Genomic DNA, 121,896 nt, shown 5'->3' on the forward strand with positions numbered 1-121,896 from the left:
AGGCTTCAAGGTTGCTTCTGGAGCTCACAGCGGCCTGGGGTGGGAAGAGGAGAGGAAGAAACATGTGGTTTACGGTGTTTGAAATCCCCATTTAATGCGCTCCAACTGCCGCAGCAGACAGCACATTAAGAGGCAATAGGCCATTGTCCTTTGTCGGAGAGCGGAGCATTAATAATGTCATAACAGCGTTTACTGACACTGTGCACAAATCATCAGCAACCTCGCTGGGCGGGAACAAGCAGCCGCACGCAGCCTAGAGCCGGGCAGGGCAGCCGAGAAGTGGGGAGAGCTATTGCTCCAATCCATCTTTCATGCTTTCTGTTTCACAGATAGGCTAATCCTCCGATTGAAAAGCAGCGTCTGGGGTTTATTTTTATTTATGACAGAAGGCCATTCTGCCGCACAGCTTGTGAGAGCAGGGAACACAGCCATTGTACTTCCCTGTTCTACAGGGAAGTTAGCTGCTATGTCTGTGTCTGTGTCTGTGCATGTGTGTGGACGGGCAGGGAAGCCCAGGACAGACTAGACAGGGGACCCTCCCAAGTGGACCCCATCCCAGCACTGGAGACAAAGGCAAGCTCTTCATTTAACATGACCTTGAGACTCCATTTATTGAGCACCTACCAGGTGCCCAGAAATGACTCAGGGATTCTAAATATGTCACCACAGCTATATGGCTATTTTATTTAAATTTTCTTTAGCAGGGCAACTTGAAAAAAATGACCCCCAGGACTTCCCTGGTCGCAGGGGGCACGGGTTCGATCCCTGCTCGGGGAACTAATAAATAATAAAAATTTTTTTAAAAAGACCCCCTTTCTTTCTGGACAGTTTCTCCAGTAGCATCACAGGTCACTGCAGGAGTACAAGAGCAGCCATCTGGGGTGAGAAGAATCGTGGTCTCCCAAAGATGACCATGTCCCAATCCCCATAATCTGTGAATATGTTATGTAACATTGCAAAAGGAGATTAAGGCTGCAAGTGGAATTAAGGTTGTAAATCGGCTGACCTTAAAATAGGGAGATCATCCTGGATTATCTGGGTTGGCCTAATGTAATCACAAGGGTACTTAAATATGGAAGAGGGAAGCAGCGTGAAAAAGACTCAACCGGCCACCTCTGACTTTGAAGATGGAGAAAGAGGCCACAAGCCAAGGAATGCAAGTGGCCTCCGGAAGCTTATTCTCCCCAGAGCCTCCAGGAAGAACACAGCCCTGCTGTCACCTTGACTTTAGCCCCATGAGATGCATTTTGGACTCCTGATCTCCAGAACAGCAAAATGATTGATGCATTTGTGTGGTTTTAAGTCACTACGTGTGTGGTTATTTATTATAGCAGCAATAGAAAACTGACATACCATTTTTTAGAGCCACCACTGCCAGGCACTGCAAAGGTTGATGCTCCCCGCACAGAAGCTCATATCTCCACTTCACAGATGAGGAAACAGAGGTTCATAGAGGTGAAGTATCTTGCTCAAGGGATCACTGCAGATCCAGCCTCCAATCTCAAGCCCAGCAGACCTCAGAACCTATGTCACACATTGTGTTCAAAATCCTGGTCCAGGGGTCCTGGGGGGCAGGCATGAGCAGCTGTCCTCCAAAGAGTTCAGCCCCCAGGAAGAAAGCTCCCTCCCTCCAAGAGCTGCTGGTGGACATGGGAAGCCACCCAGCTGCCTCGGTTTCCCCCTTCTTCTCCCCAAATACCCCTGGATCATCTCAAAAGAGCAACTGCCCAAAGGCTCCCCTCTCTGGTTTCCATTCAGGCAAGGGTGATGCAGGATTTCAAGTTTCGCTGGGTTGTGTCTCAGACCACCTTGGAATCTGTCCCTTTTTAGCAAGATCTCCTGGCATCCAACCCCATGTGGGACCATCCCCTACTGAGAGGCAAGGACCTCCCAACACCCGGCAGGTGTGCAAAGCGGTCCCTCTCCCCTTCATCAATCCCACTCTGCCTCTGCCTCCCATGCCCCAGCTTGTGGTGGGAGAGCCGTGATCCCTTCTAGGTCCCTTGAGAGGTTTGAGGAGGAGGCAGATGAGGGAGGGTGAAGATGCACTCCCCCAGCTAGGAAAAGGATTTTTATCTCTTGTTTACCGATGTGCCCCAAATGTCCTCGACAGTATCTGACACAAGCTACATCCAGTAGAGAAGTTTGGGCAGGGAAAAGTAGAAGGGCTGGTTCTAAGGACCCCAGTTTCCAAGCCCAGCCTGACATGTCGTCAGCTGGGGCCACTTCTCACTTTGCCTTCTGCACCCCACTTCTACTTCACAGGCCCCCTCCTCTCATGAAGTATTCACTCCCACACCATCCAAAGAGTTCTTGCCCCAAAGCTTCCCTACTTTCCACTGTCACCAAATCTGGTTCCTTTGTGCAAATCCCCATTCACTCTGAGTATCACCTCCAAGGTCAGCCTCCCCGTGCTATTCCTGGCTTTTTGGGGTGTATATACACATAGCTCCCGGGGCATGGCCTGGCCCCTGCCCTGCATGCTCACCTGTGCACCTAAAGGGCAGCAGTGTCTGCAGGATAGGGGGTGGTGGTCTTCTCAGCCCCAGATCGAAGCTGCCTCGTTCTGGGAATTCCCTGGTGGTCCAGTGGTTAGGACTCAGCTCTTTCCCTGCCGTGGCCCGGGTTCAATCCCGGGTTGGGGAGCTAAGATCCTACAAGCCACTGCCTCACTCACTGCAGGAGTCTGGAGTTAGAGGGGCCTGTGCTCCAATCCTGCCGCCCCATCCCTGCCTTAACTGGGCAAATTACTCTCAGAGCCTCAGTTTCCTCATCTCTAAAGTAAGGATTGCACCTACTGTATAGCACAGGGAAATATACTGAATATCTTGTAATAACCTATAACGGAAAAGAATCTGAAAAAGAATATATATATATATATATATATATATATATATATATATATATATATATATATATATATATATATATATAATCCTACTGAAAACCTGAATGAACTTTTGGCCAACCCAATATGTGTGTATGTATAACTGAATCACTTTGCTATAAACTTGAAATTAACACAACACTGTAAGTTATCTATAGTTCAATTTTTTAAATGGTTAAATAAATAAATAAAGAGTGAGGATTGCACCTAAGGACTTCTCACGGGGCCTGATACATAGTAAGTGCTGATTTTTGTCTGTCTTTTTTTCCTACTAAATTATAAGCTCCTCAAGGACTAGATTCAGGCACAGAGAAAGATAAAATCATTGTTATTATTAGCTCCCATTTCTTGAGCACCCACCTTGCACCAGGTACGTGTCTCATCAATTTACACTAAGCCTGCAAGGTCACAATTACTATTTCACGAACAAACACTGAGACTCAAAGGATGAAGTAATTTCATTCCTAGGTCTGTTCCCAAGAGAAACAAGAGCACACAGCCAGACACAAGCCAGTACACATGGCTTGTGTACTGCCAACATGATTCAGAATAGCCAAGGAGTGTAAAAACCCCAAGTTGCTCATTGATGGATGAATGCATAAACTGTGGTGTGTCCTTATGATGGAATGCTATTTATTCAGCCTTAAGAAGGAATGATCCTCAAAAAATTAAAATAGAATCACCATATGATCCAGCAATTCCACCTCTGGGTATATACCCCAAAGAATTGAAAGCAGGGTCTCAAGAGCAGTGTTAGTCACAACTGCCAAAAGGTGGAAGCATCCCAAATGTCCACTAACAGAAGAAGGAAAAAATAAAATGTGGTCCATCCATACAATGGAATGTTATTCAGCCTTGAAAAGGAAGGAAGTTCTGACACACTACAACATGGATGGACCTTGAGAACACTATGCTAAATAAAATAAGCCAGTCACGTATTGTATTATCCCATTTATAAGAAAAGTACAGAACAGGCAAATCTATAGAGACGGAAAGTAGATTAATGATTACTATGGGCTTGGGGGAGGGGAATGGGAGTGGCTGCTTATGGGCAGGGGGTTTCTTTCTGAGGTGATGAAAATATATAAGACTGGATAGTGGTGATATTTGCACAGTCTTACGAATATACTAAACCACTGAATTGTACACTCAAAAGGGGTGAATTTTATGTGAATTATATCTCAATTTTTAATAAATGAAACAACTTGCCCACAAGTACACAGTTAGTAAGGGGGAGAACCGAGATTTGAACCCAGATTCCGTCTCCAAGCCCGAGCTCCCTGGTTGCGCTGTGCTCTTGTGTATCTGCAGACACAGCACAGAGGGCGCTGTGGACCAGACACCAAATAAATGCTGCTCTGACTGGCAAATGCTTAAGAAGTGAAGGACGGGGACCAGGCCCCAGGATTCCCAGCGTGAAGACAGCCCTTGTTCCCGGCTTGTGACCCACCAAGCCCCCCCACCGAGGGTCTCCAGCATGTTATTGCAAGTACTTAAAACTTTCCTCCTAGAATATGGGTCACAAGCCCTGTCTCCCCGCCATCTTCTCTTCTCCAGCTGATGAGAAAGAATCTTAATTAAGTGCCCCTTGGCTGCTGGTTTAATTCCATAAATACAAAATTGAAGCAAGCTAATAAAGCCATCAGTCATCCCAAATCCCAGCAGTTCTCTGAGCTGAGGGCTTTTTTTTTAAAATAAATCTATTTTTAAGATGATAATGAATTGAGTCTTGTTTGGAGTATCCGAGAAAGCTGTGGCCCAGTGAGGTGACACTGGGGAAAAGAGACTTGTCACCCCTGCATGAAATCTCTCACAGGACCCCAGAGGGTACACACCCCCTCCCACCCCCTGTGAAGCCAGGCCGCCATCTCTCCACGGGGCCCCATCCCCGCAGCCTGTTCCTTCTTGCTTCTGCCCAAGGCGGCTGGGGCCCGGGGTGGGGCGGGGTGTAGAGGGTGAGGGTGGAGGGGTGTGGGGAGATGGGGGGCTAGAAGTGCGCCCCCTCCTGGTCCCACCCTCTCACTTCATGGAAGTCAGAGGTATTTTGTGTGACTTTCCAGGAACAGTTGAGATGTCTCAGATGTCTCGGAGAATCCTGCCCTGCTCCTGAGCTGTACTCAGTCCCACCTGTCGGCACCTGTCCCACAGGTGTGGTCAGCCCAATCTTAGACTTGCCCTCAGGTGGAAAGGGGGGAGCTCAACGAACCCAGATGGTGAAATTTTTCGGTTTTGTCCTTCAAGACAGCTCTTGACTTGAAGAAAGAATGGAGCCGACACAGGTAGCTACCACCAAGACACAGGGGAGCTGACCCCGAACTCCCCATTCTGAGCTACCCAGGCCTCTGACAGCCTCTGACATCTGGCTCCCCAAGACCCCTTGCTGAACCAGAACCATTCTCTTCTAAAAGGCCTTCACTGGCTTTTTGATGATTCACGTGGGATGTTTGAAATGTATGGAAATTCCACCTGCACATGGTTGGGGGAGGGGTCACCATCCTCACGCTGACCTAATCCTGAACTCCTAGCATCATGTCGTTTGTAAAGCTGAGATTCTGAGTCAACAAACCCTGGGTCCAGATCCTGGCGCTGCCACTTGCTGGCTGTGAGGACCAGAGCACGTCCCCCGCCCAGCTGAGCTCTGGTCCCCTCCACCACGTGAGAGGGTGTCCTGAGAGGTCGGAGCGGGGGGGTTGGGGGAGAGGGGGCGAGAGTTGATGCAGGTCAGGGGCTCAGTGCGGGGCCTGGCACCTCCGGTCAGTCCTCAGGGAATGAGTGTTACCATCTCCCAGGGAGGCCCCAAGGCCCTGGTGCCGTCTCTCCCCAAACAGCTAGGACCCAAACCCTGATGGCAGGAAACCTTACCCCAGCCGGCAGGCTCTGTCCCCGGGTGCTGATGCCCCTGTCCTAATGTGGTTGGTTTCTCAACCAGGCCCGGTGTGGTCCTCCAGCCTCACGGATGCAGATGAACATGATCTTTCTTCCTGTCTCCTAAGGACGCAGGCGCGGAGCCAGGGGCTCGTGGTAGACTGGACTCACCAGACTCCTCCGTTAGCGCTTTCCATCTGCCAGCTGCCCAGCCTGGAGATGCTGCAGGCCTGAGGTTAACAGCAGATTTTGTCATTTCCTTGTGCATTTTGAAAACGCAGTTATTTGCAGGGTACTGGTCGGAGTTTGCCCCTAAGTGCCATTTTTGTTGATTGCTAGCTGGGTCTGTATGTGGTGCATCACTACACTTAACCTGCACAGTAGAGATGTACTGTGCACATGCTCCCACTTCGCCTGTGGCACCCGGGAGAGCCAGATGCAGAACGGGCAATGAGAGGCACGGGACACAGCGTGCACTCAGCCGGGCCCCAGGACCCCGTCCCTCCAGCACCCACAGTATATGGACAGAGCCCTTCCTGCTGAGCAGAATCTTTCTGGCATATATTCTATTTTTTTTAATCAAAGTGAAATTCACACAGTACAAAATTAACCATTTTCAAATACACAATTCAGTGACATTTCGTACATTCAGTTCATCGTGCAGTCACCATCTCTGTCTTGTTCCAAAACATTTTATCTCCCAAAAGAAACCCCACATCCACTAAGCCTTATTCCCTATCCTTCCCTCCCTCCCATCCTTGGGAATCACTGATCTGCTTTCTGTCTTTATGGATTTGCCTTGTCTGGATATTTTATACAAGTGGAATCATACAATATCTGTGTGGTCTTTCGTGTCTGGCTTCTTTCACTTAGTATAACGTTTTCAAGGTTCATCCATATTGTAGCATATAGTATCAGAATTTCCTTCCTTTTTATGTCTGAGTAATATCCCACTATATGGAGGGACCACACTGTGTTTATCCATTCACCTGTCGATGGACATTTGGGTTGTTTCCACCTTTCAGCTCTTGTGAATAGTGCTGCTGTGGTCTTTCTTCTCCTTCTCCTTCCCCTTCTTCTCCTTCTCCTTCTCCTCCTCCTCTTTTTCGTTGCAGTTAAATTTTGCTTGAAAAAGTAATCCTTGCATATGGTACAAAATTGTAAAGGATCTCCAAGGATATAAAGTGCCTTGTTTCCCTTCCACCCTTCCCCCCACCCCAGCTACCCTGTCCACTCCAATGGAGACAATCTAGAGTACCAATTTCTTGCATCTCCTTCCATTTTGTGCACTGTTTGTAACACACAGTCATAGATAACTACACAGGCACTTCCGGCTCTGTCCACTGAAGGTTCGTGGAAAGCATCTGGAAGAGGTATTCAGCCAGAAGGGGGTCATTCTCTCACAGGCTAGAACCTCCCTCAAGGAAGATGCCAAACCATCAAAGTTGAGACCCCCTCATGGAGGTATGAGTTAGAAAAATCTGTCCAGTGTGGTAGAAATGGTGTGAATATGGCTCTAAGTTAACAGTCAGCAGTGAAGATGGAAGAATAACTAGTGTTGTTGGGTTGGGGGGGGTGTTTTTCAAAGCAGAAGCTGCAATGCCCATTCAACATATGATGTACAATGGAGGTTCCACGGCAAGGAGCCAGGAAACTGGGGTCACAGCTGACGGCAGAGGAGAGGAGCTGAGAGTACAGCCATTCCGAGGTACAGTTGTTTGTTTATAGGGAGAAGTTAGCCACCTGAGAGGGCCTGACTAGGTCCTGGCCACTGTCTCTAGAACAGCTTGCTTGCAAAGTTGGTTCTGATACATGCACCCCAACGTTCACAGCGGCGCTATTTACAATAGCCAAGACATGGAAGCAACCTAAGTATCCATCAACAGATGAATGGATAAAGAAGATGTGGTATATATATACAATGCAATATTACTCAGCCGTAAAAAGGAATGAAATAATGCCATTTGCGGCAACATGGGTGGACCTAGAGATTATCATACTAAGTGAAGTAAGTCAGAGAAAAACGAGTATCATATGATATCACATATATGTAGAATCTAAAAAAAATGATAGAAATGAACTTACATAAAAAATAGAAATAGATCCACAGACATAGTAAACAAACTTACGGTTACCAAAGGGGAATTGGTGCTGGTGAGGGGCGGGGGGGTGGGGGGGGTGTGGATAAATTAGGAGCTTAGGAAGATATACACACTACTATATACAAAATAGATAACTGGCGACTTCCCTGGAAGTCCAGTGGTTAAGACTCCAAGCCTTCAATGCAGGGGGCATGGGTTCAATCCCTGGTAGGGGTACTAATATCCCACATGTGGGGGCCTCCTTGGTGGCACAGTGGTTAAGAATCCGCCTGCCAATGCAGGGGACACGGGTTCGAGCCGTGGTCCGGGAAGATCCCACATGCCGCGGAGCAACCAAGCCCGTGCGCCACAACTACTGAGCCTGCGCTCTGGAGCCCACGAGCCACAACTACTGAAGCCCACGCACCTAGAGCCCGTGCTCTGCAACAGGAGAAGCCACCGTAGTGAGAAGCCTGTGCACCGCAACGAAGAGTAGACCCCGCTCGTCGCAACTAGAGAAAGCCCGCATGCAGCAACGAAGACCCAACACAGCCAAAAATAAATAAATAAATAAATTAAATAAAAAAAAAAAGATCCCACATGTGGTGCGGTGCAGCCAAAAAATAAAGTAAATAAATAAATAAAATTTAAAAATAGATAGCCAACAAGGGCCTACTGTATAGCACAAGGAACTATATCCAGTATCTTGTAACAACCTATAATGGAAAAGAATCTGGAAAAGAATAGATTGAAACTAACACAACATTGTAAATCAACTATACTTCAATTAAAAAAAAGAAAACTTTGAATGAATAAAAACCCCATTTATTTTACTCTAAAAAAAAAAGTTGGTTCAGAGCTGGCATCTGGTCATTTTGCGCTTGAACCGTCCCTCCCTTCCCTTGCTAATCAGGCAGGTTCGCCGTGCCTGCACTGCTTGTCCAAACGATGTGGTTTATGATGAGGGTCTGTCATGCTGAGAGGACTCTGGAACTTTGAAGGTTGCTCAGCATAGATGTCCCCGTGAGAAGCCCCCAGTGAAAACCCTGAGAGCTGAGTCTGCAATGGGCGTCCCAGGGCAGACACACAGTACACGTGTAAGTGCATTTCCGTTGTTGAGGAAGGAGCACACTCCGTGCCCCCTCACGGGAGGCAGTGGGGATGGACATCAGAAGCCTGTGCACAGATTCCTCCTGACTCCACCTGCATCTTTTTCCCTTGGTGATCCTACTGTGTGTCCTTTCGCTGTGATAAACCTTAGTCGTAGGTACAACTCTGTGCTGAGACCTGTGAGTCCTAGTGAATCACCAAATGTGGCGGCAGTCTCAGGAACCCCAGACACAGGGGAACCAAAGAGAAAGATGGGGACTAAGTGGAAATCCAGTAAAAACTGTCTCCATCCAAAACAGGAATCAGTGTGTGCTATATTGATGGGTTACCTTGGCTACAAATAATCTGAAAACTCAGAACTCCTTCAGCGTAACAGTCACAGAAGACGGGAAGGGGCTGGCCTGGGTGAGGGTTGCAGTGCTGAATGGGATCCCGGAGAGGCCTTGTAGGGAGTCAAACCCTCAGAGAACTGCCCAACATCCCGGGAGACAGCCACAGCCTACACAGTCTGCTGGTGATGGGCCACCCAGAATGGTTAGGATAGGGGTGCCCCAGGGCAGAAATCCTGCTCCCCACCCGTAGTAAACTGGGCAGCTCCAGGCCCCGGGGCCCTGACCACACCCACCCTCTCCAGGCCTTCCCAGCTCATGTCACACCCTTTTCCAGGGCTGTAGATGCCAATCTGTCCCAAGGGAGGTCTTCCTGGTGACTTGTCTCCACATCCATCCCCCATCCTTCCTCCCCGTAATACATTTAGGCACCCATGATTCCTCCTGAGGGTGTCTACTGGGCCGTGCACTGTCCAAGGGGAAGACTCACCTTGCTTCTCACCTTGACCCACAATGCAGTTAGGGCATCAGGATTTGGCAGTGACCTTCAGAAGTTCTCCAACAATGAGAGTGGCCGGCAGGCATGACTGGGACACAGGGAGCGGAGCGGCGTGGCAAGAGCATGACTCAGAGTCCCAGCGCCTTGGCCTGAGGGTGTTGGAAGCCATCCATCAGCTCCACACCATCGCTGCTCCTGTTTCTCTCATCGCAGAACAGATGATCCAGGACAGCCACGCTCAAGGAAACAGGAGCCAAGCTTGCCTGCTCCTGCCCTGACCGGACACTGATTGATATTCTGACAACCTCGTAGAAACGGCATGCTGCAAAGGGGACGAAAGAGAAAATAAACAGTGGGGTGACATTAATCTAAAAAGCTTCTACGTAAAGAAAAAAGAAAGCTTCTACGCAGCAAAGGAAACCATCAACCATCAAATAAATAAATAAATATTTTTTAAAATAGCATGAAAAGGCAACCTATGAGATGGGAGAACATATTTGCAAACCCTGTATCCAATAAGGAGTTAATAACCAAAAAAAAAACAAGAAATGCATACAACTTAATAGCTAAAAAAGGGACTACCCTGGTGGTCCAGTGGCTAAAACTCTGCACTCGCAATGCAGGGGGCCAGGGTTCAGTCCCTTGTCAGGGAACTAGATCCAACATGCTGCAACTAAGATCCTGTGTGCTGCAACTAAGACCCGGCACAGCTTAAATAAATAAATAAATATTTTCTAAAATAGCAAAAAAAACCCAAATAACTCAGTTTTAAAATGGGCAGGGCTTCCCTGGTGGCGCAGTGGTTGAGAATCTGCCTGCTAATGCAGGGGACACGGGTTCGAGCCCTGGTCCAGGAAGATCCCACATGCCGCGGAGCAACTAAGCCCGTGTGCCACAGCTACTGAAGCCCGCATGCCTAGAGCCCGTGCTCCGCAACGAGAAGCCACCGCAATGAGAAGCCCGCTCACCGCAACTAGAGAAAGCCCGCGCGCAGCAACAAAGACCCAATGCAGCCAAAAAAAAAAAAAAAAATAGAAATGAGGTTTTTTTCCTCTCCTGATAACCAGGAAAAGTAAGGAAACAATGAATAGGCTGAGGAAACAACATAAACAGGCCTGAAAGAGTTAAGCAATCTTGGTTATTCTTTAGTTGTTACTACTAACAAACACTTGTAGCTAGACTTGTCCTTCACAAAGCTGATTACTCTCTGACTCCATACAAATTACCCTTTGCACCTGGCATTTCTTCTCCCCCTACAATCCCTTGTAGCACTCATCATTTCAGAAAGAAGGTCACGGGCCGATAACTTCAGGAACACCAGACCCGGTTGATGAGCCACCTGATGCCAGCTTTGGCCATGAATTTACAGAAGAAAAGAAATGCAAGACCTTCACTACTTTTGATCCTTTATCACATGCCCCGGACTGCGAGCCCCACATATAAAATCTTCTCCATTTCCCCAAGGAGCGGGGGCACAGTTCTTGAGGTGTTAGCCTACTGTGTCTTCCCTTTGCCTGGCAAAGAAAATAAAAAGCCTCTCTATTTCTTCTCTGCCAATTCTCTGTCTCCGTATTGTTATTCGGCATAGGTGCACAGGGAGCCACATTTGGCAACAAGCTCAAGGGTGATACCAGGAGGCGGGAAGGATGCTCAGGTCCATGTCTTCATTAAGGAGGAGGGACGGGGCCTTCAGGCCTGGGCACCACTGGTAATGCTCGGCGGCCACTCACGGAGCTGCCTGACTGCGCCTTCTCCAGGGTGTCCCTGAGACGTGGAGCCCAGAGGACGGAGCACAGGCCCGGAGTCAGCAAGGGGAGGGGGCACCCTGTCCCACCTCTGGGCTCACTCCCTGGATGGTGTGCTGAGCGGCACTTTGCTGTCTTGCTTCTTCTTCTCGGTACAGGTTTCACTGGCGCTGGCCCACCTCCAAGGCGGGCCTAAGCTCTTCTTTGGTGGGTCCGGGCCAGCGGGGTCCTTTCCGCAGGGTCAGATCCACGGAAGCAGATGTCTGTGCCTGGAAGGGTCTGAGCTGCTTCCCCACCCCGTGAGCTCGGGGTGAAGGTGGCGGCGCCAGCCTGAGGCAGGCCACGCGGAGCCCCAGGATGCCGGGCCTGGGAGGGGCTCACAGGCCCAGTCTCTGCTGCTTCTCGTGGGTTCGTGCCCCTCACCCTGCAGATCCCCCTCGTGAGAAACAGCCTGGGTCGTCTGAAGGCCCCACCCCACTCGTGCTCCTGTTCCCAAAGGGAGGATAAGACACAGTGTGCTAGTTTGCTCAGGCTGCCACAACAAAGTACCGCAGACGGTGGGCTTAAACAACAGAAATGGGTTTCCTCACAGTTCTGGAGGCTGAAAGTCCAAAGTCAATGTGTCGGGGGTCTGGTCTCTCCTGAGGCCTCTCTCCTTGGCTGCACATGCTGCCTTCTTGCTGGGTCCTCACAGGGTCTCCTCCGAGCACATGCATCCCTGGTGTCTCTCCGTGTCCACACTTCCCCTTCCTGTGAGGGCACGGTCACACTGGATCTGGGCCCATCCTAATGGCCTCGTTTTAACTTAATCACCTCCTAAAGGCCCTGTCTCCAAACACAGTCACAGCCTGAGACCCTGGGGTTGGAGGGACACAATTCAGCCTGTAACACACAGTCTACAGGACCTATTCCTGGACACTCTATTTATTTATTTATTTATTTTAATTTATTTTTTTTATTATTTTTTTTTTTTTTGGCCTTGCTGCGCAGCGTGTGGGAATCTTAGTTCCCCGACCAGGGATTGAACCCAGGCCCTCAACAGTGAAAGCACTGAGTCCTAACCACTGGACCGCCGGGGAATTCCCTGGACACTCTCAAAACAGGAGGAGGCAAAGGCAGAAGCCACCTCCTCAACGCAGCTGCCCATCACTGCCTCCAAGAGACGCAACCTCAGCTTGTCGCTATGACCCACCTCTGGGTTCAAATCCTACACCGACGGTAATGATCCAAATTATGTAAGTTAAGTTTGGGGACAGGGACTTTCCCGGTGGCTCAGTGATTAAGAATTCGCCTGCCAATGCAGGGGACATGGGTTCGATCCCTGGTCCGGGGAGATCCCACATGCCTCGGAGCAACTAAGCCCATGCGCCACAACTACTGAGCCTGCGCTCTAGAGCCCGCGAGCCACAACCACTGAGCCCACGTGCCACAACTACTGAAGCCCGCGTGCCTAGAGCCCGTGCTCCGCAACAAGAGAAGCCACTGCAATGAGAAGCCTGCACACGTCAACAAAAAGTGGCCCCCCACTCGCTGCAACTAGAGAAAGCCCACGCACCACAATGAAGACCCAACACAGCCAAAAATAAATTTAAAAAAAAAAAATAAATTTACTTTTTAAAAAAAGTTTGGGGACAAAGGAAATATTCCAAAATATTGAACGGCAGACTTATGATGGGTTAAATTTTTTTATCTTCCAGTTTTTTTTTTTCAGTTAGTATGTATTAACTATTGTTTTTAATGAAGTATTTTTTTCCAATCCTAATTCAGCCACTTTACTGTGAAACCTTGGGTAAATAACTTGTCAGAGGCTTAACTTCTCCATCTGTGAAATGGGGATAATACTGCTTCCCTTAAGAGTGGTTGGAGAATTAAATGATGTCACTTACGTCAGCGGTTCCCAATTTTTTTGTCCCAGAATTCCTTTACCCTCTTAAAAATTACTGAAGATCCCAGAGAACTTTTGTTTACATGCATGGTTGATCAATATTTACAATATTAGAAATTAAAACTGAGAAATCTCAATTTTAATCTATTAACTCACTTAAAAAATAGCAATAGGGTGGGGACTTTCCTGGCAGTCCAGTGGTTAAGACTCTGTGCTTCCAGGGGCTTCCCTGGTGGCTCAGTGGTTAAGAATCCGCCTGCCAATGCATGGCACACGGGTTCGAGCCCTGGTCCAGGAGGATCCCACATGCCGCGGAGTAACTAAGCCCGTGCACCACAACTACTGAGCCTGTGCTCTAGAGCCCGCGAACTGCAACTACTGAGCCCACGCCTGCGAGCCGCAACTACTGAGCCCACGTGCCACAACTACTGAAGCCTGCGCGCCTAGAGCCCGTGCTCTGCAACAAGAGAAGCCACCACAATGAGAAGCCTGCACACCACAACGAAGAGTAGCCCCCGCTCACCTCAATTAGAGGAAGCCCACGCACAGCAACAAAGACCCAACACAGCCAAAAAATAAATAAATAAAATAAATAAATTTATTAAAAAAAAAAAAAAGACTCCGTGTTTCCAGTGCAGGGGCTGCGAGTTCGATCCCTGGTCAGGGAACTAAGATCCCCGCATGTGGGGAGGCGCAACCAAAAAAAAAAAAAAAAAAAAAGCAATAATAGGGAATTCCCTGGTGGTCCAGTGGTTGGGACTCTGTGCTTTCACTGCAGGGACCCGCATTCAATCCCTGGTCAGGGAACTAGGATCCTGCAAACCGTGCAGCGTGGCCAAGAAAAAAAAAGCAATGACATGTTAGCATAAATAACATTTTTTAATGAAAAGAACTCCAGTTTCCAAAACAACACAATTTTTGTGCAAAGAAAGGCATCGTTTTACAATAGTGCAGATCTCTTTAAGGTCTGGCTTAACCGAAGCCAGCTGGATTCTCATGTCTGTTTCTGCATTTGGTCAGCTTGTGTAAAGAAAAATTCCTGGAGCTTTGTGAGGACTCCACTTTGAGAACGGGTGACTGAAATGAAGCCCCTGGTCCCTAGTCTCTGGTACAAACAGGAGCTCGATAAACGTGCATCCCCTTCCCTGGGCACAGGGCTGGGCGGCGCCCCTGGGTTCCCTGGGGACACTGTCAGGCTTGCCCCATTGATCCTGTAGTTAATTCAGCAGCACCAGGGTGGCCTCGTACCAGGTCCTAGAGGCAATGGGAAGTGACAAGATTGGATACCACAGGTTGGAAGGTGGTGATGAGCCAGGACAGAAGTGACCCAGAAAAGCAAACTTTGATGTGCTAAAAATATCCATCAGTTAGGCAATGCCCCCCGCCGCCCCGCCCCCCCACTGTCTCTCCAGATTCAAATCCAGGAAATGCCAAATGCAAGACGCCAAGCCAGGATTGAGATCAAGCAATTAGACCATTTAAGACAAACTTTCAAAGCTCAGACCCCCAGACGTTTAAATCTCACAAAGAAAATGTGCATTCCATGGACACAATGAGAGCAAATCAGTTTCCCTTTTTTGTTCCCTTCTCCACCCCTGCTCAGAGGCAAGCAGTGGAAGAAAATAAGCATAATTGGGCACAGACAAGGCAAAAATAAATTTAGCAACAAAGGGAACATCTCTGGGGGAGGTGCAGAGCTGATGTGGCCGTGTGGGAGTGGGGAGTGATGTCCCCCAGGGCTCAGCAGGCTGAGGCCCTGGATGACAGGGGCTGGACAGAGAGACCACTCTCTGGGGGTCCTTGCTGAAGCCACAGGGATCACTGATGAGGGCAGCCCCCCAGGCTGGGGAGGAATTCTCTTCGATCCAAGATGGGTGGCTGTCCTCCCTGACTGAGCCCCCAAGAGGCTCTCAAGTTCTCTGCAGAAACAGAACTTGCAGGTGGCCGTTGGAAGAACATAATCCAATCGCTGCCCAAAGACTCCTATTTAGCCTCACCCTGGCTCAGAATCGACCTTTGTGCCCTTCTCTCAATCATGGGAGGCCACCAAATGTCAGGGACTACGACCCAATCAGATACTGTCCTTCACCCCCAACCTTTGCTGAACGACAAGCAACCTCTTGCTAAGAAGAATGCATTCTCATCCATCCAAGGGTCCCAGCCTCCAACAGATGACATCTTGTAACTACACTGAGTTGCCACCGGGCAAGGCAGAAGCTTCCAGAGGGGCAGTTTGGAAGGCTTTCTCTTCAGCTGCCATAACAAAACGCCATAGACTTTGCGGCTTAAACAACAGAAATTTATATTCTCACAGACCTGGAGGCTGGAAGTCCAAGATCAGGGTGCCAGCATGGTTGGGGTCTGGTGAGAGCTCCCTTCCTGGCTTGTAGACAGCCGCCTTCTTGCTGTGTCTTCACATGGTGGAGAGAGAGAGCAAGCTCTGATGTCTCTGCCTGTAAGAGCACCAACCCCATCATGAGGACTCCATCTACGTGACTTCATCTAATGCTAATTACCTCCCAAAGGCCCCCTCTCCCATTATCATCACACTGGGGGCTGGGGCTTCAACCTGTGAGTTTGGGGACAGGGATGTTCAGTCCGTAACACTCTTAAGACTCCTTCGCCACTGTCCCCCCACAAGGGATCAGGGAGGCTGCTTGGGGCCGCCACCAGGGAGGGGGCTCCATCAATGCCCTGCATCCCTAGCATCATCACTTGCAAGGAGACACTCCTGGAATGAAATGCGAATCAGAGCAGCACTCTGTCCTTTCCATCCCCGTGAGCTACCCTCCCAACCTCGCCAACACATACACATTCTTCCACTCCCCACACTTGCCGCACAAAAGGAATGCCCCTCCACAGCAAGCCCACATAAACAGTCAGCATTCCATATCAGAAGAAAAGCTCTGGTTTTCTTGTTTGCCGTGGGGGATGGGAGGAGAGAGGAGGAGCCCAATACTTCACGTGACTGTGATATGTCTGTAATTCTGCCAACCTCTCGCATAGATGATTTAATCCTCATACCACCTTACGAAGTAGGTGGTATTATCCCCATTTTATAGATGGGAAAACTGAGGTCTGACAGCTGGGAAGTCGTGAGGCCAGGATCCTGAAGGGTCTATCCTGTCCCACATCCATGCACTTTCTAATACATCACACGCCCGGAAGAGCCAGGTAGAGTGGGGCTCCCCACAAAGGGCAGTAGATCATGGGAGGAGGAAGAGATAAAGAAGCAGAAGTAGGACCTGGCCGAAGGTCCTGATCAAAAGTAGTCATTCCAGGGCCCCCTTTAGTTGAATGGAATGGGACCACGTGCCCTGTAATTTCCTAGGATTCTAAGCTGCTTTAAAATATGTCCTTGTTCAGGAAAGGGAAGAGATTCCTGCTCACCCTCCCCCAGTTCTCTGCCCAGTGGCCTAAGAAGCTGGCCTGGCCCATTCGGTGGGGTGGTCCCCTCTAGCCAGAGCTGAGCCTTGCCGAGCCATTTTTACCAGAAGTGGCAATGGAGAGAAACCGCTGTCTAGGACCTTGATTTCTCCAGGGTAAGCACGATCCTGTGGCTGCATTAACGTGGGTCTGGCCGAGCTCCCCTAAAGGATGAAGTCTCACCCTGCCCATTTTTCAGGCAGAGCCCCAATCTGCAAACCTAAAACTGTTGACAAACAACTTTTCATGCTGACATTTGAGAGCTGGCATTTTCTTTTTCTTTTCTTTAATATTCATTTACTTATTTATTTGGCTGCACAGGGTCTTAGTTGCAGCATGTGGGATCTAGTTCCCTGAATAGGGATTCAACCCGGGCCCCTTGCATTGTGAGCTCAGAGTCTTAACCACTGGACCACCAGGGAAGTCCCTGGCATTTTCTTATACATGCAGCTACCTGCTCTTATACAGATCTGTAATTTGTGGATTTTAACTGGATGCTCTATCACAGACAGAAGCAAAGTGGTTTGCAAAGTGTACAATATGATAAAGTCAAACAAATTAATGGGCCACCGAGTGGGCCTATCTCTTCCAGATAGCCAGAAAGAGGATGCTCCTGACCTATAAATCTGTGGGTGTTCGTAGCTCTCACGGAACCAAAATCACACTCCCCTGACACATATTCGTTCCCATAGGCAGTGAACTGGTAGGCAGCCTCCACGACGGCCCCGTGGTCCTCGCCTCTGTGTCCCTGTGGAATCTTCTTTGCTGGAATGTGGGCTGGACCGAAGGACCTGCTTCTAACAAGTAGAAAACACAAAAGTGATGGGATGTCCAAGATTAGGTTACACGAATTCTGTGGCTTCTGTCTTGCCTGCTCCTTTCTTGCTCTCTCTGGGGGAAGCTGCCCCGGAGGACGGCCCTCGTCTTTGGAAAAAAAAAAGAAAGGAATGTGAGGCTGTCCACTGTGCATGGGGGGATCTTTCTAAAGCGTTCCCCTGCAGACTTCCCCATGAAGGCACTTCCCTTCTGGCGTTAAGGATTAACACCACACCTCTGGTGAGATAGGGAGTATCCCAGAGTCTTCCTGAGATGAAGCCAATCAAAGCCTTTGAGGCAACTGGCTTCTCCCCTACCATAAACCCCCAGGCTGGGACTTCCCTGGTGGTCCAGTGGTTAGGACTCTGAGCTTCCAATGCCCGGGGCCCGGGTTCGATCCCTGGCAGGGAACTAAGATGCCAAAAGCCGCGCAGCCTGGCCAAAAGAAAAAAAAAAAAAAAAAAAACCTAGGCTTGGAGCATGTTCCCCCACCACCACCAAAAAAGAGGCTCTGGTACCTCCGTAACAAGATCCAACAATGAAATGCTTTCCCCCATTTTAATTAATCCACGTAGAATTTCATCAGCAGAGCTGTGCCCTCTCTCCAGCCAGGAAACAGCAGGTGTGGAGCCTCGTTCCCCAGCGCTTGCCAGCCGGGCCCTTGCAGGTTGCTGACGGAGATTCCCAGGAAGAAACCTCAGCCATACTGAAAGGACAAGGCTGTGCTGAGCAAGAGGTCCCGGGGCTTCAGAAACCCTGGGCCTCATTCCCCACCCCATTGTCTCACCCTCAGAGCAGAGTTGGGAGAGAAGGGAAGTCCTGCTCACCTTCCCCTGGAGGAGCCCCTAGCCATGGAAGTCACAGCGCGCCTGCCGATTGGTCCTGTTCAACCTCCACCATCCAATGGCCTCCACGGCCAGCTAAGGCCCCGAGGCCCAGAGCAGAGGTGCCTTGCTCAAAATCAACAGGCAGCTAGTGAGGGGTCGAGCTGAGACCCACTCTCCACTGGCACAGACCCCTGGTTGGCCCACGTGTCCCCAGTTGGGAGCTGTTACAGAGCCAGCGGGAGAGTAAGGCTCCAACCCAGGAAATGTGGTAAAGAGATGGAGGATCCCAGGGGCTCCATCCAGCAGCCACGGTCATGGTCACAGGAGCCCCTCCGGAGACAGGCCCAGATTCAGAACGTGCAGAGCCCGGCGGGAGGCCCACGGTGTGAGACCTGGAACATGGACTGTCTTTATGGGCCGTCTGGGAGCTGAGGAAAATGGGATGAATGGAGTTCCAGGGACGGTGGTCTTGAGAAAAAGGGTCTTCAGTTTGTTTTGTGTTCAAGACTGGGAGTGGTTTACAAGGTGAGGAAAATGTGCTGGGGGTGGAGGGAGAGCCAGCAGATGTGAGAGAGAGGCCGTAGACAGTCCACCTTTCAGAGAGTCCTGGGGGGGAAGGACGGCTCAGAAACACAGCTGCAGCTGCACCCCAAAGCACACTCACTCTCCAAACGGTGGCCCCCCAAAATATTTGTCCACTTCCCGGAAACTGTGCAAGTGACCTTATTTGGAAAAAGACTCTATGCAGATGTCATTAAATCAAGGGTCTCATGATAAGATTATCCTGAATTATCAGGTTGGGCTTAAATCCAATGACAACTGTCCTTATAAGGGAAAGGCAGGGGGAGTCCCTGGCGGTGCAGTGGTTAGGACTCCGCGCTTTCACTGCCAAGGGTGTGGGTTCAATTCCTGGTCAGGGAACTAAGATCCCGCCAGCCTGCAGTGCAGCCAAAAAAAAAAAAGAGAGAGAACGGGAGAGAGAAAGGCAGAGGGAGATTCGGGAGGCAGAGATTGAGTGATGTGACCACAAGCCAAGAAACACCTGGAGCCCCCAGAAGCTGGAGGAGGTAAGGAAGGACCTTTCCCTAGAGTCTTCAGAGGGAGCATGCTCTGCTGACACCTTGGTTTTGATGTCTGCCTTCCAGAGCAGTGAGCAGATAAACTTCCGTCGTTTTATGCCTACACACAATGGAATACGACTCAGCCACAAAGGGGAAAGAAATTTTGCCATTTGCAACAACATGGATGGACTTGGAGGGTATTATGGTAAGTGAAATAAGTCAGACAGAGAAAGACAAATACTGTATGATCTCACTTATATATGGAATCTAAAAATACAACAAACTAGTGAATATAACAAAAAAGAAACAGACTCACAGGGACTTCCCTGGTGGTGCAGTGGTTAAGAATCCACCTGCCAATGCAGGGCACACGGGTTCGAGCCCTGGTCCGGGAAGATCCCACATGCCACGGAGCAACTAAGCCCGTGTGCCACAATTACTGAGCCCGCGCTCTAGAGCCCGCGAGCCACAACTACTGAACCCGCGTGCCACAACTACTGAAGTCCACGCACCTAGAGCCCATGCTCCGCAACAAGAGAAGCCACAACAATGAGAAGCCCACGCACCGCAACGAAGAGTAGCCCCCGCTCGCCGCAACTAGAGAAAGCCCGCACGCAGCAACGAAGACCCAACACAGCCAAAAATAAAAATAAATAAAATAAATACATTTTTTTTAAAAAAGGCAGTCTATTTTCAGGAAATCAACAGAGGAGAGAGGACAAAGCAGGAGAAAACATCATTAGCCTTCTGAGACTCTTTTCAGCTAATGACATATGCCACTGGGCCTCAGAACATAAGCAGCCCGCCCAGGTGAAGGTGAGAGAAAAGGCACCCAGTCGGCCCCACCAGTGGTCAGCAGAGCGAACCTGGTGGGAGAGCTGGGTGAAGTCAGGAAGGAGACTTTGTACCCATGAGGTTTACCATGGCCCAAGGCAGAGGGGCCCAGAAGAGAGAAGTCCTGAAATGTAAGTTATTCAAAAACACGGGATGGTTTAACTGAGAATCAAAAATGAGAGGCAGCCGCAACTAAGGAGCCCGCCTGCCGCAACTAAAGACCCAGCACAACCTAATTAATTAATTAATTAATTTTTTAAAAAATAAGAGGCAGCCATCACACACCCTTGTTGAAATGGTCGGGGCTTGGGGAGAAGGTGTATTAATCTCCTGGGGCCGCCATAATGAGTTACCCCGAACCGCGGGGTTTAAAACGACAGAAATTTCTTCTCTCCCAGTTCTGGAGGCTGGAAGTCTGAAATCAAGGTATCAGCAGAGTTGGTTCCTTCGGAGCCTCTGAGGGAGGAGCTCTCCCAGGTCTGTCTCCTAGTTTCTGGGAGTTTCTTGCACTCCCTGGTGTCCTTGGTTTGCAGCTGTATCACTCCAGTCTCCGCCTCCATCTTTCCATCACCTTTCCTTCTGTGGGTCTCCATTCCCCCTCTCCTTTCTCTTATCAGGACAGCAGCCAGCGGACTCAGGGCCCATCCCAAATCCAGGATGATCTCGAGATCCTCACCTTAATCACATCTGCAAAGACTCTATTTCCAAGTAAGGTCACATTCACAGCCCCCAGGGGTTAGGATATGGACAGGCATATCTTTTGGTGGGGACACTATTTAACCCACTACAGAAGGGTAACTAGCTCATCCAGAAAAATAAACAGGGAAATTCATCTAAGTCCCGGTAAGGGCAGCGGATGTTAGACAGCAGCTGTGTGTTTCTGACAGCAAGTGTTGAGGGATGCTATGACAGGTGTCCCCTGGATGTGGGAGGGAGGGACAAATGACCCCTGGAGCCAGCCTAAGAGTTCCATACTGTGCTCACGGAAGAAGGCACAGGGGACCACAGAGAGCACAGAGGGCTGGGAAAACGGCACTGCGTCCGCCCTCCTCTCCCCCACAGCTGTAACTGCTCCGCAGTAAGGAAGTCCCGTGACAACGGGTTAGGGCCCCTCCTCTGTGCCACCATTCGGCCCCTACCCTCCTCATGGCAACCTGCAGCGGTATTAAATGGCTCTAAGGCTATACATACATATATATATTATATATATATTCTACTGTACTTTCTTTTTTTTTTTTTTTTTTTTTGGCCATGCCACATGGCATGCGGGATCTTAGTTCCCCCACCAGGGATCGAACCCATGCCCCCTGCAGTGGAAGCGCAGAGTCTTAACCACTGGACCGCCAGGGAAGTCCCTCTACTGTACTTTCTAGGAATTCTAGAGCTTGGTTAGTAATGAATTTATACATGGGTTTTAACTGTTACTTCACAGTTTTCCTGTTTGTGTTTTCTTCTTAGGCCAAGGGCAACAGGAACCAAATGAATCATTCCTCCTGGACCTTGTATGTTATGTTTTTAGGCAAAACCGCTTTCAAAAGAGTAATACCCGTAAAGTGGTTTTGCCTAAAAACATAACATACAAGGTCCAGGAGGAGTGGACCTCATTTTCCACAAATTGAGTTCTCAGTGCCTTTCAAAGAGGAAACAAAAGATAGGGACAATTTATGAACTCGGGGGTTTAAATAGGAACATCAGAATGTAGGCCATGGGACAAGGACAGATGTCTCCACATCAGCCAGAGGAGAAAGGCAAAAGTGTGGAAGTCAGGACAGTGCAGCAGAAGCTTCGCTTGAAGGGCCGAGTCCAAGTTTAAATTGCATCGGAAGTTACTATGTCAGTTCCATTCCTCTTCCATCCCAGCCCTGCGCCTCAGCCACACGAAAAGGAGGCAACTACCTACAGGATGCACGCAGGCCAACTGCAAGAGCAGGACGCCCTCTGCAGGGCACAAGAGGACACAGCCCCATTTCCTGGACGTTTCTTTCCTGCAAGACTCCAAAACCAGCACAGTAATTCCTACTCACCCCCTGGCTAGAAAGAGATGCATTCCACCTGGAACTTGTTGATCTGGAAAGCAGTGCAGGACTAGAGGACCACAGGGCCGTGGCTGAAACTTCTGCCCAAGCATTTGGAATTCATCTGAAGCTCTAGCTAAGGACTGGTGGTATCTGACTGACCAGGACATGGAAACAAACAGAGGTGGACCTGGTCTAGCAGGGCCCCCATCCACGTGAGAATCAGTCTGTCCTGGCTAATAGAAATCCCAGAGGCCATCGTGTCAAAACCTTTCTTTTCAGATGAGCAAACTCAATTTGAGAGAGCCCATGGCCAACCTAAAGACCCGCAGCAGGGACCAGAACCTGGGTTTCTCATTTGTCAACTTCCTCACCCACCCACAGGAGTGAGCAAAAATCCCAGGAGGACAGAAGGAAGTTTGGGAGGGGTCATTTACCCCGTGGTCTGGCGTCTGAAGCTTTGCCTGGACTGGCTTGTTGTAGGGCCTGCTAGGACCTACAAGCCAACTCCATCCTTTCCTAAGAAAGTTCTCTTGTATTATCTGGGCAAATCCTGTCTTGTTCCTCATCCGTAGTTAACAGATTTGCCAAGCTCCCTAAACAACCCTGTGGAGGCTGGAAACTCTAGGAGGACCAAGCTCTGTGGCTTTTGCTCCCTAATGTATGGTAGTGGGTGCTTGGTATTTGCTGAATATATCTCAGTAAGTGAGCATGACTTAAACATTTTCCATGCAGTTGGGAGGATTTTACACTGACCTGGCTGCACTCTCTCACCTGCTCTTCCTCATAACAAACAATATACGTTTAATAGATAACTGGCCAAAGTTATAAGTGCCAGGTGACGCTACACGGGAATTACACCGAGTATCTACTGAGCAAGCTGATCCTGACACGCAAAGTATTTCCCATGGTCTGCAATCTGCATTAAAAGGAAAACCGCAAAACTGCTCTGTGTGTTACTATAGTGGTGGACACATGACACTGTACATTTGTCCAAATCCATAGAAGGTACACCACCAAGAGTGAACCCTGATGTAAACCATGGACTTGGGGGATAATGATGTGTCAGCGTTGGTTCATTAATTGTAACAAATGTCCCACTCTGGTGGGGATGCTGATGGTGAGGAAGGTTGTACGTGTGAAGAGGCAGAGAGTATATGGGAAATCTCTGTACTTTCCACTCAATTTTGCTGTCAACTAAAACTGCTCTACAAAATTAGGTCTATTAAAAAATCTTTTAAAAAATTTATAAGTGAAACAATGAATTTATGAAATCAGTCAGTTTTTGCACAACCCGACTCCCCACGGTAAATGGGAAAAAGACCCCCAAATTTGCACTGTTCAACCTGCATTTCACAGACACCCCCCGGGTGCCAACTCTCAAGAAGAAAAGTCCACGGGGCTCCCAGTGGGACACTGGCTGATGGATGTGCGTGACTGAGGCGCCACGGAGAGATGAGGGTTCAAGACGGACTTCCCGGGTCCAGGCCGGGTTTGCACTACTTCCCAGCGTGACTTCCAGCAGGCGATCATCCCAGCTGATGGGTTAGAGGTTGCCTCCATGCCTAGGCCATCAGCTCCCGTGAGCCCCTGCAGGAAAGAGGAGGACTTAACCTCATCTCAAAGTTTATGAAAGACACTGCTTCCAACTCCCCTCGCCAGCAAACAGCACTGTGCTGTGGGAGTGCAGGAAACGGGGCGCTGCTCCCCCTCTCTGGAGCCTTGTCTAGCTGAGGAAAAACAACCAATGCCCGCTGCGTTCGTTTCTTAGTCCCTTCAAACACCATACATTTATTATTTTACAGCTCTGGAGGTCAGAAGTCCGAAACGGGTCTCACTGCGTGTCAACAGGGCTGAGACAGGCTGGGACCCCGAGACCCCTGGCTGCATTGCTTACACCTGAACAAACGTCTCCGCAACAACAGAATACAAAGAAACTACAAGGGGCTAAAAACAACTGCAGTGCATGTGCAGTTGGGGCAATTAGGAACAATAAGATACAAACAAGCCACGAACCCACTGCCATTTCTGAGGTGCCGGGTGCAAAAGCAGGGTCCTGTGCATGATCCCTGCATACGGCACCACCAAGGGGATGGACCGGCCACCTAAGCCCCCCTTCAGCCCGACCCACCGATCCACCCATGCCCTCACCCCATTTAAGGGACCAGCTCACCCCCCCTCAGGAGCACGCAAGGGCACCTGTTACTTGTTTTCACTCCCTCGTGCTGCAGCACAAGTCCCAGTAAAGCTTTGCCTGAATTCCTTGTCAGGTTTCTTATCAGTTTCTATTGATTAAAGAGTCCAAGGACACGGAGTCAGTAACAGGGCTGCGTTCCTTCTGGAGGCTCTAGGGAGAGTCCATTTCCTTGCCTTTTCCAGTTTCTAGAGGCGTGTCTTGGCTCGTGGCCCCTTCCTGCACCTTCAAGGCCAGCGTCTTCAATCTCTCTCCCACCTCAGCTTCTGACATCACCTCTCCTTCCCTGTCTCTGACCCTCCTGCCTCCCGCTCGCAAGGACCCTGTGATTACACGGGAGCCACACAGAGCATGGGGGAAAATCTCCTATCTCAAGATCCTTAACTTCATTACAGCTGCAGAATCCCTTTTGCTGTGCGAGGTGACATTTTCACAAATTCGGGGGATTAGGATGGGGACATCTTTGAGTGGCCATTATTCTGTCTACCGCAACAACCACACCATTAAGTGGTCATTTATATGGAGATGATTTTACTCCAAGAGGTCGATTTGACCCATTCTGAGCAAGGCAGTCCCTTTCAACGCCTCAGAAGTCTTCAGACTCAGCTAATTTTTGCCACATCCTAGAATAGAGATTCTCTACAGGAGTGGATGGGGATGATTTTGCCCCCTCGGGGACATTTGGCAATGTCTGGAGATTTGTTTTGTTGTTTGTTTTGTTTGTTTGTTTTGGCTGCGCCACACGGGATGGCATGGGGTATCTTAGTTCCCTGACCAGGGATCGAACCTTCACCCCCTGCAGTGGAAGCTCGGGGTCTTAACCACTGGACCGCCAGGGAAGTCCTGGAGATATTTTTGGTTGGCAGAACTGGAGGAGGGGAGTGCTGTGGGCACCCTGGGGGTAGAGGCCACGGAAGCTCAACATTGTGTCATGCACAGGACACCCCACGAGAGAAATGACCGGGCCCAAATGTCAAAGGGGTCAGGGCTAAGAAACCCACTCTAGAAATCTAAAAAAGGGCAAGGTCGAGAGCAAGCTGGGCCACAAAAGAGGGAAATAGGCAGAATAAAAGAGACGTGCTTTCAGATCACCCAGGAGACTGGAAACCATGGCGACAGGGCTGAGGCCCCCGGCGACTCCGAGGCACTCCCCCCTCCCCCACCCGGAAGACAGTGAATCCCTATGACTCCCACCTCACAAATGGCCGGTCACTGAAGTCCTCCACATTGCACAGACCCTGTTCCATTCTGTGATTTTTCCCAATACCTGTGACTCTGGTTTATTTGCCCAGTGCAGGCACTTGAAGGTACTTTATTGCCTTGAAATATTTTTAATCTCGTTTTTCTTTGCATGGAATGAAATTCACTCTGCCGCCCCCCCAGGCCATTTTTCATCTCTTCACCCCCAGTGACACTGGTAAACAGTGCGATGAGACCTTCCTGCAGCAGGCTCTATCATTTTCCCCATTTTCGAGCATAAGTGTTAATGCTTGCAGACTCTACTGGGTTTAAATTGGCTTTACTGTGGATACCTTGCCGTTTCCAATAACACAGAGAGAAAAGTGGTGAGAAATCTGCACGGAGGAGCATAATATTGGAGAGAGAGACAAATGAGACAGAGTCAGCAAGAGCTGGGACCCGCAGGCCCACTTTACCCACTTAGCATCTCAGCCCTGTGCTTCAATTTCAGAGGCACACGGGATATTTAAACAATTTACTCCCTCCTAGAGGCTTCTGAGATCTTCCTAACCCACTCTCCTCACCTGGTAATAAATATCCCAAACACTACTGGAACTTCAATAAACCCAGGCTGCACAATGGGACATATTCCCCATGTCCTGATAAAGCAATGCTTCCACAAGCTGCTCCGATGCACTAACTAAATTCTCTTAGACTGGATCAAAGAAAAAAGATGCCATATGCTCTTAATTCAGTTTGTAGAATTCTAGTTAATCCAACTGTTGCAGGAAGGGGGACCCCTTCCAGGGCCCGAGAGTGGGTTCTTGTCTAACACTCGGAAATGAATTGTGTGAGGAGACACACGTGCTGACAAAGCAAGAGACTTTATTGGGAAGGGGCGCCCAGGCGAAGAGCAGGAGGGTAAGGGAACCCAGGAGAACTGCTCTGCCACGTGGCTCGCAGTCTCGGGTTTTATGGTAATGGGGTTAGTTTCCGGGTTGTCTCTGGCCAATCATCTTGCTTGGCCCATAGTCTGACTCGGGGTCCTTCCTGGTGGCACGTGCATCGTTCAGCCAAGATGGATTCCAGCGAGAAGGATTCTGGGAGGTTGGTAGGACATATGGACTGGAGTCTCCTCTCTCCTTTTGACCTTTCCTGAATTCTTCTGGTTGGTGGTAGCTTGCTAGTTCCGTGTTCTTTACCAGGACCTCCTTTTTAAGATAACTCATGCAAGTAGTTACTATGGTACCTGGCCAGGGCAATGGTTCCCCTAACACAACTAGAATTTAGTGAGCAACTGGGCAAAGGCTCTGTTGAGAGGCAGTGGGGTCAACTGCAGTTGTAAGAAGCCTGTTCTGAGCTGGCCATGCCACCTCCCTGCCCTCCTGGGAGGGCAGTTCTGAGCTCAGTTGTAAGCCACAATATGGGGATGTTGACCCCTCTCTCCTAACTTCTGTACTGAGTTCTTGGGAGTCTCCATTAAGAAGTACTTGATGGACTTAGAGATTATCATACTAAGTGAAGTCAGACGGAGAAAGACAAATATCATATATCACTTATAGGTGGAATCTAAAAAAATGATATAAATGAACTTATCAACAAAAGAGAAACAGACTCACAGACATAAAGAACAGACTTGTGGTTGCCAAGGAGGGTGGGGTGGGGGAGGGATGGATTGGGACTTTGGGATTAGCAGATGCAAACTATTATACATAGGATGAATAAACAACAAGGTCCTACTGTATAGCACAGGGAACTATATTCAATATCCTGTGATAAAAAATGGAGAAGAATATAAAAAAGAATGTATACATATGTATAACTGAATCACTCTGCTATACAGCAGAAACTAACACAACATTGTGAATCAAGTATACTTCAATTTTTAAAAAATTTTTAATAGCTAAATAAATAAAAGAAGTCCTTGCAAGGGCTCTGCAAAATCAGGTTATATAAATGTGAAGTCTTATTCTAGAGGTAAGGCTGCAGGAAGAGAATTATTTTCATTCAAAAGCACAGGCAGGGACTTCCCTGGTGGTGCAGTGGTTAAGAATCCGCCTGCCAATGCAGGGGACACGGGTTCGAGCCCTGGTCCGGGAAGATCCCACATGCCGCGGAGCAACTAAGCCCATGTGCCACAACTACTGAGCCCGTGTGCTACAACTACTGAAGCCCACGTGCCTAGAGCCCGTGCTCCGCAACAAGAGAAGCCACCGCAATGAGAAGCCCACGCACCGCAACAAAGAGTAGCCCCCGCTCGCTGCAACTAGAGAAAGCCCACACACAGCAACGAAAACCCAACACAGCCCAAAATAAATAAATAAATAAATAAATTTTTTTTAAAAAAAGCACAGGCAGTGGGAACTCCCTGGCGGTCCAGTGGTTAAAACTCCGTGATTCCACTGTAGCGGGACCGGGTTCAATCCCTGGTTGGAGAACTAAGATCCCACAAGCTGTGAGGCGCGGCCAAAAAAACAAAAACAAACAAACAAAAAAGCACAGGCAACAGAAACGGCTTCAGGGCCTGACCCACACAGAATTCGAGGGAAAGGATACAGCCCACACCTGAACTTGACAGAGCTGGCCTGAGTCCTAACTGCAATTTTGCTGACTGGCTCTTGACGCGGTTGAGTATTTGCATCCTCACATGATAACGGGAATAAGATTTGCTCCTTGCAGTTCGGGTGAGGCACGTTGAGCTTCAGCAAGGATGAAACACTGTGTCAGTGTACGCCCCTCGGATCTGACCTAGTTAAAACCAAGTCCTGCTTGACCCCGTCCTGTGGGTGTGTGATGCTCACTCTGTAAACGTGAGCACTGCCTAAGGAGCCCTTCATTGCCAGTGTCGACCTGAGTCAGACTTGACGCCCAAGTTTTCCCCAGGTTCCTCTTGGTTTAGATCAGGAATTGGTGCATGCTTACAGGCCTGGCCGAAGAAAGGAAAATAAGCCTGAAGATATCAACAAAGGCAGGAGAGACCCAAGATCTTGAAAACAAATCCGATCTGCATACTGAGATAAATACTTAATGGCCCAGCACGAATTGCATCAATAGATACCATGTTCATTCACTCCCCACTGTGCTCTTCGAAACAGATCTTCTCTTGGTGCCCTGAATCCCATTTCCCATAAATATTCTAACCAAAACAGATGAGTACTTGTGTAGAGCAATCTATTGGAGGCAATCGTGAGAAGTATCTCAAAGTATCTAAGTTCATTTCTTGTGCACATGGATATCCAGTTGTCCCAGCACCACTTGTTGAAAAGACTATTGAACTGTCTTGGTACCTTTGTCAAAAATCTGATGACCATAAAAATGTAAGGATTTCTGGACTCTCAATTACTTTCCATTGATCTAGCCTCATGCCAACAGTCTCCGTCTTGATGATTGTTTCATCACAGTAAGTTTGAAATAAAAAAGTGAAAGTACCTCCAGCTTTTTCTTTTTCAAAATTGTTTTGCCAATTCCAGGTCCTTTGTATTTCCCTATAGATTTTAAAGTCAACTTGTCGATTTCCCCACACACAAAAAAACCCAGCTGGGATTTTGCTAGCGATTGCATTGATTTTATAATCAGTGAGGTGAGAATTGCCATCTTGACAATACTGAGTCTTCCAATCCATGACCATGGAACTTCCCTCCATTTATTTAGAACTTTAATTTCTCTCAGCAACGCTTTATAAAGTTTCCAGCAAACAAAAATTGCATTTTTTTGGCTTCCCTGGTGGCACAGTGGTTGAGAATCTGCCTGCCAATGCAGGGGACACGGGTTCGAGCCCTGGTCTGGGAAGATCCCACATGCCGCGGAGCATCTAGGCCCGTGAGCCACAATTACTGAGCCTGCGCGTCTGGAGCCTGTGCTCCGAAACAAGAGAGGCCGCGATAATGAGAGGCCCGCGCACCGCGATGAAGAGTGGCCCCCACTTGCCGCAACTAGAGAAAGCCCTCGCACAGAAACAAAGACCCAACACAGCCATAAATAAATAAATAAATAAATAAATAAACCCAAAAGTTTAAAAAAAAAATTGCATTTTTTGGTTAAATCTATTACTATTTTATTCCTTTTGATGCTATTGTGAATGGAATTGTATTAATTTTATTTACAGATTGCTCAGTACCAGTATATAGAAATACAACTGATTTCTGTATGTTGAGCTTGTGTCTTGCCACTTTCCTTAACCTGTTAGTTCTAGTAGGTTTGTGTGTGTATTCTTGGGATTATTTACATACAAGATCATGTCATCTGTGATTGACAGTTTTCTTTTTTATCAATCTGGATGACTTTTTTTTTTTTTGTCTTACTACAGAAGTGGCGAAAGTGTACGTTTTGCCTTTCTTTTGCTCCTGATCTGAGGGAAAGAACATTCATCTTTTCACCACTAAGCACGTTAGCTGTGGGCTTTTCCATAGATGCTCCTGTTACGATGAAGAAGTTCTCTGTTCCTACTTTAATGAGAGGTGTTTATATTTTTGTTTGTTTGTTTTTTCTTTTTCCTTTTTTTTTTTTTGCCTTACCACTCGGCTTGCGGGATCTTAGTTCCCCGACCAGGGATCGAACCCGAGGCCCCTGCAGTGAAAGCACAGAGTCCTAACCACTGGACCACCAGGGAATTCTGTTTGTTTTCAATCATGAATGGTGTTGGATTTTGTCAGGGGCTTTTTCTGCGACATGAGTGATCATATAGCTTTGTCCTTTATTCTATTAATATGATGCATTACTGCGGTATAATAATATATATACACACACCTGGTCTTTGTCCTGGATTCCTGGCACAGAGCTCCTAAAATCCTTGGAATTTCCTGAGTGCTAGGAGTGTCTTTATTCTTAATGAGTCCCTTTGGACCCTACCTGAGTTTATGCTAATGAGGTGATTCTTGGGGCCCCTAAATAGCTTCAGGATGGGGGCTGGTTGCCAGAGGAACCAAGCATGTAATTAGACAGTTAGAACTTCAGCCCCCGCTCCGGGAGGGGTGAGGAACTGGAAATTGAATCAATCACTAATGCCAGTGATTTGATCAACAATGCTTACATAACTAAATCTTTTCTTTTTTTTAAAAATAAATTTATTTATTTATTTTTGGCTGCGTTGGGTCTTTGTTGCTGCCCGCAGGCTTTTTCTAGTTGCGGCGAGCGGGGGCTGCTCTTCATCACGGTGTGCAGGCTTCTCATTGCAGTGGCTTCTCTTGTTGTGGCACACAGGCTCTAGGCACGCGGGCTTCAGTAGTTGTGGCACGTGGGCTCAGTAGTTGTGGCTCACGGGCTTAGTTGCTCCGCAGCATGTGGGATCTTCCCGGACCAGGGCTCAAACCCATGTCCCCTGCGTTGGCAGGCGGATTCTTAACCACTGCACCACGAGGGAAGTCCTACATAACTAAATCTTGATAAAAACTCTTGAACAGGGTTCAGGGAGCTTCCATGGTGGTGAACATCTCAGTGTGCTGGGAGAGTGGCATATTCGGATGGGACATGGAAGCTCTGTGCCCCACTCCACCTTGTCCTGTGCATCTCTTCCATTTGGCTGTTCCTGAGTTGCATCCTTTATAATAAAGCTGCTAAAGTATGTATAGTGCTTTTCTGATTCTGTGAGTTGTTCTAGAGAATTATCAAATCTGAAGGAGGAATGTGGGAGCCCCTGAATTTGTGGTCAGCCAGTCAGAAGTGCCAGAGCCTTGGGGAGAGCCGAGATTTGTGGCTGGCAACAGAACTGAGGGCTGTCTTGTGAGACAGCCTTCAAATTAAGAGGTCTGTGCTAACTCTGGGTAATTAGTGTCAGAATTGAATTTACTTGTAGGACAACCAGTGGGTGTTGAAGAGTTACTGGTGCTGGAAAATGACACAATTACATTAATTGATTTTTGGATGTTAAACAGTGAAAGGAAAATCAAAATTCAGTTGGTATTGCTAAGAGAGCACTCTTAAATGGAGCCGGGAGACTATTAAGGAAGTGTGACTTATGCACGTCTCAGGCTGGATGGAATCTAACCTTTGACCTGATGGAGTCATCCAGAATGCCTGCCAGAAACTCAAAATACTTATCGGACACTTACCCTAAAATAACTCATGACAGCATATCTACTAATTAGACCCCTACCCTAAAACAACTTGTGATTCCTTAAGGACAAATATTTTCTGACTTGGTCAGAGTGAATCTCAATTCTCGCCAGGCAACTTTTAACAACTTCATGGCTTTTTGTCTTCATAAGTCCCTGATTCCTTCTGTTCCCTGGAACACTCTTTCCGGATTACCCGAATCTGTGTCTCCCGAACTGCAATTCTTTTTTTTTTTTTCTTTTAATAAATTTATTTATTTTATTTTTGGCTGCTTTAGGCCTTCATTGCTGCGTGTGGGCTTTCTCTAGTTGTGGCGAGCAGGGGCTATTCTTTGTTGTGGTGCATGGGCTTCTCATTGTGGTGGCTTCTCTTGTTGCAGAGCATGGGCTCTAGGCTAATGGGCTTCAGTAGTTGTGGCTTGCGGGCTCTAGAGCGCAGGCTCAGTAGTTGTGTCACATGGGCTTAGTTGCTCCATGGCATGTGGGATCTTCCCGGACCAGGGCTCGAACCCATGTCCCTTGCATTGGCAGGCAGATTCTTAACCACTGAGCCACCAGGAAAGCTCCCGAACTACAATTCTTAAGACCCCTCCCCCAAATAAACTCTTTTCTTATTTGCAGCCTCCTGCATAATTTTTTGGTTGACAAAACTGATCCCATTCCTGGGATAAATCCTGCTGGGTCATGGTGTATCAAACTTTTTATATGTTTGTTTTCTCTGGATTCAGTTTCCTAATATTTTGGCCTCTATGTTGACTGTGGTTTTCTTTTCTGTGATGTCTTTGACTTTGGTATCAGAGTCATACCGGCCTAATGGAATGAGTTGGAAAGTGTTTCTCTCCTTCTCTATTTTCTGAAAGAATTTGTGAAGGATAAGTATTATTTCTTCTTTAAATATTTGATAAAATTCACCAGTGAAGCCATTTGGGCCTGGATTTGTTTGTGGGGGGAGGGAAGATTTTAAATTACTAATTAAATTTTTTATTTGTTATAGGTCTTTCCAGATTTCCTATTTCTTCTTGAGTCAGTTTCAGTGTCTTCCTAGAACAGTGTCTTCCTGTCATTTTCACCTGAGTAGTTTAATTCTCTTCCTTTTCAGGTTAACTTTCACTAATATGGAATGTATTTAATGTTGGAAGAGGCAATATTTCCTTATTTATTCTTGCTCACCACTAAATTTAAACTCATAATTCTCATTGGTTGTTGCACACCATGACCATACCCATCATCCTATCATACATTTGAGGTGGGGATGGTATTTATACAGGTACAAATGCAGGAGATTCTAAGTATGAGTACCTTCTGCTCTGATGCATAGAACACATCTCAGGTTCTTTCACTGCAGCCAATCAGTCCGGTAGCATTAAGGGAAGCATACAGACAGCTGTGCACTGCATTCATTGTTCTGCGGCCAGAAAACAAATAATGATGTCCCAGTAAGGGGCTTTTTCAAACAGGTTATTATGCGTGTGATTTTCTTTCTTAAAAAAAAGATTAATAGCAGCAACAATCCATTGCAAGCTGGCTATTACCCACAGATGAATGACCTGGTCAATTTAAAGACCACAGCACAGCGGAGAAGGCTGTTTAATTGGAGAGAATTTCATAAAGACCATTTATGGCATTTATGTCATTATTAAGGCAATTCTTCCCTTTCTATGCCAGAATAAGTGATTTCTTACTGGACACATAAGTCAGCTTTTGAACTTTTTTTACCTCCTTTAAGGATACTACCTCAGTACTTTGACTCCAAGAAAAGCCTTTTAGCCAGATATTTATTAAAAAGAGAAAACAAAACTTAAGGCTACAGGAGTGGCTAGAAAAGCAAGAAGGAAAGCAAGAAAAATCATGGGGGAAGATTCTGGTAATTTTTAAGCTTTGGACAGACAGGTTTGAGGTGGGATAAGTTTACACCAAAATTTAGGACACTAAGGTGTGGTTCTGTGCTCTAATTGGAAATGATGAAGACTTTTATATTCTGTATCTGTGTTCTAGGTTTTAAATATTCTCTGAGGTTCCTTCCATGTCCAAACCTTAAGATCTCAGGGCTGCTAGTCTGAATCTATTATGTTTTCATATTTTCAAAATCATAACAGAGCAATAATTATTTACTTGCTACCTACTTCCCAAGGGTCACCACGTAGCTCAGATCTATACTGGCTGTGATATAATAAGAAATATAGGGCTTCCCTGGTGGCGCAGTGGTTAAGAATCCGCCTACCAATGCAGGGGACACGGGTTCGAGCCCTGGTCCAGGAAAATCCCACATGTCGTGGAGCAACTAAGCCCATGCGTCACAACTACTGAGCCTGCACTCTAGAGCCCGCGAGCCACAACTAATGAGCCAGCATGCTGCAACTACTGAAGCCCACGCACCTAGAGTCCATGCTCTGCAACAGGAGAAGCCATTGCAATGAGAAGCCCGCGCACCACAACAAAGAGTAGCCCCCGCTCGCCACAACTAGAGGAAGCCTGTGAGCAGCAACGAAGACCCAACGCAGCCACAAATAAATAAATAAATTTATTAAAAAAAAAGTTTAGGCTTCATCTGGTAGGAAATTAGGAACCACCAACATTTTCTAAACTAAGACATTTAATGAAAATTACACCACCTCTTATCTTAGATCTATTCTCAACCATCATGAAAGAAGTAGTTGAGTAGTTCATCAGATAGGATTTTTAAAAATTAATCTCTCCCTGTATTAATTTTCTATGGCTGCTGTAGCAAATTGCCACAAACTTAGTGGCTTAAAACAACATAAATCTATTATAGTTCTAGAGGTCAAAATCCACAACGGGTCTCACTGGGCTAAAATCAAGGTGTCAACAGGTCAGCTCCTTCTGGGGACCCTAAGGGACAATCTGTTTCCTTGCTTCCCCAGTTTTGCTGTTGGGAGAGACACTGCTTTAGGAAAGATCCCCGGTGTTCTCCTTACTTGCCGCAAGTAATAAGAAATCCTTCCTTCTCCTGCTCTTTGGTTTGGTTGTTTCTTTTGGCTCAACACCCACCAAGAGGCAAACAAAAGGGCATAGAACAGTGTAGTTAAGGGAATTCCCTGGTGGTCCAGTGGTTAGGACTCTGTGCTCTCAATGCCGAGGGCCTGGGTTCGATTCCTGGTTGGGGACCTATATAAGATCCCACAAGCCACGCAGCACCGCCAAAAAAAAAAAAAAAAAAAACAAAAAACAGTGTGGTTAAATTAAGCACTCAGTATAGATACAGTACAGTTAAGCACTCACTATAGATTAGTGAAGTCTGTAAACAAAGGAAATTAGCCTTGGAGAATCAGGCCTTGGAGGGCTTGGTGGCACTGGCCCATCTAGCATATTAAGTATTTAACATGAACAGACACAAATAATCATGCCCTGGGGCTTCCCAGGTGGCGCAGTGGTTAAGAATCTGCCTGCCAAGGCAAGGGACACGGGTTCATGCCCTGGTCCGGGAAGATCCCACATGTGGTGGAGCAACTAAGCCCGTGTGCCACAACTACTGAGCCTGCGCTCTAGAGCCCGCGAGCCACAACTACTGAGCCTGCGTGCTGCAACTACTGAAGCCTGCGCGCCTAGAGCCCGTGCTCCACAACAAGAGAAACCACCGCAATGAGAAGCCCGCGCACCGCAACGAAGAGTAGCCCCCGCTCGCTGCAACTAGAGAAAGCCCGCGTGCAGCAACGTAGACCCAACACAGCCAAAAAAAAAAAATAAAGAAATAGAAAAAAAAAATTAAAAAAAAAAAAATAATCATGCCCTATATTGGGCTCTTCACTTTTTTGCTAGTTTCAATGATTACACTGATCCAGAAAGGAATAAGATGATAAAGCTGATCTCTCGGGAAGGAAAACTGACTGTATACCAAACGCAATCTACCTTATCCTGCAAAATTATGGGACAGGCCAAAAAAAATGGACAAAGAATGTGGCCATCAAGCCATCAGCCACGGCAGACACCCCATGGTGCACCCTGAGGGGAACTCAGGATGGAGATAAACAGGATACTGGCCCAGATAGTTAAGGTGTATATCAAAGGAAAAATTGCAATAAGCCCAGACTCTTGCATCTTCCCATACATAGAAAAGTGCTAAATTCATTAACTTGAGATGTCTGGTTCTCTTTAATTAACAGTCATCTTTTGACGTTCTGACTACTTGCGTTTTTTTTGCAAAAACTCCTCTGTATCCTGGCTCCTCCCTGACCTCTTCAGAACCGTCCCTCAGTTCTATCTGAGAGGCTGCATCCCAGGATTAAGACCTGAGTAAGTCCACAAAATAAAACATAATTCTCAACTTTTAGGTTGTACATTTCTTTTTCATTCAACACTAAGTCAAAGTGAAATGGAGCGGGACCCTGCAGGGCCCTTCTGGGTACAAAGGCCTTTCTGTGTCCCCCGTTTCTTATTTGTAGAAAAAGGCTTTAGTCTCCTGGGCCTTTCCCGAGTTCCAAAGAGCACATTCAAGCATTTACTAATTAGGGAAGTGAGGAAATGCAGGAATAAAGGAAAAGCAGTCAAGAAACAATAGCTCAGGGGTTTCCCTAGTGGGTGCAGTGGTTAAGAATCCGCCTGCCAATGCAGGGGACACGGGTTCAAGCCCTGGTCCGGGAAGATCCCACATGCTGTGGAGCAACTAAGCCCGTGCGCCACAACTACTGAGCCTGCGCTCTAGAGCCCGCCAGCCACAACTACTGAAGCCCGCACGCCACAATTACTGAAGCCTGCGGCCTAAAGCCCGTGCTCCGCAACAAGAGAAGCCACCGCAATGAGAAGCCCGCGCACCGCAACGAAGAGTAGCCCCCGCTCGCTGCAACTAGAGAAAGCCCGCGCGCAGCAACGAAGACCCAGCGTAGCCAAAAATGAATGAATGAATGAATGAATTTAAAAAATAAATAAAGTTCTGGACACAAAACAAATCATTTCCTGCAGAGTCGGGCACACACAGCGTAGTTATAGGTGCAACCACCTGCAGGAGGAGACCCACCTGCAGGAGGAGACCCAGCCCAGACCCCCAGCACGGCTCTCTCTGACAGCAGCATCTATCCGACAGTCCCCTTACCCAACACACTGACTGAAAAGATTTACTGGCTCCTCTCTTATTTGAATGGTTGTAACCACACAAAATAAGTAGAGGAAAAAAAAATCTGCTTTTTCCCTCCCAGTGTCTGCGAGATGAGTCATCCAAAGACTTTGCTTTTCAGTTCATGTGACAGTTATCCCAAAAGATCCCTTTTAAAATGTAAAATAGAACAAAACCAATTTTAAAAAGAAGTCAAGCAGGCTTAGAATATAAACAAAGAAGATTGAAGAATTGGGAATATCTGACAGTGTTTTAAGGAAGAAAAGAAAAAAGGAAGACCAATGAATTGAAATGAAGTCAAAAAAGAAATGCCCAAATGAGCCTCTTTTGGATGTGACGTCTCTAAAATGGCAATCAGGTTTTCCTTTAAATTATCCATCTCAGTTCACACAGAATTAGGGCAGAACTACTCGTGATAAAAACATCAAACCTTCCAGATTTAATAGCAGTTCAGAAAACCAACAGTCACAACCAGATGCACCAGGGAAGAGCTGATGGCATATTCAGACCATTTGTACACAAAGTTGAAAATAGTCTCAAGTTTGAAAGCCACTATGAAACGTAGTTTCTTGGCTTACCAGATTAACAAAAATATACTGCGTAATGTACTTAGTAATTAAAATTTAGTATATTATGGATCAACAAAAAGAAATCACACTCAAGAGAGTGACAAGATAAGCCATGGGCTGGGAGAAAATATTTGCAAAAGGTACATCTGATAAAGGACTGTTATCCAAAATATAAAAAGAATAAGGAATTTAACAGACACCTCACCAATGAAGGTATACAGATGGCAAATAAGCACATAAAAAGATGCTCCACGTCATATGTCATCAAGGAAATGCAACTGTGAAATAAAATTCATATTTTATGGCAAGACAAGAAAAATTTAAACATAAAAAATTTCCTCTGCCCTTGGGCCTCCTCTCTCCCCACTACTGTGCATTGTGTATCTGCATTAGGCATCGAGCAAACCTCCCCCAGCAGCAGAAATACCTGCTCAATCAAAAAAAGCAGCATTCTCCTAGCATCAACAAGGCAATTCCTTAAAAGATAACATTCCGTCTTTATCTTGTAAGAGGCCACATGACCCACTGCCATGACAACGCTCAGATCTGGATTGTGTAAACTGTCAACAATACGTCATTAAATGTACAGCTCTCTTGTCTCAAAAAACTCATATACCTGTGCCTTGACTTCTAACAGGCAGAATTGTTCTCAGAGCTTTCTGAGATGCTCTTCCGGGTTTTATAAAATCTTCAAATTTGGCTTGAATAAAATTGTCCATTTTCTTTCTTAGATTGACTAATTTTTTGTTGACATAAAACAATAAGATACCAATACACACCTATTAAAATGACCAGAATCTGGAACACTGACAACACCAAATGCTGGCTAGGATGTGGAGCAAGAGGAGCTCTCTCATTCATTGCTGGTGGGAAGGCAAATGGTAGGGCTGCTGTGGAAGATAGTTTGGCAGTTTCTTGCAAAACTAAGCATACTCTTACCATACGATGCAGCAATTGTGCTCTTTGGTACTTATCCAAGGGAGATGAAACTTATGTCCACACAAAACCTTGCACACAGATGTTTATAGCACCTTTATTCATAATTGTCAAAACCTGGAAGCAATCAAGATGTCCTTCAGTTGGTGAATGGATAAACTGTGTACATCCTGTTAAAAGGTAAACTAAGGCATATTAAAATTTTTAAACGTTTGAGCAAACATCGATTCGAATCAGGCAGCATCCAATCTAGCAGATAGAAAGGAGGTCTGAGGATGAAAGACTTGGGAATTCCCTGGTGGTCCAGTGGTTAGGACTCGGCACTCTCACTGCTGAGGGCTCAGGTTCAATCCCTGGTTGGGGAACTAAGATCCCTCAAGCCATGTGGCATGGCCAAAAAAAAAAGTCTGCTTTTAAAAAATTCAATAAAATAAAAAGTTTCTAAAGAAACAATCAAAAAAATAAATCACACAAAATTTCAAGAGTCAGACTATTTCCATGGACTACATTTCCTTATTTCTTAAGAAAATATAGACAATTCTTTTCTTAAGAAGTATGAGTTATAAGTTGTTTAACTGTGTTTTACTTGCTGGAAACCAAACCAAAAGAAGCCAACCAAACAAGCCAAAGTAGTTATGTTAATAAGACATTTTGACTAATTATGTAATGAGACATTACATTTTAATGAGACATTAACTTTTCAAACCTAATTATCTTTTTTTAATTAAAAAATTTTTTTCAAAGTATAGTTGATTTACAATGTTGTGTTTTTTTGGTTTTTTTAAAAATTTATTTAGTTTTGGCTGCGTTGGGTCTTCATTGCTGCGCACGGGCTTTCTCTAGTTGCGGCGAGCGGGGGCTAGTCTTCGTTGCGGTGCGCGGGCTTCTCATTGTGGTGGCTTCTCTTGTTGTGGAGCACGGGCTCTAGGTGCGCGGGCTTCAGTAGTTGTGGCACACGGGCTCAGTAGTTGTGGCTGGCGGGCTCTAAAGCGCAGGCTCAGTAGTTGTGGAGCACGGGTGCTCCAAGGCGTGTGGGATCTTCCCAGACCAGGGCTCGAACCCGTGTCCCCTGCATTGGCAGGTGGATTCTTAACCACTGTGCCACAAGGGAAGTCCCTACAATGTTGTGTTAGTTTCTGGTACAGCAAAGTGATTCAGTTATACATACATACGTGCTTTTTTATATTCTTTTCCATTGTGGTTTATTACAAGATATTGAATATAGTTCCCTATGCTATACAGTAGGACCTTGTTGTTTATCTTTTTTTTTTTTTTGGCTGGTGCAGCTTGCGGGATCTTGGTTCCCCAACCAGGGATCAAACCTGGCCCCCTGCAGTGAAACTGCCAAGTCCTAACCACTGGACCACCAGGGAATTCCCATGTTTATCTATTTTATATATAGTAGTTTGCATCTGCTAATCCAAAACTCCTAATTTATCCCTCCCCCACCCCCTTTCCCCTTTGGTAACCATAAATTTGTTTTCTATGTCTGTGAGTCTGTTTCTGGTTTGTAAATAAGTTCACTTGTGTCATATTTTAGATTCCACATATAAGTGATATCATATGGTATTTGTCTTTCTCTGACTTACTTCACTTAGTATGATAATCTCTACGTCTGTCTATGTTGCTGCAAATGGCTTTATTTCATTCTTTTTTATGGCTGAGTAGTAATCCACTGTGTGTGTGTGTGTGTGTGTGTGTGTGTGTTTGTATTTATTTATTTATATATATTTATATATATATATATATATATATATATACACCACATATTTATATATATATATATATATATATATATATATATATATATACACACCACATCTTCTTTACCCATTCATCTGTTGATGGACATTTAGGTTGCTTCCGTGTCTTAGCTATAGTAAGTAGTGCTGCTATGAACACTGGGGTGCATGTAATCTTTTCAAATTAAAGTTTTCTCCAGATATATGCCCAGGAGTGGGATTGCTGGATCATACAGCAACTCTATTTTTAGTTTTTTTTAAGGAAACTCCATACTGTTCTCCATAGTGGCTGCACCAATTTACACTCCCACCAACAGTGTAGGAGGGTTTCCTTTTCTCCAGACCCTCTCCAGCATTTTTTAATCAAATCTGTCTCCTAATCAATATCCATAATCCATATTCATAATAATTTCACTGCTGATTATAAAACAAAGGCTCACAGTATCACATTTATCCCATTATATGGCTGGAATTTTATCCAGTCTTCCCAAGACTTCTATTTTCTTGAAAGACAAAAAATATCAGGAGTGGGGGACTTCCCTGGTGGTGCAGTGGTTAAGAGTCCATACTCCCCACGCAGGGGGCCCGGGTTCAATCCCTGGTCAGGGAACTAGATCCTACATGCATGCCGCAACTAAAGAGTTCACATGCCACAACTAAGGAGCCCGCCTGCCACAACTAAGATCCAGAGCAACCAAATAATTAAATAAGTATTTATTAAAAAAAAAAAAGTAACAGAAGTGGACACTTAGGCCATACTGCAAAGAATGTTTGCTTTCAATTAGTCTCTCAATTTGAGAAAATAAGGATATACACATATTCTATTTAGATGACTTAATTCACATAAAATTTGTTCCAAGAACAGCAATGACAGTTTCTAGAATCACTTGCTATCCTGGTCTTTGTCACTGGTACAGGAGTCACACCTAGCAACAGGGGTTTAGGAAATACCATTGTCCTTGAGAACAGTTCTAAGATTCCCTGATACAAAGCCCCCCAGGGAAGCCTCAGAATGGGGGAAACTGGAGATTCCCATCTGTGAAAGTCACATACATCTAGCTCACAAGAACAAGCCAGAACAATTCCAAGGATTGTGGCCCTGAAGGAAATGCCTGACAACGATAAACCCAGGGCTAGTTCACTTCAAGGCCTTTCCCTCTATAGGATTTTCTGTATCATTGGTGATGCGGAAGAAATATTCTAACCTTGTTTGTAAGATGCTACTTTAACACTGCCTTGGCCTCGTGCATGAAAGGGTAAACACAGCAGGCAGGGTTGATCATCAGTTCTAGTCAACAGTTAACGGGCAAGAGTAGCTCACTGTGTCTAGACTGTGCAAAAAATGTGGTTTGTGCTAAATAATTGCCTGCTTTCTCTCTGCAAGTCTAGAATCTTGGTAAATGCCAGGCAGAGGGTGCCTGCAACCAGCCCCTGTAAAACCCTTGGGTGCTGTGTCTTTAGTGGGCTTTCCTGGATAGAAACATCGCACATGTGCTGCTGCATCTTCAATGCTGGGGGAAGAGGAAGCTCTAGGTGACCCCTCAGGGAAGGGAGGGAGCATAAGGTAGCCTGCACCTGGATTCCTCTAGACTCCCCCAGGTCTTTGTCCCTGATGACCTGGTTGTATATCCTCACCATGTCACTGTAGTGAACCCTAGCTGGGAGTACCCTGATTCCTGCTAGTAAATCTTTCAATTTAGGAAAAGTCCTGGGGTCCCCTGAGACATATCATGCAGCGCCACAAAATTTTATTGTTATTTTTAAGTGGTAAAATACATGAAAATTGGGCTTCCCTGGTGGCACAGTGGTTGAGAATCCGCCTGCCAATGCAGGGGACACGGGTTCGAGCCCTGGTCCGGGAAGATCCCACATGCCGCGGAGCAGCTAAGCCCGTGCGCCACAACTACTGAGCTTGTGCTCTAGAACCCGCGAGCCACAACTACTGAGCCCACGTGCCACAACTACTGAAGCCTGCGCACCTAGAGCCGGTGCTCCGCCACAAGAGAAGCCACCGCAATGAGAAGCCCGCGCACTGCAACGAAGAAGAGCCCCCGCCTGCCGCAACTAGAGAAAGCCCAGACGCAGCAACAAAGACCCAGTGCAGCCAAAAATTAAAAAATAAAATAAATTAATTAAAAAAAAAAAAGAATTGTAAAATCATTCTTTAAAAAAAAAAATACATGAAAATTTTATCCATAAAATTTACCATCTTAACCATTTTTAAGTGTACGGTTCAGTGGCATTAAGTACATTCACATTGTTGTGCAACCATCACCACCATCCATCTCCAGAACTCTTTCAACTTCCAAAACTGACACTCCACTCCCACTAAACAATACCGCTCTTTCCCCCCAGCCCCCCAGGCCCTGGCAACCACCATTCTACTTTCTGTCTCTATGAGTTTGGCTCTTCTAGGGATCTCACATAAGTGAAATCATACAGCATTTGTCCTTTTGTGACTGGCTGATTTCACTTAGCATAATGTCCTCAAGGCTCATCCGTGTTGTAGTGTTATCGAACCAAGTCCGTGTGCCCGACGCACGGTGAGGCCAAACAATACCAAAACGCTGGAGTTTGGAGCAGAGAAAGGAGACGGGTGAATCATGCCTTAAAAAACTCCCAACTTGGGAGTTCCCTGGCAGTCCAGTGGTTAGGACACGGCGCTTTCACTGCGGTGGCCCAGGTTGGATCCCTGGTCAAGGAACTAAGATGCTGCAAGCGGGCAAAGACAAAGAAACAAACAAAAAAACCACCCCAACTCCCCAAAAGCTTTCAGCAAAGCCCTTGTATAGGAAAGGTGAAGGAAGGGCGTGGTTAGTTGTTGCAGACTTCTTGGTGTCAGATCCTTTGTTCTTAAGGTCAGGTCATGGTCAGATCACGATGTTCCTGTAACCCTCCACCAAAACAAATGTTATTCTCTGTTCCGACAAGAAAGGGCAAGGTCCCAAGGCTCAACTTTCACCCTCTGAGGTCCCGGCCCTGGCTGAGAGGAGGGGGTCCCTGTGCAGGCCGGTCACCCTGCCTGGGAGCGTTCGTCCAGCACCCCAGTCTGGGTCCTCCCCCCAGTGCCCAGGCCCAGCTGAGGAGGCAGATCTGGCAGTGCCCTCGGGAGCAGGTCCCCAGACCCTGCCCAGCCGTCATCACTGAGGGAGCCAGGGGCCCAGGACCCAGCCGGACTCAGGCTTCTCATTTAAACTGGAGGGAATCAGTTGTATAGGATCAATAGGAAAACATGTTGTAGCAAATACCCATCAGGTGAAGTCCCAGCTCACAATCGCCCTTCTTTGAGAATAGCCCCAGCCACAGAGGTGCACCTGAAGTAATGATGTGCAGTGTCCTTGCAACTTAACCCTGACCTCTGGCCACCTCCTAGCGGGAGACATCGGATCTCAGCTGGACCAATTTTTGAAACTTGAACTGAGAGACTGAAGCTGGTTGAAGCTGTTACCTTTTTTTTTTTCTGGCCACACAGAGCGGCTTGCGGGATCTTAGTTCCCCAACCAGGGATCCAACCTGGGCCACCGCAGTGAAAGCGCCAAGTCCTAACCACTGGACCACCAGGGAATTCCCTGAAGCTGTTACCTTAATGGCAATGTCCATATACTCCAGGTGCTGAGGCCTCCATGGTCTGTGACCCATGGAGACTGCCGCCGCCGTCAGGTTGCCGAGGTACAGATGGGGGAGAGGTTCGCTGCTGCTTCAAGGCCTGGTCCCAGCCAGCAGGCAGCCGAGGGAAGGGCTCTGGAGCTCTGTGGGACCCAGCCCTCAGCCCGTCCTCGGGCCCCCACCTCACCCGCCCATCCCAAGGCCGGAGGGCCCCAGGGAGAAGGCCTCCATCAGCTCTCATCGTACTCTCTGCTTGAGGACCCCAACGAGGCTGACTGAGCGGGACCTCTAACCCTGGTCTCGCACTCAGGGTCTCGCGCTAACTGCCGCGTGCTAAGTGTGCGCCGGCTCCGCCCCTATTACGTAGCACGCAGCATACTATTGTATGTATGGACCACACCTTGTTTACCCATTCATCTACTGATGGACACTTGGGTTGTTTCCACCTTTTGGCCATTGTGAATAATGCTGCTACAAGCATGATTGTACAAATATCTCTTCAAGTCCCTGTTTTCATTCTTTGGGGTATATACCCAAACGTGGAATTGATGGATCGTATGGTGATTCTAGTCTTAGTTTTTTGAGGAACTACTATACTGTTTTCCATAAAGGCTGCACCATTTTATATTCCTACCAACCAAGGATTCCAATTTCTCTATACTCTCACCAACACTTTTTTTGTTTAATTGGCAACTTTTCTGTATTTTGAGAACTTAAAAATATCCAAGGGATTTTTCTGTATTATAAATCAACAACCAACCAACCAGCCAAAGCTCCCAGAGGAAAGAAACCCTCGGTATAAACAGCCAAAGCCTAGGTTTTAAGGTTTTCAAGCCTTTGGGTATGGGAAGAAAATAGGGGGCGGGAGGGGAACCTCTTCACACAGAGAAAAACATCTGTGACTCAATAAAAGTTGCTCAAGGGCTAAGCCAAATTTCAATACATACCATATGAAATCTGCAGTAAAAGAGCAGCACACCCATATTTACACACACACACACACACACCCATGTGAGACAAAGTGAAGACTTTTACTTACCTAGAGGCACGAAGATAAATTATTTGACAGAGTACATAAGATGCACATAAAAATTAAACTCTTTATTTCATATTTCATTTTAAACTCAAATAATGATACAAATTTAAAAGATGAGCTTATTGTTACCAGTCAAATAAAGAGCTCACCAAGGTCAACACTATTTATAGACACATAAACTGAGTAAAAAACAAAACAAAACCCTCAAAACACAAAATGTGAGTACAGAACTTACAGTGAATACCATCACACACAGCAATGGGAGGGAGGCAGCCCGGAAGTTGTGTTCCTGACGGACTCACCTCACTCCATTTCATTTCCCTTTTGACAAGTTGAATCCTACCAGTGGTGATTAAGAGGCTACAGCTGCCCTGGGTGAATGTACTCAGTGGCATCGACAGAGGCTATTTAACCTCTGCCGCCTAGATTTGCAGATCCATCATGAGCAAAAGGGGCCCGAGCCTGGGAGAATGAGTAACATGGGAGCGCAGGACCCAGTTCCCGGCCGACACGTGAGACGGGCAGCCTTGTGAGATGGTGCTGGGGATCCACTACTGGTCCTACTCACTCCCTGGTGTAACCCCCGCCCCCTCCCTTGAGTGTGGCCAGGAACTAGTGACTTGCATCTAGTAAAGAGAATACAGCAAAAGTGATGAGATGTCACTTTCAAGATTAAGTTATAAAAGATGGTGACTTCTGACTTGCTGGCACTTGCCTTTGGCTTTTCTCACTTGCTTTCTTTGTTGAGGACAGCTGCCTGAGGACAGCCATGAGAAACTAAGACCCTTAGTCCAACAGGCTGCGAGGGAGGAACTGCCTCCTGTCCAGGACCACACGAGTGAGCTGAGAAGCAGGTCCTCCCCCCGGGGGAACGCAGCCAACACCTTGACCTCAGCCTTGTGACAGACCCTGAGCTGGAGGACTTGGCTCAGCCACGCCCAGATTCCAGACCCACAGAAACTGTGAGAAAATACATAGGTGTTGTTTTAAGTGGCTAAGTTTTGGGGTGATTTGTCATATGGTGGTGATAGAAAACTAACACACCTGGGTAAACAATAATGTGCTTAAGGAGATAATAAAATCATTTGTTATTAATTCTGAAATAGCATTTACAAATTATTCATATAAAATCAACTAACAACTGAGTTTATCTCAACTTCAAGAAAGAAAACCAAAACTTTACAACTTGGGGCAAAAGAGTTTAGTGTTCCATACAAATGAAATTTCTCTAAGGGTTCCAGCTAACTACAGAGTTTTCCGACTCCCCGCAATTGCCATCAAGTCTGAAAATCACACTCCATAAAATTTCTAAATTTCTAAGCAGCTTTTTAAAAACAATGGAAAACAAAATATTGTCTGTCTTCTTGGTTAAATTTACTTTGCCATAAAAGTCTTCATTTGTACAGTTAGGCATGACTTTTAAAAGTGAGCTTTTCCCATTTATATGAAATGTCCAGGACAGGCAAATCCATAGAGATAGAAAGTAGATTAGTGAGTGCCAGGCCAGAGAATGGGGAATGACTAGTAACAGGCACGGGACTTCTTTTTGGGATGATGAAAATGTTTGGAAAAGATAATGGTGACAGTAGTACAACCTTGTGAATGTACTAAAAAGACACTAAATTGTATACTTTACAATGGTGAATTTTATGGTGTCTGAATTATACCTCAATTAAAATAATTGTTTTAAGCTCTTATGGATTAAAGTTAACATTTCCATTTAAACATCTCCCCAAATAGTTACATTCTATTCCCAGACACGCTTATGGAATGGTGTTTGCTGTAAGAAGATACATAAGTGACGGCAGCCTGCCACCATAGCTTAGACCTCACTACATGTTTTGGGGTTGTTTTTTTTTAATGCATTGCATCCTCCAGGAAAATTACTAGCAAAATCCTCCCCCAGTAAATGTGTTTTTGTTCATTTACAAATGTTAGATTCCTGTTTTTAAAACTTAAGACAATTTTTACCTCATTTTATAATACTTGATTAGCGCCACCCCCCTTGCTATGAACTACAAGGTAAGAAAACTTTATCAAACAAAAACATTTAAAGAGAAAGAATGTGTAAATCTTTTCAAAGATTCCATTTCAGCATCACATGATTTATTTAAATGTCATTCCCAGACACGCGTGGGGTGGCATATGCTCCCTTTTATTACATAGTAACACATACGCCATACCCATCAAGAGTCTTTATATGACATATGGCCTAGTAGTTTCAATCAAAGCATGATCGTTCAAAGAGAACAGGGGGAGAAGAAAACACTTACACATTTATAACATGATCAAAAGGGACGCGAGACAGACGAACTGAAAAACAACATCTTTGAACGATCATAATCGACAGTACAAGTCTCCCTTATTCCACTAGTTTTAAACAACTAACATCTGTAAACTTGAATACCAACTCTGGCAGATTTAGCAGTCTTAAATCTCTGATTTTGCATCCTAAACATCCTCCAATGTACTGTGAAGACGAGAGCGGGCCTCCTGCACCGAGCCCTACCGCCCAGCCGAGCTGTCTGAGGAGGCAGCCTCCTCTCGTGGGCACCCTTCATCAAATACTTCGGTAGTCAGAGCCCCGGGCTACAATGGCAGCAGCTTCCCACTCCACAGTGAAGAAGGAAACAGTTCCAAAAAACCCAAATATCACCATGACCAGGAGTTGCCAATGAAGGAGAAGGTAGTTACTGTAGAAAAATGCCACGGCTGCGCAAATGGACTAAAAATAAACAAGACAAAACAGATCACAAAATGCACACAGGTGACCCAGCCACTCCACAAAGAGCCCCACCGCTCTCTGACCCCAGGCTTCCTGTGCCTTGCACTGCTCCCTGCTCTTTCTGCATCTAGATGGCACGTCCTTGGTCACTAGCTCACAAACATGCACCACAAACTCTTGCTGAGAGCTGGGAACAGTCAAGTAAGCTACTATTTAAAATAGTATTTTGTAAAAAACAGGAGTTATAAAATAATGTGCATGAACAGTGAGAAACACTCTTGTTATATGTATATACTATGAATTCTGGTGTCTAAGGAAGTCTGAGCCACAGAGAGACCAGAACATAAAATCTCTTATACAAGTGACGGGGCAAAAAAGATCACACTACTCATTGCTTCCTAACTCTAATCACAAATCCTTTTATTATTTTTTTTTTTAATTTTTTTTTTTTGGCCACGCCATGCAGCATGTGGGACCTTAGTTCCTTGACCAGGGATCAAACCTGCGCCCCCTGCATTGGAAGTGCAGAGTCTTAACCACTGGACCTCCAGGGAAGTCCCACAAATCCTTTTAAAGGTTGTCCTTGACTTTCATTTAAGAAACATTAAGAAACAAAGTTAAAGCACTAAAAAAAATAGACCCTGCTTTAAACACAATCTGAAGAAGAGGTTACCTGCACAAATTTAAAGACTGCAAAGGCCGGTGCACTGTCTTCAGAATAGAGAAAACCTAGAATACTAAGCAGCTGGGTATTGAAGCAGCTGTCTCCAAGACCCAACAGGAAGCTGCAGAAGATGGCAACTTCTTTGCTGAATGAAACAAAATTAATTTAGAGTGAGCACTAACAATACTTGTTAGAGTTGATTAAAATGTAAAAACAACTCACCCACAAAAGCATTTTACTTTCAAGTTTTAAACACTATGAAACAAGTATGAATAAATACTGGAATTTACAAAGTCAGAATTTACGCTCAAACGCACTCACCTTCGCAGTCCAGCAAACGCTGGTCTACTAACTATTGGGGAAGCAAACACTGTGTGGGGGGCAGAGCTGCTCTTGGACTGTGGATCTAGACATAAACACTCACATCTACAGTGACTTTTGAGAGTTGAGTGCAATAAAATGACACCCTCAAAACTCCTGTGGACACTGTGAGAGAACTGGGTGGCCGGCCCAGCGGGCAGATCACCCCTTGCTCCTCCTCGGGGCCCAAACTTCTAGAGATGTCACTGGTTGAAAGGCAGAGATATAAAGTTCAAATCAGATACTTATGTGCTCCTTCACAGATCAAGAAAAAGATTTAGTGGGGAGAAAGGTTAAAACCAGCAATTAGAAAAATAACTTGGGATTCTCTATGGATTCCTATTTAAACTCATTCTGGCTCCATTAACACTTGACAGATGATCTTATAAAGATAACAGACTTGCAGAAAAGGATTAACTGCTCCATTCTGAATTCCTAGCCATCCTCTACCTCCCGCCCTTCCTTAAATTACTAGAAAAAGGAGAGTCACTGTACCTGGGTTTGATGTAAGCACTGCTATCAGTTCCTTCGACAGGAGCAATAGGGGCATCCCCAGGCATGTTGAGAAATATTAAATAAAAAGCTATAAAATGCACCAGGATGCCCAACAGCACAACCGGATTCCTACCAAAACGATTATTCTTGCTCAGCAGGCCAAAGAGGCTTCCACCTATAAAATCAATGAAGTAGAGAACAGAAAAACCCAAGGCCAAGTTAATATATCAAAATCTTAGTTCTTTGAAAAAATAAACTAAACGGGCAAACCAATAGCTAATAGCTAATCAAAAAAGAAAGAAAGAAAGAAGGCACAAATATAGAAAATAAGAAATAACCGTTGAAACAGAGTTATTAACAGAGCCCCGGGCTACAATGGCAACAGCTTCCCACTCCACAGTGAAGAAGGAAACAGTTCCAAAAAACCCAAACATCACCATGACCAGGAGCTGCCAATGAAGGAGAAGGTAGTTACTGTAGAAAAATGCCACGGCTGCGCAAATGGACTAAAAATAGACACGACAAAACAGATCACAAAATGCACACAGGTGACCCACCCCAACCCCCCAACCCCCCCGCCAAAAAAAAGTACCAAAAATATGACACAATGGTTTTGAAGATGCAGATTATCAGGCGACAAAGGGCAGTGATCTTTGAGAGACAGGAAACAAATGAGGTGAGGCCCACACCTGCCCCAGCTGACTGAGAGGCTGTGGGCTGCAGGGAGGGAGAGGGAGAAGAGGAGGGAAGGCAGGTGGAAGCCCGCAGCCTCCCTGAGTTGAGGAGACAGAGCTGAGAGTCTGGGGAGATAAGGTGCCTGAGTTCCCAAGACAGAGTATAAGAAAGGACAGCTGATCAGCACAGGACGTGAGTAAATTAGCAGAGGCCTGGCAAGAACCTTCCAAGAGGATTAGAGGTATTAGTGCCCTGCCCTGGGCAGGGAAGAGTGCCTGGTCCCACCAGCCAGACTGGAAATCTTATTATTCACAGGCACTGGGTGTACACAGAAAGGTCTTCCATCAGGGGCGAGGGATAATTAGCCCTAGTCTGAGCACTACTCTGATCCCGTCCAACAAATTTTAAAAGCAAGACCTAAAACAAATCATACTGCTTCCAAGTAAATGAACCACATCCAAGAACAAAGCTCAAGAACATTAACAGGAATACAAAAAACATCCCGCACCCAACAAGGTACAGTTCACAATGGCTAGTATCCACAACATTACCAGGCATGCAAAGAAACGGGAAAATAGGACCCGTCATAAGTAGACAAATCAGTCAAACACAGGGTTATCACGTGACCCAGCAATTCTAGTGCTGGGTTTACATACAAGAGAAATGAAAACACAAGCTCACACAAAAAGTATACACAAATGTTCACAGCAGCATTATTCATAACGGCCAAAAAGCGAAAACAACCCAAATGTCTGTGACATGATAAATGGATAAATAAAATGTAGTAGATCCATACAACTAAATATTATTTGGTAATAAAAAGGAATGAAGTAAAAAATAAAGAAAAAGAAAAAGAAATGAAGTACTGATACATGCTACACCATGGAAAAATCTTGAAAACACGGTGCTAAGTGAAAGAAGCCAGACACAAGAGACCATATATATTGTATGATTCCATTTACACAAGATGTCCAGAATAAACAAATCTATAGAGAAAGTAGATTAGCAGTTTCCTGGAGAAGGGTGATGAAAATGTTCTATAATTAGATTACAGTGATGGCTGTACAACCCTGTGAATATACTAAAAAACACTGATCTGTATACTTTAAATGGGTGAACTATACGTCATGTGAATTATATCTCAATAAAGTTGTAAAGAAAAAAAACAACAACACTACCCCAGTACAGTTGCAGATGTCAGAATGAGCAAAGACATTAAAATAATTACTGTAACTGTATTAACATGCTCAAACACACACACACGCACACACACACACACATGCCAGGTGTTGGCCATAAATTAGGGGAGGGGTACCGGTGCCCTGTTAGGAACCGGGCCCCACAGCAGGAGGGGAGCAGCAGGCCAGCCGCTTCATCTGTATTTACAGCCGCTCCCCACAGCTCGCATTACTGCCTGAGCTCCGCCTCTTGTCAGGTCAGCGGCAGCATTAGATTCTCATAGGAGCATAAGCCCTACCGTGAACTGCGCATGCGAGGGATCTGGGTTGCTCGCTCCTTATGAGAATCTAATGCCTGATGATCTGAGGTGGAGCTGAGGCGGTGATGCTAGCACTGGGGAGCGGCTACAAATACAGATTATCATTAGCAGAGAGGTCTGTCTGCACAGAGACCATAATAAATCAGTTGCTTGAAGACTCATATCAAAACCCTATCAGTGAGTGGCACGTGACAATTAAGCTGCATCTTACGGAGTAGACTGGACATAAGCAACAAACGTCAGGTGCCACTGTCTCCCATCACCCCCAATGGGACTATCGAGTTGCAGGAAAACAAGCTCAGGGCTCCCATTGATTCTGCATTATGGTGAGTTGTATAATTATTTCATTATATGTTACAATGTAATAAATAATAATAGAAATAAAGTGCACAGTAAATGTAATGTGCTTGAATTATCCCGAAACCATCCCCCCACCCCCCCCATCCATGGAAAAATTGTCTTCCACGAAACTGGTTCTTGGTGCCAAAAAGGTTGGGGACTGCTGAATTAGAGAACAAAAATACATCAAAGTCTGCTTTCTCCATAGTGTTTATCACTGTCTGACATTCTAAGTTTCCGATGTTTTTTATTGTCTGTGTTCTTCCCCAAGAATATAAGCTCCATGTTTTGTTCATACAATGGATTCACAACAAATATTTGTTGAATTGGTAAGTTCCTCATTTGTGACACAACACCCAATATACTGCAAGTATTGAACGGATCATTGCTGAATAAGGAATACCTGGTGGTATAATAAAAAGAGATTTGGTCTTTGCCTTGTCCTCTTCTCCTCTCCACTTTCTGGCATGGAGCTCTTAAAACCCTAGGAATTTCTCAGTGAAAGGAATGTCTCTAGTTATCTTAACTAATCCCTTCCAACGACACCAGAGTTTATGATGATGAGTTGATCCTTGAGGGGGTCTGGAGGTGGCCCTAGATAGTCAGGATGGGGGCTGGTTGTCAGAAGGACCCAACCTTGATTAGAGGGTTGGAACTTTCAGCCCCACCCCCCAATCTCAGCAGAGGGGAGAGGGGGTAGAAACTGAGTCCAATCACCAATGGTGGATGATTTAATCAACTATGTGACATAATGAGATCTCCATAAATCCCTACAAAACAGGTTTGGGAGAGCTTCCTGGTGATGACTGCATCCACATGATGGGAGGGTACCACACCCAGACTCCATGGGGACAGAGCTTCCTACACTAGGGGCCCTTCTGGACTTTGCCCTATGTACCTCTTCATCCGGCTGTTCATTTGCATCTTTTATAATAAACTTTAACAGTAAGTATAGCATTTTCCAGGGGTGTTGTGGGAACCCTTGAATGTGTAGCCAAGCTGGACAGAAGGGAAGGTAGCCTGGGACCCAGGACTTAACGACTGATGTCTCAAGTGAGGTTGGCCTTGCAGGACTGCACCCTTGAACCTGTGGAGTCCGATGCTAACTCCAGGAGTGTCAGAATTGAACTGTATTGTTGCACATCCAACTGGTGTCAGAGATTCAGAAAATAAGAAATTCAGGAATTCTAAAGATGCAGATGTAGAGAATGGACTTGAGGACACGGGGAGTGGGAAGGGTAAGCTGGGACGAAGTGAGAGAGTGGCATGGACATATATACACTACCAAATGTAAAACAGATAGCTAGTGGGAAGCAGCCGCATAGCACAGGGAGATCAGCTCAGTGCTCTGTGACCACCTAGAGGGGTGGGATAGGGAGGGTGGGAGGGGGACGCAAGAGGGAGGAGATATGGGGATATATGTATAGCTGATTCACTTTGTTATAAAGCAGAAACTAACACACTAAAAAAAAAAAAAAAATTCAGGAATTCTAATACACCTTCCCTAAGTATTTTAAGAGGAAAAGCTGGGAGAGACCATATGTTTTCTTACTTATGGTTTTGTCTTGAATTATTTGGCAAATGTTTTGTAATTTAGTTTTAGAACAGTGATAATAAAAAAAAAAAAAACAAAGACATACCCATTTGTATAAAAGCAAGGAAACAGAAATTCAAGGACAGAGAGATCAAGTACATTTAAAATTTCTATAACAAACTGATTTAGTGCAAGAACTTTTTTTTTTTAAACCAACCTAAAATTTCTCCAATGCCAATGAAAATGCCAGAAAGTCCAATGAGGCTTTTCTCTTCTGTTCCAAATTTATTTATAGCGCCGATACAGGTTCCATATACACCAGAGAAGAAAGTCAATTCCAGACCTTTAGAAAAAAATAAGATTTAAATTACAGTTGTCCCTAGGTATCAAAATCCATAGATGCTCAAGTCCCATAGTCAGCCCCCATATCCAAGACTCTGCAGCCTCAGATTCAACCAACCATAGATTGGGAAGCACTGGATTTAGTATTGAAAAAAATGCACAGTCTCCCTTTCCTGGTTTTTCTTCATGTCTAGTAGTATTTGAGCTATACATGCATAAAACAAAATTCACACAGGCTGAAATTTGTGCTCCCCAAGCACAGCATAATTTTACGTGACATAACTGATGACATGGAATTAGCCACAAGATGGCAGTTGTCACATATTTCAGATAAAAGCATACAACTCAAATAAGTGAAGACATCCTTATGTTAAAAATGGTCACTCTGCACAGACAGGGGATGAACAGAGAACATAATTAACATAAACTTGTAACAGCGAAACTAAAGTACCCATTATCCTTATTAATAGCTTCCCAAGGGAACAGGGATATACATTTGTAAGACCAATACCTACTATACACTTTTGCTTAAAGTCAAAAGTTTTAATTAAACACATTGTCCTAGGAAAAGAAATTCAAAAAATTCGGGTAGAAAATTAGAGCAAATGAGTAGAAGACCTGATTCCTTAATGCTACAAAACCTTAACTGAATTTTGAGGATGTTTAATATTTATTCTGTTTGACCTAAAAATAAGACGTTTATACCGATGAGGCACATACAGTTGAACCTTGGACAACATGGGTTTGAACTGTGTGGGTCCACATAGACTACAGGATCCACAGCTGGTTCAATCTGCAGATGAGGAAGCACGGACACAAAGGGTTGACTAAAGTTATATGAAGATTTTAACTGCGGGGGAGGTCAGCACCCGTAATCCATCCCTTCATTGTTCAAGGGTCAAGTGTAAAGGCAAAAGTAGTAATTGGCACATTAGAGCAATTTTTACAAGGAAACAGATTTCCTTAAGACCTAAGAGTATTCCACCTATTATCACATCACATTATCACTGTAAGCCACAGAACTCATTCCATTTCATTAAAAATTATCTTAATTCATGCCAAGTTACACAGATTTACTCATGATTATTTTCTGTAGTGTTCTATTTTGCCCTAAAATCACTGGTTGGGATGAACCAGGCCTCCCAGTTTTCAAACTCTTGTGTAGAATCCTCCCACACTGAATTTGGGCTGGCCCTATGATTTGCTTTCACCAATGTGGGAGGGGGTCACATAGCTGCTGAGACACAAGGAGAAGTCTGAGACCCAGCTAGCATCAGACCCCTTCAGACACGCAAATGAAACTTCCTTGGAAGTTTTAGCCTCAGCCACCCTTTAACAGCAGCCACAAGAGACCCCAACGAGACCCTCAGGAAAACCATTTAGCTGAGACCAGTCAATGCACAGAATTGTGAGAAAGTAACACAGCTGCTGTTTTCAACCCTTACTGTAATTATGCAGCCACAGAAAACCAAAACCATAATTAATCCCATTACCTGTATAAGCAGTTGCAATGCTAAGAAGGAGCATCTCCTTGGTGACACATAACTTAAGAGACTTTTCTATAAAAAAGGAAAAAAAAAAATTTACGAGTACTTAACTAGATTTTAATCAATCAAACAAAAATTCTAAAACATTCATTCAACCAAAACACCTCTGGTCAATAATGCCAATAAACAAATACATTGGGACAGAGGTTAATGATTCAGATTAAAATGGTTAAGGTATGAACTAAATCTGCCCTATAAAAAAAATGTTGATTTCAACTGTGTAAATATAGAGTTGTGTTTTCTCTAACACATTCTTCAGCTCTCATGAAAACAAACAAAACATGAAACAGAGAAAAGAAATAGAACCAAACAAAACAACAGAATATTCCAACAGGCTTGATTAAAGGCTAGGCTATTAAGAGTCAGCAGTTGGCAAAGTGCTGACTTCCCTAAGGAACTGTCACAGGGCAGCTTTAACACTGGACTCTAGGTCAGAATCAGCAGCGGAGCTCTTTGACCACCAGAAGCTGGGATGCCGCTTCCTGAGATTCTCTCTCTGGATCTGAGGACTGAAACTTCAGTTCTGCCTATTTGTTTCTGATCCCCTTAATGTTTATTTTTATGTTGTTCAACTTAGTTGAAATCTGCAATGGAAAATGCGTTTCTAAAAACTGCACATTTTAACTTTTTTGAACCTGCTCACATTTCATAATTTAAGGCCACTTATCTAGGATCCTAAACTAATAGCGGATCCAGATTTTTTAAAAAGGTGGGGGGGGGGGAAACAAAACCAAAATCCACCCCAAATCAGAACCAGCCTGGAAATAAATGAAAGTTCTCCAGTCAAACAGAGACATTATTTGGTGCAGCCAGCTCTGCAGCAGGAGCGCTCAGGCCTCAGTTCAGCCCTGGAGGCGGTGGTGTGGCCCCTACAGCTCATGCTTGGCCTGAGGATCCAGATTTTAGTTCCTATTCAACGGATGACTAGGAAACTCACATAAATCACAAACACTCTGTCCTGAATTTCTCCATATACAAAAGAGGATAGTTTTTTTTTTTCTTCTCTAATTTCACTAAAATAAAGTGAAACTAAAAGCAATAAGATATTTTCACCAATCATTTTCACATACTTCCAGAAAAAAAAACATGATCAATAAAGTTTAAAACAATATTTTTAATTAAAAACATTACATTAGCAAAGCGTATCTGCTTTTGACTAATCAGAAGATTTAGATAACAAAAAGAAATTTAAAAACATAATCTAGTATGATCCTATAATGGTGATTCATGTCATTATACATTTGTCCAAACCCATAAAATGGACACCAAGAGTGAACCCTAACGTATGTAATCTATGGACTCTAGGTGATAATGATGTGTCACTGTAGGTCCACTGATTGTAACAAATGTACCACTATGGTGGGGGACAATGATAATGGAGAAGGTTATGCGTGGGTGAGGGCAGGGCATATATGGGAAATTTCTGTATCTTCTTCTCAATTTTGCTGTGAACCTAAAACTTCTCTAAAAAATCGTTTATCAAAAAAAAAAAACCAAAAACCCAATATAATCTATTTGCAGAAATCAACAAACTGATCCTAAAATTCATATGCAAATTCAAGGGACCAATAACAGCCAAAACAATCCTGAAAAAGAACAAAGCTGAAAATTCATGCTTTCCAATTTCAAAATTTACAATAATCAACACAGCATTGTACTGGCATAAGGATAGGCATATATCTAGAAATAAACTCTTACATTCACAGTCAATTGATTTTCAACAAGGGTGCCAACACAATTCAGTGGGAGAAAGAATAGTCTTTCCAGCAAATGGTGCTAGGACAACTGATCTCCACGTGCAAAAGAATGAAGCTGGACTCCTACATCCCAACATCCATAAAAATTAACTCAAAATGGATCACAGACCAAAATGTAAAAGCTAAAACTATAGAAGTCTTAGAAAAAAATACAGGAGTAAATCTTTGTGACCTGGAGTTAGGCAAAGCCTTCTAGGACACCAAAAGCACACACAACAGAAGATAAAATAGCTAAATCAGACTTCATCAAACCGTGATTCAAAAGATACCATCAAGAAAATGAAAAATCAACCCAAAGTTGGGGAACTAAGATCCCACGAGCAGCATGGCGTGGCCAAACTAATAATAATAATTATTTTTTTAACTTAATTTTGGCCACACGCACAGGGACTGAACCTGGGCCATGGCAGTGAAAGCACCAAATCCTAACCACTAGACCACCAGGGAACTCCCTGAATAGGTTCTAAAATTGATTGTGGTGACAGTTGCACAACTCTGTGAATATACTAAAAACCACTGAATTATACACTTTAAATGGGTGAACGTATACTACTATGAACCACATCTCAATAAAGTTATTCTATTAAGGAAAATAACTATAATCTAACACCTTAATGGGTCTCTTCCCAGACTTTCTCTATGCTTTTTTTAATTAAAAAGAAATTCCACTATTTATACTATTTTATAATTTATTTTCACGTAACATTTTCTAATATTCGTAGTGATCATTTTAATGGCTACAGTAATCTATTGGATAGATGGCTTGTAGTTGAATATTTAAATTATTTCCATTTCTCACTAATATAAACAGTAGTTAAATCTTGGCCAAAATTCTTAATTATTTCCTGAAGATAATCCTATTAGTGGAATTGCTGGGGTAAAGGTATAAACATTTTTAAGGCTTTTGATACTTACTGACAAATCATTCTTCAGAAAGTAATACAAGGGCTTCCCTGGTGGCGCAGTGGTTGAGAATCTGCCTGCCAATGCAGGGGACCCGGGTTCGAGCCCTGGTCTGGGAAGATCCCACATGCCGCGGAGCGACTAGGCCTGTGAGCCACAACTACTGAGCCTGCGCGTCTGGAGCCTGTGCTCCGCAACAAGAGAGGCCACGATAGTGAGAGGCCCACGCACCGCGATGAAGAGTGGCCCCCACTTGCCGCAACTAGAGAAAGCCCTCGCACAGAAACGAAGACCCAACACAGCCATAAATAAATAAATTAATTAAAAAAAAAAAAGAAAGTAATACAAGTGTATATTTTTAGCGCTGTGGTCTTAGGCATGTACCTATGCCCCATATACTAGGAATTATTTTTTATCTTTTGAAATTTGATAGAAAACTTAATTTGCATTTCTTATACTTAGCTTATAATAATTCTCCTTTGTTTATAAAATAACTATTTTCTACTGGAGTGTTTATGCTTTTCTTATTGGTTCATAACTATCATATACTGTAAATATTTTCCCTGCCACTTTAACTCATTAGATTTTGAGAGATTGAAATTTTATATTTTAGGTAACCAAAGAGCTTTCTTTTTTTTTTAAATTTAATATTATTTTTTAAATTTATTTATTTATTAATTTATCTTTGGCTGCATTGGGTCTTTGTTGCTGTGCACAGGCTTTCTCTAGTTGCGGCGAGTGCGGGCTACTCTTCGTTGTGGTGTGCAGGCTTCTCATTGTGGTGGCTTCTCTTGTTGCAGAGCACGGGCTCTAGGCGCGCGGGCTTCAGTAGTTGTGGCTCACGGGCTCTAGAGCACAGGCTCAGTAGTTGTGGCGCACGGGCTTAGTTGCTCCGCGGCATGTGGGATCTTCCCAGACCAGGGCTCGAACCCGTGTCCCCTGTATTGGCAGATGGATTCTTAACCACTGTGCCATCAGGGAAGTCCCCCAAAGAGCATTCTTTTCCCTTACTGTTTGACAGACCTGCGTGAAAGGCTTTCCTCTACCAAATTAATTTCTTACAGTTACTATTATGGTTTCATTTACTCTACCTGGAATTTTAGTGTAAGACTACATTTTTTTCCATGCAGTCAGCTGTCTGGCCTTGCTTTTGAAGACTATTTTACTGTATCCCATATTCCACTGTGGGTCTAGACTTCAGTTCCACTGCTCTTTGTATTCCAATGTTTTCAAATGGATTCATAACAGGTTTTGATATTTATTAGGGAAAGTTCTTTTAAAAAATTATATTGGCTATTGACAGACGTTTATTCTTCCAGATGAACTTTAGGAACCTTTCATCAGGACCAAAAAATATATTTAAGAAAATTTTATTGAAATTTTCTAGAATCACATTAAACATATACATTCAGCTGAGGAATTAAGTGTCTTTTAGATAAGCAAGAACCCTTTCTGTACAATACCTACTATGGCACCAACTCAAAGAACGTCATGATTAAATAATAAATGAACCACCGGCTCACAGACAAAAACGCTTGGACATTCTTTTTCCTTTCTCTCTTTGCCTTCGGCTTCCTTGCCACCTCATAACGTCACATTGCTCCCTAGCTGCCAGGAACCATCACCTAAATTTAAATTTTCTTGCCCTATAGCACCTCATACGCCTTGTCTTTTTTGGCCGCTGCCTTCTTTCTCCCCATTCAAACCTGACAGCCCAGTTTCTTATTACTACTGAACCCTACACCAAGTAACCAACCAGCTCCGTGATAAAAGGCATGAGGCCCTAACTGTGTAAGTGTCTCATTTTACAGAGAAGTTGAGGCAAAGTTTGTACAACTGCCTAGGAAGGACATCCTGAGTCTGGTTAATATCAAGAGACATCCACAGAGGGGTTCAGTAATAGAGCAGGGAGGCTGCATCAAGCCTCACCAAGGCTGGACGAACCATCCCACAAGCCTGAAGGTCATCAGCCTCCCTCTCCCTGACTCCATGTTCACCAAAGAAGCCAACGTGGCTTTCTAGGCCTCTGATAACAAGAAAGGAATGCCCTGTTTGACCTTGGGTAAACGATTTCTCTAAGCCTCGGTTTTCTCTTCTATAAAATGGAGATAACAATACGTGTGTGTTACATGATACTCACAGAATTGTCGTGAGAACAAAAGAAAATAAAGCACATCGAGAGGTTTAGTCAGGAAGAACCCTCAACAGATGAGCGTGACTGGCCTTACGCGCTACTGGGTCACCCAAGCTCCTGCGTTGCTCTGAGGAGTGACAAGCGATGCATGAAGAAATGGTCTGTGTCCTCACTTCCTCGGGTAAACTCCTAACCCTCTGCCTCCTCCTCCTCAGGACCCCCTCACACACGTGCTCAGGTAGGGCACGGAATTATCCTCTATCCCTCACACCTCCCACGTTACAGAGATACTTATTGAGAAGACTAGCATATTTCAGAGCGGCACACCTGGAAACATGAAAATACTGGGGTATCGTCAATCCAAAGTTACCAGGGAAAGGGGGAAAGGCAAATGCTGAAGTTGTTCCTGAACAGTTCCTGCATTTCAGATACAGAAAATACTTACTAAATGCATCTACTGCCTTTGTCATATTGTTCTGGGCAGACCTGAAAAGATAAAAAGAAGAAAGTTTTTCCCCTGAAAATGGAGAAAGAGAACAAAAATACTATCACATTTTCATTTAAATCTGTAAAAGCGCTGTCCTCTACGTGGTCTGGCAAACACTTTCAGTGGCCTCAACGCTCCCTGCTCTAGGGTGTCCCTTCATGACCCAGGTCCTTGCTTCAGAGAATGATGTGGTTAAAGTGTCACCTGGGTGGCTCTTTATTAACCGCGGAGCACGAGTCCCTCACATTAAATTTATGGCACAGAGTCTTGCATGTCTTTTTCACAAATGATACTTCAGGCGGGACAGAAGTCTCCTCTACGCTGTTTCCAGACTGTAAAAATAATTTATGAGGGCTCAATCTTCCACCACTCCAACTATGTAAAAACTACTCTGTGGTTCTTCAGTGTTAGAACTCTTGAAAAGCATCGCCATCATTGGCGGTACGGGGTTGGGTGTGATATCATCTATGGGTTAAAAACGTGGGCTTTGAGGCTGAGTCCTGCTTTGCCACTTATTAGTTGTGTGGTTTTAGACAAGTGACTTCATTTCTCTAACTTTCATTTCCTCATTTATAAAACAGGGACACTATCACTTACCTGTAAGAATTAATTGAGATAAAGTAACTTAAGTGTAACTTATTTATAAGGTTAGGGTAAGAAAGTTTTTAAGACATTACATTTCTTACCCTACCAGCCAAGTCTACTCCTCCTAGATCTTTAAAGGATATCATTTACAAACAAACTGAAAAAAACAAGAACAACAAAAAACAAACCTAAAGGAGATCTAGTTGACTTAAATAAATAAATTACTAACTCAAAAAAGGTAGTATCTTCTAACCAACAGGAAAACTTTTTCCCCCACCACAAAAACTCATGACTTCCCTGGAAGCAAATACTATGTAAATGCCATTTAATGACAGTACCCTCATCTAGTACTTGGACAGGATCAGGTGTGGATTATACTATTTCACACTCAAGGCCCCAGATAAGTAGAAACTGATTTGTACTCTATAGACTATTAAAATACAACCAACTCAGCTACTATCAGCTGCAAATCATTCAAAGTGGATTCCACAAAGTGGATTCGTTTAAAATCAGATCCTACTTACTTCCTCAGCGGCTTCTAATCACACCAAGAATAAAATCCAAACTCCCGCTGTGCCCTTACGTAATCAACTCCCTGTCCGCTGCACTACTCTCACAGGACACTCCTACTTGCACTGTGAGAGGCCCCGGGGCCTCTGGCACTCCTGGTGCCCACCACACCCCTTTCCACCCCGGCATCTGCTGCAATGGCCATCAGGAGATCTCCACACCCTCTCACCTCCCAGCTCTCCACCACCTCCCCCTTTCTCACGGCCTTCTAGCACTCACTCTGCTCTTTTCTTACGGGGTGTCGTCTACCAGCCCCTCTACAATTAAGTTCCATAAAAACAGGGAACTCTCTGTCTTGTTCATTACTCCTTCCCTCCCCTTTAGAAGATGGCTGGCACATGGTGCTATTTACAGAATAAAGACACAAGTTTCAAGTTTGGAAGACAATTCAGAAACAGAGAATGCTAAAAAAGGCTAAGTGGTACCCCTCAGCATTGCACCTTATGACAGTTACATGATCCCTTGTCTATCAGAAAAGTTCCTTGAAAACAGGGACAGGTTGTATTTGTCTTCACAGCACCAACACCTAACATTTGCTGAATGAATGGGTGTTTAATTTTTGTTGAATTTGTGGCATTCACCTTCATAGATTCCCTTCTCCAATATCCATTGGTTTGTGCTTAAAAAAATATGTACATGGTACATACACACATAAATGTATACTTACATAAACACGTCTTTTTTGCTCTGAACAGTGCAAATTTTGAATGCTTCATGATCCTATGACTGGAGAATTTTATGCCCTTTTTGGGCTTTAAAAAGGCAGCACAGAAAGTTCGATGCAAAATTTTTAACAATAGGTAAAATGCTTATAAGGCAAGCTTCACAATTTTATCAATTCACAAAGCAAATCAAGAGTGGTAAAGATTTCTCATTCCCCTTTCTTCAAATCTAGATGATAACCTGCAGAGAAATCATCTGTGATGTTTCAATCAGTTTTACTTATAATTGAAATAGGTCTCTGCTTCTGGTGGCAGGGTCTGGGGAAGGGGAGGAAGGAGCCATGTCTTGCCTCGAAGGTGGCAAGAAGCAGCCCCTGAAGCAGCCCAAGAAGCAGGACAAGGAGATGGATGAGGAAGATAAGACATTTAAGCAGAAACAGAAAGAGGAGGCCTCAGAGAAGGGCCCCTGGCCAGAGGTGGAATTAAGAAATATGGCCAGGGCTTCCCTGGTGGCGCAGTGGTTGAGAATCTGCCTGCTAATGCAGGGGACACGGGTTCGAGCCCTGGTCTGGGAAGATCCCACATGCCGCAGAGCAGCTGAGCCCGTGAGCCACAATTACTGAGCGTGCACGTCTGGAGCCTGTGCTCCGCAACAAGAGAGGCCGCGATAGTGAGAGGCCCGTGCACCGCGATGAAGAGTGGCCCCCGCTTGCCGCAACTAGAGAAAGCTCTCGCACAGAAACGAAGACCCAACACAGCCATAAATAAATAAATAAATAAATAAATAATTTTTTTAAAAAAAGAAATATGGCCAAAAGTAAGCTGTTCTTTGTGCCTGAGGCAATGATGGTCCTTAATTCCATTCCTGTTTAACCATCTGGATTTCCCAGTCATAACATCTGTTGCCACCTACAGCTAGAATGAAGTGTTGTTTTGGAGCCTACTGTACATTTAAAAATAAACTTTTTTGGGACTTCCCTGGCGGTCCAGTGGTTAAGACTCCGCGCTTCCACTGCAGGGGGCGCGGGTTCCATCCCTGGTCAGGGAACTAAGATTCTGCGTGCCATGCAGCTCGGCCAAAACAAAAAACAACAACAACAAAAAGTTTTGTTAAAAAATAATAAAAGAAATAAAAGAAAAGAAATATGCTCAAGGTAATTCACAATTTTTAGAAAAACAGGACTATGTAATTGTTTCCCAGTAGGGACTACATCGGGGAAAACTACCTGCACAGGTTAGTGCAAAATCCAGAGCACGGGTGTAACCACGGCTCATCTGCAATGACTGCTGATGGCCCTGCCACTCACTTGTACCACATGATCGGAAAATTTTAGGGCTGGATCCAAGAAACAGTAACTGAGGATTGTTTTCTATATAACTTTATGAGCCTATATCCTCACACATTAAAACACATGAGATGTCTGCTGAATTGAATGAGGAAACTGAGACCTAGAGAAACGCAGGGGAACATTGCTACTGTCCACGGTCACACAGCTGGTGACCTGGGATTAGACTTAAATCCCCCACAAACCTTTTCACTACCTTGCCCGCCTCTGTCTACCTTCCCTTCCCTTCCTCCTCCCTGACAGCTCCCCTTTATCTTCTTTCTCTGCTTATTTGCTTTAAAACTTTTCCCTCATGTCTGCCCAGCACTGGATTATCAGTTAGGGCTATAAAAGGCTGGTAATTCCTAGACTAGACCTACTCAAAATATAGTTTAAAATAGAAAGGAATGTTTCCAACTTCTTACTCGTTGACATCCAGGTCCTGGTCATCAGAAGATTCATCTTCTCCCAGGACATTTTCAGAATCTGGTTTCCGAATGAGAAAGAAGAGAACTGTCCCCACAAGGCTAATCACTGTCAGGGCAATAAACACTGTCCTTCGGTCACTCTCTAGGGAGAAAAAAAAAGATGAAAATAGATAGTACTGGCCATACAAACAATTCCAGAGTTAGTATTATGTTCAGTACTATGTTTGTTTATGACCATCAACACACTTTGTCATTAAATTTTACTTTACTACATGAGTAAAAACCTAGGACAAGGAGAAAAATAAGATACATCCCCCTTTGTCTTTCAGTCAGAGAAATACTAATAAGCCAAAAGAAAAACAGCACAAGAACTTAATCATATTCTTTTAATCAAAGAAGGGAACAGACAAAACAACTGAATTAAAGTCTTCTGACAACTGACTAGTCTCCTCACACAGAGCATAACCTTCTCCCACACTTTGAGATGCTGCTTGAAGCGCAGTCATAAACTGCGGTCTTAGTATAATAACATAATCCAAGGGAAAAGATTACTAAAAAGCTGAAATCTGAGAGGACTTAGGGTACCACGGTTCACTAGAACAATGTGAACAAAGCAATATGGGGTATTTTCGTGGAATAGCTATTTTGCTTTGAACTTGTCTGAATAAAGCACAGTGAATAAAACAAACCTGATATTTGAGTTTTCCCTTGCCAAGCAAAATATATGTAGAGATTTCCAAAGAACAAGCTGGGGGAAGAAAAGGAGGGAGAGGATATTGGGAAGTTATTCTCATATTTATGGGTTTTGAAATAATTTTTCCATTACCTGTAAAAGAAGAGAAAGAGAGGCCTACATAATTAAAGAAGTTCTCTACCTGCCCTAAGTCATTTACAAACATCAACTTCACCCTCTTTCTGAAGAACTCAACTGAGCCAGATGGAACTGTCTCCTTCCACATGAGAGAAGCCTGATTCAGACCGTCCTCCAAAGACCTGACTCACTGTGAAACATGTGACTTATTGAAGCTCTGGAAATGACTCCTTGGAAACAAGTTTACCCTACCTCTAAAATCCTACATTTTAAAGAATCAGTGAAAAAAAAAATCTATGATTTAGTTATCTGCATCTAATCAGATACTTTATTTAGTATTTTCCTAGGGAAGAAATCATTCACTTACACTCCAGTTTCAGAATATACAATCTCTTAAGACACCATCTGCATTTGTTAAGACTTATCATGGCCAACATTTTAGGCGTTTAGGATTCATGAGGGTAAATCCTCAGGACAGATTCCATGACAGAATGACTGTTGTTGCTTTTTACTTAGGAAATATATAATATGCTGTATCGTTATAGAGTTAGTCTCACTTTAGAAATTTAATTGTTAACAGCTATCAGGTGGTATAGCTGGGTGGGAAGGACATGGCCTTTGGAATCCAGATGATTGGATCAGTTAACTTTTAACTAAGCCTTTGTTATTTCATCTGTAGAATGGAGCTAATACCTTCTTATCGCAGGGGGTTGTGAGGATTATTGAAATTCAACAGCCCGGTAGTACCTAAAGTATAGCAGGTGCTAAATACATTATGGTTAATATTATTTTCCATTTACTAGTCATAAATTCCAATGAGGTAGGTCCATGCATTTTTAAGTAATCCCATAAAATTTTAAATCTCCATCACATGTACCTAGGAACTTAACTCATGTAACAAGAAGATCTGAGTTTTCAACACAACCAGGGTCTAAAAAATGGTGTGACAAAAAAAATGATAGGAAAGATTGAGCCATAAGGATTATTACCTAGATTGTAAGAGTGCCCAGAAAATTCCACTGTTTCTCCCAATAGTGTGCTCATCTGAATTTATTGTCAGGCAGTTTCCTTGTGCTGTCCAAAGTACTAAAATTCAAACCAAAAGTTTATCAAGGGAATGAAATCATTTAGCTTTATATATTAAACATATAAACAATACTCTTAGATAAGACCCGGAAAATAGGGAAAATAAACATCAAAATACTTACTAGCAGCTGCAATTCCAATGAAAACAGAGGCTGTGTAGAAGGACCACGGGAAAGGCTGGATAAAAACGGCAATGTACATGCTAAAATATAACAGGTCAACGTATTATAGTCAAACAATACCTGAAACAGAATGTCAATTATGCCTTCTAGGAATCAATTCTGAGGGATCTCTTCTTTTAAAATTCAGCCTGTAGGACTTCCCTGGTGGCACAGTGGTTAAGAATCTGCCTGCCAATGCAGGGGACATGGGTTCAAGCCCTGGTCCAGGAAGATCCCACATGCCGCGGAGCAACTAAGCCCGTGAGCCACAACTACTGAAGCCCGCACACCTAGAACTCTCTAGAGCCCGCGAGCCACAACTACTGAGCCCACGCGCCACAACTACTGAAGCCCGCGTGCCTAGAGCCCGTGCTCCCCAACAAGAGAAGCCACCGTGATGAGAAACCCGTGCACCACAATGAAGAGTAGCCTCTGCTCGCCACAACTAGAGAAAGCCTGCATGCAGCAAGGAAGACCCAACACAGCCAAAAAAAAAAAAGAAAAGAAAAGAAAAAAATTCAACCTGTAAAGGGCTTCTCTGGTATTGGAAAAAAGGGGACAAATGTGACCTGTCCATTTCTTAACTTACTATTTCAAATTTGTGAACTGAGACATTGAACAAAGGTCTGCAATTGGCCTCTGCCAACAGCTCAGTACACAGTGGGACTGCAGTTCTATAGCCCAGAAGAAAAGTTCAGTTATTTCGTTTTAATTCCCATTAGTCAACTTGATACAAAATAAGATTATTTCATGAGTTCTTTTCAACTCTTGTAGAAAAAGGTTTTTGGATACTATTTTTATTGGTGGTAAAATGAAAGCAAATATACACAAATTCCATCACATTAAAACAATGGTATGCCTGAGCGTCACGTAGAGAACCAAATCCCTAAAATATTTCCTATAATCTATTCAATCCGAGTCAGCAAGTTCTTGTTAAACGTTTACTATGTGCTTGAAAGAAGCTGAAAGTGTTCTAATTAAATAAAAGAAAATTGGACTACTCACCTGTAAAATAAACCACTAGCAAACATAGAGAGTTGAGGTCCTACAATGGCAACCACTGATGGTGTAATCAAATTTGAAGCAGAGAACACTCCATAAATAATTGCCATGCTGCACATATAACACACAAAAGGAAAAAAACAACACTCTTGAAACAGTCTCAAAAGATCACTTTTTCAAACCTACTTAGTCTATAGTTTATTTTGCAATAAGTACTCATATTCTTTAGTCAGAATTTATAATTATATCCTTACACTGAATGTCATATTAAAGTTTTCACTTGTACAAAACATTGAAGTTTTGTCAAATGTTTCTTTGAATCAGTCTGCCTTAGACAATATGGTTTTTAATGTACCAGTAAATTATAATAGCAGCTAACACAGCTCTAAGAAAAACATATTATTATCCTCATTTTATGGAAAAGAGAACTGAAACACAGAGGGGTAAGTAACTTGTCAAAAGTCCAGCTGGATAGCTGGTCAGTGGTGGAGCCAGAATCCCATATCTGGTAATCTGATTCCAGAGGCCCTAGTCAACCAATCTGCTCTACAAATTTAGCCTACAACTCCTGGCAACGGCAGGAAATTTCACTGCTATAAATAATCACATAGTTATAACTTGCTTAAACCAGAATTTATTTAACTCAACCTAACGGTCTCACTTGAACATTATTCAGCTACTGTAGACCTGGCCCCAGTATGTATGTCTTGTAGCAAAGTGTGACTAAAATCATTTCAAGAGTCATTTATAAGCCACTATTTATAAATCCAAGTAAATTATTCTTCGGCTTTTATGAATCTCTCAAATATCAAATGTCCTTTCATTTGTTCTTTACAGTATACATGAAGACAAAACATTACAAAAAATTGTGGTATTATTATTAATCACTTGAAAAAATGGACATTGGCATCCTTTTACTCTCAATTATCATATATAAGGTCAGATTTAGGTTAGGTAACACAGAACCAAATAAGAAAAGTTGGGGGGTTAGGGGGGAAGGGGTTGGCCGCAATCTAGTATTTAACCATAGAGAAAGTAAGAAATTTGTTAGTGTTTACATACAGGTATGTATTACATTCCCAACTTCAACCACAACGTACTAGTGACTTATGAAGCTCTTTTCACTTCATTTTCTCCATCTGTAAAATTGGCACTAAACACCTTAACAAAAAGCTAAAAGCTCCTGATGACAATATATTAATAATTACGAAATCACAAAAACAGGAAGACCAAATATTTCGACACTCATATAAAACATCCTCTGTTTAGGATTTGGAAGATGTAATTATGACAATACCTGAGTACTTATTAAATGCCAGCCACTGTGCCAAGCGCTTTACACGCATTGATCTGAGCAAGGAAACTGGGCTCATAGAAGCAACTTCCTAAGACATCGCAGTAATTAAGTTTTGAAGCCAGTATTTCAAACCCAGTGTCTAATTCTATATGAAACCTAAACTCATCACCTTCATCCTATTATGTTCTCCTAAACAGTCTAGATACAGAAAAGAAAAAAAATCACTAATAATCTAATTACAATACGTTGTCTGTGATTTTGATGAAATTAAGCAACATCTGTGATATAAAAAGTAAAACCAATCATACAGTACAATACCTGGTATAGCCACTGCCGTGAAAATCTGTGCTATTTAAGCTCCTGATGACAGTTTGCTGTGTGGAAGATAAAACTAATCAATAAAAACGTTTTGTAATTGCCCTCACCCCAGAAAGTCGCTCTCCAAATACTAGGAATAAAGTAAAAATTCAAGATGCCGAATACTTAATAGTGAAATTCTAACACGAGAGAAGAGAATGGACTACAGAACAGAAGGCAAACCAATGAGAGGCGTGGGGGGGGCGGGGTGGGGAAGGGTGAAGACCATCTGTAACCAGGCCTTAGGTTTATTCCCTCAACTCTCCAAGTACTAATGTAGTCCTTAATATAAATAAAAAATAAAATAAATGGGTCAGCATACAAATCCCAAATCAAGTAAGAGAAATAAACGACCCCAACAAGAAACGTCTGCCACATGAAATCAAACCTAATCATGGAAAACGAGGAAGCGTAGGTGACAAAATAAAAGGTGCAACTTAAGCGCATTATTAGGCATAACGTTGATTATCATTTTTGGAATGCATTATGATAAGGACTTCAAAGGAGAAAGATCAAATTCCAACTCACCGCTACATTTCCACAAGTTTGAAAGGCGGTGAACATAAACATAAAGGCAATTCCTAAAATAATGATATTGAAAAGCTTTTTAGATTCCGGGGACATTTTGGCTCAACTCTGCCAAACGATCGGCAGCAGCAGAGGGCAGTCAGCTCTCCTCGGGGGAACCCACTGCAATCCTGGGAGAAGAAATGAGATGGTGAGAGGAGGAGGCAGATCCAGGAGCAGGGCAGCCAAGGTGTCAACTTCCAGGTCTTGGAGTAGAATGCCGGGCTTAGAGTGAAGTTCTCCCCACGGGCATAGTTAGGACATTCCTAGGACACGATCCAAGTAGGGAAGAGCCCAACACCCGGAGAAGCGCCAAGAACGTTGTAGCTGCAACTTAAGGGGCCCAAGAGGGGGATTAGGGCCAAGGGCCAGAGGCAGCGGCCAGCACGGCCCCACCCTCCCTGCCCTGACTCACCGCAGGTCAGGCGACCCGGTCACCTGACCGCAGCCGCGGCACCGGCCGCTGGGCCTGCTGGGAAATGTAGTCCTTGGCGACCCGGGACGCGCAAGCGCGCCGCTAGGGCTCCCTCACCCGCTCCGGGGGAGCGGGGCCGACCTCGTGGGCTCCGGCAAGGGGTTGGGGGAGGGGGTGCTAAAAAGCGGAACCCAGCGAAGGAGACAGGAACTGCGGAAGGGGGCCTGGAGACGCGGTCTGAGGCCGGAAAGACAGAGGGGAAAGGTGAAGCAGTATGCCCCACGACAGAGGCGGGGCGGACGTCCGAGCAGAAAAGCTGCGTGGAGCTTAGAAATTGGCATGAAAAGAAGGCGGAGCCCAGTAGGGGAGCACCTCCCTTTCCTGCCGTCACAGCGCGCTTCGCAGCCGGAAGGAGCGTTTCGCGGGCTTTCCAACTGCCGGCAAATCCCGCTCCCCCTCCCATCGGCAGTGACTGCGCGCTTTTCGACCCGCCCGCCGGGCTCTGCGCAGGCGCGCCGGACAGGGGCGGGGTGCGCGGCAGGGACGTTACGGGGCGGGGCGAGACGAGCCAATCAGAGGATTCATTTCCGGGTGGCGCGGGCGCCATTTTGTGAGGAGGGTTATAAACGGGCGCTGGAGTCGGCCGCCGGCCCAGTTGCTTCTCTGGTGGAGTCCCGTGCGGAGCTCTCTCTCAGTTGTCTTAGTCAGGCCTTTCCAAACGTTTCTACGCGGAAACCAACCGCCAGGGGAGAGGCGCGGCGTCGAGCCGAGCTAGTCTGAGAAAACCGCCGCCGTAGCCGAGCGCGCGAGCCCGCCGGGGCGTTAGTCCGTCGGCGCGCAGTCACGGGCCCCGGCCCGACTCTTCAGAGCCATGAGTTACGGCCGCCCGCCTCCCGATGTGGAGGGCATGACCTCCCTCAAGGTGGACAACCTGACTTACCGCACCTCGCCAGACACCCTGAGGCGCGTGTTCGAGAAGTACGGACGCGTCGGCGACGTGTACATCCCGCGGGACCGCTACACCAAGGAGTCCCGCGGCTTTGCCTTCGTCCGCTTCCACGACAAGCGCGACGCTGAGGACGCCATGGACGCCATGGACGGGGCCGTGCTGGACGGCCGCGAGTTGCGGGTGCAGATGGCGCGCTACGGCCGCCCCCCGGACTCGCACCATAGCCGCCGGGGACCCCCGCCCCGCAGGTACGGGGGCGGTGGCTACGGACGTCGGAGCCGCAGGTAAGCGGGTGGGCGTCGCGGCCGGGGCTCCGGGAGGGCCTGGGTGACTCACAAAGGCCTTCCGGGGACACGTGGTGGCAGCCGGGCAGAGCCGGCGAGCTGCGAGAGGGCGGGGGCCCCCTTCTCGCGACCAGGGAAATGGCGTCTGGCGGAGAGATAATGGCGGCCTGGGCGGGCGGGCGGGGCCGCGGAACCCTGACGCGCCGCCGTCCCTGTCCGCAGCCCTAGGCGGCGTCGCCGCAGCCGATCCCGGAGTCGGAGCCGGTCCAGGTCCCGAAGTCGATCTCGCTACAGCCGCTCCAAGTCTCGGTCCCGTACTCGCTCAAGATCGCGATCAACCTCCAAGTCCAGATCGGCGCGAAGGTCCAAGTCGAAGTCCTCGTCCGTCTCCAGATCTCGCTCGCGGTCCAGGTCCAGGTCTCGGTCCAGGAGTCCTCCGCCCGTGTCCAAGAGGGAATCCAAGTCCAGGTCGCGATCCAAGAGTCCTCCCAAGTCTCCTGAAGAGGAAGGAGCGGTGTCCTCTTAAGCAAATGGTAATGTCTGCGGGGCTCCGAGACTCATGGCCCGAATTCAGAAATGGGGTTTGGAGTAGTGGTTTTGATCCGATTAATATAAAAGTGACTCCTCGCGTTAGGAGTGGTGTTCTGAGCTAACTCAGCTTTGGGAGTAAAACTGAAGAGGGGTCTGCAGAAAGGATGTGTGTGACGCTTAGATAATAATGGCTGTTTCGTGAACTGTTTTGAGACCTATTAATGAAAATGACTATTTCTTGCTGTTTTTATCCAACGTCTGCATTTTCCCCTTTAAAGCTGCGGTCTCCTGTTTGATAAAAGAATATTGGCCAGTATTGCAGATTTTAACTGATTTGGCTGATCCTCCAGGGACCAGTTTCTGTGGGCGTGTATTGGAGCAGGTTTGTCTTTAAATGTTAAAGATGCACTATCCTCTTAGAGAAAACAATCAGTTCAACTATTGTTGTGCTGACTGGGACTTCATATTCTAACGGATGTGGCGCAAACGAATTGCAAAAACGAAGCAATGAACTTTTGGAACCAAAAGTTTACAGGTATTGATTGCACTGGGTGGGGAAAGGATAGTGTGTCTTTAACTCTCAAATTGTTTGGTCCTGTTTTTTAAAAAGGAAAGGGCCCTAAGTAGCTCAGATGTTAAAGCATTCTGAAATGCCAAATGTTTCATTTGAAAACTAGAAACTTAAAATGTAGACTAATTGTCTGATCTCGAGTTGCTTTTGTTTGGATACAGCCCTCTTTTTTTTTTCTTTTCTTTTTTCCCCCCTTACCATTTTTCACCTTGGTTATTTGGCCAAGAATACATAAACACAAACTTTTAATGCTGATGGGTAGCCTTTGTGAAATTTTCCTAATTGGGCCTTTAAAAAACTGTGATTAGTGGCTGGTTGGAACCTTTCTGTAACCTACTGGTTTCACCAGACCCTTAGTAAGTACTGAAATTAAAACCATGTGCACCTTTGGTGATTTCATAATAATGGAAGGTAAACTGAACTTCTTTCTTTTCAAACCTAGATGTGTCGACAAGCAACATAAAGGAAGACTTGGGGGAAAAGGACCCACTTACTCAGTAGTACTCAGTCCACTGAAGAGTCCTTGGAACAAGCAACTGGCTATTGAAAAGGTTATTTTGTAACATTTTGTCTAACTTTTTACTTGTTTTAAGCTTTGCCTCAGGTGGCAAACTCATTTTATGTGCCATTTTGTTGCTGTTATTCAAATTTCTTGTAATTTAGTGAGGTGAACGACTTCAGATTTCATTATTGGCTTGGATATTTGAGGTAAAATTTCCTTTTTGTTTATATAGTGCTGACTTTTTTTGTTTGAAATTAAACAGATTGGTAACCTAATTTGTGGCCTCCTGACTTTTAAGGAAACGTGTGCAGCCATTACACACAGCCTAAAGCTGTCAAGAGATTGACTCAACATTGCCTTCATACCTTAAAATTAAAAACCTACGAAAGTTGGTGTAAATTGTTTGTATATGTTATTTACCTTCAGGTCTAAATGGTAAACTGAACCCAAATTTGTATAAAGACTTTTCAGGTGAAAAGACTTGATTTTTTTTAAAAAGGATTGTTTACCAAACACAATTCTAATCTCTTCTCTTATGTATTTTTGTGCACTAGGCGCAGTTGTGTAGCAGTTGAGTAATGCTGGTTAGCTGTTAAGGTGGCGTGTTGCAGTGCAGAGTGCTTGGCTGTTTCCTGTTTTCTCCTGATTGCTCCTGTGTAAAGATGCCTGTCGTGCAGAAACAAATGGCTGTCCAGTTTATTAAAATGCCTGACAACTGCACTTCCAGTCACCCGGGCCTTGCATATAAATAACGGAGCATACAGTGAGCACATCTAGCGATGATAAATACACCTTTTTTTTTTCTTTCTCTCCCCCCCCAAAAATGGTAAATCTGATCATCTTCATGTATGAACTTAAAATGTGGAAAATGTTAAGGAAACAAATGGTTTGTAACTTTGTAAGTACTTATAACATGGTGTATCTTTTTGCTCATAAATATTCTGTACTATAACCATTGTTTCTGTAGTTTAATTAAAACGTTTTCTTGGTGTTAGCTTTTCTCAGAATATGTCTTGGTCTTTTTTCCCCCATTTATTTGAAAGACCTGTGCAATTATCTTGTGAATGTTACTGACTGTATAGAATGAAACTGAAATGTTTAGTAGTTGATTTTTTTCCCCCTAAGTTATAAAGTGGAAATGCCAGTTCAGTACCTACTATCCTCAATGCTCTAAGGTAGCACTTTGTTAAGGTTTTGAGTAACCCTCTTCTCATAACTTAATTTATGCCCTGTTTTAATGACTTAGGAACAATCGAAGTTCTTTTTCTTATAGGAGTTTTAATTTTTGTTTTAATGGTTATGTGACCCATCACAATCTAAAGCCAACAGATCTGACCATCTTCAGATCCACTGTACTGAAGCTGAAGTGGTCTGAGTCACACAGTTGGCTTGCCAGGTTGCTAATCAGTATTGACATTGTCCCAAAACAGTTTTTAGGTATAATTCAGAGACTGTCCTTTGCAAAGGAGATGACCAGCATTTCAACAGTATGTCTTCCTGGAAGGGCAGATTCTGCTATATCTTCTTTGTCTGCACCAAAAGACTCCAGAGGAATGTGGACACATTTCATGTCCCACTTGTAGAGCAAAGCTTCAAGTGACCAGTCAGCACTGAAAAAAATAAATTATTTTGTAAAAACCAAGCTTTTCCTGTTTTGCTTTAGATATATTCTCATTTTATCCTTAAACTACACACTGAATGAGTAGAGTAGTAAGGCTTGGGTTAACTTTTAATAAAACTGGGAGTAAAGCAGGATTGTTCAGGCTTACCTTCTTACCTGGTAAGTAGACCACAATTGGACCTTGGGGTTCTTCTGCATCAAAAAGTAAACTGTAGTTAAAATGTCTTCAAAGTCTGGGAAGAAAAAACTTCTTAATAGACTTCAATTCCGTTGTATCTCTGACTAAATTTACTACTGAGAAGAGCAAAAAAGGTTTACCTTCTGGTTCAAAGAACACATCGGATGCAAGAATAATGTCTTGCGGTGGTAGAGCCAGAAGATCCCGAGATACATGACCCCACGTGAGTCCCACAACATGCACCTGAGGCAGGTTATTCATTTGGCAGCTTTGCCGACAGATCTCTAGACAGTGAGGCAGCTCTGAACTGTCTGACAGTATTACTTCAGCACCACATTTTGCAGCCATAATTCCTGGAAGGCTCACTCCAGCTCCAATCTAATGACAAGGTTAAAGGTTTTGCTTAGAACTGCAAAGAATTAATGGATCTTGGCAAATGGTTTCTCATTTCATGCTTGCATTGGTCAATGTGTAAAGATAGTTTGCCATGTCTATAAAACATGCCATAATTCAACACTGCTTTACTATGTGGAGCTTCCTCCAAGTTTGTCGTGGCAGTTCTAATTGGGTCAAAGGAGTCATGGTCCATTTCAGCATTTTAAAGGGCCCTCAATTCTGCAACTGACAGTTAACCCTTAAACGGGGGTTTGAACTGTGAGGGTCTATGAGCTATAAGGAGCTCCTAATTATATATGACACCAGGTCTCTAAAAGCTCAGTGGGTGATGTGGATGCACAACCAGCCATTCAGTTGTTACTACCAATTATAAATAGCTTTCATGTGGCTAAAACCTGACGGCTCTGCAACATGACTTTCTTATATTTAACGGGATTTTCCAGTTGGGTCTTGAGCAGCAAGGAGCTTAATAAACATACTAAGGAATCATACCAAGGAGTGCCTTCATAAATATTACTATTCATATCAGTTGAAACACATGCTTCCTGTTTGAGGATGGGCATAGAGATTCCTGACCCTTACCGAATTGCTGACAATCATCCCTACTTTGGGCCAGAAGTATGCACCAAATGCCTTCATTTCATTTACATGGTTTTGCAAAAGTTAAGAGGTGTTATTAAGCTTCTGTATTTAGTCTTTGGGTTTAAGCATAGTATTTCTGCTGTAAAGCCTTCAGCAGTCGAGCCAGATGGAGTGGTGAGAGAGCATGGGATGCATTTTAAAACTAAAAGGCTAGACAGTAAATATTAGTGTTTGTGGACCACATATGGTCTCTGCTGCATACTTTCTTTTTAAACACTTTTAAAAGCATTCTTAGCTCACCTGCCTCACAAGCTGGCCAAATCATCCCTGACTTAAAAATATCTAACAAAACCCAATAACCAGCATATAGACTTAAATTGGAAAATAATCTAGGATTTTCGCAAACTGCAAGGGCACTTGTACCTCTAAGACAGCCTTTCCTGGCAGAGATCCTCTGTGAAACCACAGGTACTGGGCCAGGACCACAGCACAGGGCCAAACATACATTCCATATTGAAGATGCAGGACCTGAAAAGAATTTTTTTGTATGCCATGAATAACTCATGCTGGAAGTCAGAATATTTATACAGGGCTTCCCTGGTGGCGCAGTGGTTAAGAATCTGCCTGCCAGGGCAGGGGACACGGGTTTGAGCCCTGGTCCAGGAAGATCCCACATGCCGTGGAGCAACTAAGCCTGTGCACCACAACTACTGAGCCTGCGTGCTGCAACTACTGAAGCCCACACGCCTAGAGCCCGTGCTCTGCAACAAGAAGCCACCGCAATGAGAAGCCCGCGCACCACAACAAAGAGTAGCCCCCACTTGCCGCAACTAGAGAAAGCCCGTGCGCAGCAATGAAGACCCAGTGCGGCCAACAATAAATAAATTCGTTTTTCAAAAAAGAATATACAGCAATTACTGAGCGCTTGGCACTGGCGTCCATTACAAAAACAACAGTTCCCTCTCTCCAGTTTGCATCCTATGGTGGGGGGAGGGTCGGGATATAAAATTGCAATACCATGTGATAAGCATTCTTCATACCTTCATTTACTCAACAAGAGTTTATCCAAGGCCTGAGTGGCTTAGTGGCTATTATAGGCTGAGGATGTAACTCTCTTGGACTATGAACTACATACACATATATGTATCTCCTACTGGGGAGAGACACGCAACAAGTAAGCAAGTGGATATTTTTCGTTGCAACAAGCACAATATAACAGGGTAATGTGAGAGAAATGGGAGTGGGCAGGGACCACAAGGTGGCTGCTCGAGATAGGGAGAGAGGAGGATTCAGGCAAAGGCCCTGAAGCAGGAACTGAAAAGCCTCTCGCTGGGCACAGAGAGCCCTGGCAGTGTGGGCCTGAGGGCTGGAGGCAGGGCTGCGTAGTACAAGCACAGGTCAGAGGGAAAGCAGAGGCCAGACTTGTGAGGTCTAGTATGGCACGGGAAGCTTAGCTTTTATTTAAGTGCAGTGAGAAGATATTGGAGGGTTTTAAGCACAGGCATAACCTGGTAATGCTAAGCAGGAACAGTGGGGTTCTAGGATGACATCCTACAAGAAGTTTGAGTTAGAGCTGAATCCTGCAGTTAGGAAGGTAGGCAACTTACAAAGCCTTTGGGGAGGCATTGAATGATGAGAGCATGGTATTTAGGGAGGCAAGGTAACATAGCTCAGGACTCTGGAATGAGCCTGCCTGAGTTCAAACTTGAGATCTATAATTTACTAGCTGTGTGACCTCACTCAAGTTATTTAACCTGTCTGTGCTTCAGTTTCCTCAACTGCAAAATACTATCTTCATAGAAAAGTTAGGAAGATTCGATGAAAACTACCTAGTACAAAGTAAGTATACAAAGTTAGCGATTGCTAAACTGCAAAATCGCAAGACTTTGTTTCCTAGAGCAAAGGATGTCCCTCCTGGGGAGGTAGGAAAGGCGGCTGAAGAGGTAAAAATATCACAGGTGAAGGAACTGAAGGTCTGAACCTAATCATTCAATACACTCAACAAAAATATTGGTGCCTAAAATACGCTAAGCATGATTAAAATGCCTGCCCTGGTGGATTTTACCCAGGAGTACAATGCAGGATTTCTGACCTGAGGAGTGAGTTATGCAGATTTAGGTGTTAAAAAAAAAAAGTGTATCTGTTTTCACAAGGCGTATCTTCACCCACTCCCTAAATTTGGGAAGAAATCCAAAGGAGGTCAGGAGGGCTTTCCTGGCAGTCCAGTGGTTAAGACTCCACAGTTCCACTGCAGGGGGCACGGGTTGGATCCTTAGTCGGGGAACTAAGATCCCATACACCGCGTGGCGCGGCAAAAAACAAAGGGGTATTTCAACGTGCAGGCATTTAGAAACTGCCAGAAATGGTTTCCACTCCAGCCTTCAACTCCTTTTAAGCTGTTTCTCATATTTAAACTGCTACTGCCAATACCTACACCACCAGCTGCTGTTACACATGAAAAGATGCACAATATCACTAATCATTAGAGAAATGCAAATCAAAACTACAATGAGGTATCACCTCACACTGGTCAGAATGGCCATCATCAAAAAATCTACAGGGCTTCCCTGGTGGCACAGTGGTTGAGAATCTGCCTGCCAATGCAGGGGACACGGGTTCGAGCCCTGGTCTGGGAAGATCCCACATGCCGCGGAGCAGCTGGGCCCGTGAGCCACAATTACTGAGCCTGGGCGTCTGGAGCCTGTGCTCCGCAACAATAGTGAGAGGCCCGCGCACCGCGATGAAGAGTGGCCCCCACTTGCCACAACTAGAGAAAGCCCTCGCACAGAAACGAAGACCCAACACAGCCATAAATAAATAAATAAATAAATAAAAATTAAAAAAAAAACAAACTCCTGAGATTAAAAAAAAAAAAATCCCAAAGAAATGCAAATCAAAACTACAATGAGATATCATCTCACACTGGTCAGAATGGCCATCATCAAAAAATCTAGAAACAATAAATGCTGGAGAGGGTGTGGAGAAAAGGGAACACTCTTGCACTGTTGGTGGGAATGTAAATTGATACAGCCACTATGGAGAACAGTATGGAGGTTCCTTAAAACACTAAAAATAGAACACTACCATATGACCCTGCAATCCCACTACTGGGCATATACATACCCTGAGAAAACCGTAATTCAAAAAGAGTCATGTACCACAATGTTCATTGCAGCACTATTTACAATAGCCAGGACGTGGAAGCAACCTAAGTGTCCATCGACAGATGAATGGATAAAGAAGATATGGCACATATATACAATGGAATATTACTCAGCCATAAAAAGAAATGAAATTGAGTTTTCTGTAGTGAGGTGGATGGACCAAGTCTGTCATACAGAGTGAAGTAAGTCAGAAAGAGAAAAACAAACACCTTATGTTAAAGAGAAAAACAAATACCTTATGCTAACACATATATATGGAATCTAAAAAAAAAAAAAAAAAAGGTTCTGATGAACCTAGGGGCAGGACAGGAATAAAGCCACAGATGTAGAGAATGGACTTGAGGACACGGGGAGGGGTAAGCGTAAGCTGGGACGAAGTGAGAGAATAGCATTGTCATATATACACTACCAAATGTAAAATAGCTAGCTAGTGGGAAGCAGCCGCATAGCACACGGAGATCAGGTCTGTGCTTTGCCACCACCTAGAGGGGTGGGAAAAGGAGGGTGGGAGGGAGACGCAAGAGGGAGGGGATATGGGGATATACGTATGCATATAGCTGATTCACTTTGTTATACAGCAGAAGCTAACACATTGTAAAGCAATTATACTCCAGCAAAGATGTTTAAAAAAAAAAATGAAACACTGCAATGTGAAAGTGCTTTGAAAAACTGGAGGTATATAAAATATAATTGCTCTTGAGAGAGTTCGGGGGCAGCCATGAGCTGAAAGGAAGCAATGCCAGCCTGAGAAACTTTATTTGGTTAGTGAGGGTTGGAAATCCCCTCCCCCCCCCCGAAACTGAATTAAGAAGCCCTTCAACAAGATCAAAAAAAAATTAGGTGTCAAGAATGCCACTTTTCTGGCAAGAAATATTAGGTATGGAAAGGCCCCCTTCCTAGCAGGGTCTTCAAATTTCTTACTGAAAGACATTTAATCTGCCAAACGGCTTCATACCAAACCGTTTCGCTCTGTGGTCCACCCTAAGGCGGGAAGCCGCGGACCCCCCTCCTTATAGCCCCTGGTCGGCTGAGAACCGCTCCAGCCCCACTGCGCTTCCCGGCGGGTGCCTCCGCACGCACCTGCGGGACGCGGACCTCCAGCACGGCCCCCTCAGCTCCCAGGCCCGGCTCCTCCGAGAACCGAAAACGCTTGGCCCGGACCACATGCCCTCGGAGGCCACGCTCGGTCGGAGGGGAGTCGGTGGCCCCCGGGCAGGCCGGGAGCAGGGGAGGGCGCCGGGTCGCCAGGCTGCCAAGCTGCACGCGCGGGTGCTCTCAGACCGGCTCGGGCCGTCTCCCCGGCGCCACGTCGGGTCGCTACTACCCGACGGCAAAAGAGGGTCAGCACCCCTCGGGCGACGAAATGGCCACGTGGCGAGAACAGACCCGAAACCTGGCCAACGAGACACAGAATGCAGGAAGCCCCGGCTGTAAGCCGCACGGAAGCCGGCCACGAAGGAACTGCTGGCTGCCGGAAGTGACGCGAACCGGAAGGGGGTGCGGGAGAGGCGGGGCCGCAGCGAGGTGGTGCCTCGACCGTCTTGACCTTCCCAACATGGCGGAGACCCGGCGTGTGTGAGGGCGGACCCCAGAGGCTCGGAGGCCAATGGCTTATCGCAAGAGGCCGTGGGGGGCGGGAAAGACGGCCGACGCAGGCCCAACCCGAGGCTCGGGAGGTGGTTAGGGAGTGAATTTTCTGGAAGGCGACTTTAAAGGCGCCGGGCCGGAGCGAAGGACGTTTTGGTGCCGCCGCCGCCGCCGCCCGGGTCGGGGAGGGGACGCACTGGTGGCAGGAAGCGAGCTGCGCCGGGGTCGTCGCGGAACCAGTTGGTGACCCTGCAGGATGAACCACAAGAGCAAGAAGCGGATCCGCGAGGCCAAGCGGAGTGCGCGGCCGGAGCTGAAGGACTCGCTGGACTGGATCCGGCACAACTACTACGAGAGCTTCTCGCTGAACCCGGCGGCCGTTGCGGTGAGCGGGCCGTGATCGCGGGCCGGGCGGGGCACGGGCATCCCCGGGAGCTGCGCACCTCTACCGGGGCCGGGGTCCGCGCCCAGCACGGCCCCTGGAGTTCCGATGGGCTCGCCCGCACCCCGCGGAGGTCGGGGTCATCGGGCCCCAGATCCCAGGGTGGGCCTCCTTCTATGCGCCGCAGCCGCGTCTGCCGAGGCAGCTGGAGTCCCACGCCCCTGACGCCATTCACGAGGCCTGTCACCCCTGCATCCCTTTGGGCGGCGGGGCCCTAGGGACCCTGGCTGTCAAAAGCCACGAGTGGAAGACGCGAAGCCCCCCTTCCCTGATGCGGTGGCGCTGGGTGCGCAGTGCCCGAACGCACGCAGGTCCTTTTCCCTCCCTAAGAGGAGCCGGAAATAGAATCTGGCTCCTTGGGTATGTGATTGCTAATTGGCCTTGGGGGACACCCTTAACTGCCGCCAGACTTTTTTTTTTTTTTTTTTCTTTAATGCGATAGGTCTTTTCTGATTCCCTCAGGACAATGTGGAAAGGGCAGACGCCTTACAGTTGTCGGTGGGTGAATTTGTGGAACGTTACGAAAGACCGTACAAGCCCGTGGTTCTGCTGAATGCCCAAGAGGGCTGGTCCGCGCAGGAGAAATGGACTCTGGAGCGCCTCAAAAGGAAATACCGGAACCAGAAATTCAAGTGTGGTGAGGATAACGACGGCTATTCCGTGAAGATGAAGATGAAATACTACATCGAGTACATGGAGAGCACCCGAGATGACAGCCCCCTTTACATCTTTGACAGCAGCTATGGGGAACACCCCAAAAGAAGGAAACTTTTGGAAGACTACAAGGTGCCCAAGTTCTTCACCGATGACCTTTTCCAGTATGCGGGGGAGAAGCGCAGGCCCCCTTACAGGTAAATACTGGGCAGTGATGTGGTTATAATCTTGTCTACAGCAGCAGGGGCAGCTGAACGCAGTCAGCTAATCTATTTCCAAAACGATGAGTGGTTCTCTCTTGGCTGCACATGGCACTTACTTAGAGGGCTTCTGGTGCCTGCCCAGGGCCTCCTGCCTGGTGTCGCCTGGGCATCAGGATTTCTGAAAGCTCCCCAGGTGATTCAAACGTGCATCCAAAGTTGAACCAGTGATCTCTGAGGGATGTTTTAATAGTTAGTTAAAGTCCAGCAGTAAGACATGTCGGTGATTTTTCCTTTTTCTGTTAGGGATCAGTCCATGCACAATTCCCTCAGCATTTCTGTGTACCAGAATTTGTGTAGTCTTTGAAATAACGATAACATGTTTGTATAAAATTAAAGCTTCTTTTGTGGTGTGTATGTGTGGTTAAATTACACTTCACATCTTGGATATTTCCATCCTTTAGGTGGTTTGTGATGGGGCCACCACGCTCTGGAACCGGAATTCACATCGACCCTCTGGGAACCAGTGCCTGGAATGCCTTAGTTCAGGGCCACAAGCGCTGGTGCCTGTTCCCTACCAGCACGCCCAGGGAACTCATCAAGGTGACCCGAGAAGAAGGAGGGAACCAGCAAGATGAAGCTATTACTTGGTTTAATGTCATCTATCCCCGGACACAGCTTCCAACCTGGCCACCCGAATTCAAACCCCTGGAAGTCTTACAAAAACCAGGAGAGACTGTCTTTGTACCAGGTACAGATGAACTGAAAGTACATTCTTTGATTTAAGTAATTTGTAATTTTGGAACACAACTATATCGAGAGAGTCAAAGAAATCCCTCTGCACGCTGACTCTGAGTGAAGTGACTGGTCCCCTCCTCTGACCGTGATGTGTTGCTGTGTGGTCACGTGCTCAGGGCGCTGCTGGCCACGTTTCTTGTAACCTGGATGTATAATGACTATTGATAAACTTCCTGTATGTAGAGAGCCTATTCATTTTTATTCCTAGTAGATACTTAGTGTCTTTGTTTATTGAATATGTTCAGTGACTTGTGCTTATTTCTATAAATGGGGTTTTTGATCAGTGTAGCACTGGGTGGATTGAGTCAGGAAATAGTGACTTAAGAGCCAAGAGGCAGGAAATCCCACACCTGAAAACTACACTTTGTTTTGATAGGTTGAGTGTTGGAAGTAAGGGTGTTTAAGATGGGCATCCTCCATCTAGAAACTGAAGAACTTGCTGCCTTTACAGTTTTGGTCACAGCTTTGGATTAACAGGGTTTGACACATTTATTCTGTAAAAGGGCCAGAGAACAGATATCTTAGGCACTGCGGGCTGGATAGTGTCTGTTGTAACTGCTCCGCTCTGCCCAAGTGGCAGGAAAGCAGCCATGTACAATCCATAAACGAACAGGTGCAGCCACGCTCCAGTAAAACGTTACACAAACAGGTCGTTGGTGAGTCCTGCCCTCAGGAGGAGCATTTACCTCGCTGGGTCCTGTGTCTCTAAAGCTCTCCCTTGTGGACAGGAATCCCCAGGTTCTGAAGTTTGTGTTATTTGTTATGTGAAGTTTATGTCATGGAGCGATTGTGTGTAGAACCAATCCTGTTTAACTGTTTACTTGTTGGATTTCAGGAGGCTGGTGGCACGTTGTCCTCAACCTTGACACCACCATTGCCATTACCCAGAATTTTGCCAGCAGCACCAACTTCCCTGTTGTCTGGCACAAGACGGTAAGAGGGAGACCAAAGTTATCAAGGAAATGGTATAGGTGAGAGCCTTTTTTTTTTCTTATTTTTGCTTTGTTCCAACTTCTACCCCAGAGATAAAATGGAAAGAGTCCACTGGTGCAATAACATGTGCTGATTTTAGACAGGCCTGGGAAAAGTTGGGGCTGCAAAACCTCACGGGTAGAGGAGAGTGGGTCCAAGGTCAGGGCTAGTTCTCAGGATGTTTGCCAGCCTTGAGGTGACAGGGTAAGACTGCATGTTTGATTGAAGCCAGTCAGTCAAAACATGGTCATAATTGGGATGGTTCCTCGTTTTCTGTTTTGTTTTTGGTTTTGGTTTTGTTTTGTTTTGTTTTGTTTTGTTTCCCAGAGCTAGCACTAGCAAAGGAAGCCATTTTGTTTGGGTTTTATTTTGGTTATTTCTTTTTCTTACCGCAAAGCATTATTCCCATTTGAACTTATGACCTTCAGTATTGTGAGCGAGGTGACTGCCCTGGAGACTTAGCTCCTCTGTTTATCCACAGAACAGATACAGCACGGGCAGCGGCAGTGCAAGCCACCCCCAGCCACCCCGTGCCACTGTGTCCCAACCCTGACCTGGAGGGACCAGCTCTCGGGGTAAGAGAGGGATTCTGGCTTGTTCAGTGCTCAGCCCCCCTGCTGAGAGGGCCAGCAAGGGTGGTGGCTTTGTTCTCCCCAGACTCTCGGGCATCTGAGGCCCACTAACTCTGTCCCGCAGGCTGCTGCGTGCTGCCGTTTGGTCATGCTGAAGGCCGTCCTGAACAGCAGGTCTTTTGTCCCTGGCTGCAGTGGCCGCCAGAATAGGTTCCAAAGGGGAGGGCTGTCTGCTGCCCTTGACAGTCCCGTTCAGCTTCATCTTCCAGTGAGGGGGGACCCTCTCTGTTACTTGATACTTCTTGTCTCTTACAAACCAATGTAACCAAGCCCAGCTCCCATCATTAAGTACTGTGCTGTGGAAAGGAGAGGTTAAAAAACAGCAGCTAGGAAAGGTTCAGGAAAAACTGCGAGCGAGAGAGATTGTTTCTCCCGAGGGGAAAACTAAGACTAACTCAGGGAAGATTTGCCTCACGTCTCAGCAGCACATCTGTGTCGTCTGCACAGGGGGTAGCGAGTTGTGTGTGGCTAGTTTTCCTTTCAGGAAAGCCTGAGCAGCATGTGGGGTTTTGTCCCCAGCCTGTGGATCCGTGTGTCCTCACCACTGTACAGGCGCGTCTAGGAGAGGCAGGGCTCAGCTCTGAGTCTGGGGTACTGCGTGTGGGTGTCGCCGCCTGTCCCAGCACTGAGAACACGTGTCTTGTCTCTCAGGATCTTGAAGCAGGAGCACCCCGAGTTGGCGGTCCTGGCTGACTCCGTCGACCTGCAGGAGTCCACGGGCATCGCCTCCGACAGCTCCAGCGACTCCTCCAGCTCCTCCAGCTCCAGCTCGTCCGACTCGGACTCAGAGGTGAGTGCGTGCTTGCTGCCCGGGCCTCCAGGGCAGGTCACCCTGAAAACCAGATGTGACTTTCCCGCCTCCTGCCCGGGAGGAAGAACGATGGCAACGTGTTTCACTTTCTTGCAAGAACTGCGGCTGCCCACATGCTTGCTGCGGGGTGAATTTTGCCCATTTTATAGCTTTGCACATATTAGTGAATAGTTACAATAATCTCTAGAGATGAGAGGAGTATCTGGGGATTCTGTAAATGACCCGGGATCACACAGCTAGCGGACAGTGGTGTCGGGATTCAGCCTCCAAGAATTCTCCAAACTCAAGGCCCACGTTAGGAATTTCCCCTGTGGATAGTAAATTATAAGCCTAGAAACTCAGCGAATTCAGTCACCTTGTTTAAGCTAACACAGTACTGGGTAAGAGCATCCGTGCTTTTAGCAGATGAAATGCCTGTCTCATGGCTGTGTGATCCACTGACCCTGCCTCCTCTTTGGAGGAGGCCGTGTGTTTTATGAGTGTTAAGTGCTGTGCAGTGAAATTCCACGATGCCATCGCAAAGTGCTGGCTCTCACACAGTCTTAGAGGGGGATCTTGATTTCAGACAAACAACCCTGCTGTTAGAGAACACTGGAGGGACCCTTGGGGTCTGAGGAGACGGATATCCCGACTGTGTCCTAAATGGCCCTTTTGCCTCAGGGAGGCGTGGGCAGCATCGCGCTGTCTCCTGAGGGCAGAGGTTCGTTCAGCGAAGAACTGGCTGCATCCGACCGAACCCCTGTTTTTCTCCTCCCGTGTCCAGTGCGAGTCTGGCTCTGAAGGCGAGGGGACGATGCACCGCAGGAAGAAGAGGAGGACGTGCAGCACAGTGGGAAACGGGGACACCACCTCCCAGGACGACTGTGTGAGCAAAGAGCGCAGCTCCTCCAGGTGACCGCGCGTGGCTGTCGTCTGTGTGCAAGGACGTGCCTGCAGCCTGCGGCGGGGCCCTGGGGGGCAGCCTTGTGGATCCCGCAGACCCAGGAGGGCCAGCGAAAGCCAGAGAATGAGGAGGCTCTGGGAATGGGAGTCCAGTCACTTAGCATTTGCTACCGTAGCTTTTTTCTCCGCTACCGATGCAAGTGAACGTGGCTTGTTTTATGCATAAGGGCGAGAATCTACGTGGATGGTGCCAAGGGAACCCTTTACATTATTTAATAATAAAAGTTAAATTCATTTTATATCTTGGAAATTTTTTTCCTGGTGAATGCCAGAAGCTCCCCTGTTGCTCTTCTTGTCATGATCTTGGGAGAAGATAGTGATTCCGCTGGTGGGTGCCCTTGATGGGGAAGTGATAGTTACCGCAGGAAAGGAAGAGAATGCTGAGAAGTTACCCCGTATCTTCTGAAGAGCCTGAGGCGTGGCCTCCTTTTTCTCCCCGTTTGCCACTGCTGCTTTGAGCGCTTGCAAATTCCTTATAAAATCGTAATCATGTCTCCAATGGGTTTTTGTTTTTGTTTTAAACCTTATAGGATCTAAATAAATTAAAACTTGAGGTAAAAATCCATAAGCTAATCTTTTTGCAAGCACCTGCTCTGGTGCTGGGCACACGACAGGCTCCCACTGAAGTCTGGTGACTCTGCGTGCGTCCAGGGCCTTTAAACCCCAGAACCCAACAGTCCGTGTGCTGCTAGCTGAAGTGTCAACTGTAGGTAGCATTAAGAGGTGAGGTTTTGGGCTTCCCCGGTGGTCCAGTGGTTAAGACTCCGAGCTTCCAATGCAGGGGGCACGAGTTCGATCCCTGGTTGGGGAAGTTCCGCATGCCGCCCGACAAGGCCCACAAAAAAAAAAAAAAAGAGGTGAGGTTTCAAGGAAGGTAGTGAAATGCTGAAGCCCGTGGGGTTCTGTCTGAAGTCCCTGACTGCTGCAGCTGACGTTCCTGTTATGTTCTTTGTGTCTCCAAGCAGCCTGGCGCTTGCTTAAATGTGATGAACAGGACCTACATTCCTTTCTGTCGTCTTTTCCTCATTCTCTGGGGTCTGGCTGGAATTCCGTGGGGGAAATTCGGGTGTCTTAATCAAGTGAATTTATCAGACTAGATTGTGCATTTCTCAACCCAAGTTGTCCTTTTCCCAGGCATACTTAGATTTCTCTTCTTGCTTTTTTAAGTTTTTTCTATATTGTAGACTTATATCTGCCCTTGGCGTGTGACTTTGCAAGAAAAGTTTTTAGAGAAAGCCCTGCCATTACATCAACCTGGGGTCCTGGGGGTCCTGCTTTTAACATGTCCTTCCAGCTTTGCCGAAGCTGTGCTGTCTACATGCTGATTACAGGCAGTTGTACTTTCCTTGGCAGGATTAGGGACACTTGTGGAGGCCGTGCTCACCCCTGAGCAGAAGCTCTCCCTGAAGTGGCTCCCACGTGAGCTGTTGGCGGCCACCCAACTCGGTTTTCCTGTCTTCTGCTCCTACCTTCTCCTTTGTCTTCTTTGAATTTGGATAATCCTCTCTGGCCCAAGCTCCTGTCTCCGGTCAAATGCTGTTCTTTCTGCTCACTGAGACTAGATTGTCAAGAAGTTAAAGAACTCCGCATGCTTAGTGAAGCCCCGAAGGCCTCCGTGATGTCAGGCGAGAAGGTGCTGTGCTTCTCCTTTAAAACCAAGCTGGTCGACCGCAAGGCTGGAGGGTTGTGATCCTTTGAATGCCTTGTTGCATCTGTTGCCTCGCTGGTGTTGGTGAGGGACTCCCGCTGTCCACGTGGCCGGCTGCACGCAAGCAGAGACGCCGAGAGTGGTGAGCGGTGAGTTTTGTGTGAAGCGATTACGTGTAAGAAGGACCACGAGTGTGCCGCCTTCCTGTACACCGTCGGCCATCCAAAAACGCATTCGGTGGCAGTAACCCGGCCACTCACCACTGCCTAGTGCTATCTTAGGATTCATTACTTTTTCTCCACAGTGGGAGAGGCTGTTAGAGTCCAGGGATAATTTTGTCATCACAGAACTTAAATTATAAACAGAGCCAAGTTCTTAAAGATTTGTCGCCATCATTCCCACCACGTGATCCATAAGTCGGAAGCTCTCACTCTGTAAGAGGGTTCATGATAGTGTCCCCACTTCTTGGACCTGCAGACATTAGGTGGGGATCGTGTTACCTGCTGGGAATAAATGCAGAGGCGGTGCCTCTGGCCTTTGGGATCTGTTGAGGCTTCTAAATAACTCTGGTTTAAGTACTTAGGGACTGCCCAGCGGGTTCCATCTCTTGCCCTGTCAGTTCACCTGCTTGCCTTCATCTGTCCCTAAATTCACCCTAAGAGGGGGTTGTTGAGGGTGTGCCCCCGTGAAAAGCATTTTCTGGGCTGGAATGAGGAAGGGAAGGGCACCAGCAGCTTGGGGCCGAGGAGCTTCACTGGAGCAGAGGCGTGTGGGCAGGTGGCTGGAGTTGTATGCTGTTGTCTCTCAAAATCCTCCCTTCAAGCAGGTGTGATCAGGGGAATCCTGGTCGCTTTTTTGCCACATGTTCCATGTTTGATAGACCAGTTATCACTTCCTGACTCTCTGGGTCAGTCGTGTGGCTTTTACTCTAGAAGGCTGGTTCCCTATTTTGTCTTCGTCCAATTTTCTGCATTCTGAAATGCCAACCAAAACACGCGTCTGGGTTGGATGGAACGTCTGCTCATTTCCTAGCATCGCTCTACCTGCCACTCCCCCTCCCTGGCCCTCTGGCTCCAGTGTCTGTGGTTGTGAGCAGATCCAAACCCTGAGAGATTTTATTCATATTTGAATGGCATTCCTCCTCGTTTTTAAAAAACTTTTCTTGACATCTTCAAAATGCTTTTTTCTTTTTCCCAGTGTTGCTACCGGGCTGTCACACTCACTCCTTCTCCTCTAAAATCCATACCAACTGCGCCTCCCTCCACTTCAGTTTAAAGGCTGAAACCACCAAACAGGCTTCTTGCCACCAGGGGGCGTGGTGGGATGCATTTGCAGCAGCAGGGATGGTAAAGTGGAAGTTTGGTTTGAGAGACTAGTCACCCAGTTTTACTTCCCCAGATGCCAAAGGTGATTCCTGTTTGAAAAACAATACCCAGATATAAGGGATCCAGCCCGTCTGACAGGCCCACAGTCACCTCTCCTGAAAGTGCCTGGGTAGCACGGATTACGTTTGGGTCTTGCCACCCCACACGAATGACTGTGGGACACTCTTTCGTTGTCTTAGCCAGGCCAGAGATTCAGCAGCCCCCCTTTTACTGTCACTGTGGGCCAGGCAAACACACCATTGTGGAAGCAAAGCAGGGCCGAGGTGGGGAAACAGAAAGCAGTGGAGTGTGGCTGGGTGATCACGGTGAGGTAGGAAGCAGGAACCAAGGGTCCGTCTGTTCTAAAGTTAACCTTTCTACCCACCTGGCGTGAGCTACTCCTTTGAGTGGTGTCAAGGATAGTAAGGAGAAAGATACAACATTAAACTATTTTTAGAGATTATTTTCTGAGACGACAGCTGATCTTAAAACCAACAAGCTGGGTCCTTGAAGAAAGGATCTGGACTAATAACTACTGTAGAGGAGGAGTGGGATGGGCGAGACAAGAGCGGGGGACCCAGGACATCAGGAGGGCTCTGGGTCTTTGGGGATGAGGGAGGTACCAAAGGCTTTACCATCAGCCCGAGGTGGCCAGTGCTGCACACAGGTGCCTCTGGGGTCAGTAGTGCTGTTGTGTTGAGGGTGATGTCTTTGAGGGGAGAGCCACCAAAAGCAGGGACGTTATTCACGTTTTGCTCACGCTTGCAGATGCCCCTTTGTTAATTATTAAAACAGTCAACAAATGTTTCAGCACCAGGCACTGTTCTAGGTGCTGTAGACGCCACAGTGACAAACCCAGATCCCTGACCTCGTGGAGCTTCACAGACAATGAACTTGGCTGTTGTTCATAAGGGCCACGGGTCAGAGTGGGTAGAGCCGTGCACGTCCATCTCCGTGACCAGAAAAGCAAGTTCAGTCCTTACTAAATGCAAGTTTATGAGATCTGCATAAAAGAACATAATTATAATTATAGCTGTGTTTTTAACGTAGGACGCAGCTTCTTTGTGAATCAGCTAAAGGTATTTAAACGAAGGATCAGCAAGAAAGTTGCTGGTGCAAGTGCTTTACACATTTATTAGAGTTTCTGCCTTGATATGCTTTAGACTCCAGAAAAGAGTGTGGGGTGGAATGGGGGTTTTGCAGTAAATGTTGTAAAAAGCACTGTCTAGGAAGTAGGCATATAAGCACGCAGCTGTAGGTTTCTTGAATTGTATGTAGCATTTCCACAAATAAGTTGTTCCTGCTGTGTACTGGGTCCCGCTGATGGTTCCGTGTGGAGTCTGGTTTCTCCTTATACTCCACCCTCCCCGGCTTCTGTCATGATGTTACACGGATGTTACATTGTATGCAGCAAAACTGCAGAGGTGGCTCTCAACTTCGTCTCATGATTCAAGTTCAAAAACTTGGAGCATCTGGCCCCAGCCTCTGCTCTCCCCGGAGCAGGAGAACCGGCCCCGCCTGCCTGCTGTCTCCGCGGGGACTGGACACTACAGAGGAACTGGGAGTGTCCCCTGAGTGCCTGGTGCCTCCTCAGGGGTCACGTAGAGCACCCTGAGCGCCTCCTAGTTCTGCTTGGGTCTTTCCCGTGGGGTCCGCCACCAAATGCCGGTGGGGCCGCAACTGGATTGGCATTTTTAACTTTTCACTGGGATGAAACTTGTTCATCATTTTAAATAAAGCAACTTGATTTGGGGTTGGGTTGTTTGCATTGTCTTGTCCTTGTTTTCATTCTTACTCACTGAAAGTCAATAAAGTGTACTGAGTTTGTCTGCACAATAGGACCTCTTAGATATACACTTGATCTTGAACAACTCAGGGTTTAGGGGTAACAACCCTCCCTACACACAGTGGAAAATTCAAGAAGAACATAGTCAGCCCTCTGTATCTGTGGTTCTGGTTTCTGCAGCCAGCCTCGGATTGTGTAGCACCACGGTATGCGTTTATTGAAAAAAATCCACGTCTAAGTGGACCCATGCACTTCAAACCCATGTTGTTCAAGAGTCAACTGTGTATTTAAAACAAGGTGGACAGGTGACAAAAATAAGGCCCAAACACTTTGGCTGACAGTGCCCCCAGGTCAAAAGCCAGTAGCCAAGAGATAAACCTCACTCCACATTTTATAGCTGTGGGGCATTTTTCATCAACTGCGACTAAAATTCCTTTTGCGTGTCCCCCCAGTACTATGTGATGCAGTAGAATTAAGCTCACCCTGTGTGGTGCAGCCAAAGAAAAAAGAAGAAATAAGCAATTCTTTAAAAAAAAAAAAAAAAAGAGGCACTCCTTCCAGCATCTTGGCTTACATCAAATATCACTGTACGTTTTCTAAAATATTAAATGCATCCTAAACAAAAACCAGAACCCTGGTTTTTCAATATTAGGCCTGTGTTTGGCATGATACCTTACAAACTTTGTCCACTCCTTGTTTTTTAAAAATAACTAGAGCAGGGTTTGGGAGTGGTAGGAAATAAAGTTTTCGGTTACAATGCATTTGTCTCCAACATACACTGTTCAGTGACAGAGCCCTGGAAGGGTCTGGAGAAACAAAAACAGTAGGCTTCTTTTCCCCATTCCACCCTCCTACGTTCCAGAATTACGCGAAGAAGAAAGACAGTAGGGGAAATAGAGTTGACCCACAGCACCTGGTGCTGAATTCCTGAAGCCCGTCTTTGGGGGCAGCCTCCATACCCTGAGGCCTGTGTGGAAGGCTGCTGGGTCCAGACCGGGAAGGGGCCTTCACCGGCCAGCACCTAGAAACGTCCTCTTTGTGAAAATGTACCAAAGCAACCCCAAGGAGTAAAAGCAGCTGGTGACGTGTCTATAAAGTGGCTGAAAGTAAGCAGAGTTGGTGTTTTCACTGTCTTACAGGCAGTCCAGAGCTACCGTCTAGTGAACCCTCCTGTCTTTACTTGGCCCTTAGCATTCCCCAACTAGCAATTCCTAAGTGCTCTAAGATGACCTGCGCGGGTCTAAAATGATGCCGAAAGGGCCCCGGAGTACTGGGTATTTCAAACTGCTTTTCAAAAGGAGCCTAAGCCCAAAGCGTCGGGCCTGCCCGGGCAGGGAGGGCTTGGCCCTTCTCGGGCCTCAGGAGCACTTCCCAAGGGGCCAGGGCTCTGGTCCCCAGCGTCTTGAGTCACCGTCACCCCCACCCCCACCCCCACCCCCACCCCGGGTCCTGGGCGGTCGGGGGCGGGCACGGGGCGGGGCGCGGCGGGGGCTCCGCCCCGGGGCGGGGCGCGGCGCGGCACGCTCCCTCGGGGTCCCAGCGGGCGGGCACTCGGGCGGCCGCGGCGCGATGGAGGCGCCGGCCGAGCTGCTGGCCGCGCTGCCCGCGCTGGCCACCGCGCTGGCGCTGCTGCTTGCCTGGCTGCTGGTGAGGCGCGGGGCGGCCGCGAGCCCTGACACCCCGGAGCCCGCGCCCCCGGAATCCACGACCCCGGCCGAGGCAAGCGGGACGCCCGCGCCGCTCGGCCCCTGCGCGGCAGAGCCGGCGGCCGCGCCCGAGGGGCCGGGGGAGCCCACGCCGCCGGACGAGTCCGCGCCGCCGGAAGAGTCCGTGGCGGCGCCGGCGGAGGCGGAGGAGCAGGCCGCCGAGGAGAGGCAGGTACGGACCCGCCCTCCCGGGCGCCCCTTCCCACTCTGGGGCCAGGTACCCTCCGCGGCTCGGCGCCCCCTGGCGCCCCCCGGCAGAGCCGAGAACCGGGCCCCCAGTCTTGGGCCGGGCTGCCTCAGGGAGGGCAGGAGCCCGCGGACGGCAGGAAGGGAAGGTCCCGGCGTGCAGACTCACCGCCCTCCCCCGAAGTGTCGCCGAGCCTGTCGGAGTTGTGTTTTGTCGCCTGGCTGGCTTTCCTCTTCTTGGCCTCTCCTCCCCCGGCACGGGTCATACCCCACTCCCCACCCCTCACCCACCAGCCCACGGGTTCCCAAATCCACGTGCATGTGGCTTGTTTCAAGGGCTGCAATGACAGTTGTCTTGATAGTGGAAAATATAATACTTAAAAGAAAGAAAAAAGGAAAGCTGCCTTTTCTTTTTAGGCTAATTTGAAATCCAGATTCCTGAGTCATTTATGTGTGGAACCCATTGGGTGGGACTGAAAGAAAGGCACCGGACAATTGCAGTCCTTTTTGTTGCCGTTTCCAAACTGCACGGTGCTTTGCACACTCCCCCAGGGGCTGCAGATCAGTCGGGCCAGCGTGCAGTGAGGAGGCAGGATAAGGCCCTCCTGCGGCACAGCTGAGCCCCCCAAAGCCGCCCTCCTGCTTCTGCAGTCCAGCAGCTCTGTCCTGACCCCGCGGCCGTCGTCTTGCTTCAGGATATCCAGAGGGGCGTCTGATGGCTTGTGGGCACTCGTCTGCCCAGCCCGATACACTTTTTCCGACGTATCTCTTTAGATTGGAAGCCTAGTTGCCAGGCGTGAAGCCACGCGCCTTCCCAGGACTTCAGCACCCTTGGCCCTTCCAGGCCGCCAGCAAGGGTCCAGAGCCTGATCAGAACGCCTTGTTCTGACTCCTGAGTTCCCTTTCTTGGAAGGGAGGATGGCCAGGACGGTCAAAACCGTGAGCAAGCTGCTTTGGTGCGTTGTGAGCATGTCTGCAGCGCCCACTCTGAATTTTGCTGGACACAATGGTTTATACTGGAGAGAACCCTTGCGGGGAGGAGGAAGCAGCGAGGCTGGGCGGAGGCATTTCTCTTTGCTGAGTAATTGTTCCACACCCCCTGTGAGCAGGCGCTTTGCTTGACAAGAGGGTGACTAATTGTGCCAGAGTGTATTCTGACCAGCCTGAGGAGAGCTGCTGTATTCATCCCAGGGAGCACCGAGGCCCTGCGGTTCTTGCTGACCTCACCTGTGGTGATGGCAGGTGGGGTTTGGACATGGGCTGATGTGTTAGGTTTGCTCCCATATTTAGGATTCTCTTGGGAACAGGGGAGGTATAGGGGCTATTCCCAGGCTGCCACTTGCTCTCAGTCAGCCCTGCTCCTAGAGTTAACACAGTGGCCCCTTTTCACCCAGAGGCAGCTTCTGGACTGAAGTTTAAAATGTTCTTTAGGGAATTCCCCGGCGGTCCAGTGGTTAAGACTCCACGCTTCCACTGCAGGGGCCCAGGTTCGATCCTTGGTCGGGGAACTAAAATCCCGCATGCCGCATGTCGCAGCCAAAAATAAATGAATAAATAAATACATAAATAAATAAAATGTCCTTTAGTGGTGCTCAGTCATCTCGATCCTCTGGGTTACAGCACTTCTGAAAGAACTTTCTACAAGGCCTCTAAGGCTCTCGGCAATATGATATCTATGTAACGGGTTTAGTGGTTCTTTAAAAAGCAGCCCTGGTTTGCCTCTAGCTGGGAGAAAGCAGGTCCGGTGAGGGCGAGTGGGGGCTTCGAAGAACAAGGCACGTTACGGAGGGTCGTGTGGTGGACACAGCCTCGGAGCCGGTGTGCTGCCAGAGCAGATGACTGTGACAGTTGAGGCTTGTGCGTCCCTCCTTCCTCTCCACAGCCTGTCCTGACATGATCCACCCAACGGGAGAATTAAGTTTAAGTCCATTTCCTCCTTTGGAGGTCTCGCCCTTCCCTTTTGGGTTCAGGTCTCCAGCCCTCTCTGAGCTAGCAAGCCCCTGTCGACTCCAGCTGTGCACAAGGCCCTGGGCCAGGTGCTGGGGGACACAAATATCCACTGTTACCCACTCCCCCGCCTTCCTGGTGGTGGGATTACCCTGAAAGGAGCTGCTAGAAATTGTCTGGAAATGGACTTGGGCATTTTCGAGAGCAGGTCCCACTGCTTTCTTCTGATGATCACGCTGCCCAATCCTGGAGAGCAGACCGGAAGGCCCACTGGGGAAAAGTAACTCAAGTGTGGGTTTGGGAAAGCAGCAGGGACGCCGTCAGCCAGCCTCTCACTAAGTGAGCTGTGGGAGTTGGGGAGGAGGGAGGGCGGCCCCAGCTGCTGAGAGCGGGAAGGCACAGCCCCAGCCCCGGGAGAGGGGCACTTAACTCACCTCTCCCCTCCCCCCTGCATTTTCCATTCTAATCCAATCGCCTTCCTTCTTGGCGAGGCCTGGGAGGCCTGAGGCAGCTGCTGCCCACGCTCACAAAGCTGATTATTGAGAAGGATCCAGAGCCCAGGGAAGCAGTCTTCCCCTGCAGCTGTGGGTCATGGGGAAGCGTCCCCTCGGTGCAGGAGAACCAAGTCGCATGAAGGCCCTCCATGGGCTGGGAGGCTGAAGTGGGACTGAAGAAATGCGGGCAGAGCAGCCAGGGCAGAGTTGTATTATGAAACCTCTTGTCATTTCTCTCTGAGGGATTAGTGTGGGAGCGGGCATGCCCCACCCTCACGAAGAATTATGGAGAACAACGTCAAGAACAGGAATTATGGAGAACAACGTCAAGAACAGGAGCTGGTCCCTTTTAAGCCCAGGAAACAGTGCTTTTTGGGTGCTGAGGTATAGGTTAGGATTTTAGGATTTGCAGGCCTCTTACCTAATGGAGATGTGGATTCTAGCAAGGCTGTATTGTAGGATACCAAACAGTGGTCACGGGCAAAGGGTCAAGTGTCATTCAGTAGTACTAGAGTCAGATCGCTCTGTCTGTGCCAGGACTCAGACAACCTGGTGCTCGGGCCCTCAGTCTACTCAGAAACGGAGTAGGGACTTCCTATAAGGCAGCTGGCCAATGTCACAGGCAGGGAGACTATTCGAGATTGAAGGAGACTAAAGAGACAGGGAAGACAAATGAAATGCCTGATCATTGATTGGATTCTGGATTTGGGGTGGGGGGTGGAGCGGGGGTGTGGGGAGCTATAAAGAATATTTGGGGGACTTCCCAGGTGGTCCAGTGGTTAAGACTTCACCTTCCAATGCAGGGGGTGCAGGTTCCATCCCTGGTCGGGGAGCTGAGATCCCACATGCCTGGCGGCCAAAAAACCAAAACATAAAACAGGAGCAATATTTTAACAAACTTAATAAGACTTTAAAAAAAAAAAAAAATTTTGGAGATAACTGGATCATGTGTCAAATGAATGGTTTATTAGATCATTTTGTTGTATCAATGCTCACTTTCTTGAGTGTGACGCCGGCATTGTGATCATGGAGGAAGATGTCCTTGTTCTTAGGAAGATGCATGCTGAAACATTTAGGAATAAACCTGTCATGATTCAAATAGTCCCACACACACGCGCACAAATCATGGGTGTGTATGGAGAGAGGGTACAAAGATGGATGGAAAAATGGTAAGGATTGGTGAATCTAGGTGAAAAGGTATATGAGTGTTCATTGTATTATTCTGTCCACTTCTCTGTAGGTTTGGAATTTTCCAACATACAATGTCAGGAAAAAGGAACCCAGTGGGGAATTTCTCAGGAAGCGGCTTGGTTTTTCGGGCACTCTAGGGGTGCTGGTCTGATTGAGCTGCACAGCCTCCTCTGTCTGTCTGCAGCTGGGCCCTGGTTCACCTTATCTGACGTTATCTTGCTGTTAGGTCCATCTTGTCACCAGCCTTGTCACCGCAGGCCTGCCCCCCTGGAGCTGCAGAGCCCCTAGCCCTCCCAGAATGATCAAGAAGCAGGTAAATCCCATCCCCCATCATCTGTCCTGAGCTTCATTTATTTTTTTTTCCTCATTGTATTTTATTTTCATTTTTTCTTTTTCGTGTCCTGACCTTCGTGATGTCAGCATGACTCCACTTCTCTGTTCTCTTAACAGAAGCCAGTTTAGTGGAGGCTAACAGATATCTGGCAGTTGTTCATACCACTTTGAGTCCGCTCGGGCTGCTATAACAAAGTACCGTAGATTGACTGGTTGAAACAACAGACATTTATTTCTCCCAGTTCTGGAGGCTGAGAGTCCAAGATCAAGGTACTGGCAGATTCGGTTCCTGGTGAGAACCCACTTCCCAGGCAGCTGACAGCTGCCTTTTTGCTGTGTCCTCACACAGCACAGAGGACACTCGGGTGTCTTCCTCTTCTTATAAGGGCCCTAACCTCATCACGGGGGCCCCCACTGTCATGACCTCATTAAACCTAATTGCCTCCCCTAGGTCCCACCTCCAAGTACCATCACATTGGGGGTTCAGCATATGAATTCTGGGGGATACAAGCAGTCTGTATCAGATCTAGTGATTTTCTGGGGGGGGGGGTGGGAAACAAATAATCCAAATGTCCATTAATTAGGACATTTGATTAGTAAGCCAATTGGTAGAAATAAGTAAGGAAAAAGCTGAACACAAAACAGGAATAATGTCTTCACAATCATCACAATGATGTACATCAACTAAACAAGATGACGCAGAGGGCTGTAAGCAGAGTTCAGCGTTTAGAACTGCAAGAGGGTATGTTTTGTAAAGTTCTTTAAGCTCATAATTTTTTTTCATATGAGAAAGAAGTTGGGGCTTTCCTAATAGCAAAATTTTGTTCATTCTTTCAGAGACAGAGTCTTGTTTGCACATAGAAAATGTAGCTGTCAGAATTTTTCTACTTAGTGGGAAGACGTAAACTCCTAAAGAACATACCTTAGGAAGAAGGCTGTCTGCCTTCAGAGAGTTAGAAATAAAACATTGAGCGTGTTCACTTTTAGACAGTTTCTTTCTTGTAGTCTTTTCCTTCCCAGACCATCGGCCCAAACCACAGCGTGGGAGGGGTGAGACCAACTTAGACCCTTGGTGGACGTTCTCTTTGAGAAATGCCAAGTCCCTGGTAGCCAGAGCATTTCTGGAACAACCTGGGTCTGACCGCACTCGGTTTGCCCCTGTTAAGGACAGATAAATGAAAGAGGGGTCCAGAAACCTCCTCCTATCAGGCCCTGATGCACAGACAGAGCTGTTGGCTGCCATTCTGATTGCCTGCTGCCTGATCAGAACCAAAAAAGGAAGCCTGGGATGCTAATAGCAATCATTCCTTCTCTCTTGCCAGGGAGGTGGGCGCATCGGTCACTTTCTCCTGGCTAAGGTGGCTAAAGAATAGCTAATGAGATTAAATAGCCTGAAGGAAACCCAGTGCAAGAATTCATGGAACTTACTTATCTAATATTTTTGCCTCTGAATAGCCTTAGGACTTGGGGAAGTCACTTAACCTTGTAGATTTCCCATCTACAAAATGAAGGGGTTGAACTAAAATGATGTCTGATACCTCTGTTAACAATCTGGGATTGTCTGCTTTCTAGTCATCAGCTCTTGTTTCATGGCCTGGGTAGAGTGGGTGTGTGTGCACCCTCATGTTTTTTTTGTTTTTTTTCTTTGTGTGTTTGTTTTGGCTGCGTTGGGTCTTCATTGCTGCGCACAGGCTTTCTCTAGTTCTGGCGAGCGGGGGCTACTCTTCGTTTCGGTGCACGGGCTTATCATTGCAGTGGCTTCTCTCGTTGCGGAGCACGGGCTCTAGGCTTGTGGGCTTCAGTAGTTGTGGCACGCGGGCTCAGTAGTTGTGGCTCGTGGGCCCTAGAGCGCAGGCTCAGTAGTTGTGGCGCACAGGCTTAGTTGCTCCGCGGCATGGGGGATCTTCCCGGACCAGGGATAGAACCTGTGTCCCCTGCACTGGCAGGCGGATTCTTAACCACTGCGCCACCAGGGAAGTCCGTGCTCATGTTTAATATTTTCAAGTTAGAAATCCTTGCAGACATTGCTAACCCTCTGGACAGTCTGGTTGAGACAACCCTGGGCTTGGTCTCAGCAAGGGCCTAATTTTGTGACCTTGGTTTTAATACTCTTTCTCCCAGCCAGATTCTTCCTTGCTGAAGGCTCAGAGTCTGAGATCAATCCCAAGACAAGAAAATACCTCTGGCTCAGTGGCCTCCTGTGAAGATCAGTAAACCTCCTCCAGGGTCAGACCATTCTTTGTCTTTATTCCTCATGATCTAAAACTGGTTTCCCTTCCTCGGGTGGAGGCCTCCTTAAGAGATCTTAAATGCTGGCCACCTACATTCTGTTATTGCCCTTGGAGTTAGTCATGGTCAAAATTCTTCAGCCTGGCTTTCCCCAACACAATGATTTCACTTCTTCTGACTCTCTCAGATCTGATTTGGTCAGTCCTTTAGTTTTCTTCCCTGTCCTTGACCTTCTCTATTAATCCCGAAATATAGAGACTAGAATTCAACCTAATACTCACTGATTGAGGGTCTGGTAGATGCCTGATTGCTGCTTCAGGGTATTTTTTTTAATGAAGCTTTTGATGTCCTCTAAATCCGATTTATAGGAACAGTGCCAAAAACTGTTAATCTGATAGGATTGAATCTGGCAGGCTGATGTCTGAGCCAGAGTGTGTTTGGGGCTTGTGAATGTGCCCTGGTTGGGATCTGAGGTCAGAGTCTGGGATGGTCCCTTTGGTCTGGATGTTTGGACACACTGCCCTACAGACTGGCTCCTCATGCCCTGGGGCAGTGTGCAGCTCCTAAATCTCTCTCTCTTTCTCCCTCTTCCCACAACCCTGCCCCTTGAGTCAGCGGCTTAGCAGATACTCTCCTTTGCTCTTTGCTAGAAAAGCTCCTGCCCATAATGTCAAGTGGAGCACTTACATCAGGGCCTGGACCACCACCGCCATCTCCCGGAATACACTGGCCACGATCGGCCTCCTGGTCTATGGCTGATGGTGCCCAAATGTATATGCCCAGCCCAGCACCGTCCCAGCTGCCTCCCGGACACCTCCCCTCCGTTGTCTAATGAGCACCGCAGACAGTCATGTCTGATAAGGGTGCCTCATTTCTGTCCCCCTGGCATGCCCTGCACCTCCTCCCCAAGCCCAGTGATCTTCATCCCATGGAGAGTTCTAGCACCACTCCCGCAGCTGCTCAGACCAAGAGCCCACGTGTCTTCCTGGTTTTTTCTTTTCCCTCTCCCGCCCACCCGCCGTCACTCCATCAGCCAGTCCTGTCACCCGTGTCTCTGGAAGGCCTCCTGCCTGCTGCCACGTCTGCCCATCTTTCTGGCCACTGCTCCAGCCCAAGGCTCAGCCGGCTGTTCAGTAACCTCCCAAGCGGTCTCCCTGCCTCCAGTGTGTACCCCACCCAAGCCCCACCCCACAACCAGCGTGCTCTCTGTAACATAGAAACCTCATTTCCTGTTCTCCTGCTTACAGCCCCCAGCGGCTTCCACCGCTCACAGAATAAACTCCGGGCTCTTACCAGGGCCCCTGAGGCCCAGCAGGACCCTGCCCCTCTGCCTCTTCTCCCAGCTGCCTCGCCCCCTCCGCTCAGTGCTGACACACACACACACACACACACACACACACACACACACACACACACACACACACACACACACACACACGCCTGGCACTGCCCCTCCCTTGCCTGGCAGACTCTCCCCAGCCTAGATCTTCACAGATTGCTTCTCCTCCCCTTTCAAGTCTCTGTGTCCTTGGCCACCTTGGCGGATATAAATTCCCCCCCAGTACATCGTCCCATCCGGCTGGCTTCCTTCTCAGCACTCAGTACGGGCTGAGATCATCTTTTATTTTAGCCTGCATTGTCTGCCGCAGTGGAATGTCAGCCCATGAGAACAGGGTCCTTGCGTGCCACGTTCATGGCCATGTCCCCAGCTCCTACAACAGGCCCGGCGGACAAGCGGCACCCAAAAAGAACTTGCTGAATAAATAAGCTGCAATAACAACAAAAAGGAAAGAAAACTCTGTTGGTTCCTGCCGCAAGGCAGGTGCTGCCTCCTCGTAGGACTGCCCTGGGCAGCAGGAGTCTTATTTCTCTTCACGCCCAGGCCTCTAGCCCAGGGCCTTGCGTGTCGCCTGCCTGCTTATGCCCCGGAGAGGCAGACGGCTCTGTAAGGTAGTCATCTCCCCAATGCTGAGACGTGTTCATACAGACTGGATAACTGGCAATTCATCAAAGGTTTTATCAACTGGAGTTTTGTACTGGGTAGAAGCCATGTTAGATCAGTGGCTTTCTAACATTTTTTAATGCCCCGGATACCTTTTTCCGTCTTTAATCTTATAGGGGAGGAAGCCCAGTGCACAGAGGAAAAGCGGAACTGTTCTGGGTGAGGGTCTCCGCCCCTCTGCCCCTCCCCCTCCTCCTCGCAGTGGTCCCCGCAGCCCCTCCACTCGGCTCCAGGGCTCTGCCGACCGCGGGTAGAATAGTAACATGAGCTCAAGACCGTCCAGGTCAGATCCTGTGATCTCAGAGGACCCCATCCAGACAGAGGAAGGAGAGGGGCTCAGGGGTGAACAGCCAAGGACAGATCCTGATCGTGCCCGAGGCTGTGGTCCCAAGGATGACCCTACGTTCCAGCCCGCCCCCGCACCCCATGGCACGCGTGGTGGGTGGGAGAGGACGGCGCTTGCCAGTAAGCCCTTAGAGACTGACCTCCCTGAGTCTGGAAGCAGGAGAGCTTCGAAAGCCAGGGGTTGTTTGGATTGAACGTGGCAAGCGTCATTATGGGGCTTTGGCAGGAAGAGCGTCATGAAGTCGGCGTTTTAAGCTGTCCTCAGAGCAGATGATTGGAGGAGAGTGGAGTCGAGGACACCGTGCCTGTGAAGGCACTGAGTGATTGAGACGGGAGTGGGGAGAACGAGGGGGCGGATCCCAGCCGGCTCTCAAAGGCGGGGAGAGTCCAAAAGTTGGAATAGAAAGGAAACAGCAGGAAATTCCCTGGCGGTCCAGTGGTTAGGACTCCACACTTCCACTGCAGGGAGCTCGGGTTCAGTCCTTGGTCAGGGACCTTAGATCCCGCATGCAGTGTGGCATGGACAAAAGAAAAAAAACAAATCAACATTCCCAAGCCGTGATAAAGTGTCAAGATGCTGTGACTGCAGGGATGAAATGGACACGTTGAGGGGGCCAGTTTAGGACAAGAAGACTTCAGTTTCTTGTCACAGGGGACGTGCCTTGTCCAGCTGCACGTGTGGATTTAGAGAGCTGGCCTGAGCGGCCTCAGCCTGGAGCGAGGGTGGCTGAGTTGTTTTGATGGTGCGGGCGCAGAGAGTGGCCTGGTCGTGACCTCTGCTGGCCCGTCCTCCCCACCCAGAGCCGGCGCCCCGGGGACTGGCGCCGGCTCTGCTCGCCCCACAGCCGATGTTCCCCTCTGAATGCGGAGGATGAACAGCCTGACTGCCTGATGGAATCCTTCTGGAAGGAGTGCCAGCCATGTCCCGCCCGCTCCCGCCTGAGTGGGAGCCTGGAAGCAGCCCTTGCGCCAGGAAACCCTCTCCGGAGAAGGAGGGGTCAGTTGGCCCGACCCAGGCTGTGGGGCGGCGCACGGGGATGCTGCGGCCCCCGGAGAGCTTCCTGTTATCTCTGTCATTGCCTCCTACGGGGGGAGGGAGGGACAGGCTGGCCTCCCCCTCTGCCTGCCTGGTGGAGCCATGGTCCTCCCTGTCTAAAACCAGTCCGGACTAACTGGGGGGCAGGGGGGTTGGTGCAGCCACAGCAGAAGGCAGCTCAGGTGGCTGGTCACAGGGTCCAACAGACCCTATTTGCAGGACTCCAGGGCAGACCCATCTCCTTAGGCAGACAGACAGACAGACAGACAGAGAGCTGTCTCTCTGCCTCTATCTCCCCCCATCTCTGCTCTACTTCAGCTTGTGTATCGGGCCTGGATCAGCCAGGGCAGCCATAAGTGGCGATGCGCTGCCTGTCAGCTATGCATGTGGCCCCTGGGGGCTCTGAGAAGCCTCCTTCCAAGCCCCTGTGCGCCCTACAGCCCCCTCCCATCCCCTCCGCCACCCATCCCCTCTTGGCCTCTGGGGGACTCTGGTCTTGGGCTCCTGGCCTTGGCGAGGTTGTCAGGAGGCCCTCCCTCCACCTGCCTCCATTGGTGGAAAAGCTGAATTAGAAAAGTAGCCCAGAACGTGTGAAGTTAGAACTAGTCTCTAACCTGCTGAGATGCTGGTCACTGAGCTGACTGGGGCGGGGTCTCAGTCCCGGGCCTGCTCTGGGGACCAGCCAGGATGACACCAGCTGTCAGTCTCAGAGGGTGTCACCAATTCACAGTTTTCATTAAATTGATTTACTTTCATTAGCACTTGGGGTATTCGTCTGCTAGGGCTGCCATAACAAAGTACCACAGACTGGGTGGGTTAAACAACAGAAATGTATTTTCTCCAGAACTGTGAGGTCAAGGTGTCGGGGGTCTGGTCTCTCCTGAGGCCTCTCTCCTTGGTTGCACATGCTGCCTTCTTGCTGGGTCCTCACGTGGTTTTTCCTCTGTGTGCAAGCTTCCCTGCTCTCTCTCCGTGTGTCCACATTTCCTCTTATAAGGACACCAGTCAGATTGGATTAGGACCCACCCTAATAACCTCACTGAACTTACCTCTTTGTAGACCCTCTCTCCAAATACAGTCATAGTCTGAGGTACTGAGGGTTCGGACCTCAACATATGAACTTGGGGAAGGACACAATGCAGCCCTTAAGGCATGGGTACCATGCAACATTCTCAGGACCAAGGGCATGGACCAGAAATCAACAGTGGTGATGGCCTCTTGTGAGATCTGCAGTCAGCGCTCTGAGCAGCTGCTGGGTACATCCTGCCTCCAGGCCTGGTCCTGGCCGAGCTGTGGGGCACGGCCACAGGAGAGCAAGCCCCAGAGTGGGACTCAGACCCTGAGAGCCCTGAGGGGTCGCCTTGGGCCTTTGAGACTCATTCGGCGAAGGCAGAGCTGAGGACCCAATTCCTTTAGCCTCTCGGGGTTCAGGCCCTTACATCTCTCAGCTGCGCTTTGAACACCCCCCTCACCTGTGCTTTGAACTTTCCTGCCTCCTGTCTTGCCAATGCATCCCCACATACTCTCCCAAATGCAGCTCTCATCCTGTTTCTCCCCACTTTGAAGCTTCCGGTGGCTCCTCAGTGCCTTGTCCTATATAAGTTCTCTAGTCCGGGCCCTGCATTCCTGGCCTCCCACCCCCTCCCTGCAGTCACACCAAACTCCAAGGAGTCACTGGAAAAGCCGGGATGTTCCAGGCCTGGCCAGCTCTTCTCAGACCCAGCTCAGGATTCTCGTCCCTTCCAAGGCCTCCCCTGCGCCCCTCAGGCTCAGCTGAGCTCCCCTCCTTAGGGCACCCCACCATCGTGTTGCTTGAATGCATAAGGTATGTACCTGCCAAAGCAGAACTTAAAGATGGGATGTGTTGCGAGCAGGTACGCAGGTAAAATCCTTTATGTTTTGGCCGCACTGTGCAGCTTGCGGGATCTTAGTTCCCCAACCAGGGATGGACCCTGGGCCCCAGCAGCGAGAGCGCCAAGTCCTAACCACTGGACCGCCAGGGAGTTCCCAGTAAAGTCCTTACAGACTGCTCTTCCAGACAAAGGCTTCGACAGAGCAGTTCCAGCATTTTGCACACGGTCTCCCTTCATTCTTTTCCTTTGCTGTCGTGCACGCAGCTCACCATCTTGAAGCAGAGAGCACTGGACTGAGGCTAAAGAGTCCCAGCCTCCAGAAGGGTTTCCATCCTTGTCTCAGTCGCTCTTACACGTTTTTTATAAAATAAGGGCAAAATGCAATAAAGAGTGATTTTTTTACTTTTTTTTTTTTTTAAATAATGGAAGGCTTTCCATTATTATGATGTGGTCTAGAAGACCAGTAAGTAATCCAGATAAATGTGAGGGTTTGGGCACCATGCTGGAGCAGCCCCCCCTCGCCACCCCCACTGCTGTGCAGCTGGTATTTGACAGAGGCAAGAGCCTCCTGGCAGAACGTGAGATGTTCTGGGCTTGCGGAGTGGGATGTGAGTAGACAGTGGCCGTGGTCAGGACTCTGGCTGTCGGTGACAGAAACTGGGCTCAGGTGAGCTTCCGCAGAACCAGGATTTGAGTTGCTCACATACAGGGGAGGCAGGGGTGGAAAGCCAGGGACTCCCCACCCCGGTGACCCTGGGCAGCTCCCGAGCTCCCAGTTCTGGGACCAGAGGTCCCTTGTGCCCAAGCAGAAGTTGGGCCCTGGGTCACATCCGCCTACCCTGCCCATCGTGGTGTGTGTTGGGGGTGGGGTCTGACTGCCCGACTGGCAGTTCCCACCAGGACCACAGGCTTCAAAGGGCATCTTCTGAAAGAAGGGGGTTTCTGTGCAGACAGAAAACAGTAAATGGCCGATTCAGCAATGTTTTCCAAACTTCATTAAGTCTCAAGTAAGAAATCTATTTGAATTGCATCCCTGTCTGTAAAGTCACAGAAGTTTTATAAAATGGTATCTACATCAACCACACACACACCACTATTTATCTTTAATTTCATACTGGGATACAGGGTCGCCCCCAAAGTCTTAGTGTAGTTTTAAGTCTTAATAACTGAAGAAGTGTAAATGCTACAAACCTACAAAATACATCAGTTGAGTATTTACTTATTTAAATTCCTTTTATACTTAGTTTCCTGACATTTGAATGCTGTGTTTTTCATTTTAAGTCTTTGTGACTGCCGTAATCTGGATGGACGAGCAGGTAGAGGAGTCCTCTCCTGTGGGCACCTCAGATACCTGGTCGACCTCCCTTGAGGTCATGTCCAGACTGTCACGTGTGCCTCCAGTCCTCATAAGATCACAAGGCTGGACTCACAAAGGCAATCCCTTTAGTCACTGACCATCCGCCCATGAATGGTTTTCCAAAGTCTGAAAATCAGCTAGAGCCACTAGACGGGGGGTATTATATGAATCTGGATAAGAAACGTCAACATATTTAAAATGTAGATAACTAACCTTTCAAATGTCATTTTTTGGTATGTTGGGAGCATTTATGCTTCTGAAGTTATTAGATCTTAAAATCACACTAAGACGTTGGCTGCACAATTTTTAAATACTAGTAGCAACCTCTAAATTGCTTTCGTGACCCACCAATGGGTCATAACCAGTTTAAAAAGTACCACACTTCAAAAGTCAAGTGCACAATCCAAATGTAGACCAGCCTCTCCCCAGGGGGATGTTGGCAGGTCAACTGATGCCGTGTCCCTTTGGGATAAAGAGGTCTGCCTTGGTTCTTGAATTTACCATCCTGGGTGGCAATTATCTGGGTATATGTCTTTCCTACTGGACTGTGAGTTCCTTCACGAAGGGGCTGTGCTTGCTTTTTTGTTGTTTTTCCTTTAGCCTTTGTGTCCCTCGAACATAGTAGGAGAATTGGCCTACTCTCTAGTCTTGATATTGGGCTTATTTCTGGGCTCCAGCCCTGATTAATCCGTTTTTCTTTCTGTGTTTTTTCTCTTTCTTTTTTTAAAGAAAAATACATATAGTAGCGCCAAGCTCACTGTTCAGAGATCCCTGTGTAGCATTTTAAAAATGCAATTCATGCCTATTATTAGAAAATCCAAATTATACTGAAATGTGTAAGATGGCGAGGAAAGGCCGCCCCCAACCAGCTCCTCTCCCCAAAGGCGGTCGCTGTTATCGGTGTCTCGCGTGTCCTTCTAGAAAACGTTTTCGCCGCATTTATGAGCGTATATGTGCACTTCTGTTTTGACATGCACATCAAGAATGTTGCACTCTTCACCCTGTGCTGCTGCTTGCTTCTCCCTTTGGTAATGTATCTCGACGCGCTTTTCACATCTGTACGTTTCGTCGCCTCCTTTTTAATTTTTTTAAAAATTTTTTTAATTTTTATTTTTCTGGCTGTGCCGCGCGGCATGTGGGATCTTAGTTCCCTGACCGGGAATCGAAACCGTGCCCCCTGCAGTGGAAGCGTGGAGTCCTAACCACCGGACCGCCAGGGAAGTCCCCAGTCACCTCCTTTTTAAGGCAGTGTTGCACAGTATATGCGTGCACTGTAATATATTTAAGCTGTTAATATTTTGGTGAACATATCGACCAAACTGTTTAACTATAATATACTTAACTATTCTATATTTAACCCCATGGATGAACATTTGGTTGTTCCCAGTTTTGTCTTGTTCTCCCCTGCACCCAGAGTCCTCGTATAAAAACCCGGATAGATGGTTTTCCAGTCCAGAGCAGATCCCTAGAACTGGGTTTGCTGAGTCAAAGGGGTGTCTCCTTTGTCCCCCAAAGAGGCCTGCCTTCCCCTGCAGCCACAGAGACGCTCTGCTGGGCAAAATCCCGGAGGCGTCTGGACACCCGAGCCCCAGGTGCTGGCCAGCGCTCAAGGCGGCGTGCCTCACGTCGGATGGTGCTGAGCCTGATGTAAACTGCTAAGTGGAGAAGAGCCAGCTCCTGCCTCCGGCCCTGCTCCTCCCAGCGGCATCTTGTGGGGTCCGGCGAGAGAGGAAGTCACAACAAGAGACTCGAGGCCCTTTGGGTTTGCCACTTATGACCGGCTCTTGGGCTTTTGTGCAAACTTTGCCTCCCAGCTTAGCTCTCTCTGATTTGTTGGGGCGCCTGCCTGCCCGGCTTGCTGAGGCTGCAAACCGCTGGACCCCCGGGCCGGGAGCCTGAAGGCCTGGGTTTGGATTAGTCCACCGCGCTGCCTCGGCCCCCGTGGGGCAGCTCATTCACGTCTGGGCTCCCCTCTCCTAAACCTGCCGGCTCTGCCTTGTCTGCCGCTGGGCTTCCTCGGGCCGCAGGTCCCCTGGCCCTTCAGTCCCTCAGAGCCGCAGCACCGGCACCTCCCTGTCATCCTCCAACATTCCTGCAAGTTGAAGTCACTCCTGCCTTCCACCGAGGCCATCCCGGGACATTCCTTCCAGCCTTCTGTTGATTTTGTCCGTGTGCGTGGGAGAGAACCAGGCTGAGGGAGGTGGAGCTCCCATTTTGGGAAAATGGACCCTGAAATGGTCAGGGATGGAAACAATGTTAAAGGAAGCAGAGATGGAGCCTGTGACCACAAACGCAGCTTCTCTGTGACACCCAGCCCAGCCCGGACCCCAGAGAACCCGCCAGCTTTCCTCTCGTGCCTTTTGTTCTACTCACTATAGCCAGGAGTGGGAGTTGCCCAGTCCATTTATCAAAGTGGCATCCACCACTTGACCAGCACCCACCTGGAAAAGGCAAAGGGACCGAGGTGCAAAGGTCAAAAATTCAGGCACTGACGTCCCTGTTTCCTTTTTTGCTTGTCTGTATGTTTTGGCCGCACCGCATGGCTTGCGGGATCTTAGTTCCCTGACCAGGGCTTGAATCTGAGCCCACGGCAGTGAAAGCGCTGAGTCCTAACCACCGGACCACCAGGGAATTCCCGCTGGTGTCCCTGTTTCCACCTGCTGTTGACCGTGGCCCCCACTCAGGACAACGCGGGCGCTGTGAGTGGTCAGGCCGGCCCTGGGCGGCCCCTTCCTCTCCCCGCGATGTCCTGTCCGCCAGTGCCCCATCTCCATCTCCCCGAGGCGGTCACCCGCTGCCGGTCCCTAGGCACATCTATCCTAAGAGAAGACCCAGGGGTCAGGTTGCTTTGACCGAGGGGTCAAACCCTGAATGACAGTATCAAAGAGTAAATCAGGTGCCCAGGCACTGACCCCTCTCCTTGTCTTGCAGGAAGAGGAGCAGGAGCTGGATGGCGTGGAGGGTCCACCCCTGGCAGGGCCTGAGGAAGAAGACGGTGAGTGGGACCCGCCCATCACTGCCCGCTGAGGCCAGCCTTATCGTGTCTGGCTGTGGAGGCTAGGCTGTGCCATGGCCCTTTGGATTCCCCAGCTGAGGATTTGAGTGGCAGGATGAGGGGAGTGGATGGAGGGGGAGAGGATGGAGGAGAGGGGCTGAGAAGCCGTGTCTGGTGCAACAGAGGACGCTGAGGCTGGAGCCCACTCCTCTCTGACCCCTTGCCTTCCTGCACCCATCTCCCTGACCACCTAGTTTGCTCTTTTGTGTTTTTTTTTGGCTGCACTGTGTGGCATGCGGGATCTTAGTTCCCCGACCAGGGATCGAACCCGAATCAGCGCCCCCTGCAGTGGAAGCGCGGAGTCTTAACCACTGGACCACCAGGGAAGTCCCTGCTTTGCTCTTTTGGCCTTTGCTTTTCCATTTATACAATGTGAGTTGTCTCCAAATACAGTTGGCCCGTCACTGACCTTCTGTTTCCTGCAGTGCCTCTTAACTCCTTTCTCGTCCCTGATTTGCACATTTCTCTCCAAATACCTCGGACCTATTTTATGGAGACTAAAGCCACTTACAGGGCCGCCTCCCAGGGTTCTGCAGGTTAAAGTCCCCCAGAGAGGAAATGCCTGATTCCCAAGCAGCTCTAGCTGACTAGCCAGACGTGCGTGGCCATCAGGTTCCAGGCAGCTAGGGAAAGAGAAAGGGAGTGACCGGGAGCAATGAGCAATTTGGACTTGACCGGATAGAAGGCAGTGTGTTTGCTCTGGCCACCCACGGGGACCAGCGCCCCAGATAGACAGGACCAGACACGGTGTGGGGCTTCTGCTGGTTCTGTCATGTTTTATTTCTTTAAAGGAAAAAAAAAAAAAAGCAGCAGCTGAAGCAAAAATAGCAAAATGTCAACATTTGTCAAATCTATCTGGCAAGTACACAGAGGACTTATTACTTGCTGTACTTTTGTGTACGTTCAAAATATTTCATGGTTTTTTGAAAAGGGAGTCTGTTGCTGTGATTTTAAGTCAACAACTGGCAGGAGCCCTGGAAGGAGAAGGTTGCAGGAATGCAGTAACCAGGGCTGGCGTGGGCCAGGCAGGCAGGGCTGGGCTGGGGGGTGGGGGCTGGGGAAGCTTCCCCTGAGGCCCAGCAGGGATGGGCCTTCAGTTTCTATCAATAGAGCCTTAGAGGAAGAGGGAGGGGCAGGAGGCTGCAGCGGGGCGGGGGTTGGGTGGGGTGGACATCAGCCCCTTGCCAGGGGCTCTCCCTCTAGCAGTTGATTCTCCAGATCCTCTGCAGGAACAGTGGCCCTGGGCTCTGTCCCTGCCACGTTACTGGATCCCGTTCGTGATGTGGGGACGCAGAAGGCAAGCGCCAAGGCTGCTGGAGGCCCCTGCGCCAGGACAAGGGGAGGCTCAGCAGACCCCTCTTCTGAAACACTGTCAGACCCCCTAGACGTGCAGCCCCACACGCAGCCGCGTGCAGTGTCTCCGGGCCCTCCGTCCTTATCTCACTGCCGCTCCTGGACCTTGCCCATCCCCCAGCCGCCTCCTCCCAGCCCTGAGAAGGCGGAGGCAGGAGAGATTTAGGGCCCCAGCTGTCAGAAGAAAACGTGAGAGGCCCCCAGCCCCTCTGCAGTGAGCCGCTCAGTGTCCACTAAGGTGCCTTCCCCGAGCCGCTGGGTGGATTCAGAAGACTGCAAGAGGAAGTCCCCCCTCCCAGGGGGCTCTCACGTTGAACCCTCCTGGTCTAGCAAAATTGGAGGCTGCTGTGTATCCCTCGTCACACCATATGTGATTAAGTGAAAGCCTTTTCAAGTGGTTTGTTCTCTCTGGCTCGAAGCAGCATAATCAGACCAGCCCCACAGATTGAAACCTTGAGTAGCACCCAGCTGGCAGCATTTTTTATGTTTTATTTTTCTAAAACATAGCAACACAATGACCTTGAAGTCGAAGTTAATCCGTCGTCTTTGTCCGCTGCCTCTCTGCGGTCCAGAAGCCAGCACGGTTCTCACTCTGAGACCAGCTCCGGGTGATGCTGCCCCATGGCGGGTTCTTTCCTGACAACCAAAGACCCAGGCCCCTCAAACGGCGGCCCCAAGTTACTCAGCATAGCTCCCAGATGCCCGGACACCGCAGTCCGAGCCCTGAGCCTTTAGAAGCTCCTGATGCTGCGGGCCCTTTGCTCATCAGCCTGAGCTGAGCTCAGCCTGGAGGGAAGAGAAGCTGATGGGAGCGGGGTCTCCGGGGCTGGGGGGTCGGGGGGAGTCATCCTGTCTGCGCTGAGCCCCAGCCCCAGCTCACCAGGAGGAAGAACCAAGGCCTCCCCTGGCAGCCTGGCTTCTCACCCCGTGTCCTCCTGTCCCCTTGCTTCCTGCCCCCCGCCTCACTGGCTTCCTTGCTTTGCTGGATCTGTCTTCCCAGACCTGCAGCATCACCTGTAAAGCCCTTCCTGACACCCCCCGCCCTTAAACTTCCAAGCAGCCCCCTCCCTGCCTCTCTCTCCCCTCCTGCTGTCCTTTTCTGAAGAGCTCTCAGGACCTACTGCAAACTCCGTATTTTATTTTATTTTACTTGTTTATTTATTTTATAAGATTTTTTAACATGGACCTTTTTTAAGTCTTTTTTTGGCCGCGAGGCGTGTGGGATCTTAGCTCCCCGACCAGGGATCAAACCTGCACCCCCTGCAATGGAAGGCGAAGTCTTGACCGCTGGGCCGCCAGGGAAGTCCCAGACTCTGTATTTTCATTGCTCATCTTTGCTTGCTGTATGTTCTCTTCGCTGCTAAGTCCCCAGCACCGAGCAAAGTGCTCACTGAGTATTTGCTGAATGAATGAAGAGCGAGTTAATCCTGGTACAAACATGCTAACTGCTTCCTAAGGCAAGGGCTCAGCCCTGGCGGCCAGATTCTCCTGCAAAGTCAGGCTGTGGTGAGAGCAAACACCACCCCAGCTACAATGCCTGGGTTCTGAATTTGCATCCAGAACCTTCTTTTAGTCCAGAGAGAACTCGAATCTCAGAGGCTGCAGCCTTTTCCTCCCTGGAGCCCACATCAGCCTGTCTGATCACTCGGGACAGCTGCCAGCTGGAGGAGGTCTGGGTGGCCCCAGGGCAGGATGTGGGGGTGTTTGAGATCCCTGACACTGGAGTGACATAGAACAGAAGTGAAAAAGAATACATCTGTGTGGGAGGGTGATTTGCTGGTCTTGCGTTTCCCATACTCAATTCTTTATACATTAACCGAAATTAGATAAGACAAGCACTGAGCCTCTATCCCCGAGGCTGACCGGAGGCCATCTACCCTCCACATGCTGGGCTGAAGGACCACATAAGGGCATTGCTTCCTAAGGGAACTCTCTCCATCTGGACACTCAGCCAGGGGAATGCTCTAGAGCTCTTTCCTCTTCTGCCCTTGCAGCCTTCACCTGTACATGCTGCCTCCTCTGGCCTGGCTTCCCTCCATGTCACACGTCCCTGTTTTCCTCTGTCCACACCCCCTGGTGTGCCTTCTTCAGGCTTCTAGAGCTGCCCTTTCATTTGTTCCAAAGCAGCTACGGGGTCTGCTCTGGGACTGGCAAACCTGAGTACACCCGTTCAGCAATAAGTACTGGGGTTTTTTGGTTTGGTTTTTTCAGTTTTTTGGTTTTTGACCACGCCACGTGGCTTGCAGGATCTTAGTTCCCCGACCAGGGATTGAACCCCGCCCTCGGCAGTGAAAGCACAGAGTCCTAACCACTGGACTGCCAGGCAATTCCCTAAGTGCTGGTTTTAATGACCGATTTGAACACCGTGTGAACAAGCCACATCATTCCCATGTCCCATTGTGGGCTGGATGCGTTGTTTCAGATTTTTAATAACTGGTTGCGGGGAGGGGCATAGAGAGAAGGGGCCTGCCGACAGGACGGTGCCTGCCCCTGGACGGCAGGGCGGGCACCCCGAAGCCCGGGAGACCCGAGGACCTTGGCAGGAGGGTCGGGGGTCCCTGCAGCCTTCCGGACCTGGGACCCGAGGAGAGGCAGGGAACCCAGCGCCTTAGCACAGTCTGCTTCCCAGAGATAAGCGCCCTCCGACTGTAATTAGCACAGCAGTCATGGGGAAGGGGGGGTTCAGGATGAGGGGGAGAAAAGCCTTGCGGGCGGCTGCTTGGCCAGAGCCCTTGCTGGAGAGGGGCCCACAGGCAGCTCTGTGGACGGCTCGACCTGATCTTGGAAGGGAACCGGCCTTTGGTGGATGGAACCGAATAGCATGGGCGGGGGTGGGGCGGCGATGCTCGCTTCACTCCAGCTGCCTCATCCCCGGTTTAAGTTCCCAAAAGAGTTCCTAAGCGGAAGCGGTGTTGGGGGAGGACCTGCCAGGCTCAGGGGAGGGTAAGCAGATGTTGTGGGCGTCCAGCCCTCTCTGAGGCTTAGGTGAGCTGGCCCGGGGTGGGCGTGGGGCCCATCTGACCCTCTTTGAAGCGGGGGCACCCTCTCTGGCCCAGGTGGTTCTTTGGAAACGCTTCTTTGGAAGGGAAAGGGGCCTGAAGTTGCAGGCAGGCCCAACACCCTAACTGGCTCTTACTGGGTGTCCTCTCTGCAGGGGGAGAGGCCTTCTCCTTCAAATACAGCCCCGGGAAGCTGAGGGGAAACCAGTACAAGAAGATGATGACCAAGGAGGAACTGGAGGAGGAACAGAGGTAGGCCGCCCACCCTCTTCGGGGGCGCTCAGCTTTCTCCAGTACCGGTGCCGCCGTGAGCCCCCTTCGTTGTAGGCGGGAGAGGAGGAGGGCCTCCTGTAAGCTTTGCCAGCCCCCCACTCTTCCATTTCCATTTTAGGGTTTTCTCCCCCTTGTCCTGGCAATATTCGGCCAGGCTCGATTTCCCCCGACAGTCTCCTTGGGGCCCTCGGGAGGAGCGTGTGACGGTGACGGGGGGGGGGGGGGTGGCCCAGCCCCTTCTTGCACCCCGCCCCTCCCCCGCCAAAAGGGAAAAAGCGGATGCCTGGGAAGAGCCTGGAGCAGATCCGGCTGTTCACTTACACGGAGGGTTCATGACAAAACCAATCCATCACTGCAGGACAGAGCGTGATTCTTCCTGCTCATCCACTGGGCCACCAAGCCCCCCCAGCACCCCCCAAGCCCCCAGCCCAGGGCCAGCAGTCATTTTTCATCTGTTCTGCTCCACGGAGCTCTGGGCAGTTGCAGCCACGCAGCTCCTCATTTTTAGAACTGGGCTCTTCCCCCGCCAGCCCCCAGCCGGGCACCCATGCACACCCCTGGGCTTCCATCCTAAGGAGCAGCGGGGACAGGCCATGGGGGAGAATCAGTGGTCTGGGCCTGGGGTCCTCCGGTTTAAGTACAAAGCTAAATGGGGGCCTGTGTTTTCTGAGCCCAGCAACCCGGAGGGGCTGGGTGACCACCCCCTACTTCCTAGCTAGCGTAAGCTGGGTTCTAGGGTCAGGAGTGGAGGCTTTATTATTCCAGGATGCAGATCTCAGCTACCCTTTCATTACTGCCAAGCCACCCTGTATCCGTCGAGTCAGAAGGCACTGTGCCCACGAGAACCCCCTTTCCCCTCCCGGAGCTGTTGCTAGTCCTTCCAAACCTGGCCTGGAAGGCTCGTCACCGGGGGCGGAGGGGTGGCAGGGTGAGCCCAGCCTGGGGAAGCCCCCCACTCCTCGGTGCCCAGCCGCTGCCTCTGGGTGTGATCCCGTTTGCTGCCTTTATATTTCAGGATTGAGCTGACCTCTGACCTCACTTCCCTGTAGCAAGTTCCTTAGGTCCTGAGCCACAAATATTCTTGCAAATCCTTTTGGTAAGGAGACTGACTTCTAGATGAGTGGTGCCTCCCTCATCCTGTCTGTTACTGTGTCCCCATCACGACTGACTGTGGTCCAAACCTCTCCTCCTCCGCTGCCTTCATAACCAATAATTCATTTCTGTGCACCCGGGCCTGCTCATTCTTCTCCAGCGCAGGGCTCCTGGGTGAACAGGCTCCCTTCCCAGGGCTGCAGGGTTCTTGGAGGCCCAGTTAACGCAAGTCCCTCCTGGGCCTAATGGGCCAGCTGGTTGGAGGGCCAGCGCCCCCTTGTGAGGCTGGGGGGGAACTGTCTTCCTCTGGACTGCGTGGTGTCACCCCTGCAGCTTCCATCTTTCCCTGAGAAGGTAGAACGGTGCCCGGCAGAAACCCTGTGCCCCCAAGCTGTGGGTCAGGCAGGGTGTTACGATCAGAGCAAGGGCTGGCGGACTGCAGCCCTGTTTGTGTAACTCCAGTGTGACTCGAACAGGGCTGCGGTCACTGTTTTTCTGTGGTCTGTGGCAGCTTTTGCACTGCAGTGGCTGAGCTGAGTAGTTGCAGAGGGACCGCACGGCCCACAGAGCTGAAAAGAGTCAGTATGTGGCCCTTTCCAGAAAAGGTGTGCAGCCCCAGAGTTAAGGCTGGAGGGGGCTTGACGTGCCTGTGGTCCCTCGAAGGGCCCTGTGGACAGAGCCTGTGACCGGGACCCTGGCCTTATTCTGTGCGCTCCGCGGAGACGAGGGGCCATTAGAATAGGAGACCAGTGAGCCGACTCAGTGGCAGGGCTCGGGCCGGGGTCAGACTGCCACCGTCCCTGGGTTCAGTGCTGGGACCTCGGGGAGGGAGAGGGAAGGTCCTTCCTCCATCGTGTTCAGACAGCAGGCTCTGCGGTGCCCAGGAGGGTCTTTCCCTACTGGATCTTTGGGGGGTCTCCAGACAAGTGGTTCACGCTGAGCTATTCTGCGGGGTCGAGACTGCCCAAGTGCTGCTCTTGGGGTGAGGGTTTCTCACCTCCTCGCCTGCAGGCTTGGTTATCACAGTCGTGCCTGAGCTGAGAAGGAGGGACTGGTGGACTTCATGGTGAACACGGTCCTCCCAGGGTGGGGCTGGAGTTCATGTTCACTCTCATCGCTGCCCCTCCTAGCATGCTCCTGTGGCTGTCCGACACGTCTGCCTGTGAGGTCCGCTTGCTCCCTCCTGCCCCTGCACGTGGTCGGCCCACTCAGCACTGCATGGGGCCCCTGACACCCAGCCCTCTCGCACGTTCCCCGCATGGTGATGCTTGGGGTTGCAGAGGCTGGCAAGTGTGGCTTTGCGTTTTCATCTACAGCACGATAGTTCCAGTGGGGACCGGGAAAGCTGACGGGTGTGAGACAGCTCTGGTCCCAGCTGAGTCTAGGAAACTGCCTTGGGATTGTCAGTATGAAAAATATTGTCAAACCACTAAAACCACAGGCCAGTGAAAAGTGTGTGCTCTTCTTTGCCTGTCAAATTCTTCTTGACCAAACTCTGCTTGTTTCTAATTCCCTTCCTGGCATTCAGGGTCCCCGTCAAGTTGCAAGCTGGTTAAAAACTCATGCTGCAAACCCCTGACTTTAAATTCTTTACCTCGGCCAGCACAGCAGTATCTAGACCCTAAATCTTCAGTAGTCACAAGACCCAGAGTTCCTCAGAAGCTGCAGTTCACAAGTTTTCAGGGCATGGCACTTGGTACGCAGGACCCAGAGAAAGAGACCCCAAATTCGTTCCTCCACGTGGTTAATAATTGGGCGTTCCCATCCTTGGAGCAGCTCACAGATGAGATTCCTTCTGCCCAAGGGGCAGAAAGTGTAAGGTTTGTAAATCCAGAGACATGCTGCTTAAGAAAGACCCTGCTTCCTCACCATCTGCCCACCTCCTGCTGGGTCTCCCCTGGGGCTGGAGCTCACAGGCTCCCTCAGCACTGCCTCTGCCGGGAGGGGGGGGGTGCCCCTGCGTTCCCCCCGCAGCTTTTCTGGGAGGTGCCATATCCAGCCTCAGTGTGGCTGGGACACTGGGATTGCAGGTTATGACTGCTCCCCGCAGCAAGATGCCACCCCTTCACCCCCAGGGCCAGTGAAGCTGGCGAGCTTGGCTGACTTCTAGCTCGGCAGCAAAAAGAAAAGGCACCATCGGCTACTCCTTTCCTTGTACACCATCCCTTCTTCCCATCTTCTGGTCCAGGGGAAAAGTGGAACCCAGGAGGTAGACTAGGTTGGCTCTGATAGTGAGGACCCAGGACCCCAGCACCCATTCCATTCTGAAGGTCCCCAGGACCAGCCTGACATTTCTGGAAGTGGACACCACTCTAGTGGATGGTGTTTTGAAATGCATAACTGGCAAAGGTGAATGGATATTCTCCTGCTTTCTGCCCTCTGATGGGTCCACAAACCATCCACCAGTGTGAATTTCTAGGAACACGTGCTGACTCACCTCCACATGAGGGCGCCAGAGGGATAAAATTGAATCCCACCGGTTTCCCTCAGTGCTCACCTGGCTAAACCAGTGCTTCTACATGTCCCTTACAAAAGGTGGGCACACCATTTGTGTCATCTGGGAAGCACATTTCCTTGGAAGCCACTGTCCCCAGAAGGGACAAAACCTACTCAGCAAGGATAAGAAATAATCTATGGTGAGAGGACCAGCCCAGAGCGGCCACAAAGCTGAGGCTCTGACCCTCGCAGTCTGACCTGCCTAACTAAGTATCTGTGGCACCCTACCTGCCCACCGACCTACATGTGGACCCCGTGCCCAACAACACACCTGTGGTACCCTCCCTGCCCAACTACCTAATTGAGGACCCTCCGTGTTAAACTATGCACAAGTGGGCCCCGACCTGCCCACCTACCTACCTGAGGACCCTCCCTGCCTAACCACCCACATGTGAGACTCGAACTGCCCAAATACCTGTAAGTGGGACCCTCCCTGCCAACTACCTACAAGTGGGCTTCAACCTGCTCAGCTACCCGCATGGGCACCCAAACTGCCCAAATACCTAAATGAGAGACCTGCCCTGCCCAAGTATTTACTCTGGGACCCTACCTGCCCAACTACCTGAAGTCTGACACTCCCTGCCTAACTACCTACAGTGGGACCCTACCTGTTAAACTATGTACAAGTGGGCCCTGACCTGCCCAGCTATCTTATTGAGGATGCTCCCTGACCAACTACCTGCAAGTGGGACCTGACCTGCCTCACTCCTTACATGTGGGACCCAACCTGTACAACTACCTAAATGAGGGCCCTGACCTGCTCAACTACCAACGTGTAGGACCCTCCCTGTCCAACTACCTACAATGCCACCCTACCTGCTCAACTACCTACAGGTGGGCCCTGACCTGCCCAACTATATAATTGAGGACCCTCCTTGCCTAATTACCCGTGTGTGGGACTCGACCTGCTCAACCACCCACATGTGGGACCTGACCTGCCCCGCCCCTGTAGGCCTTGCAGACTTGGAACGGGGTCTCGGGCTGGCTTTGGTTAGTGGGCTCTCCTGCAACAGGTGATGAGAGGCAAACTCCCCTGGGTCTGGATCCCAGCGTCTGGGCTGGCTTCTGCAATTCCAGACGTTCCCCTTCCTCACCCCGTTTCCCCCTTTCCTTTCCTGCAGTACTTGTAAGATGGCATGAGTGAAATAAATTATCTTTTCTCCTTATTTCTCTTTACAGAACCGAGGAATAATGAAGTTATCCTTAGCCTCCTCATAAAGGCTTTTCCTTTTGGCATCTTAAAACTTGAGAGATAAAGCGGAACCCCCAGAGAGGAGCCAGCAGGCTCCTGGGGCGCATTTTCCTGCATAAATCTGCCGGGACTAGGCCCCCATCCAGGACTTTCCTTGGCTGGGAGGATCCCGGATGCCCGTGGCGCTCCCCTGTAGAGGCGTTCCTCCCTGTCTGCCTGGATTGCTTTGTTAAGCTGAAGGGTTTTCCTGGATTTTTATTTTCCTTATCACTCAGCCTTCCTGTCCAAACACGCTTTGCACCTGAGATATCACCAGTGTCAGCAATGCCATCATTTAAAAATCGGTGTAGTTTCATTCCAGCCCTCCTGCTTTTCATCACCAAAGCCAAACCAGGAAAGACTCTGAGGTGTGATGGACAAATGAGGGAGAGCTGCCTGTGCTCGCTGGCTGGTCGGGGTGGTCGACTGCCCTCCTTCCCCTTGGGGCCCGCTCCCCTCTCTGTCTTCGGCTGGCTCGGCTGTGGGAGCGAGAGCCCAATGATTGATGAGTGGGCAGCAAAGAACCAGAACCAGCTGTTGACTTCCTCTTGCCCTTACCCTCCGTTGAGAGCAGGCTCGGATCCAGCCCGCTTGTTGCTAAGAGGCCTTTTCATTGATGTTCCTACCAGCTCAGCGGAATCTCCACCTTCGTTTTGGCAGAAGCAATAATGATAGTGTTCGCTTAAAACAGCTGTCTCGATTCTGCCTTTTCCTAGGTTTCACAGATGAGTTAGAACTTCTCCAGATAATCAGATCAGTCCCAGATTCATTTCTTGGAATTTTATATTTGACAATATTTATACTATACCAAACTAATCTGCAGTTTTTAGATGTGTTGGTTAAAACATTTTTTGAAAGCAGTTAAGTTTATAGAAAAAAATTTTTTTTTTTTTTCTATTTAGTGGAAGGCCGGGAAATGTCCACTGTCAGCCTAGGGCATGGTACATTCCCAGGGACCTTCTCCTCTGGTTCTAATACCTTAGGTTCACGGGTTTAGGACAGAACAGGCAACAAAGCAACAGCCACACAGAGCCATGTAGCCCGCCCCACACAGCAGCAGCAACAGTGATGTCCTTGTCCAGGCCGGGGTCTGACTGAAAAATAGGTGACTCCTTCCAGGTTATTACGTTTGTCTGGACACCTTCTGAACGTGGCTTGTAGGCACCAAGCCTCACATACTCCCGATGGCTTGGATCTGTGTATTCAGCCTTTGTTCGGTCCAATAAACTTTGAGTAGATGGTCTTGATTACTGTGTGTTTATTTCAGTTTTGCTTTGTTTTTAAAAAAATCATCTTTTTGAACCCATTAAAATTTGAGCTCTCTCTCAACTTGTGCCTGTTGTTACTCTCCAGCAGAGTGCGAAGTCCTAGGCCCACCCTCTTAAAAATATGCAAGCGCCACGGCCATTAAGAGACGCACAAGAGGATTTGTGTTCCTTTGGGGGGATGCCCACTCATACATCTGGATTGTGATTCCTTCCAAAGAGCTGAACACACAGCCTGTCAATTCACAGTACTCCTTTCTTCAGGCGGTAGGGTATCGCATACTTCTCACAGGCGCCTTCTCCTCCAGACAGGAAAGCAGATTGTAGAAATAACTTTCCCAGCGTGACTAAGACAGGCTTGGATTTGGGACTTCGGTATTTCAGCTTCTAGATGCTGCTGTAGTCAGAAAACCAACTGTTTCCTGTTTGGGAGATATGGGGTTACTGCAGAAGGAATATGTTAGGACAAGTGTTAAGACCAGACATCAATCGGATCCCCCTCTAGGCAGGGTTGGGTGCTGGTTGGGCAGTGCTGTGTCCTGCAGGGCCAGGGTGGCCAGAGGCTGTGCTGAAGCTCTGCCTTCTGGTGGGTCTGCAGGGACCAGAGCAGACCCTGCCGTTCGCTTTACATCCTCTGAAGGTGGCCCGTGCCGAGCCAGTAGGGCGGTGTGGAGGGGGGAACCGCAGAAGCCTGAAACCGAACGGGGAGCCCATGCCAGCACACAGCGCCCAGCCTCGCTGACGAGCACAGCACAGTAGAACAAACAAGCAAACCGTGGCTGCAGAGTCTCACCCCACCCTTTCATGTTTGCACTCATGGGAGGTGTCCCGTGCTGATCTGATGGCGTGGCCCAGCCGCAGAGAGATAACATCACTCCCAGCATCCCCCCGGCCCCCCAGCCCGTGTGTGGTGAACATAAAGCCTATCTCCAGCTAGGCCTGTTCCCTAGTAAAAGGGCCAGGGCCCCCGCTGGCTATAAGGTGTCATTGTGCAAACTGGAAAGAGGCGCCCCTTCCTCTGGGCAGCGAGACCCCACACCCACCCTTGCCCCTGGGCCAAGCACCCTGTGCACACATCCGTATGCTCCCATTTCCCAGCCAATTGTGTTTTCTTCTTCCTCCACTTTTGGCTCATCCCTCTAAACGAAGGCTGTTTCTAACATGTCTCTTCATAGGCTCTCCAGCCGCCTAATGGAACACCTCTGCTTCCTCGTGGCCTCCCGGAGAGGTGTGTAGTCAATATCAAAGAGAGGCCCAGGAATTCCCCGGGTTTTTTTGGATTTTGTTTTTTTTAGACCAAATCAGCTCCTGTGTTAAGAGTGGGTTTGTTTGGGTTTTTTAAATTAATTAATTAAATTATTTTTGGCTGCGTTGGGTCTTCGTTGCTGCACGCGGGCTTTCTCTAGTTGCGGCGAGCGGGGGCTACTCTTCGTTGCGGTGCGCAGGCTTCTCATTGCGGTGGCTTCTCTTGTTGCAGAGCACGGGCTCTAGGCGCGCGGGCTTCAGTAGTCATGTCACACGGGCTCTAGAGCGCAGGCTCAGTAGTTGTGGCGCACGGGCTTAGTTGCTCCGCAGCATGTGGGATCTTCCCGGACCAGGGCTCAAACCCGTGTCCCCTGCATTGGCAGGCGGATTCTTAACCACTGCGCCACCAGGGAAACCCAAGAGTGGGTTCTGTTTTAGTTTCATTTTCTTCTTATTCTGGAAAGCAAAGCAGTAATACAGGAGTGAGGAGTGTCCCGACTCCACGGGTTGTGCACGGTCTCTCTCTCTCTCTCTCTCCCCTGGTTTGGGAGCATCTTTTTCCTCTTTATCCTTTCTTCTTGACAGAGTTCAGAAAGAACAGCTGGCTGCCATCTTCAAGCTCATGAAGGACAACAAGGAGACGTTTGGCGAGATGTCGGACGGCGATGTGCAGGAGCAGCTCCGGCTCTACGACATGTAGGGGCCTCCACCCAGCAAGACGCCGCGACGGCTGGGCCGTGACTCTGCCCCGACCCGGGACCCAAGCCCGTGCCATTCTCAGACTTTTGTAGGCTACATTTTATCTTATATACATAGATGTACAGGTAGATCATATACAGAGTTGCTCAGTTCTTGCAATTTAGATATCATGTCACAGGAATCAGGACTGTTGTCTTCAGAGAAGAAAAATCCCTGACTTGTTTGGCTTCTGCCTGCTGGTGAGCTTCCAGCTGTCACATGGGCTCCCCTCCGAGGCTGTCATCTGATCCAGATTAGACCTTCCGTGCAGACCCTGAGCAGGCAGCAGCCCAGAAGGGCTGGCTCGAAGCCTCAGCATCCCCAGCACATGGTGTGGAAAGGATTCAGGGGTGCTGTGGGATGAGTATCAGGTCCCACTGCCCAAGCATCCAGTCTAATAACACTACACCTTCTTCTTCCTTAGAAGGATTTCTGGACACTTCTGTAACTGTATGGAAGCAAGCAGTAGGGGAGCATCCCTAAAACGCAAAAAGTCTGATTCAAAGACTCACCTTCGATTCTGGACCAAAGCAACAGTATCCCTCTAAGTATACCCTCCAAGTTTCTCTTATTTAAGCGTGAGACTTACTTTATATATAATTAAGACTTCTGTGAGTGCTTATCACACACCTAGACCTGTGCTAGACACTGTCAATGGAAATAAAATACACAACACAGTCCTACCTTTAGAGATTAAAGTTGTGTGGAGGGGAATTCCCTGGTGGTCCAGTGGCTAGGACTCGGCGCTTTCACTGCTGAGGGTGCGGGTTCAATCCCTGGTCTGGAAACTAAGAAGCTGCAAGCCGTGGTGCGGCCAAAAATAAATAAATACATAAAAATAAAGTCCTTTGGAGAAGCCAGGCATGTGTGCAGGAAAAGAGAACCTCACAAGTCAGCATTCAATAAAATGCCAAAATGACCTCACAGAGAGAGTCTGGGCCACCTTAGCAAATAGTAAAGTTCAGTGAGTCAGTGAGTAAATGACGACGGAAATAACAGCGATTCTTCCGTTCTGCCCAGGTCCTGTATCTGATCACCCCACTGGCAGAAAAATTCATAGCAAGCTGAATTTAGGAGGGTACGCTAAAGGGACAACCTAAGAAAGTTCTTGAGAATATTTTTTATTTGCTGAAATAAAGCTAAACACACGAAATTAAAAGAAGCAGTGGTGTTTTACGTACCACAATTTAATAATTATCACAGGATCACAGTGAACCTTCTTTCATCCTCTCTTGCTTGTTAGGGTTTTTCCCAGGCCTCCCCCCCATCACTGTAACTGCTTTTGCTTCTTTGCTGACAATCCATAGCAGGAGGGTCTGATCTGTGTGTCTGTTGTTATATCAAATGTCAGTTCTTTTTTTTTTTTTTTT

General features: G+C 47.8%; 5 protein-coding genes across 14 annotated transcripts; 3 read left to right on the top strand and 2 right to left on the bottom strand.

The window, feature by feature from the left end:
* Positions 1-46,849: 46,849 nt before the first annotated feature.
* Positions 46,850-70,866, bottom strand: MFSD11 (major facilitator superfamily domain containing 11). Of its 5 annotated transcripts, none has more exons than XM_061176185.1 (14): positions 70,037-70,866; positions 69,033-69,202; positions 68,466-68,521; positions 66,854-66,961; positions 65,810-65,889; positions 65,591-65,687; positions 64,480-64,538; positions 63,788-63,932; positions 60,179-60,219; positions 54,886-54,951; positions 53,268-53,393; positions 49,005-49,179; positions 48,159-48,294; positions 46,850-47,485 (listed from the first exon to the last, which is right to left on the bottom strand). In XM_061176185.1, exons 2-14 carry the CDS (start codon positions 69,126-69,128, stop codon positions 47,321-47,323), a joined length of 1,350 nt encoding a protein of 449 aa, XP_061032168.1. In that variant the 5' UTR covers positions 69,129-69,202; positions 70,037-70,866; the 3' UTR covers positions 46,850-47,320. The 5 variants fall into 5 exon arrangements, with proteins under 5 accessions (XP_061032168.1, XP_061032169.1, XP_061032167.1 ...); XM_061176186.1 differs by lacking the exon at positions 70,037-70,866 and adding an exon at positions 69,487-69,833 and having other exon boundaries at positions 69,033-69,085; XM_061176184.1 differs by lacking the exon at positions 70,037-70,866 and adding an exon at positions 69,487-69,833.
* On the top strand, positions 70,117-73,965 carry SRSF2 (serine and arginine rich splicing factor 2). Of its 3 annotated transcripts, none has more exons than XR_009698454.1 (4): positions 70,117-70,719; positions 70,942-71,252; positions 71,529-71,632; positions 72,264-73,965. XR_009698454.1 is itself a non-coding variant. In XM_061176191.1 (3 exons), exons 1-2 carry the CDS (start codon positions 70,358-70,360, stop codon positions 71,243-71,245), a joined length of 666 nt encoding a protein of 221 aa, XP_061032174.1. In that variant the 5' UTR covers positions 70,119-70,357; the 3' UTR covers positions 71,246-71,252; positions 72,264-73,965. The 3 variants fall into 3 exon arrangements, 1 of the variants encoding a protein (XP_061032174.1); XR_009698453.1 differs by lacking the exon at positions 71,529-71,632 and having other exon boundaries at positions 70,119-70,719; positions 72,264-72,372; positions 72,878-73,965; XM_061176191.1 differs by lacking the exon at positions 71,529-71,632 and having other exon boundaries at positions 70,119-70,719.
* Positions 73,588-79,537, bottom strand: METTL23 (methyltransferase 23, arginine). 2 transcript variants are annotated; one of them, XM_061176192.1, is made up of 5 exons: positions 79,345-79,537; positions 75,524-75,628; positions 74,263-74,500; positions 74,093-74,177; positions 73,588-73,933 (listed from the first exon to the last, which is right to left on the bottom strand). In XM_061176192.1, exons 2-5 carry the CDS (start codon positions 75,605-75,607, stop codon positions 73,768-73,770), a joined length of 573 nt encoding a protein of 190 aa, XP_061032175.1. In that variant the 5' UTR covers positions 75,608-75,628; positions 79,345-79,537; the 3' UTR covers positions 73,588-73,767. The 2 variants fall into 2 exon arrangements, with proteins under 2 accessions (XP_061032175.1, XP_061032176.1); XM_061176193.1 differs by lacking the exon at positions 79,345-79,537 and having other exon boundaries at positions 74,263-74,502; positions 75,543-75,612.
* Positions 79,538-79,818: 281 nt separating this feature from the next.
* On the top strand, positions 79,819-85,541 carry JMJD6 (jumonji domain containing 6, arginine demethylase and lysine hydroxylase). Of its 3 annotated transcripts, none has more exons than XM_061176188.1 (6): positions 79,819-80,236; positions 80,756-81,144; positions 81,612-81,898; positions 82,781-82,916; positions 84,201-84,339; positions 85,124-85,541. In XM_061176188.1, the coding sequence occupies exons 1-6, from the start codon at positions 80,108-80,110 to the stop codon at positions 85,253-85,255; spliced, it is 1,212 nt and encodes a 403-aa protein (XP_061032171.1). In that variant the 5' UTR covers positions 79,819-80,107; the 3' UTR covers positions 85,256-85,541. The 3 variants fall into 3 exon arrangements, with proteins under 3 accessions (XP_061032171.1, XP_061032172.1, XP_061032173.1); XM_061176189.1 differs by lacking the exon at positions 85,124-85,541 and adding an exon at positions 83,399-83,492 and having other exon boundaries at positions 84,201-84,333; XM_061176190.1 differs by lacking the exon at positions 85,124-85,541 and adding an exon at positions 83,404-83,492 and having other exon boundaries at positions 84,201-84,283.
* A 6,102-nt stretch (positions 85,542-91,643) lies between these two features.
* Positions 91,644-121,688, top strand: MXRA7 (matrix remodeling associated 7). Its single transcript, XM_061176538.1, has 4 exons — positions 91,644-91,978; positions 107,711-107,774; positions 112,342-112,438; positions 120,374-121,688. The coding sequence occupies exons 1-4, from the start codon at positions 91,670-91,672 to the stop codon at positions 120,486-120,488; spliced, it is 585 nt and encodes a 194-aa protein (XP_061032521.1). The 5' UTR covers positions 91,644-91,669; the 3' UTR covers positions 120,489-121,688.
* The last annotated feature ends 208 nt before the right edge of the window (positions 121,689-121,896 follow it).

The sequence above is a fragment of the Eubalaena glacialis genome, chromosome 19, assembly GCF_028564815.1.
Source record: "Eubalaena glacialis isolate mEubGla1 chromosome 19, mEubGla1.1.hap2.+ XY, whole genome shotgun sequence".
NCBI lineage: Eukaryota > Metazoa > Chordata > Mammalia > Artiodactyla > Balaenidae > Eubalaena > Eubalaena glacialis.

Coding starts and splice junctions, on each gene's coding strand:
- SRSF2 (XM_061176191.1), top strand. CDS start 70,358: ATGAGTTACGGCCGCCCGCCTCCCGATGTGGAGGGCATGACCTCCCTC. Junction 70,720..70,941: donor TACGGACGTCGGAGCCGCAG/GTAAGCGGGTGG, acceptor CCCTGTCCGCAG/CCCTAGGCGGCGTCGCCGCA.
- METTL23 (XM_061176192.1), bottom strand. CDS start 75,607: ATGTATGTTTGGCCCTGTGCTGTGGTCCTGGCCCAGTACCTGTGGTTT. Junction 74,501..75,523: donor CAGGAAAGGCTGTCTTAGAG/GTACAAGTGCCC, acceptor CCTTGTCATTAG/ATTGGAGCTGGAGTGAGCCT. Junction 73,934..74,092: donor TCTACTTACCAGGTAAGAAG/GTAAGCCTGAAC, acceptor TATTTTTTTCAG/TGCTGACTGGTCACTTGAAG.
- MFSD11 (XM_061176185.1), bottom strand. CDS start 69,128: ATGTCCCCGGAATCTAAAAAGCTTTTCAATATCATTATTTTAGGAATT. Junction 63,933..64,479: donor AGGGAAAACTCAAATATCAG/GTTTGTTTTATT, acceptor TTTTCTCCCTAG/AGAGTGACCGAAGGACAGTG. Junction 54,952..60,178: donor AAAGGCAGTAGATGCATTTA/GTAAGTATTTTC, acceptor CCTTTTTTATAG/AAAAGTCTCTTAAGTTATGT.
- MXRA7 (XM_061176538.1), top strand. CDS start 91,670: ATGGAGGCGCCGGCCGAGCTGCTGGCCGCGCTGCCCGCGCTGGCCACC. Junction 107,775..112,341: donor AGGGCCTGAGGAAGAAGACG/GTGAGTGGGACC, acceptor TCCTCTCTGCAG/GGGGAGAGGCCTTCTCCTTC. Junction 112,439..120,373: donor GAACTGGAGGAGGAACAGAG/GTAGGCCGCCCA, acceptor TCTTCTTGACAG/AGTTCAGAAAGAACAGCTGG.
- JMJD6 (XM_061176188.1), top strand. CDS start 80,108: ATGAACCACAAGAGCAAGAAGCGGATCCGCGAGGCCAAGCGGAGTGCG. Junction 81,145..81,611: donor AAGCGCAGGCCCCCTTACAG/GTAAATACTGGG, acceptor TCCATCCTTTAG/GTGGTTTGTGATGGGGCCAC. Junction 82,917..84,200: donor TTATCAAGGAAATGGTATAG/GTGAGAGCCTTT, acceptor CTTGTCTCTCAG/GATCTTGAAGCAGGAGCACC.